The 135327-nt window shown below is 50.4% G+C and overlaps 2 protein-coding genes and 1 pseudogene across 20 annotated transcripts; 1 reads left to right on the top strand and 2 right to left on the bottom strand.

Moving 5' to 3' along the window:
- The first annotated feature begins 450 nt into the window (after positions 1-450).
- Positions 451-41521, top strand: ELF4 (E74 like ETS transcription factor 4). Its single transcript, XM_072744963.1, has 9 exons — positions 451-783; positions 27172-27454; positions 31553-31724; positions 32147-32239; positions 33597-33794; positions 34710-34793; positions 34880-35072; positions 35624-36001; positions 36896-41521. Exons 2-9 carry the CDS (start codon positions 27383-27385, stop codon positions 37695-37697), a joined length of 1992 nt encoding a protein of 663 aa, XP_072601064.1. The 5' UTR covers positions 451-783; positions 27172-27382; the 3' UTR covers positions 37698-41521.
- Positions 15338-15811, bottom strand: LOC112934626 (small ribosomal subunit protein uS17-like; annotated as a pseudogene).
- A 3454-nt stretch (positions 41522-44975) lies between the features above and the next one.
- BCORL1 (BCL6 corepressor like 1) lies at positions 44976-109434 on the bottom strand. 19 transcript variants are annotated; one of them, XM_072744107.1, is made up of 15 exons: positions 108990-109048; positions 107543-107720; positions 89550-89679; positions 84593-84683; positions 81038-84310; positions 75224-75389; positions 74051-74131; positions 71669-72058; positions 67426-67649; positions 62712-62933; positions 60439-60605; positions 59365-59510; positions 52089-52166; positions 50907-51060; positions 46819-47243 (listed from the first exon to the last, which is right to left on the bottom strand). In XM_072744107.1, the coding sequence occupies exons 3-15, from the start codon at positions 89633-89635 to the stop codon at positions 46961-46963; spliced, it is 5361 nt and encodes a 1786-aa protein (XP_072600208.1). In that variant the 5' UTR covers positions 89636-89679; positions 107543-107720; positions 108990-109048; the 3' UTR covers positions 46819-46960. The 19 variants fall into 19 exon arrangements, with proteins under 19 accessions (XP_072600219.1, XP_072600216.1, XP_072600217.1 ...); XM_072744108.1 differs by having other exon boundaries at positions 107641-107720; XM_026018100.2 differs by lacking the exon at positions 108990-109048 and adding an exon at positions 108272-108452 and having other exon boundaries at positions 107641-107720.
- Between the last annotated feature and the right edge of the window lie 25893 nt (positions 109435-135327).

The following is a 135327-nucleotide window of genomic DNA, read 5'->3' as shown; positions in this document are numbered from 1 at the left end:
GGGTGTGGGCCAAAGGCGTCAAGCCAGTGGCGTGTGGAGGCCGAGGGGGGCTGGACTTAGCCATCCAGGGTCCCCGGAGAAGGGATTTCTCTCCGAGGCATTGTGTGGGGGCTTCCCGGCGGGAAGGGCCCCGACAGGGGGCCAGGAGCCCCGACCCCGCCGCGTGCGGGGGAATGAGGGGCGCGGGCCAAGAAAGGGGCGCGCGACGTGGGTTCTGCAGGGTCCCTGCTCTCGCGGTCCCCGGGGGCGAGCGAGCCGTGAGGGGAAGGAGAGGCCGCGCGGGCCCCTGGCACGGCTCCCCCTGCCGTGCTGGCGACCGCGGCGGGCCGGGGGTGGAGGGGCGCTGTTTCCACCAAGACGCCTCGTCCCTCCCTCGCTCCCTCACCCACCCCGCCCGCCCGCCCGCGGTCCCTCCCGTCGGTCCCTCCCTCCGGCTCTTCCCTCCCTCCCGCCCTGCCTCCTTCGCGCCCGCCCTAGCCGCCGCCTGCGGGGACGTGTGTGTCTCTAGTGCAATTTCCCCTTTCGCTCGGGTGTCTCAGTGCAGGTCTCCGCTGGCTCGCGCCCCCTCCCCGGGCGCCCCCGCCGCCCCCTCCCTCGGCGTGGCCCTCCCCGGCGGCCACCCAGCTCCCCCCGCACTCCACCCCGCCCCCCGGAGTCGTTTTATCAGGGGCGCCGCCGTCTCACCTGGTATTTGCATCTCGCCCTCCAACTTGCCATTGGCGGCGCGACGTGTGGGAGAGCCCTGCGCCTCGCCCGCCCGGACCAGCCTGCCCCGGCGCCGAGGTGAGTCACGGGCGCAGGGCCGCGGGGGCAGGCGGGCAGGGAGGAAAGAGGGAGGGAAGGAGGGAGGGGGACGGTGGCCCCGGCGGCTGCGGGGACCGACCGGGCGCCGCGCTCAACTTCCACTTCTCCTTTCGCCGGCGCCGAGGTCCCGGCGCCACTGGCCCGGCCCTGCTTCCGAGGGGAGTAGGCGGGCTGGGGGGAGGGTGGGGGCCGCTGGGGACCCTCGGCTGGGCCCCTGGAGCGGGGAGGGGACTGCAGCGACTGACCCCAGCCCTGCAAGCGAGCCCACCCGGCCTCAGGTACGTCGATGGCGCCGGTTCTTCGAGCTTTCGGGGACCTCGAAAAGTTTGCCTGAAGGCGGGATCGGGGACGCTGGGGCCCCGGAGTGTAGGGCTTGGGGGCCCAGGGAATGGTGGGAGAGCCGCGGCGTGTTGAGTCCCGCCCTTGCCTCGCCCCACCGCGTGTGTTGGGGAACCCGGGCTTCTGAGCCAGGGTTAGAAACGGAATCGAATTCCCAAGGCAGGGTGGGGGGCCGATTTTCCCGGGCCCCGGGGGTTCCGTAGCGGGGCCGATCGTGACAGAAGGCCCCCTCAGCGCTCGGTGCTCGAGGGCGGGAGGTCAGACCGCGGAGCGGCAGGGCTGCCAGATTGATCGGGCGGCCCCCCGCGCCTCTGGGGCCAGGCGCCTTGGTAAAACACACTCACTAGTGTAAAACACGCGCGCGCGGACGGACACACACACACACACACTCCCCTATGACTTGAATAATTGGGTTGCCAAAATAGAGACCTCTTGGCAGGGGCCAGAGTTTCCGTGTGAGCAAGACGCCAGCCTTCCCGCTCCCGCGTTCCCGCTCTCCCGGTTTCTCCCGCCTCTCGGTTCCCTCCTCTGCTGCAGGCAAGGGGATTGAGCGGCCACACAGCGCGGGGTGCCTTGCCGGCAGCGCTTTGCTTTGGGGAACTGCCCGGGCGGTGTCTGCTTTATGAATTTCTGGTGCCTCCACCGCGCCCTAACTCTGCTGTGCTTTCCTCTGGACTGTGTGTAGGGAAACAGACCTCCTCACCAGAGTCACCTCCTGACCCCTTGGTACCTCAAAACTGAGCCAGGTTCTCCCTGGCTGCTCCCCACCCCACCACACACACCCCAGCCTTGGGATTTGATGGCAGTTTGATTCCTGCCCCTCATCCCTGTGCCTGAGATTGAGGCCTGTCTGGTCCTGCAGCTTCTTCTGGTTAATGTTTGACAGTTCATTGTGGCTAATCATTTTAATTAGCTCTTAAAGTGGGGAGGAACAGTTAACCTTGGACTTCTCGATTTTGGCCTGGTGGGGCCTCAAATGGGAGGAGTGCGAGGGAGGTGGGGAGGTAGGAGCGGAAGTGAGGTCACCACCTCAGGGCCTGAGCCACCACTGCTTGGCCCCAACAGCTGGTGGGCACGCCCATCGGGGACTCACCCCCTGCAGGCTGACCCCTGGCCAGAGTGCCAGGTTGGAGAGGGGTGAAGGGAACAGATCTGGCTCTCCCCTTGGGGGAGACAGGACACTTTGGCACCAAAAATGGCCAGGGAACACGTATGCCCAGTAAGAATGCAATCCCTCCTTGCAGTTGGTTACACAGGGTTTTACCGGTTAGAAGGCGCTTTCTCAACCATTGATTCAGTGGACCCAGAGCCTAGTGGGGGTGCTGTCTTGAGTTAAGTGAAAGGCTTCACTATCTTGGAGGACTGGTTATCCTAACCGATGTGGGGAAGAGGCTGCCTCGCATGTGGTAGTTTCTGGGGCTGTGTTCTGTTCAAACCCCAGGATGTTTTTTCGGGGGGGGGGGGGTGTTGAGCAGACTCCACGTTGCCACCCTCACCCAGCCTCTAACTGTGAGCCGAAGGAGTGGCTTGTTTGCAACTATGTCTGGCATTCCTCCCACTGCTCCACTGTTTGCTCGGTGGTTGCTCAGGAGCTGGCGCCCACCCCAGGACAAGGTGGGGGCCTGCAATCCACTCTCCCCCTGCCAAATGCTAAGTGGTAGCACGGTGGCTTCTGTCTTCTCTGTCCCATGTTGGGATCTAAAAATGAAGGTGCTGTGGTCTGTCATTCATACGCCTGATTGATAGACTATCCAAAATGCCCATAGCCTGCAAAGTTCAGGGCTTTTGTCTCTGAAGAGGCCCAGCCAGGCACAGGCCGAGGGGATTGCTTGCCCAGGGAAATCCTGGCTCCTCAGCTTGGCCTTGGACCTTGCCACTCCTCACCCCCAACCCCAACTTCCATGCCTAGAGCCAGACTATCTGGGTCTAAAAACCAGCTTTGTTATTTACTAGCCATGTGACCTCAGTCTATTGTATGCCTTGGTTTACCCATCTGTCAAATGAGCCCTACCTCATAAGATTGCTGCAAAGATCAAATATATCGAGATACATAAGCTGCTTATTAGAACAGTGTATGGCACATAGTGAGCATGGACCAGCACTATAGTATTATCTAATACGGTGTCTAAAACTCAGATTCCACTCAGCAAACATTTGTGGAGAGCCAGTCCCCGTGGCAGGCATGGGTGAAGTGGCAGTGAGGAAATATGGTGGTGAAGAAGACTCCACATGCCTTCCAGGATTGTGTATAGCTTCTGCTGTAGGCCAGAGTTGGGGTGCAGGGCGTGGGAGGGAGCCAGGGGCAGTGGCAAGGTCATATATAAATAACCATAATTCAAAGCCAGGCTGGAATACTTGAGCTAGTGTGGGGAACCAGGCATCCTAGGTCTCCTTGCCTGGGGACCCTGGCTGGGTCTTGGTCTGGTTGTACCCTCTGAACTGCTTTGGGAATTGGATGAATGATGGGGAAATGGAGACCTACTTTCTTCATGGGCTGCAGGTGGCATGATTTGTTGGGTTCCAGGGCAGGATGCACATTTACTTAGCGCCATCCCCAAACACCCCTCTAGCCCTCTGCCATACCCCCACCACCTCCCGGAGGTCCTCTGCTGAGCTGGGAAGGGCTTCAGGCAGCCTTCTCTCCTCAAGCTTGGGCCTGACCTAGCCTGGGCTTGGTTATCTCTCCAGGATTTCTAAACTGCAAAGAGGTTTCTGGCTTCACTGCCGATTTATTCCCTTTGTGGTTTTCAGACTGAAAACTAGTTCTGCAGGGGAGGAAGGAAACTCATCCGAAGTACCCAGAATCCCATGGGCACTTTCCTAGAGGTCAGGGGCTTTTCTCATCAACACCAACCTGCCTGCAAACCTCTGGCCGCTGAGCCTCGGATGGCCGGTAATAGTGGCCGCGCCAGTAATGCCCTATAGCTCCCGCCCCAGTGCTGGTTGCCAAGGAACTGCTGGTCGGGGTGCTCATGAGGGTTCTGACCTCACAGGGGCTGTTGAGTTTCAATTCAACAGCCATTTATTAACACCTACTGTGTGCCCAACCTGTGCTAGGCCTGGTGGAGGGGCTGAGCCAAGGAGGTGCTGGGGAAAGATGACTAAGATGCTGAAACAATCAGAGGCGAGGACGGGCAGCCAGGTCAGTGGCTGGTCAGGTGCTAATTGTGCTCCTCCAAGCAGGGGCCAGAGGCGGCCAGGGCTCTGAGGTCGGCATCTGGAGGAGGGAGGGAAGGCTTTGTGAGGGCCTAGGCAAGCTAGACCTTGGGGGTGGGGCGCGGGGGAGATTTGGCTGGGCCAAAAAGGGAGAAAAGAGGCCTTTCTCTGTCTTCCCTGGCCACAGACTGACCTTCGAAGGCTGGATAATTGTTTGGCAAATGCGTGTCACATAAAAGACCAGGTCAGTGAGCGTGGGTGGCTCAGGGCAGACCCCCGATCTCCACTGCAGGAGATAGAAAGTGGCCGGCCCAGACCCCAGACGGGGAGCTGGGGGAGCCTGGCGGGTATTGATAAGACACAAAGGGTAGGCAGGCTTCCCTGCCACCCAAGCTGAGGGGATTTGATTTCGAGCTGCCCCCCACAACACACATACACACACACACACACACACACACACACGGACCCTGGGGGAGGTGGATGGAGAGAGAGGAAGAGAGGTAGAAGGCACCAAAGGGACAGGAAAACTGACACACCAGTGGTGTTTGCAGCAGACATGGGCTGGCCAGGTCCCACCTTTCCCTAGGGTGTTGGGATTTCTCTGGAAGCCAGGAGGCTTAGGTGGAGGATAGAGATTTTCATTTCCTCAGACAGCTGGGAACCCAAGAGTCTAGAGAGTCCCACATGTTTCCACCCAGACCACCCTGGCAAGGGCAAGGGATAGCTATACATTTCTTCTGCTGCTTTTGTGTCTCCCATGGCTGACTGTACAGGGGAACTTGGCTCTTTCTGGGTTTAACTGGAGCAAAACACCCAGACACACACATATCCTCCCCTCCCCCACATTACTTTTCCTCTCCCACTGCCCTCTTTCCCTGCCCCCTCCCCAGCACATTGCAACACCAATAGGACACACCAGAGAGTGCCCTGGCTTCTTGGCTGGGGAATCATGTCCTAAGGTGAGCTATTTGGCAGAGACTCCAGCCTCCCATCGGAGAAGGAGGTTCAGGGAAAGGTGTTTCACGCAGGAGGGTCTGCAAGGGAAAGTGCTGGAACATTTCTCAAACCAACGAGAAGAAAGGTTAAGCAGCTTGCCCAGGTTGAGCAAGCTATGCCTTAGATTCCGACCTTCTTGGAGGACCATTTTATTGTCCCAAAACTGGTACTTCCTGCTTCTTAGGCCAACTGCCCTTCCTGAAGCTTCCTTTCCTCTTCCAGTCTAACCTAATATCCTTCCAGAGAAGTGCGTTGTCTAGAAGTGGGGAAGAGCACAGTCTCTCTATGTTAATATTCCAGACCTACAGCTTAGTGACGGTGTGAGTGTGGGCTGGTCTCTTAAGCACCCTGGATCTAAGTGCCCACCCTCCAGGGTCACCATAAGGATTAAATGAGATAGTGCAGGGTCAGCACTCAGCATCGTGCCTGGCACATAGCTACTGCCCCCCAGGTGTTAGCTGTTATTATTCCTGTGGCTGTTGCTGCTGTCACTTCCCTTCGCACACCCTTGGCTTTGCTAACTCCAGGGATCATTTGGCAGGGCCTGCCATACTCATTCTCCAAACTGTGAGGGAGACTGTCCATCTCTTTCCGCTAACCCTTTGTTAAAGTCTGCTGTCACACAGGAGTAGGAGGGGATGTGTGTGTGTGTGTGTGTGTGTGTGTGTGTGTGTGTGTAATAGATAGTTTTTCTGAGTGGCAGGCAGTGGTGCTGTGAAGACCAAAAATCAAGTCCTTTTTTAAAAAAAAAGTTTTTTTAAAGATTTATTTATTTATTTATTTATTCATGAGAGACACAGACTGAAAGAGATACAGAGAGAGAAGCAAAGACATAGGCAGAGGGAGAAGCAGGCTCCTCGCAGGGAGCCCAATGCGAGACTCAATCCTGGATCTCAGGATCACGACCTGAGCCGAAGGCAGGTGCCCAACCGCTGAGCCACCCAGGCTTCCCCAAAAATCAAGTCCTTAAAGTCTTTATTAACATTGCCATCTTTATTTCTTGGCCACTCTCATCTTGAGTATCACTTGCTGCAGGAATAGGGAGAAGTTAGTTCCTTTGAGAGAAGGCCTCCTGTTGCACCGCTGGCAAGAATTTAGCAACCATACGTCTGTTGTTATTACCCTGCTGGGTGTTGAATTCTGGGAGCCAACTGACCAACCACTCCTCACTTTCTCCCTCCTTTCACTAGAATTAGATGATGCATCCATTCTGGGCCAGTGCCCAGAGGTCTCGGGTTGGAGCTGGGGTACCGCATTTGCTTAGAAGGGCTCCCAGGGCCTGGACACCATCCCCACTCCAGAGGCCTCCCAGAAGGTTCCTTGGAGGTTCCATCTGCTATCAGATGGATTTTGTGTTTGCCCAGGATAAACTGGATCACCCATGGACCACCTGGGAGCCACTTCACTCAGTCCCTTGGTCTCCGTACCTCAGGTTAGAACTACTAGGCCTTGGGGGGATGGGAGAGTGGGCAATTAGTCTTAACCTCCCCAAAGTCCCGATGACCTGATAGCAAGGAGGTACTTAGACATAGATTTAGGAGATAATCTGCCTTTTTTCCCATAATGCCCCCAGAGGATAAAAGAGGCTGGTTCAGCTCTGCTGATTCTGTGAGAATCCATGCACAGAAAACCCCTATCTCATTACATTCAGTGACCACTTTCTTGGTGCCACGCTGATCCAAAACAACAACAACAACAACAACAAACAACAAAAAACCACCACAGCAGGCCCAGCCCCCTGCTCTGAAGAATCTAAATCCAGTTCTAGAGCTGTAGTAATACGTGTGCACTTAGCGTCATAGTGGGCTATTTGCATATTGTAATATGGTTGCCATTGTAATGATAATTAGCACCTCTATCACCATACCTAATTATCCTTTCTTTTTCGTGATTAAAGAGCAATGCAAGACTGTGTGGGATTAAGAGACTCTAGTCTCTTAGCAAGTTTGATGATGATATATTTTTATCTATATTCACTATACTGTTTATTAGAGTTCTAGGGCTTATTTACTACTCATTGTAATAGTTTGCATTTTCTAGGGTCTTCTATAATGGAATCATATACCATGTACTCTCTTTTTGTATGGCTTCTTCCATTTGGCATGTTTAAGATCTGTCCATGTTGTTACATACATCCATATTTCATTCCTTTTTATTGCTAAGTAGCATTCCATTGTGTGGAGATGCCATATGTTGTTTATTCATAGTGGATGGACATTTGGTGGCTTTCTCTCCCCATGTTTGGCCATTACAAACAAAGCTGTTATGAAGATCTGAGTACAAATCTTTCCATAGCTCTTAGATGTCCTTTTCTCTTGGTTAAATACCTGGGAATGGAATGGCTGAATCATACAAGGGTTGTAGGTTCAGCTTTTTAAGAAACTGTCAAACTGTTTTTCCAAAGTGGTTGTACTATTTGACGTTCTCACCAGTCGTGTGTGTGCCTTCCAGTTGCTCCACGTCCTCACCAGCACTTGGTGAGTCTTTTTAATTTGAGCCCTCCTAATGGGTGTGCAGTGGTATCTCATTGTGGTTTTAGTTTGTACTTCCCTAATTATGTACTTACTTGTCACCAATATATAGTCTTTGGTGAGATATCTGTTTTAATCTTTTGCCCATTTTAATATTGATTTGTTTAGGGGCGCCTGGATGGCTCAGTGGTTGAGCATCTGCCTTTGTGATCCCAGAGGTCCTGGCATCGGTCCCACATCGGGCTCCCCGCATGGAGCCTGCTTCTCCCCCTGCCTATATCTCTCTGCCTCTCTCTGTGTCTCTCATGAATGAATAAATATAATCTTTTTTTAAAGATTTATTTATTTATTTATTCATGAGAGACAGAGAGAAAGAGGCAGAGACACACGCAGAGGAAGAAGCAGGCTCCACGCAGGCTCCATCCCTGGTCTCCAGGATCTCACCCTGGGCTGAAGGCAGACGCTAAACCGCTGAGCCACCCAGGGATCCCAATAAATATAATATTTAAAAGTAAATAAATAAAATAAAATAACATTGATTTGTTTTTCTTGTTGAGTTTTGAGAATTCTTTATATATTCTGGATACAAGACCTTTATCAGATAATATGTGCTTGGTAAAGGTTTTCTCTGAGTCTGTGGCTTGCCTTTTCATTCTCTTCATAGTATCTTTTGAAGAGCAGAGGTTTTATTTTTTTTAGTTTATTTTAAAGACTTTATTTATTTATTCATGAGAGACACACAGAGAGGCAGAGACATAGGCAGAGGGAGAAGCAGGTTCCTCCTGAAGAGCCTAATGCAGGACTCAGTCCCAGGACCCCAGGATCACAACCTGAGCCTTAAGGCAGATGCTCAACCACTGAGCCACCCAGGCGCCCCAGAGCAGAAGGTGTTAATATCATTGAAGTCCAACTAATCAATTTTTACTTTTATGGATCATGCTTTTGGTGAGATCTCTAAGAACTCTTTCCTAGCCCTAGGTCACTACTACCTTCCTTATCTTAGGTTTTCTTTTATAATTTTTATATTTTTAGGCTTTACATTTTGATCCTTGATCCATTTTAATTTTTCTGTATATCAAGAGGTATGAATTCACATTCTTTTTTTTTGTTTTTACATATGGATATCCAATTATTCCAGTACCATTTGTTGGAAAAGCTATTGTTAGGCTACTGGAGTTGTCCTTATGAATGTGGGCTTATTTCTGGACTCTATATTCTGTTCTTTTTTAAAAGATTTTATTTATTTATTTGAGACAGAGAATGACCAAGAGAGAGAGAGCACAGGAGCAGAGGCAGAAGGAGAAGCAGACTCCCCTGCTGAGCAGGGAGCCTGACATGGGGCTCCATCCTAGCTCTCTGGGATCATGACCTGAATTGAAGGCAAATGCTTAACTGACTGAGCCACCCAGGCACCCCTGTTCTTTTGGTTTTTTAAGATTTTATTTACTTATTCACTTGAGAGAGAGAGAGAAAGAGAGAGCAGGAGTGGGGGGGGTGGAGGAGCAAAAGGAGAGGGAGAAGCAGGCTCTAATCCCAGGACTCTGGGATCGTGACCTGAGTAGAAAGCAGACACTTGACAGACTGAGCCACCCAGGTGCCCCTCTATATTCTGTTCTGCTGATCAGTCTGTTTATCTTTCCGCCAATGCCAATTTTTTTTGATTACTGTAACTTTATTTTTTTTGATTACTGTAACTTTATAATCACTTTTGAAATCAGGTGGTGCTAGCCCGCCAACTTTGTTCTTTTTCAAAGTTGTTTTTGCCTATTTTAATTCTTTCACAATTCCATATGAATTTTAGAATGAAATTACTAATATCATTTTCTTTTGATACTCAAATTTATCCTATTTACAGTAATTGTTATAACGTATGTTTGTGCTTTTGTGATCTTATTTTATAATCATGGGTGACCCTGACTTAATTGTCATTTTAGAAGATGGTTAATCTTTTCATTGATATCCTTCAGCTAAAAAGTTCCATAAGTTTACAGACTTATGTATTTTTAAAAATATTCTATTTATTTATTTATTTATTTAAAGATTTATTTAGAGATTTATTTATTTATTTATTTATGATAGACACACACACACACACACACACAGAGGCAGAGACACAGGAGGAGGGAGAAGCAGGCTCCATGCCTACGCGGGACTCCAGGACAGCGCCCTGGGCCAAAGGCAGGCGCTAAACCGCTGAGCCACCCAGGGATCCCCTATTTTTTTTTATTCATGAGAGAAACAGAGAGGCGGAGACACAGGCAGAGGGAGAATCTGGCTCCCCTCAGGGAGCCTAACACAGGACTTGATCCCAGGACCCCGGGATCATGACCCGAGCCAAAAGCAGATGCTCAACCACTGAGCCACCCACGCGTCCCTACAGACTTATGTATTTGCAAAATAGGACCATTTATTATTTGCCCTTCATTTATAAACATGTTTGGTGACTGGGTCCATGATTATCTGCTCTATTGGTCATTTTATAGATGCCAATAATATCCCTTTCCAACCTTTTCTGTCTAGATGACATAAGGCCTCTTTTTTAAAAAAGCTTATCTTTGTATAATTACCCTCACACTCCATTCTTTTTTCTTTAAAGATTTATTTTTTTTTCCAGAGAGAGAGCATGCATGCTGAGCAGGGTGTAGAGGGAATGAGAATCCCAAGCAGACTCCCCACTGAGCATGTGGTTGGTCACAGAGCTTGATCATGACCCTAGCTAAAATCAAAAGTCGGAACTCCTAGCCAACTGAGCCACCCAGGCACCCAACCCTGTTCTTCTGAATCATTTTAAGTCTTAGACCTGATCCAGAATCATGAAATCTTTCCAGAGAGTCCAGTGATCAGATCAGCACCTAATATTCCCAGGGTGGAAATGCTGTGTGGTTTTGTACAAAGAGAGATGACTTGATTGATCATCAACCACCTTCTCAATGCAGCTTGGAATAAATGACACTAGCTGGTATGTGTTTCCCCAAACAGAGACAGGGAGCAAGTGAAGATAAGTAATGTTTGTGGCTGGGTACCTTTGTCCCCCAACTTTATCCCTATCCTCGCTCTTAGATTGTAGCTCTCAGATCTGTCAGGACCTGGTGTCCCTATTCTAGAGATCTCACTTGGACAGAGACTTTGTGTGAACTTAATTCATGAATGCCAAGACCTGTCTGTTCTAGAATCAGGAGAAGAAGAGCTAGGCCTTGGTCCCATGGATCTGCCTGCCTGTTGGGAAAACAAGATACGTACATGAAATAAAGAGCAATTCAAGCCTGTGTGGCATTAAGAGATCATTTGGTCGAATTTGGGTTATGAGTGTTTAGAAAAGGGTGCTCCATAGGTATGCACTCTACTTATCAGGGTGCAACCAGCTCCATGGTTTTGGGGAACTTGGTTGGGACCTTGCTGGATGGGCATTGTTTGATTAACCAAAACAGAGCAGCAAGGGCATGGCAGGCCTGAGAAACTCCGTGAATGAGCCTGGAATGTTCCCTCAGGGGACCATGAGGAGACCACTGGGCTTCAAGCCCAGGCTTGAGTTGAGAAATCATGGGAAACAAGGCTGAGTAGGTAGGGTGGGGTCAGACTGTGAAGGACCTTTGGAAACCAAGCAGATGAGTTTGGACTGTAAAGCTCTGCCGAGTACAGCTGGTAAGGCCACAGCCATAGATCTCAATATGTGCCCTGGGGTAGGAGTTGGTGCCAGCTCAAAGGCTGAGAGAGGAGCTAGGCAGAGGCAAGGCCAGGACTGGAAGTTCATCTTCCTCACACCCAGTTGAGTGGGCCTTCTGCTGCATCGGGCCTGGTTGTTAGCTTTTCGAAGCCTTTCACATCTGCTCCATGCAGCTTCCTAACAGGGACCACAGGCATGGGGAGTGGGTGGTGAAGGCCATATCGCTCCATAGCTAACGGTGTGAGGGGAGGCAGAACCACTGAAAAATACCCACCTGGCTCACCTGCCTACTGGCCTGCCCTACTCTTGCCCCAGAGTCATTCTTTAGGCTAAGGCAAGGTAGCTCCAGATGGCCTTTTTCAATGAAAATGTGTCAAGGAGGGAGGTGACATGACACATTAACCTAATATCACCCATAAACACATTAACACCAAATGGTTTGTGCTTTTTCAGAGTGGTGGGAAAGTCATTCCTGGGGAGAGGGGATGGTGGCCTATGGAGTCCCAACTGCTACTTGGGTCAGTCAGAAGAGCTCAGGAGCATGAAGTCTATAGTGGAGAGGGGGGCAGGAGGCCCAAGGCTGGGAGAGCCATGTGACTTGGCTTGCCTGTGGTTATAGGGCCCATTACTGACAAAATTGCCTTAGCAGAGTTTTTCCAAACTTTCCCACCTAAGTGCCCCCAAACTATTGAATTATCTCCTAGAGGCCTAGAAGGACACAGTCTCAGACATTTCTTTGAAGTATGGCATTTTATTGTAAGTGTGAATGTTGCGCAGCCTATTGCCTAAATATATTTTAATTGGTTTATCAGCAAACAACGTGGAAGCTCCTGAAAGATGCCCTGGGTTTGGAGTGTGGCTTTGACTCCTGCTGTGTCACTTGGTCAGCTTTTAGCAAGCAGGCCCTGTCCCTCTGAGACCTGCTTATGGACAGGTCAGAACTTACACTTTCAGGATCTTTGCCCAAAGTGCCGAAAGACATGTCCATCACCTGCAGCGTGTTCATTTGCCTGCTGTCCTTATCCCAGTCCCCCTCCTTGCTTGGTTCAAACTTTTTTGTTGGAAAAATCTAAGCTCTTGTGTTCCCCGGAGAAAATCATTGGACTTGCTCAGTGGTTAGCTCTGGCCTTATCCCAGCCTTTGGTGGGTGAACGGATCCCAGGATGGGATGGAGACTGTGGGCTCCTGAGACTCCGAAGTGGGAATGGATTGGCTGAGGCTGTGCCCACAGATTCCCCTAGCCTTCCCTCCTCCACCATGCTCAGCCTGTGGCCCCTCATTCTGTCCCACCTTTAGCATGGAGTGTTTACAGTACTCTCAGTTAGAAAAAAGAAAACCTGCCAGTATGTTCTCAGAGCCTAGCATTGCCCCTGCTCATCTCTTGGTGGCTGAGAATAGAAGAGCCGTCAAGGCTTCCAGGCCAAAGTTATCCTCAGTGACCCAAGCACCTCATTCCTGTCCTCATAGCCTGCAGATAGAGATAATGACAACATACAAAGACTGCATGCCCTCCTCCAGTTTGGGCAAAGTGGATTAAGTGCCGTGAATATTCAGGTTTCACTCTGGCAGACAGTAAGCCTTCATCCACACCCCCTGCCTGCTAGAGGTGCAAGGGGGTTCCAGACATGAGTGCCTCGAGTGATGAAACCACAGCAGGTAGGGCCCTGGGCAGGCTGTCTGGGCTGGGTGGGGCGGGGCAGCCTGGCTGGGCGAGGCCCAGATTCCCCAGGCTGATAAGATGGCCTGTAAACACCCAGCAAGGGGAGGGGGCAGAGGGCAGGCCACCAGATGGCAGGAGAAGGGGGGAACCGGAGCCCAGGCCTAGCGGCAGGAAGTGGGGCTTGATGTGGAAATATCCTGTCCAGCAGGGGCTAGAGCTGTGGCCCTCAGCAATCACTCCCTCTACCAAGGAGGTGAGCTCAGCACGAGGTGGGGCTGCTGGGGCACCAGGCCAAGAACCCTGCTCCCCACATCTCCAGAGGACATGATCAGTGGGTCTCTATTATGGGTTTTTCTACCACCTAACGCTGCTGGGGGGGGAAATCAGAACCAAGCTCCCCACTACCACCACACACCCTGCCACCACGGAGAAACCCAGCAGTGGAATTGTCTGAGACAATCTGACTCTCACACTCTCACAGAAAAGTCCCGGTCATCACTATCAGTAAGGAGCATCAATTGGAACACCTAATTGTGTCCAGGACCTCCTGCAGCCCTTGCAGAAGAAGCACATATTTGACACGCCATTCTGTTGCATCTTGTAGTACTTTATAATTAGAACCTCTGAGGGTCAGAGCTCACGGAGCCTTTCACGAGGGAGCATCAGATTCATTTGCTTTACTTTAAAGATGGGCACACTGGGATCCAGAGAGGGGCAGAGACTTGATGATGCCCGTGGCAGACCTAAATTAAAGCCCCTGGTCTACAGTATTTTCCACTGCCTACCCTGTTGCCTGAGGCCCAGCCACCAGCCCTCATGCCTGCAGCCGGCCTGCTTTGCACACTCGCTGAACCTCAGCATTTATCCTTGTTTAGGGTTGTGGGGAGGCTGACAGAAGGAAAGATCCTCAAAATCAGAAATCAGAAGTCTGGAGTCTGGCCTGAACTGCTCTGTCAACTTGCACATGGCCTTGAGTGAGTTGCTGCCTCTCTCTGGGCCTCATCGTTTATTTGTTTGTTCTAAATAACATTTTAATTAGGGGCACCTGGGTGGCTCAGTGGGTTATAAGCCTCTGACTCTTGATTTTGGCTCAGATCATGATCTCAGGGTTGTGAGTTCAAGCCCCACATTGGGCTCTGCGCTGGGCATGGAGCCGGCTTAAGATTCTTTCTCTTTCCTCTGCCCCTCCCCACCCCCAGCTCTCTCTTTCAAAATAAAAAAAATAATAAATAACAGTTTAATTAGATTTAGTTCATTGCCATATAATTCAATTATATAATCTAAATATACAATTCAGTGGCTTCAGTATATTCAAAGAATTTTACTTCCATCACCACAATCCATTATAGAATATTGTCATCACCCCATAAAGAGACTCTCTACCTAATAGCAATCACTCTCCATTTTCTGCCAACCCCTGGGCCTCAGTTATGGAGAGATATTTGCTATAGATGTATTCTGGGGAGAAAACCCCAGCAATATTGATTACACAGATGGGGTAACCCAGTTTACCACGAACTTAGATAGAAAGAGAACCTACCTTGAGAAGAATAGGGTGGGCCTGGTGATAAGTCCCTGACCATGGACCTGCTTGCCATCTATGAGGTGCTCAGGGCTGACTTACCATAAATATTTGAATAAACATGTTAATCAACACCCTAAGATAAGAACCTAGACTTATGTGTAAGCTGAGAGCAAGTGTATATTTATGGGGCAGGGCCATGACATGACCACTCCAGGTCTGGATCCAGGAATTCTCTGGAAACAGTAGGCCCCTTGAGGTACAGGAATAGAGTTAGCGTCCTTCATCATCAGAGCTGAAAGCCTCCTGCTCCACTTACCCTTCCCCCATAGCTGGCCACAGGGGCTCAACTTGTCACCATTTTGGTGAAGACTTGGCCCAGAAAGTTAGGATTCACTTATTAGATGGAACTTTGGTTGAGGTTGGGAAGTTTTTGTTGAGGGGGCATCACAGAGGTTCTAAGGCTTCAAAGTTGTGTGTTGTGAGCAAGTCCTGGCCTAGGGATCTGAGCAAATGGTCACCAGCATGGGACAGTGGGAAAGGCACAGACTTTGAGATCAAGGGCACACAGCCTGGGTTTGAGTTCTGCCTCCATTCGTTTTTGTTTTTGTTTTCTTTCTTTCTTTCTTTCTTTCTTTCTTTCTTTCTTTCTTTCTCTTTTTTTTTTTTTTTTGGACTAGGAGAATAATTTAGTTTTGTTTGGAGATATGGGCAGCTGCCGAGTCTCAGAACTTCTGGAGTTGTTTTTTGGTGCTGGCAGCATTGCTGGCCTTAAGCACGTAGAAGAGCACAGTCTTGCTCAAGGGCTGGCACTCACCCACTGTGACCATGTCACTAATCTAGAGGTCCCTGAAACGGGACAGGTGTACAGACATGTTCTTGTGGCATCTCTTGAAGCGGTTGTACTTTCGGATGTAATGGGAGCAGTCTTGGTGGAGGACACTGGTCCTCTGCATCTTCATCTCCGTCACCATGCCAGACAGAATCCGCCCTCCCATGGAGACATTGCTAGTAAAGGGGCATTTCCTGTCAGTAGATGTGCCCTCAGTGGCCTTGTTGGGCGTCTTGAAGCCCAGAGTGATGATTTTGTAATATCGCGGGAGTGTCTTCTTGCCAGTTTCTCCAAGCAGGACCCTCTTCTTATCCTGAAAGACCATCAGCTGCCTTCGGTAGGCGCACTGTGTCCCAATGGCCGCCATCTTCCCCGCCACCTGAACAAAGGGGCTGCCTCCATTCTTGCCGGGCAGTGTGACTTTGGTCATGTTACCTAATCTTTTCTTAGCCTCACTTCTGCTGTTTTTAAAATGGAACTATTGAAATGGGGTAATTATCAAAAGATATTTCACTAAAAATGAAGTTCAGAGGGCATAGCAGTTGGAAATAAACCGCAGTTCAAACCCCAGCTCTGCCACTGACTAGCTACTTTGTGTGGATTTTGTAGAATTAAAGAAGATAGTCTCGGTGAAGTGCCTGGCACCACACGAACTCCACAGCTCATCCCCAATAAATGTCAATCCCTGCCACCTTCCCAATGCTTCACCCAGTCACCCTGTAATTTTTGCCACTTGGCCCCTTTCCCCAGATGCAGAGGGGACAGCTTGAAGTGATATCAGAGGGCGCACAAGAAAATCTTACCCACATTTAAACAATACCCACACCCCTCTGCTCCTCCCCCAGCAGGCCCATGGCAAGACCACAGTGGCCACACCCGCCATCCCAGGCCCAGCACCAGCTCAGATCAGTGCCAACCCTGCAAGCACTTGCCCCGAGCTGGCACTGATCTCAAGTGCTTCCACCCCCTCCACCCAGTCTCGATGCTCTTTCCAAACACGTGCCACCAGCTTTGAGTCGGGCTTGTAACCAAACCCTGGCTCTGGGTTTGCACTGCAGATGTAAGGAGGGGCTGGCAGAAGCCCAGATGCACATCCAGATGTTGTCTCCAAGGCTCCCTTGGCGTCCCCCATACCAGCTGTGAAGCAGTATTTACTCCAAAATGCAAGGGTGGAGAAGCAGGCTTGTGTGGCGCCCGATCACTGGGGCACTGGGTCCTATTTGCCTTGGTCGGGGGTCATGTAGGGAGAGAGGACAGGGAAAAGAGAGACTCTGTTCTCTTGACAGGAGGACTGGCTGGGCAGAGCTAAGTCACAAGAGGATGACTTCTCAGAACTGAAAGAGGTATCAAGACCATCTTCCCATCCATTTTTGTTGGCTCACTCAGTACCATTATGTCTAGGGGGTCCCCTTAACTTCTCTTACTGCTGCTTGGAGCTCAAGGAACAATATTACCACAGGGTGACCAAAGAGATTGTGTCTATCTACTACTGGGCCCCTGTCCCCAGCATCAAGGCTTCTAGAGCCATTATCATGTACTTGTAACCTGTTCTCAGGAGGACTGGCAGCTAGGCAGAGGGCCAGGGCCTCGAGCTTCTACTGCTCCTCTGACCCATTGCCAAGGGAAGGCCCGGCAGATCTGGTTGCATGCCTACAGATCCCTCACGGGCACATAGCCCCAGTGCTAGGAGCTCCACCTTGCAAGGGCAACTGGGAGGTATTTACAAGTGGAAGTCACCACACCAAATCAGTAGCAGCTATGGAATGTGATCGCTTCCTGTTCCATCACCCAGAAAATGCCGCTACCCTTGACCCACATGCACTATAATACTTTGTTCTCCATTGTTGTCTCTGGCCATTGGTGCTAGGGACAAAAGTATGCAAAACTGTGAAGTGGCATCTATTTCACTGTCACCTGCCCCTCCCAGTTAACCCTTGTTGTTAGCCTGCTTTCCCTGGGCTCTTGCTTCAGCTCACCCCTACATCCTAAACCACTGGGGGCTGGTCCTCAGCCCAGGTGGACATTGACCTGAGCACAGAGTCCAGTCTTGCAACCAATCCTGAAAGGCCAGGCTCATTCTGTGCCTGCTCCCTCAAGACGACAGCTAGGCAAGGTGATAAACCCACTTCTCCTCAACCACTAGCAGGAGAGGGTTTGCCCAGACACCCTCCTGGTCCCCTCGCCCGCTGGCCCAAGCGGGCTGGCAGTGGAACTGCTGGGGCGTCCCCTTGTATAGACAGCTGTCTCCTAGGCCTTCCTGCTAGGGATCCTCCCCCGTCCCCCGCAGGGCCCCTCCTCCCCTCTCTGCACTCTCTGACCTGTGTGGGGCAGGGGCGGGGCAGGAGGGCCTGCAGGCCCTGGAGGGGAAACTACTGAAACCCCTGGGACAGGAAGTGGCAGAGAGGGGCTGTTTCCTCTGGCAGAGCAGGGGTGCAGTGAGAGCTGGCCTTCTCTCTTGCTTGACTGCCTGTCTGCTGTGGGCCGGGGAGGCTGGGGAGAGCCACACACCCTCTTCCCCTGGCTCCCCCCCCACCAAAAATGGATGCTCCTGGCCCACCGACCGGAGGGGTGGGGGGCTCCCAGAGGAAGCCATCTCCATTTTGACGGGAGAGGACTTCACAGAGAAGGGCAGACAGGTCAGCTAGAAGGGAAAGGTGGGGTGGGGTGGGGCAGGTGGGTATGGGGTGAATCCCCCCCCTCCACACACACACACAGTATTAGCGGAAAACCACAATTGGGCAGGGGAACCTTCTGTAAGCTCTTATTCAGAGAGAAGATGATCAGGACTGTGCTCAAAACTGCGTGAGTTGGACATGCAACAGATGGCTGACTCTGTAGGTCTAGGAAGGGACTTAGACCATCCAGCCCAAAACCCCTCACTGGGCAGTGGAGGAAACTGAGGCCCACAAAGCAGAAGCAACTTGCTCAAGGTCACACCGTGGGCTGAACAGAGGCCAGGATTTTCTTTCTGATGAAAATCTGCCGAGTTTGTATTTGGTGTTCCACACCTCCTTCCTGGCGCCTCTGAGGGCTCTGTGACATTCTTCTCAGAAATGAACTTAATCAATCTATTCACCCTGGGGGGGAGGTGGCGAAGCCTTTAGTCCAGGAGCCAGTACACTTTTCCTGCCAATGGATAGTAAATATTTTAGGCTTTATGGCCCCTACGAACTCTGTCACAACTCAACTTATAATGCAAAAGCAGCCACAGACAATCTATAAAGGATGAGCATGCTGCATCCCAATAAAACTTTATTTATGGACACTGAAATTTGAACTTCGAATAATTCTCATGTGGCATGAAATATTATTCATCTATTTCTTTCCTAATCACTAAAAAATGTCAAAGCAATTCTTAGCTGATGGGCCGTCCCAAACAGACGGTGGGCTAGATTTGGCATACAGGTCGTAGTTTGCCAATCAGTACTTTAATCTAAGATGTTTAAAGTGTTGGGGGGGGGAGAATATACTTGGTGGGGAGGAAGCAGGTAAGGCTGTGAAAAGGGGGCAATATTTGCTTCAGATCTTGCATACTGGGTGGGAATTGGAGCTGCAGAAATTTGAGGAAGGGCACAGCAGGCCTAAGGCATGGTGTGAGCAAAGGCATGGAGGTGGGGAAGTTGCTGCAAAAGTTAAATGTGTTCTGCACAGTGCAGCCTCATTGCTATTTGCCAGCCCTGGGTCTTTGGCTGCTGTCTGTTCTCACCAGAGGAAAGGGTTGGCTTTATTGAGGATGCCGAGAGACAATGAGGAGGGGAAGAAGAAAGGTCACCTGAGAGTCATAGTGACTGGTTGTGTGACCTTGGACAAGTCATTTATCCTCCCTCAGGGGTTTGGTGTCTGCAGTTGGATGATAGGATGGGTAGATGCCATGATCTTTCAGGTCCCTTTTAACTTTGATACCCTGGAACTCTGAGTCAGGAAGAGGCTTTGAGCAGTGGGGGTGGAGTGGGGGAGGAGGAACCCCAAGAGTTCATGGTGACATCAGAGCTGAAGCTGCCCTCCCCTCTGCCTGCGTCCTAATAGGCTGTCTTTCTACCTCTGCTTGCACCCTCCCCTCTGTGCAAGCAACAGTGGACTACCCTTTGCTTTTGCTGGCCTGGGAAGCAGCCGGGTCCCAAGGGTAGGTGGGTGGGGTAGGGTACGGGGCATTTGGAAGGGGCACCCAAGCAAGCAGCGAAACCAGCCCAGCCCCTGCCGTCTGAAGGAGTCCCAGATCTGAGCAAGGAGCCTCCGCATCAGTTTCTAGGACACGGGCTGGCACAGGCCTTGACAAAGAACACTGTCCCTTCAATCAAAGTTATCTGACTTAATATCCTGTTGGTGCCGAGTCAAAGATTACCCCAGCTTCTAAAAAACCCACTAATGAATTTAATTAGTCTCTGGTCAATGTTTCTATTACCCTCCCTCCCCCCACCAATGGAAGCAAGCAGGCCTTCCTGGGGGCAGGGGTGAGGTGTGTGCCATTTGAGGCCACCTTTCATTCATCACATGCTACTTTCTACCACAGTATTGTATCTGGGTTCCCAGCCTCACGGGGCCAGGCCTGCTCCTCTGGCCACTGAAGGCCTGTAGAGATCCTTCCTGCCTATGGGGTGTGTGCATCTGCGTGCATGCGCGTGTGTGTGTGTGTGTGTGTGTGTGTGTGTGTGTGTAGCAGAATGACTCTCCAGGTCCTCTTTTTTCACCTGGGGTTTTCAAGATAATCTCAACCTCAGAATGTCCAAGGTGAGTTCATCTTCTTGCCATCTTTCCTGCCCCAATCACTTCTTATTTTTTTAACATTGTTTACAATAAGAACAAGCTCCACATCTTGGGGTCCCTATCACTACTGTATTGCCCTACACTCTGTCATTTTATTTCTTCAGGGTGGCTCTGGGCTTCACCTCCTGGGTTCCAGCTGCCTCATCACCAGGTCTCTTTCCATCTACTCCACCCCTACACTCAGACTGAATGGATCTGCCTAAAGAACTGCTTGCCTTAGGCCCCTCCCTTGCTCAAGAATCTCCAGGAACTCTCAGTAGCTGTCTATGTTAAGTTCAAGTTCCACCAACTGGTGGATCTTGGGCCTATGCACTTATCCCTCTGATTTCCCAGACCTCCCAGCCAGTCTGTCTTCCCCATAGCCAGGCTGGTTTCCTCTCTGTTCCATGAGGTTTGTGGTTGTCGGTTATGTCCTCCCTCACCTTCGGCTCACCCCATCATCTCCATGTCCCTGTCTTCCCGTCTGTCTAGGTAAAGATATACTGAATATTTGATGAGTGACTGTAGCCAAAACGACACAAATCAGATCAGGAAATTGAAAAAACATGTTTGGGACATAACAAAGAGTTTTCACCTACATTAACTCACTGGCCTTGCACGACAACCCTGTGAGCTAGGAAGGATGTCCCCATTTCACAGAGGTAAAAGGTGACCTAGCCAAACCTCAAGGCAAGGCTAGATCTTCTCACTGGGAGGCTCATGCCCTTATGGTCCGCAGGGACTTCTGGGGTCCCCTCCTAGACTGTACCGGCAGCCCACAGTACTGGGTTTTGGTAGCTGCTCTGGACTAGGCTTTGCCTTCTTTCCTGTAATGTGTTCTCCTTGCAATTGGCTTGTCCTTCACTTCCCAGAAGAGCCTAGTGACCCCTTGGTGGGTCCCTGGAGCGGTAGAGATAAAGATGTGGAGGTCGCAGGCACCTCCAGGGGGTGCTCTTTTGGCTTTCTCAGACAAGGCCCCTGGGAGTCAGGACTGGAGAAATAGGTTCCTTTGTCAGTAACCCTTCCCCCCCCCTCCCGTACTGGGGCTTCTGTAGAGCTCTTCTTGCCACATAACCACAACCCCAAGGGCTGGGGCGGGGTGAAGGTGGTGAGGACAGCAGACTGGGAACACCTCTTTGACCAAAGCAGCCTGCCTCTCCCCGCGGGGGCCCCCCAACCCCCTCGAGGAGCCAGCCCCTTCAAAGTCAACAACTGGAAGCCTCCAGCCCCGCCCTGTCTATGTTCTGGAGCCAACAGGGGACTTCCGGGGGCTTCACGGCGGTGGGGGGGGGCAAGCCCCCTTTGCTCTCCGGGAGGTCACCTGAAACTCATCTTATGGATGACTGATTTTTAATTTCCAAAGTGCTTTCCCACCACCATCTTCATTCACCCGAGACTCCCCAGTGAGCATCTGCTAAAGCTGGCTTACCCTCAGCCCTCCCCCACAGTAAGGGTGACAGAAACCACAACCCAGAAAGATGGCCGACTTCTCCAGGGTCTCACATCTGCTTGGGATACATCCTTCCTCCTCCCTGGGACGGGGCGGCGCACACTGTGGGGTGAGCTTATGGGACTCCTGGAGAAAGGGGAGACCCGTCACCTCCTGCGGCCCTAATCGCCCCTCCACTGGGAGAGCTCAGGGCCTGGGAAGGTAGAGGCTAGGCTAGAACTGTGAAAAGGCAAAGGGCAATTGGAGATGAGCTCTGGACCTCCCTCGCCATTGGAGTTGTGGCAAACTCTACACTGGAAGCAGGCAGTGACCCAGGGCCAAGGAAGGAAACTGGGTTTCTTGTAAATAAGCAAAGAGAAACCCCAACCAACAGAGCTTGCAAAACCTTTATTTTTTTCCTCCCTCTTCCTGATTTCATCTCAAATGGAGGGGGTGGTGAAAAGAAAGGGATAGAGGAGAAGGAGCTGACCAAATAGTTGTGGCTGGGGCCCCTTTACTGGACATTTGCTCAAGGAGGAGGGCTCTGCTTGCTGATGGGAGTCAAGGCTGTGGGGGAGTCCCATGGACGGATTATTGTGCTCAGACCATGACTACAGACTGGACCCCTGGCTCTGGCCCTCTGGCTCTTAAATACACATCACTGGTCACGTGGTGCCGCATGCAAATTTGCTTCTGGATGACTATTAGCCAGAGGAGGGGCTGTTTTTAAGTGGAGGGTACAGCTGTTCCTGGGGTAGTTTCCATTTTGTTTGTGGTTGTGGGGGAGGGGCGTTGAGAGAGTGGGAAATGGCATGAAGGAAATTGTCACTTCCTTTCCAGAGAATTCCAGAAAGGTTTCATGGAGTCCTGGGTATTTCGGGAGTGAAGGCTGGCTCTGAGAGGATGAGGAACCGGAGAAGGAGAACTCTGCTTTGTGGCCTGGCTGACCATCTGGCTCCCATGTTTCCTGGCGTGCGTGAAAATGCCACGGGTGTTACCAGCAATTTTGTGAGAGCCATTGGCTCAGCTGAACAGCTGTAGATTTAAAGTAGCTCCACAGAGCCTGTGGATGTGGCTTTCACATAGGGGCTGCTTCCTGTATGCAGAGGAGGCCCGCAGGGGTGGGCGCTGGACACCGCTTGACTCGCTCCAGTGACAACCTCAGAAAGGGTCTGTACGTCTGAAGGGGGCCCAGCTGTGATGACGCAGGAGCAGCCCAAACCACTTCTATTTAGCTCTTTTGGTTTTGAAATGCACTCAGAACCACAGTGAGCCAAAGGTGTGCATTCGCAGGCTGGGGATGCAGGCGCCCTCGCTTGCTTGCTCCCTCCTGTGGCACTCATTCGCTCACACACGGTGTCCGGGGCCATATGCTCTCCAGACGCTTTGCTTTCTGTGCAAGTAGGACAGGCCCTGGGAGCCAGGGATCCTACAGTGGCCTCCAGGGGAGTGAAGGGAGTAGAGCTCTTGCCACCCTGGGAGCAGGCTCTGCCTGGAGCCAGCTGTGATCTGTACAACGCTGGGGCGGGTGGGGAGCTTCCCAGGCACGTCTAGCCAAGTATCTGTGTGTACCCACCTAGTGCCCCACTCCCCATCGTGTCTCAGTGTGTCTGTAAGGACAGCAGGGAGGAGTGCCCCTGGTGTGGGCCTCTCTGGCCTCCAGCAGGGCGGGCCTTCTGGGGTGGTGGTTTTTTTGGTTTCAGGTTCCTGGGAGAGGGAGGTTATTTTGAGGGACTGGGGAGGGGGTGGTTCACTCCTCTGCCGGGGAGAGTGAGTGAACATGCAAATGAGCCTCTCCCCACCTCTCACTTTCAAATCCTCAAACATCTGAGGGGGGAGGGGAGAAACTTTCTGGACTGGAAGGTTCCGTGGTGGGGCTGGGATGGGAGTTTTCTTAGCCTTGGCCGAAAAGTAGGACGGCTACTTCCTCCCCCCACAACCCCTTCACCTTCCTAGCTGTAGGCTGGAGCTCCGGACAGTACAAGACAACCAGGATCAGCCTTGGGTGCTGGGTGCAGCAGCCTCACAATGCCCCCTAACCCTGGGTCAGCAGAACCTGCACCAACCAAGTCCTGAATTTAGGTACTTCGACATTTAGACACTTAAAGAATGCAATTGGATTAGTCTCTTCCTTTATTTCAAACCTCTCTACATCGATGGCCAAGGATTCCATCCAATATTCTGTGGGGCTGCCTTCCTTCTCCCACCACCTCCATATACTGCGGCTGGCATTTTCTTCCCAGGAAGCATAGGACTTTGAATTTTCTGTAGCTGGGGTGGAGGGGGGTGCTAGCGGTGGCAGCCCATCCCAGCCCTCTTTGCCGCAGCCTGCTGGAGCCAGCATGAGCCCAGGCTCTTCATTCTTATTCTCGAGAAGGCAGGCCTGGAGGAGGAACCCACAAGCAAGCTTGTGGCGCTGCTGGTCCAACCAGGGAAGCCCTCTGACACACAGAGGCCCTCAGGCACACATCCCCACACTGGGGACCCACCAGCACACCCTGCACACAGGTACATTTGTGGTGTGCTTGCACACCCACCGTGAGAGCTCCCATGGTAAATTACAATGCAAAAATACACAGATGTAACTAACATGCACAGGGCACACATTTCTCTCTCTCTCCCTTTCTCTCATAAGCCTGAGTACACAACACCCACCCCACAACCAATGTATACATGGATATATTTTTTTAGGGAGGGGGAGGGAGGAGAGGCAGAGAGAGAGAGAGAGAGAGAGAGAGAGAGAGACTCTCAAGCAGACTCCCCGCAGAGCCAGACTCACAGAGCTCTATCTCACAGCCCACAGCCTTGAGATAGTGACCTGAGCGGACATCAAAAGTCAGACGCTTAGGGCATCTGGGTGGCTCAGTGTTTGAGCATCTGCCTTTGGCTCAGGTCATGATCTCAGGGTCCAGGGGTTGAGTCCTGCATCGGGTTCCCCACGCCCTGCTTCTCCCTCTGCCTGTCTCTGCCTCTCTCTGTCTCTCATGAATAAATAAATAAAATCTTAAAAGAAGTCAGACACTTAACTGACTGAGCCACCCAGGCGCCCCACATGGAAATACTTGCTGGGCAGCCCCGGTGGCACAGCGGTTTAGCGCCGCCTTTGCCCAGGGTGTGATCCTGGAGACCCTGGATCGAGTCCCACGTCAGGCTTTCTGCATGGAGCCTGCTTCTCCCTCTGCCTGTGTCTCTGCCTCTCTCTCTCTCTCTCTCTCTCTCTCTCTCTCTCTCTCCAAATAAATAAATAAATAAATAAATAAATAAATAAATCTTAAAAAAAGGAGATACTTCTTGCCCAGAAAATACACCTCACTGGTACTGACCAACCAATATCATTCATTCGTTTGTTCGTTTGTTCATTCATGTGTTTGTTCTGCAAAAATAAATGGAGTGTCTGCTACAGGCAGCACAGTGTGAGGTGCTCGTGTTTCACTGATGACCAGCACAGTTGTCCCTGCCCTCCAGGAAGCCACTGCCTAATGGGGGAGGTCGGGAAGGTGCACGGAAGGGAGGTCATAGGCAGAGAGCACCAGTGAACTCGCAAACGTGAGGTGCTGATCTGTGAAGAGAAGCCCTAGAGATGAGCAAACCTGGAGGGAAGGGCTGCGGCAGAATGACCTTGTGTGGGGGGGGCAGACACTGGAGTTTCGTGTTTAGACAAAGTGGGATTAGGTGAAAGTGATCCCTTTCATTTGATTAGTATGAGAATGCTTCCTGGGGGCAGACAGCCGGCCTGAGGGAGGGCGGGGAGCTGCGGAATGCGGGGCCTCGGGGCGCTGGGGCTAGCAGAGACAGACCTTCCAAGCATAAATGGTCCTGGGAGGCTTCTCCAGCAGGTCACAGGAGACCGGGTCACCGGCAGGGCCCAGTGGGGGTGGGGTGGGGTGGGGTGGGGGTAGGGGGGGCTCAGGACCCGACTGTAGACCGTATTTTCCCCAGGGCCGCCTCTTCGTCCTAGCAGGGCTGTCTCCTTCGGCAAGGGAAACTCAGACCTGACAGGTTGAGTTGGGTGACAGTCTTGAAGTTTTGTGTTCAGGGTGGGTGGAAAGGTGTGGGGGTGAGCAGCGGGGGGGGGGGGGGGGTGGTGAGCGGGCGGAGCCAGCCCTGTGGGCTAACGGAAAGGAAGTGGGAGAGGCCTGGGTGTCTCCTATGGGGGGAGCGGTCATCACAGAGGTCACCCGTGGTCCTCCTCCCTTTCCTCCCCTTTGCCCCTCTCTGCAGTTCCTCCTTTCTTTCGGAGCCAGGAGAAGGGTTGGCCACCCTGGCACTGGCAAAGGTGTTGTCAGGGAGATAGGAGTCAGATGTGTTGCTCCTACTGTGGGCCGTGGATCCAGTTCCTCAGGCATTCGCAGACCCACTGCGTGGAGGCACGCACGAGGATACCATGAAAAACAAGCCCAAGGGCCGAAGCTGTGGTACCTGGACGTGGCGAGGTCTGAGTGTTCAGGAGTAGAGGAGCAGAGTGGGCTGGCGGGAGGGGCACGGGGGAGGGAGGCGTGGGTGTGACCACGCAGCAAACACAGGAAACAATTGGAGGCCTGGTGTCGAGTGAGTGAGCACCTGAGGTACAGACCGGGAGTACCAGAGGCTTTGGGGCCAGTTGGGGCCTGGAGAGGCATGTGGGCTGCAGCACACAGGTTTCCTGGAAAGGGAGGGGGGCCAGAGCCAGCCCCGGAGGATGGAGAAGATTCTGGGGGCCCCTCCCCAAGCTGGGGCTCTCCTCTCAAGTTCCCAGGGTGACAGTTCAGTCTTGAAACTGAAAGCAAAGCTGAACCAAGAGCGTGAACCCACACAAGGCACAGAAGCCACCCGCTCCTGCGGGTAGCAAGGGTGCCAGGCAGCGATAAGGGCTAAGGGCACAGAGCCTTAGGCCCACCTGTCCCTCCAGCTCAGGGCTGTCTGGGGGCGTGGCCAATTCCGAAAGTCCCCTCCTCAGGAGCAGAGTCAGATCAGCACTAGTCCTGGTGACAACCCCCGCCCCCCACATGCTGAGATATTTCTTCCTCTATAGACTCTGCCCCCACAGAGCTAACTGGCCTCCACTTCCAAGGTAGACTAAGCCAGGCAGAGTCTGGAAGCACACCTGGTACACCCATGTATCCCTAACCCACACCCATTCACACAAGATTCTTTCTAAGCCAAGGAAATCTTATGGATTCTTCATGCTGCTGTCCCATCTATAGGGACGTATGGGGTGCCCTGATTTCCCCAGTGGCCACACCCTGAGGATTAATCTTCCTAAGGAGGAGAGAGCCTCCAGAGGAGGCAGGAGAGAAGGGAGGGAGGGCCAGCTCAGGGGCAGATGCTGGTGACAGGCTGACACTGAGGCCCCGCCACTTCCCACTGGACGCAGCTCAGTTCACTTCCTCTTTTTCCTTTTTTTTTTTTTTTTTTTTTTACCTGCTTCCTTTCTTCTTCCCCTTTCTTCTCCCATCCCTCCCAGGCTAGATGGCAGTCTGCCCCGGGCAGTGGGGTCCCTGTGGTTGGCTAGCTGTCTTGGGAACAAATCTCAAGGAAGGTGACTTGCTCATTGCCCATCTCTCCCTTCTCCTTAGGTCACTCCTGCGGTTTGCCCAGCCCAGCATGCAGCCTTGAACCTGGCCTAGGCCACCACCTACTCCAGCTCTCCACACCCCCTATTTTACTGTGGCTCGGGGTATAGGCTCTAAGCTCCAAGGTACCTGAGCAGCATTTCTTCGTCAAGGATACCCCCTGCAGCTCCAGAGGGCCCTGCGAATCCTGCTGTCAGCTCTCTGAGGAGACAGCATGGCTATTACCTTGCAGCCCAGTGACCTGATCTTTGAGTTTGCAAGCAACGGGATGGATGATATCCACCAGGTATGGCCCCAGAGAACGGAGCCCAGTTAGCCAAATGGACTATCAGATAGACACACACAGGCAGGCAGACAGCAAGCCAGCCAGCCAGCCCCAGGACTGGCCAGCCCTCAAGTATTGATCAAGCACCCTCTGGGTCCAGACCACTGGGCTTGTGTGCCAGCCAGACTGTGTGCCTGCGCGTCCGTCACTCATGCGGCCAGGCACTAGTCATTTGGCGGTCATTCTGTGAGCCAGTTGCCTACGGGCAGTCACCAAGCCAGCTGTGCAGCTATTAAACACAGCAGCCAAGCTGTCGGGCAGGCAGCAATGTGGGCTGAATGCACCAGTGCACATGGACCCTCACGTGCATGTCCACCCCCCCCCCCACCTGTAATGTCACAGTGAGAAGGCTGCTGGGACACCCACATAGCAAGAGTGAGCGCTGCCAGCTGGACCCACAGGGCAAAGACCAACTCCCAGTCCCTTCAGACTCATGTGTCTAGCCTGGTTGATGAGCCCTTCCATAACCATCTTTTCAGCCTCAATCAGAGGATTCAGATCTGGAAATGGGTTTCTTTGGTGGGGGAAAGGTGAAAGAAAAATAGGGCAGAATTTCGGCACTTAGGCCCCACCGCTCCGTATCTTGCTACGTGCTGAGGCTAAGAGAGCATGCTTTCCGGGTGCTTGACTGTACCCACTGGATGGTGTCTTGGCACACTCATTGGCCCTCTCGACTCCTCTCCTTCCACAAACTGGAGAAGAGGCAGCCAGGTCCGGTAGAAGGAACAGAAGGCTTAAGAGTCAGGAGTCCTGGGTTCTCATCCCAGTTTGGCCACAGAGTCACGTGGGCAAGTCCCATCCCCTACCCTATCTGGCTGATATCTCCCCATCTTCACCAAGAAGAGATCCAGTTGGATTATCTCTAAGGGCATCCCAGCTTAATACTGCCATTCTCTGTGCTAAATCCTTTTGAGGACAGAAAACTTTGTCCTCCCTCTAGCGGCCTACCGAGGGCTGCCCCCTAGCGGGCATTGAGCGCATTGCGTGTTCTGTCCTGGGTCTTCACCTAGAAGCGCTCAGTCTGATCCAACACCTGGGCTGTGCCTCCCCTTGCGGGAGGTATCATGGGAAGGAAAGGGAAAGGGAAGAAAAATCTAACCATCTCTGTGTTCTCAATACTGCTAGTCATTTTTTTCCTGTTTTCGGTCTGCTTAGCAGCTGTTACTGTGCTTCATGGAGGCTGTTCCCTTCCACATTCACACTTGCCCCTCTGCCCTCAGACAGCTTCTCCTCCAATTCACAGAGAAGCTCAAAGCCAAGGACACCCTCTGTCTCCCTCCCTTCTTCCTTTTACTGATAAGGAAAGAACAAGAACAGTTTACTTCCCATGGGCCCAGGAGAAAGAACTGTCCCTCTTCCTTCCAGCAGTACCTCCTACCTATACTTCTCTCCTGCCTCCAAGACCTCAACCCAGTGGTCACTTCCAACATCGCTCTCATAAGTCCTCCCATCCAAGTACTAACCAGGCCCGACCCTGCTTAGCTTCCGAGATCAGACGAGATCGGGCGCGTTCAGGGTGGTATGGCCGTAGACTCTCTCATAAGTCCTTAAGACCTTCCAGACCTTTTTCCTCAACCTAGAACATCTCCCCAACCCTGGAAGAAACCCTTCTTTCCTTTCTACCTACCTCCTTCAAAATACTGCCTCCTTAACTCCTTTCTCTTCATCAGTATGGTCTCCACACTCTGTGCTTACATTCTTACCTCCTTTCTCTCCCTTTTCAGGAAACGGTTTGTATTGAAAAATGTGTCATTAATACAAGAGTGTATACATATATATGTTAAAGAATAATTATAAAACGAACACCCATGAACACACCACCCATGTTAAGAAATAAAGCATTAATAGTCTCCCAGAAGTCCCTGATACCTAAAACACTCGATGAGAGCCTACTCTACACCGAGCCTGGTCTATGGGCTTTACGTGCATTGATCTGTTCACACAACCCTATGGGGTTAATATGACCACTCCAATTTTACAAATGAGGAAGGCAATGCACAGCAAGATTAGGTAGCTTGCCCAAGGCCCCACTGCTAGTAAGTAGCAGAGCTTGTTTTCAAGCCCAGGCTGTCTGGCTCTAGATTAGGACAAATCAATGGAATTTTCTAGAAGTGTTCTATGTTTGCCCTGTCCAATTCCGGGGCCACTAGTTACAAGAGACTATGGGGCACTTGAACTATGGCTAATGCAGTTGGAGGACTGGACTTTTAATCTTGACAAATGTTTACATTTACATTTAAATAGTCACCCATGCCTAGTGGGTACCATATTGGGCAGATGGCCCTCAACTCCATGGCCTTCATCACTACACCCCAGTAGTGGTGTAGTAGGACGGCACTCAGTCCAGCCTCTCTGAGATCCATTGTAAAGTGTCCCCTGAAAGTGTTCTAGCTAGGCTGACTGCCCACTGGCCAAACCCAATGGCGGTTTATCAATTTTTATTTTTCTGGATTGTTCAGAAACATTAGGCAGAACTGAGCATTGTCATTCTTTTTCATGAAAAAAAGAATTAACAGCCCCATGAAATAAAATTTGCAAAATACAGAAAATTTGAAAGAAAGGGAAAAAAGTCACCCAAAGTTGCTCCTGATATAATCCCTTCTCTACATAATTTTTAAAGAGTTTGCAGGGTACCTGGGTGGCTCAGTTGGTTAAGCGTGTGCCTTTGGCTCAGGTCATAGTCCCAGGGTCCTGGGATCAAGCCCAAGTTGGGCTCCCTGCTCAGTTGGGAGTCTGCTTCTCCCTCTCACTCTGCCCCTCCTCCCTCCATGCTTGCTCAAGCGTACTCTCTCTCACTCTCTCAAATAAGTGAATAAATAACTTTTTTTTTAAGACAGTTGTTTTTTTTTAAAGACAGCCTGGGTGGCTCAGTGGTTTAGCATCTGCCTTCAGCTCAGGGCATGATCCTGGGATCCCCGCAGGGAGCCTGCTTCTCCCTCTGCCTATGTCTCTGCCTCTCTGTGTCTCCCATGAATGAGTGAATGAATGAATGAATGAATGAATAAAGACAGTTGCAATCACATTCCTTTTTTTAAAAAGCTTTTATTTATTTACTTGAGAGAGAGAGAGAAAGCATGAGCAGGGGGAGGAGCAGAGGGAGAGGGAGATAATCTCTACTCAGGGCCCTATCCCATGACCCTGAGGTCGTCACTACATGAGCTGAAACCAAGAGTCAGATACCCAACCAACTGAGCCACCCAGTCGCCCCAATCACACTCCTTTTTCATTTAGCTTTGTTTGATTTGAGAGCAGCTACATCTTCCAGGGGTCAAATTCTCATCCTGATTGTTGTTATCCACTCTAAGGGATTTAGCAACCACCCTTTTAAGCTCTTGGACACGTATTTTTGACCCACTGATAGGTATTTCCGTGTTAAATATCAAACTCACAATATCCAGACACTGTTCCCCTTCTCTTTCTCCAAAAACCTGTTTCTCCTCCTCCACATGAGCAGTGTCCCTATGCACCCAATGAATCAAGCTGGAAATTGGAAACCTCTCTTCCAGACAGGGACCGGGCCCTCACCTTACCTCTATAATGCCTCTGTTCTGTCTTCATTGCCAGAGACTGAGCCTGAGAACTACAACCAATTAAAAATGCCCGCCCTTGACTGAGTGCAAGTGGCACAGAGCTAGCCTGTCTCTGTTAATCAAGAATCCACTCAAAGTTAAATTAAAAAAAAAAAAATAAGGGGGAACCCTGGGTGGCGCAGTGGTTTGGTGCTTGCCTTTGGCCCAGGACGCGATCCTGGAGACCTGGGATCGAATCCCACGTCGGGCTCCCGGTGCATGGAGCCTGCTTCTCCCTCTGCCTGTGTCTCTGCCTCTCTCTCTCTCTCTCTCTCTCTGTGACTATCATAAATAAATAAAAATTAAAAAAAAAAAGAATCCACTCAAAGCATCACCTAGTGAGGTTGGACCCAGAGCAATGTCATCCCATACAAAAGACAGCTCTGAGGGCTCCAAGATTTAGGAATTGCAAGAAGGGCCAGATTCTGGTAGGGAGGGGTTCTTGGGAGAGGCAGGTGAGCCTTAAACCGGATCCCTCTCTTGTCCATAGCTGGAAGACCCCTCAGTGTTCCCAGCTGTGATCGTGGAGCAGGTGCCCTACCCCGAATTACTGCATCTGTACTCAGGACTGGAGCTAGACGACGTTCACAATGGCATCATAACAGATGGAACCTTGTGCATGACACAGGATCAGATCCTGGAGGGCAGTATTTTGCTGGCAGGTTTGTTTCTTTCCTGAGCAGGGAAGTGTGGGAAGAGAAAGGGATTGTGCCTTCAGGAACTATAGTAGCCCACAATGGCTTTCAGTGACCCCATGCAGCAAGAGCCAGGCCGCAAGAGTTGGAGATTATAGATAGGGTGGTTAGGATAAGCAAAAGGTGGTAGAGGAGGAAACCATCCAAATGGATCTGTGGTCTTTCAAGATGGAGTGGGACAAGGAAGAGTGGAGATCAGCTGGGGTGAGTGTAGAGAAAAGCTGGAGAGTTACAGTAGGTGGCACACGAGCCCCTTCCAGTGGTCCCTTAGCTCCTTAACACTATCCTCTGGGTTGGCCCTGGTGATAGCTATACCCCTGCCCTATATATCCTGAGGGAACTTTTTTTCTGCCCACTCCCCCACCCCACACCATGGAACTTGGAACCAGATGACAATGAAGCAACCTCACAAACCATGTCAACCACTGAAGTCTTGCTCAATGTCGAATCTCCCAACGACATCCTGGATGAGAAGCAGATCTGTAAGTCTGAACCCTGGTGCCTTTACTCAAGGGAACAAAAAAACGCCATTTAAAAATATCACATTGTGTACTAGAGTCCCAGGCACCTGTGCACACGGGCATTGACACATGTCAACGTGCTCTTGAGCTGTGACAGGATGGGAGAGGGCAGAGGGGCACTGTAGACAAGGGAAAGGTGGCCAGGGGGACTTCCCTTTTCCAATTTTTAAATTGTTGCAAAACACATGTAACATAAAATTGACTACCTTAACCATTTTTCAGTGTCCAGTTCAGTGGTATCAAGTACATTTATGTTGTTGGGCAGCCATCACCACCATCCACCTCCAGAACCTTCCATGTTTCAAAACAGAGACTATGTGCCCATTACACACTAATTCCCCATTTCCCCCTCCCCTCAGCCCCTGGCAGCCACCACTCTACTTTCTGTCGCCATGAATTGGACTATTCTGGGGACCTCACATGAGTGTAATCATGAAGTAGTGGTCTCTGGGGACTGGTTTATTTCGTTTACCATAATGACGTCAGGGTCTGTCCATGTTGTCACGTATGTCCGAATTGCCTTTCTTTTTAAGGCTGACTACTGTTGGCCAGGGTGACTCTTCGGTCCTCTCTGCTCTCTTGCCGGGCCCTCAGGAAGACTATGCAGGGGTTGGCTTATCTAGAAATGTGCCAGGCTCGGAGCTTGGCCCCCCATCACCCCAGAAGGCCCCCAAGGGAGGCTCCTGCCCCAGCTCCCTCTGAGGCCTTTCCCTGATTCATGGACACAAGGACTCCTTGCCCTAACTGTCCCTTCCCAAGGGGATGCTAGGATCCGGCAAGGGGGAAGAGAGCCTGAAGCTGCCAGTTAAGCATCCTAGCACTTCTGTTCCCAACCCTGTCACTCATGTTCCCTCGGGCTTCAGCAAATACTTGATGAATCACTTGATACTGACTTGCTGTGTGACCTTGGACACATGCCCTGCCATCTCTGGATCTCAGTTTTCTTATCAGGAAAGCAGAGGAATTGGGCTAAATGATATCTAAGGCACCTTCCAGTTGTAAAACAAGTGAATGACTAAATCAAGGTGGCCTTTTACCCTGGGTGTTGCCTGGAACTCCCCACTCCCAGCAGGGGGCTGTGAATGTGGCAGCTGTGATTGGGGCCAGCTCATGCCCACAGCCCTGCAGATGTTTCCTCTCCTCATGGTGTGAGATGCAGGAGGCATTTTCAGGTGTATCCTGTATCTGGAGCTATGGGGAACGGCTCCTCAGCCTTCCCCGGGAGCGTGCCATCCTCTGAAGTGCTGGGTGGAGGGTGGATCATACACTTGCCCAGCACTGGGCCTCGGGTGGGCGCCTCAGGCCTTTCTCCTTGCAGTCAGCTCCTCCGCCTCCGAGATGCTTCCAGACTCAGACCCTGCTCCGGCTGCCACTCTGCCCAACTACCTGTTTCCTGTCTCTGAGCCTGATGCCCTGAACAGGGCAGGTGACACTGATGACCAGGAGGGGCGTTGTCTGGAGGAGACGGTCCCCAGAGAGGAAGGTGCCAAGAAGACTGGAAAATCAAAGAAGAGAAGTAAGGAAGGGGGGATGTGTGTGTGTGTGCGCGCTTGCAGGGGGGGGGTGTAGTAGGAAGGGGGGCAGGTCAGGGAGACCGTAAGGGATGTGTGGGTCAAGGATCATAGACACATTAAGGGGACAGCTCTCTGGTGTGACAGGGATGGATGAAAAGTCCTCCCTCCTATAAAACCTGGCCTCATAGGTTGGCCTGCCCAAAGCCTGACATTTCCCATGCCACTCCTGTCAGCCTGGCATGTACGGAAAATCGTGCAGAAATGCCAATGACCCCACGTGGGTTGTATCCTAGTCTAGGTGTTTCGGACACCAGGCTTGGCCCCCTGGCCAGTCCCTGGCCCTCTGTGAGGGTTGGAGAGTGCCCTCTGCCTGTAAAAGACGCCTTAGGCTGTGTGCTTATCTTCCTTCTCAGAACTCGTGGAACTGGGGCCATCTATGGGAGAGGACTTTGGGCTTTCCCAAGCCCCAGTGTTATTGATTTACTCAGGCAATGACTGGTTGATAGTGCCTTGCTAGTGTGGCAGCCAAACCCCCAGTGCCACACTTACTTGGACAACAGCTACACCTTTAGGCTACCTTTTCGTTTCCAAAATTGGGCTGGGCCCATTGGGTTCTTCTAGAGGTGACTCATTTGTAAACACCACATTCCTTGCCCCGCATCAGCAGGAGGGTTCTGCTGTGCTTTGGGGGCCTGAAAATGACAGCAGGCCATTGGGCAGGTGCAGGAACCTGAGGGCTGTGGTGGCAGAGACGGATCTCAGGTCTCTGGGCCTAGTGACCTGGCTCTCCCCCACTCTGCCCTCTGCCATGGCACCCACTCCAGTGATCCCTGGGGCCCTCCCTCCCGGGAGCCTGCCCTGGAGCACTGGGTGTGGCCTCATTCTCATCCTGCACCCCGCCTCCCTTCCCCTCACAGTCCGGAAGACCAAGGGCAACCGCAGTACCTCACCAGTCACTGACCCCAGCATCCCCATACGGAAGAAGTCTAAGGATGGCAAAGGTACAGCTGGGAGGCTGGCTGGGTGGGAAGGGGGCCCAGGGCCCCAGGCTGTGCCTTACCACCTGCTTCCTCCCCCTCCCCCGCAGGCAGCACCATCTATCTCTGGGAGTTCCTCCTAGCGCTTCTGCAAGACAGGAACACCTGCCCCAAATACATCAAGTGGACCCAGCGAGAGAAAGGCATCTTCAAGCTGGTGGACTCCAAAGCTGTGTCTAAGCTGTGGGGGAAGCAGAAAAACAAGCCTGACATGAACTATGAGACAATGGGGCGGGCACTAAGGTAGGGGATGCTGGGGCACCTGGTGCCTGCCCTGGGGGCCCAGAAGTCCCTCCTGCTTTAGGGTTTGCTAACTCTCCCCTGTTCTTGCCCCTATGCCCATCTCCTGGCCCCTCCTGGGAGGCACAGTCCCCTCCCTTGAATAGCTCTGTCCTAGCTTTTTCCCTCTTTTTATAGCAGAAAAGCCTTTTAGGGCCTTTTGTCCCCACGAAGGGCATTCTGCCTGCCAGAGACCTAGGGAGACAGGCCCGAGTTACCTATCAGGGATCTCTCAGGCTGGGGGACAGCTGAGCTCCCCATCAGCAATCCCCTCCCATCCCTCGCTCACCCATTGTCCTTCTCCCCAAAGCAGGGCATGGCTAGCATTTGAGACCCCTTTTCATGGCCCTTGGTGTCCTCAGGGGGAAACCTTAGAAATTTCATAAAAGCCTTCTAAGTCCAAGAGTTGACCTTACCTCTTCTCTTGACCTTGGGGCTCCCATTTGGCCACCTGGCCAGCCTCCTCCTACTGCCCGCCCTGCCTAACTCCCCACTCTGTGCCCCTTGTCCCCCAGATATTACTACCAGAGAGGCATCCTTGCCAAAGTGGAAGGGCAGAGGCTGGTGTACCAGTTTAAGGAGATGCCCAAGGACCTGGTGGTGATTGAAGATGATGAGGAGAGAAGTGAAGTCACGGTGGCCTCCCCTCAGGCCTCCACTCCCTCCACATCCTCCACCAGCACCACCCGCCGAGCCAGCTCCAGGGTCTCCGCCAGAGCTGCTCCCCAGGGCAAGGGAGGCCCTTCCTGGGAAAAGCCAAAGGTTCAGAATGTTGGCTTACAGCCATCTGCGAATCTGGAACTGGGACTGTCTGTAGATGAGGAGACCCCCACTACCTCCAGTGTGCTTGCCTCTCTACCGGAGAGCCAGCCCAAACTCGCCAAAACCGTGAGGTAAGGGCCCCAAAGTACACGTCTTCCCATCATACCTGTGTTGGCGGGGCAGGGGCAGTTAGTGGGGAGAGTTTTCAACCTCTTGCAAAGTTCTGCTATGTCTCCAGTCTCGTGGGAACCTCACAGAATCCCTGGGAAGCCACTGGGGCACTTGTTGGTCAAGAGGGGAAAAGTGACCTGCCCACGGTCACACACCAAAAGAATGGCAAAGCCAGCACTTGGCCTAGGTGACATCTGTCACCAGCTCGGGCTGTGCCAGTTATCTCTGAGTGCTCCCCCAGCAGCCACCAGGGACCTCCACATCTGGGCCCATCTCCCCAAGCCTCCTCCACTCTGGAAAAGAGGCAACAGAGAATGTTACAGAGATGCCTGTTCTGCATTCCTTGGGCCCTCTAGGCAAGCTCTTGCTACTTCTTATCCATGCCACGTCTCCAGATTTTCCTTGAGAAGGCTGGGCTTTGAGATATGTGTATGTTGCTCTCACTATACTGGCATGGGCGATGTGCCCTTCTGGGGACGGAAGGCAATAGAGTGGAGTGGTGAGGAACATGAGCTCTGGGGTCAGAAGGCCTAGATGTGGGTCCCTGCAACTAGCTGTGTGGTCTGGGGCAAGTTGCATAGCCTCTCTGGGCTTCTGTTTCCCCAAGCTGTAAAGTCAGGTTATTAATCTTACTCAGCATGTGGGCTTATTGGGAAGATGGCTCGAAATAGTGCACTATTTTGCCAGTCCTTTAGGATGATTCCCAAACTCTACTAGGTACTCGGTAGATGTTCACTGATCCAACCACAGAGGAACCGAACACCTTCAGCTGGCTCTGTTCCTCACAGGCGCTCCTTCCTGGCCAATTGGGAGATGCCTCTTGCCTTAATCAAATCTGTTTCCTCTCTTCTCAGTACTTCAGTGCCCAGCAACATCCACCTAGGAGTGGCCCCAGTGGGGTCAGGCTCAGCCTTGACCCTGCAGACAATTCCACTGACCACAGTGCTGACCAACGGGCCTCCTGCCAGTACTACTGCCTCAACCCAGCTTGTCCTCCAGAGCGTTCCGCCTGCTTCGACCTTCAAGGACACCTTCACTTTGCAGGCCTCCTTCCCCCTGAACACCAGTTTCCAAGAAAGTCAGGTGGCAGCACCGGGGGCTCCGCTGATTCTTAGTGGTCTCCCCCAGCTTCTGGCCGGGGCCAACCGTCCTACCAACCCGGTGCCATCCTCCGTCACCGGGGCCGGACCAGCCGGGCCCAGCTCTCAGCCTCCTGGGACTGTCATTGCTGCCTTCATCAGGACTTCCGGTGCCACGGCAGCCTCTGGGGGCAAGGAGGGGCCGCTGAGGCCCTCCTCGTACATGCAGGGGATGGTAACTGGGGCCCCCATGGAGGGGTTGCTGGTTCCTGAAGAAACCCTGAGGGAGCTCCTGAGGGATCGGGCTCACCTTCAGCCACTTCCAACCCAGGTGGTTTCAAGGGGTTCCCACAATCCGAGCCTTCTGGGGAACCAGACTTTCTCTTCTCCCAGCTGCCCCACTGTTGGGCTGACCCCAGTGGCTGAACTTGAGCTCTCCTCAGGCTCAGGGTCCCTGTTCATGACTGAGCCTGGCGTGACCACATCTGGGAACCTGCTGACCAGATCCCCGACCCCAGCCCCCTTCTCCCCATTCAACCCCACTTCTCTTATTAAGATGGAGCCCCATGACCTGTAAGCAAAGGGGTTGAGGGCAGTATGCCTCACCAGGCAAAGTTGAGCAGCATTTTTATATGGACTTTCTATAGCAGAGACTGAAGCAGCACACCTGCCCTTCTTTTCCCATGGGATCTCAGTCCGCCGGATCCCCTGTCCCCGACCCCTGCCCGGTGTCACCATGGCCCAGCCGTGCCCAGCTGGGGCACCCCTGGTGTCAGACCATGGCCTTCAAGAGCACTAGGGGATATGCTCTTGTCAGGGTAATGGGCTGACTTGGTGATGGAGGGAGAACCTCCTGAGAAGTTTGTGGCCAGGGCCGATGCAGGGGCTCCGAGGGGAACCTCCTATCCCATATGTGAATATCTCTGTATGTATTTGTGTGTACTCGTGGGTCTGTATCTCTGTTTCTTTGGGGAGGATGGGGGTGTAGCTGTGAGATCTTCGAGGGTGTGTGTCTCCACGGGTCAGCTGCAGAGATGGGGATTTGGTTTGAAGAGAAAGCATTCTCTAGTTCCCTTTGTACAAACCATTCGGTTGCTCTGAGGCTACAGGGTACAGGCTGGATCCCCCCAACTGGGTGAGATGTCACAGAGCCGGAGCAGGTCCAGGGTAGGAGAATTTCAGTGGGCATGTGTGCCGGGGAAGATGGCGTTCAAAGGGACAAGGGCCTGGGCCGTAATACCAGCCTATCCCCCCGAGCCGGGGATCTCTCCCGGTCCGTGTTGCCCCACTAGCTCCCTGCTGTCTGGCCTGGCTGGGGTAGTCGTGTAGCGATGCACACCAGGGCTGCTTCCCCTCGTGCTTGTGCGTGCCTGCTGTTCAGCCTGCCTTCTACTCACCTTGTAGGTTTGCCAACCCACCCACCTACACGACGGCTCCCGCAGATCTCAAGTGGACCGTTGGCCCTCATCTCCGACTTTCGCACCTAGCCCTGACTCTTACGCCAAGAAGACAGGAGCCAGCGGATGTGAGCGCCCCTGCCCCTTCTCCTGTCTCTACCTGGCTCCTTGCTTCTCTCTTTCCTCCTCCTGAGGAAGCATCAGCCGATCCTCTCTTAAGTGAACCTCTCTCTGCTTAAGTCCTCCTTCCCCTTTGAGTTAGCTCACCTCTCTCAAGCCAAATTTGGGGGCAAGGCTAAGAGCTAGGACACAGCAGCCTCAGAAACAATTCTGTTATCTGGTGAATCTGGTTAGTGTGAATTGGTGCCTCGGGCCCTTAGCTATGTCCTCAGTAAGAAAAAAAACCATCCACTTGACCTAACTACCTCCCCAGATTTTTCTCTCTCTCCTTCGGGTCACTGCCAAGCCTCTGAGGTCTTCTCCCACCCTCTTCTTGTTCTTCCCCTTTCCCTCCTTGGGAAGGAACCATTTACGGGCATGCAGGTGCATTTATCACATGTCTCCAGCACTTGGTATCAAAACGCTTTTTTCTAATATAATCAGTTTATCAAGACAAATTGCTGATGGTGGAAAGTGAAACATCCCACAAGAGTCACCTGTAAAAAATTTGCACGATGGTGCTACATGGGTTAGGGGTGGCCCTGCCTCCCCCAATTCCACAGAACTCATCAGCTGAAGGTCATTGATACCCTCACAGTGACGTCAGATGTCTTCTTCACGGTTCTGGGTCCCCATGAGCCTTCTCGGCTCATGACACTACTTACTACCCCCTCCCGCACTAGCTGGGCTCTTGTGCTTCCCCCGCTGCCTGCTCTGCTCCCTGTGCCTGGGCTGGCTCCATGTCTGCCACCTGCCACCGTGAATGTGGGTGCACCCCCCAAGGGTTTCACCCGTTCTCCTGGCTCTAGCTTGGCTCTTTGGGAATGGGTCTGGAGTTGAGAGCAGCAGCCCCTACTACTGTCCACGGCTCCTGCCTGCTGGACATTTCCATCCAGACGCCTGTCGTGCCCCAAAGCCAGCCCCTCTATCAGAAATGGATTGTGAAGTCTTTATATACATCCTGGACTTTATTTTTTTAAGATTTTATTTATTCATGAGAGACAAAGAGGCAGGCAAAGGCATAGGCAGAGGGAGAAGCAAGCTCCATGCAGGGAGCCCAATGCGGGACTCGATCCCGGGACCCCAGGATCACGCCTTGAGCCGAAGACAGACGCTCAACAGCTGAGCCACCCAGGCGTCCTTACATACTGGACTTTAGAGTCTTTCCTTACACACACACACACACACACACACACACACACACACCACCTTTCCCCTCAAAAAGCCAAAGGAAAAGCTTTCATGACTTGCCTACTTCTATGAATCATACCACCATTTTCCTGACCTTCTAAGCTTGACATTTCAGAGCCATCTGATGGCCGCCTTCGTGTGACCCTGTCCCCTCCCCCGGCTCCTGAAGTCAGACTGCCACATCTCTGACATCTAGCCTTTCTTCCACATTCCCAGAGCCTGCAACCTGGCTCACACCCGGAGCTCGTCCCCGCTCCCAGACACATCAACACGCCCCGCACCGTGACCTGTCTCACCCCCTCCAATCTGCCAGGGCACCAGCTCTGTTCTTTTCTCTGCTAAAAAGCCTCCGGTGGCACCCCATAGCCCCATAGCCCTTCGGTGGAGGTGATGCTCAAGATAGGGAGCTGCCAGGCTGTTCTGGGCAGCTGGGCATTAACCCCGTATTTGCTGAATCTCGATGCAGTCCAGGGGTCTGGGAGGAGGGCTCAAGGCTTTCATTTCAAGTCGTTGACCTGACAAGGCCCTTCCCCATGAAGTCCCCTATCATCTCTCACTTCGTTTCCCTGCCCCCCAAAGTAGTGCTTCAGTCAGAGTCAGGGATTTGCTGTCCTCCGAGCGGGCCTCTGTTCCAAGTTTCTCACTTTTGTGGTTTCGCTTTACTTGGTTATGCTCGACCAGGATGCTCCTCACACCTTGCTGGTACCGATTCAATCATATCCATCCTCTAAGACTCTGTGGAAGCTGCTTCCCCAGACCAGCCTACCCTTACGTGAAGTCTTTTGTTTTAGATTTGTAGCAAATTGCCACTCTTTTGGCAACTGATCAAGAACAGCCTGTGACATCTCCTGTGTTAAGATCACAAACTGTTACTTAAATCTTCATGACCTGGACCTATTTTGTCTCCGCAGTTAGTGTGTTACCTTTGTTACCTTCTGAGGGCAGGGGGGCCGTATCACCCGCAGAGCAGGGCGTGCTATGAAGCATCTAGTGAGCACCAGCAGATATCATGGGTTGAACTAAGCTGGTGAGAGACGGGGACCAAAGTCTGAGGCTGGTGACCTCTTTCTGACCTTCCCTCTGCATAGACACTCACTCTAGGTGCTCCACTGCCCAGGGCCAGGCCTCCCTGGCTCAGTGCCCTCATAGTATCCTCACTCCCACCCCCCAGCCTGGCACCCAAGAGTTGTTACTACTTTGAACATCCCCTGCCCCTAAAGAAACTTCCCTGTCCAGTTTCTTTCCTAATTCAAAGTGTTAAATTAGCTAATCTGGTCAACTAACCTGTGCTGATCAAGTTATGGGAGAGGGCTGGAGGAGACCCTCAGGAGACCGGTGCATTTGCACCAGAGCCACAGGGCAACAACATCCTTGCCTTCGTGACGGTGTGTAATGGAGTCAGGAGACACACTCCTCACCTGCTAGCAGCCGATGTATTACTCTTCCTCTGGGCTCCCACAGCACTTTGTGTATACCTCTTATTGTAGCACTTAGCACATGGTAGCTCCTTAGCTATGTGTTTATGTACGTTTCCCCTCCAATAGACTGTGAGCTCCTCAAGGACAGGGACTGTGTGTTAGTCACTGATGTATCCCCAGCGCCTAGCACAGTGCCTGGCACACAGTAGGTGCTCAATAAATGTTTATTGAAAGAACGAATGAATTTTGTCTCTAATCATGGGGATTTCAGCCCTAGACTGTGACAGGCAAAAGGGGGAGGAGCAAGGCAAGCCACACTTGAGAGCTTTCACAGCTTTTTGGCCCTTCATGTAACACTGCAGGCAGCTGCTTCCTTCTTCCTTGCCCAGGCCTAGGCTCCCCCCGCAACAGGGTCCACGGGGAGCCCTAGACCGCTATCAGCTGTGCCTCTCTCTGACCCCATAACGTATTTTTCAAGAGGCGGTGGTCTCTGTTTCCAAAGCCCGTGACCCGGGGTGGGTGAGCTCATTCTCCTCTCCCAAGGCCCAGAGGCCCAGAAGGTCACAGCCTCCGAGAGCCTCAGGGGCGCCGGGCGTAGGGACCAATGTCCAGCAGGTGGCGCTGTCGAGCTGGCGATGGGGGGGCTGACGGCCCAGCAGAGCCGCGGAAGGGAGAGGCGGCTGGGGTGGGGCCGCCGTCTTCCCGTCCCTCCCGCCGGACTGCGCCCCCGACCGTCCCTGGGGGGCTCCAGCCCCCGCCCAGGCCTTCCAGTGCTCCCGAGCTTCGAACTTCCCCTCCCGGACCCCACCCCTCCACTTTCCAGGGAGCTTTTAGCTGGGGCCGGATGCCTTCTCCCCATTGGCCGGTCGCGCCCGCCCCCCGCAGCGGTCCCCTCCCCCAGCCTCCTGGGCCGGCAGGTGAGCACGCGGCGGCCCCGGCCAGCGCCGCTCCCCGCCTCCCCACGGCGGCCGCCTTCGCTGCACAGCCGCGAGGCGCCGCTTTCCACCTTGAGATCAGAGAGCGAGCGCGGCGTCCGTTTGCGGGCGGGCGGAGGGCCCCGACCGCCGGCGGCGTGAGCCCGGGCGCCCCGCGGCGTGCCAGCTCCCCTCGCGGTGGCCCCCGGGGTCTGGGGAGCACGAGCGGTCCCGGGCCGCCCCGCTGCGGGGTCCCGAGAGCCGGAGCAGCTACCTCCCCCGGGCCGCTAAGCAGGCCGCCCCAAGGGCGGACCCCATTCTCCCTACCCCCCCCCCCCACTCTCGTCTTAGCGGGGGCGGGACACAACAGAACACTCAGCAATCTTCCCTGTTGCAGGTTAGATTATGGAAGGGACACTATACTGCCCAGATCAACCCCCCTCCAGCCCAGGCGGGGACGCAAGGAAAGCGGATGGTCCTTTCCCCGGATGTACGGAGACTTGAACAGGGCCTCCCTTTAACCCTGCACCCCAAAGAGGAACATTCTGGTAAAACCATCATTAACTGTAGGCCCACGACCACGGTGCGCAGGAGGAACTAACTTCAGCTAAACAACGCTGTTTGCTCGGTAGGATTCTCTTCCTTGGTGGGTAAACGGAGCCCTGTTTGGCAGATGGAGCAAGGAAGACAGAACGATTAGGTTCTCACCGGAGGTCAGCCTAGGTGGTAGGTGCTGAGCTGGAGCTGGCTCCTGCCCCTCGGCCTCACTGGAAGGATGAAGAGATCTATTGGAAAAGAGGCCACTCCCCTCACCCCAGTCTGGAGCAGGGATGCAGGCTTAGTATCACAGCCCATACCTCCTGCCCTGATCTTCCCGCATTGGCAAAGGGGCAGTGAGATGCTCTAAGGAAAGGTGTGGGGACATGAGCCCGACGACAAGAAGACAAGGAACTGCTGGTTGGTTTTGCTTTTAACTTGCCTCCTTTCTGCAGGGAAATGAAGGGGCCTGTGTGCCCACACACCTGAACCCAGAAGCCCATGGCTTTCCACAGCTCCCCAAAGGACCCTGGCCTAATCCCCTGGGGTCACTGTGACACTGCCCGTGGCATCTCGCGCTCTCTTTTTTTTTTTTTTTAATGATAGTCACAGAGAGAGAGAGAGAGAGAGAGAGGCAGAGACACAGGCAGAGGGAGAAGCAGGCTCCATGCACCGGGAGCCCGATATGGGATTCGATCCCGGGTCTCCAGGATCGCGCCCCGGGCCAAAGGCAGGCGCCAAACCGCTGCGCCACCCAGGGATCCCCCATCTCGCTCTCTCTTAAATGGAAGCCTGAGTACCCTCACCACTCTCCCTTCAGCCTTTCTTCTGAATCTCAAGCCTTTCCTTTCTTCCTCTCCATCTGACCTACCTCCAACACGTTTTTACCAGTTTATTAAAACAAAAACAAAACCCCTCTCATTACCCAGTTTAAAGTTTTCCCATGGTTCCCCATCACCTAAGGCAAAAGTCCCAAGCTGTGCTCCTTGGCACACCTGGCAGGACTCATACCCCTCCCTCCCCATCTGTCCCTTCCAGCTGCAGTGACACTCAAGTGGGTTGGAGTTCCCTGCACACACTACCCTCTTGTCTCTAAACCTTTTCCCCAATTGTCCCCTCAGTTCAGGGACTCTTCCTGGCCACCCCTAATTCCTATGTTTCTACTAAAGTGTCAACTGGGCAGCCTCTCTCCCGGAAATCCTTTCAACCACCCCAGTGCTCTTGCTCATCCCTTTGAACTGAATCCTTGCACTCACCACATAGCTTTCATGACCTTTTGACACGGCGGATTTCTTGACTGCAAGTTACAGAGGACTGAGCTAAAATCAGTCTTGTGAGGTTGTTTGGGAACATGAGAAAACAACTATTCCAGGAGAACAAGATCAGAAAGTGGGTAAGCAAAGGCCAACAAGGAAAATTAATGCTGTGGCTCAAAGAACAGATGGATGTTCCTCCATCTGGGCAGAAAGACCTGGCTCGAAGCATGCTCCTTGGGGCCTAGGTAAAGGGCAGCTCACAGGTCACTCCTGGGGTTGGCTAGACTACAGTTGGCCAGACCCATAGATCCCCTCACCTGTACACTCACAGGGCTCTCCAGAGAGTTAAGCCCCAGGGAGAGGTTCTAGGAATATAGCTGAAACATTCCAGACTTGTCGAACATCCCCTTCCCCTCAACCAGTAATGGGTACATTCTGGAGGCAGGAGTCAGAAGGAATTGGAGTTTCTACCACTGTTTTTTGTAAGTGGGAAACCTGTGCAGGTGAGCAGGGGGAGCACAACAGTGAGGGCAGTGATAAGACTGTGGTCAGATGCCGATGTGGGTGGCCCAGGGCAAGAGAGCCGGCAGGCAGGTGATTTCCTTGACTTAAAGAGGATCATTCCCTATAGTCACCTAAAAGGGCTCCTCCTTCCAGTTCTGCTACTCCTAAAGCAAACAAGCAACACACACGCATGCACGCACGCGCGCACACACACGCACACGCACGTGTGCCTGAACGGATACAGGTCAAATTCTCCCCACCGCTCCCCTCCCCTCAGGATGTGCCCCTGCCTTCTCCTTTCTTTCCAGATCTTGCCCCAGTGGCCCAAATGTTTACCAGCCCCGTCACCTTGTCCTCCTTCATCATACCCAAACTGCAAGGCAGGATCGGGAGGTTTCCCACGACTTCATCAGGACACCTGTCTGTTTTAACCACAGAGAATCCAATACGGGGAGCAGAGTAAAGACAGGAGACAGAAGCCCTGACACAGGTTTTTCAGTATGCAAGTGTTTTTGACTCCACAGCCAGTTGCTCAAAATGAAACATAAAGGGCAGCCAGAATACACACCCAAATGCAAAAAGGTAAAGGCAAACATAAAATAAACCACACGATACCATGAACCCCCACAAAACCAAAAAATTAAAACCCAAAACCCCTCAACTTTATATATATATATATTTTTTTAAAAAGGGAGAACAACTGTTCAAAACCAACTGGGCAGTATGGTGGGGGTGGGGAGCAGTCCTACAGAAGGGGGCCGAGAACATCCCCCTGGGAACAAAGAACAAACACAATACAAAGAAAATAACCACCAATGCTCCTGCATGGGTCAGGAGTCTCCAGAGAACAGATTGTCCCATCCTCAAACTGGCTTTTTTTTTTTTTTTTGCCTTTTTTTTTGTCTTTTTTTTCCATTTTCTTCTTTTGTTGTTGTTGTTTTAGCACCTGTACAATAAAACTGTACCATCTCCAACCAGAGCCGGCCACAGTGAGGCCCTCCTGCCTTTGGATGGTACATACTCTCTACAAGGATTGTTTGGAAAAAATAGCAATTGGTAGAAAAATAAGAACAAGAGTAGGAAAGACAATGCCACAGAGGGGGCAGGGACAGGGAAAGGGCCCAAGCTCCTCCCTCTCGCCCTCTCTCTCCCAGAACAAATCCAGCGCTGGAGGCCAAAAGGGAGGCCCACCAGGGCCACACAATCAGCCCCGGGTCCCTCGGTGGAAGTGGAGCCCAGCTGGAACCCTGCCTCCTGCCCTCGCCCAGGAAACAGCTGAGGCCTGGATCTCACATCTGGCAATCCATCCCTGAGCCCTCTGCAGATTCCACAGGAGGATGGGGGCAGGAGAAGCAGGGAGCAGAGAGGAAGGGGTTGCTGAGTCTGGCAAGGGGGAGAGGTGAGGGTCAAGGGCTGGGGGCTGAGAGGCTCAGCATCCAGAAAGGGTGAAGGCAGAAAGGGGCAGAGGGTGGCTGGAGGAGGCGGCGGGTGGGGGGAGATGTGGGAACAAACCCATATTGTGCCCTCTGAGGGGAGCAGTGAAGGAAGTGTGAGGAGGGGGGAGACCTCAGCCTTTGGGCCCATTCTTGACTCTCCCCAAATACAGTAACCCATGAACCCCTCCCCCTCACGACCCACCCCTCCCCAGAAACACTCATCTCAATATAGTAGGGCTGCTGCAAAGGGCAAGTGGTGAAACAAGAAAAAAAAATGGGGGGGGGGAGGGAAGCACCAAAGCCTCAGGATTACCCTCACCCCCCAGCCCCAGGCCAGCACCAGCCACCTTCATTAGTCATGGGTCCTGGGGGGGGAAGCCCCCCCCACCTCTCCTGCCCCCTCCCCAGTGGGGTGAAAACAAACCTGGGCATCACTTTGTCAGAGGGAAGGGGCAGCTCCAGAGCTGATCAAGAAAGACAAAGAAAGGAGGTGAAGAAAGTCCCTCAATACAACAAGTTGTCTCAAATCGTCACAGTGATACAGACTTATCAGAAACCAATGAAACAATACAAATTAAATACTAATAAAATAAATACTATGGAAGACAGAAGAACACAGGGGAATGGAGGGGGCGCTCAGAGATTTGGGCTTTGCTCATTTCTCCTCCGGACAGGCCAAGGCCACCCAGGGCCCACGTGTGGTCCTGTTCATACACCAGGAGGCCAGTCCAAGGGGCCCTGGCGCCACCTCCCAAATATCCCCAGGACCTCTTGCCCTCAGACGTGAAGTTCAACTTTCCACCCCCATCACCAACCACAACAACAAAGACGATGACAGGGAGATGAGAACTAATCATAACCGGAAAGAACAAAATCCAGTCACTAATGCTGGCATTGATAAGGCGGCTTCTTGTTGGTCCGTATTATTGCCTCATTCTGCAGTCTGGTGCTCGGTGGGGGGGAAAAACATGGGAGGTGGGGAAGGGCGAACTTGGGAGGAGAAAGAAAAGGGAGGGGCTGTGTCCCCGTCAACTGTTCCAAGGCTGGAATTCCACCTCGGACCCCAGGAGCCGAAGGAGCTCGGGCTCGTACCGCACCAGCTCCACAGTCTCAGAGGAGCCTGGAGCGGATCTGTCGTCCATGCCTCCGGGCCTCTCGGCTGGGGTCAGAAGCTGACTGGAGGCCACCTGCCGGTAGAACTCAGCCTTGGGCAAGGTGGCAATTTCAAAGTGCGGGAACCGAGCCTGAAAGATCCTGGAGGAAAGCTTCAGCCTCTTCAGGACGTCGGTAAAAAGGAACCAGTTGCAGGGCCTGGAAGAGGCAAGAGTGGGAGTTAGGGAAAAGGGTTAGGGGGAAGCAGTGGGGTGCTATAATGCCGGGGCAGGTTGCCAGTCCAGCTACTCCCCACCAAACTCAACCAAGGGTGCCTGGCATGTCGCTGAGGCAAACTCTCCCTTTCCCTACAGTGGCCGAACCATCTTTCAGCCCAGTCACGGGCCTTCAACCCCATGACTGACCTCTCCCCAAAAAGGGAAAGGGACCTTCCAGAACCTAAAAGTCAGAGGAGGCATCCCCAGGCCTTCTACCACACCCCACAACCTGGAATTCACCATCTGGGCCAGTTCTTCCCCCCAACCAACCCCTGCTACCCCCACCTGGTCTCCTTTCCTTGTTCTCACTCCTGCTTCCCCTGCCTCCCCTTGTTCTCCAAGACCTTCCCCAACAGACGGGGAGCCGTGGAGAAAGGCCTAAACTGCGGGTAATCTAAAAGGCATTTCTCTTTGGCTCTGGAATGCATTAGACAAGTTTTTTCTCCAGCGGCAGCACCGTCCTTTCTGCAGGGCCAGAGCTCACGTTACAGCCAGGCTGACTTTGCTGAGCACACCAGCCCGGTGGCGGTGGCGGCCTGGGGACAGCTGGGAGGGGTGCTGGGGAGGCCGCTTAGGGGCCATGCGCTCCCTTTGACCAAACCAGGAAGACATACTGCATCCCCATGTTAACGGTCTCCATTCCAAGGCGTTCCCTCCTCCCATTGCACTGTCCTGCTCCCAGCGTCCCCATCGGCCTCTAAACTGGTTCCCCTCTGCCAAGAGTCACTCTGCTGCACCCCCACCCACCCTCACTGGATCAATCCTCTGTTACTATTTGTTTTCTACAAAGAAAATCTGACCTTCTCACTCTCTGAACTGCTTTCGATGGATCCCCAGTACCTCCAGCAATAAAAACCAAAAACCAAGACAAAAAAACCATCTGAATTCTTTACCACGATATTATTACAAGACCTTTCTTTTTTTTTTTATTTGACAGAGAGAGAGAAAAAACAAGCACAAGCAGGGGGAGCAGCAGAGGGAGAGGGAGATGCAGGCTCCCCACCGAGCAGGGAGCCCGACGTGGGACTCAATCCCAGGACCCTGGAATCATGACCTAAGCCTAGGGCAGATGCCCCTATAAGATCTTTCAAACATGACCCCATTCAACCTCTTCAGCCCAATCTCCCCCCATAACACATACACACACACACTCATGGTCACACACTCAGTGTATCCCCCACCCCTCAAGTGCCAGCCATTTGATGGATAAGCCCTGCTATCTAAACTTTCTTAACTCGTAAGCCTTTGCTTGTCCCATGCCCTCCATCCATATTCTCAGCCCAGCACACACAGCTGGATCACCTGCGAAGCCTTTCCCCATGAAACTGGTCGCTCATCCCATCTTCCATAGTCTCATGGCACTTGGTTCACATCCCTTTTATCATACTTCTAACACAGCTCGTTTCAGAAAGAATACAAAAGCCATGTAAACTGTGGTTCTCTCCGTGGCACAGGAATGGGGGCTCAGGGTAGACTGGAACTTCTCCTATTTGCCCGATACCTTTCTGAACTGTGTGACACTTTTATAATAATAAATCAGCTTTGGAAATTTTGTCTTTTATTAGAGCTGATTGCATACTTGTCTGCATCCTCCACTAGACTGGAGGTTTTTGAAGGCTTTATTTTGGCCCTCATGTTTTGACCTGGTGTGCCTGCTGAAGACAGTTATAGAAGCGAGTGTCTTGCAAGACACATACCACTTCTACCCAGACCCACACTCCTTCTCCCTAAAATGCAACACTCTCCCCAGTGACAGTAAATGCTCTTCTCACACCATCAGGAAATGGGGTGCTCTGAGTTCAGAGAAAAGGACTACAGATACCATACATTTGGACCATCACTTTCAAACAGTGGAAAAGAAGCCCCTGAACATTAACAGTTGGTAATCAGAATTCAGCTTTGCTTTGTTGATTCCGAAGGCAGTTCTGAACTCTGCAGGGCCTCAAGGTCATCATTCTACACCCTCCCTACTTCTTTTAAGATTTTGTTTATGAGACAGCGTGCACACACACACGAGTGCACACCTACCAACACAGGAGTGAGGAGTGGGGGGAGGAGCGGGGGTGGGAGGAAGAATCCTAACCAGACTCAGGGCTGAGTGCAAAGCCCAACTGGGAGTTCAATCTCATGACCCAAAAACAAGAGTGAGGAGCTCAACCGACTGAGTCACCCAGGCGCTCCTACACCCTCCCTACTTCTTGAAGAACCTACATTTCCCATTGTGCTGCAGCTGTGGGGAAGGAAAGATTCAGAAGAGGCATGGGAGGACTTAACATCAGGAGAACCAGCTCTGCCTGTGCCATGGTCTCAACTGAAAACCTGCTTGCTGCCTGGCTTGCTGAGTGGCAAGTGGCTCTCGGTTGCCCTGTGTTCCATCCACACCTAACGCACACTACCCTGGTCCTTTTACTGCCTGGGTCCCAAGATCCTGTTTCAGAGAAGGAGGTGCTGAATACTCTGGAGGAATTAATTAACTGTGCAATACTATATCCCAGAGGCCCCGCCCTGCCCTCAGGGATCAACTGATGCCCAGAAGAATAAGGACCAAAAGCCCCTGAAACTTGAAGCCAACTAGTATCATCATATAGGCTATTTTTATTCTTATCAGGCCCTGGGGGAAGGGATGCACAGAAACTGGTGGCCAAATGGTTAGAGTTGTCAGATTGGGAGGGACTCACATGAAGGGCTCCTAACCCCTTGCCCACCCCTCTCCAACCCGTGTGTGCTTTATGTGCTTTCATTTTTTGAAAAAAAAAAAAAAAAACAGGGTCTGATATTTTAAAAATAGTTATCAAAGAAAAAGTCTCCTTAAGAGTGTTTACAAAGGTATTTAAACTATGTGAAGACAGCAAGGAGAAGAAAACACTTGATGATGGACGCCAAGAACAAGAGGACAGTCCAGCCAGCATCCTCCCAAGCAGCACTGCCATGCTCTGCCACCCAGTGAAAGCCGGCCAGAACCATGGCCCTGTAGGCTGTCTGATCCCCTTCTGGACCATCAAACACAGATTAGACCGGGTTCCATCTAATGGTGTCAAGTATAGTCTAGTCCCCGAAGCTGGGTGACACCCGTTAATAACATACACAGTAATCTGAGAGGACAGTGCTGGTGCCATCACCTCACCAACATGAAGGCTATGAGAAAGCAGCCTGTGGATTACTTAAGGACCCCAGCAGCCCCTTAGCTATGGCAACCATATGTTGTGGCTTTTCCAAGAATCTCAATTTCAAATATTCTGTCTGGCTGTTCCCAGAAACCACAAAAATGTTCCAGAGATTCTAATAGTTCATCAGCCCAAATATCTCCCATATCATCTCTTACACCCAGGAACAACAGCAGGATCCTTCAGAGAGCGAATCTAGATTTAGGGTTTGGGAAATACATATAGTCAGTATATCTAAAGTTTACAGCCTCTGTTCTGAACATAACTGACCAGGGTGGGAAAGCCAGGCTGGCCTTGGTCATAGAGCATCTTTCCCAAGCTCCAGCGTTTGTTCACCAGGTGGCTGCTTCCTTCTGGAGAACTCCATCCTTTCCAGGGAGGCAGGCCAGGAGTTGCCAGGATCCTGGCACTTGGTCCCTCGAGATCTCTTAGACACTTACCCGCGGGACACTGACACTTGGAGGTTGTAGCAAGGGAGAAGAGGCTTGTCTGAGAGCTCAAACATAAAATCATCCTCTTCCACATCATCTCCTTCTTGATCAGAGTTCCCAGGAGGGTTATGCAGGAGGTCACAGGCAAAGCCATCTTTTTCCTCTGTAAGGAGAGCACATAGGATATTAGGACTTCACTACATGCACAAAACTAAAAAGAAATGCTCTAACAAGAAAAGAGATGTGAAGGTGGGTGATTAGGATTTAGACGCCAAACCCACACACCCCTGGTCGGGGCCCAGTTTTGCTGATCCCACGGCTGATCCCAAGGGTGGGAGGGCACATGAAAGTTCTATCCCTAGAAGACATTATTTTGTGGCCAGAAATTCATTATCCTCCTCCACCTTTCAGTTGGAAAAAAGCCAGGTGATGTAAAGGGTGAGTTGCTCGGCTGTTGGAGATGAAGCCTGCCGATACAACCAGCAGTCAAAGGCAAGGTAGAAACACCTGCCCAGCCTGCTGGGCTCTCAGAAGCCCGGAGGGGCCCCTCAGCCAGTTCTCTTCCCCAGCCGGCATGTCTGGGTGTGGTTCAGTTCATTCCATCCCAACCTTCTCCCACTCCATCCTCCCCGGGGCTCGGGGTGGGCACCTCCCCCAATCTGCGGCCCTGGCCCAAGGGATGAGTGCTAGCTGACGGTCACAGATAAAGATTCTCCCAAGAGAGGAAAGCCTGGATCAGTGGCTAGAGCTCCGGAGACAGCAGCTGCCTCAGAAAGCGTGTGTAGTGGGGGCAGGGCAGGGAGGGCTTGAGAGTGGCCAGGTGAGGGGCTGGGGCTCTTGTAAACAACGCCAAAAGAGAGGATGATGCACACAGGAGCTTCTGGCAGTGTTAAGACAAAATAAGGGAGGAGGAGGGCACCTGGGGGACAGAGAATGAAAACAATACCCAGAGCAGAAGTGGGAGAGGGCTACTGAGGGGTGACTTTGTGGCATCAGAGTCCAGGGGGAGCATGGGCTAGGGTTTGCGTTGAAAGGGTCTGTAAGTTACCAACAGGTGGAGAAAGGCTGCCTCCACAGGGTCACTCCTGTCTTTGAGAAGAATCCAGGAAACCCAAAGCCACCCCCTATCTCTGAGCCTCTGAGCCATAGACAAGCATGGGAGGCATGGGAGGAATCTGACTCCAAGCTTACCCAACACAGAACTGCTGTAAAAGTCCCAGGACACGCCAGGGTCACCCTCTGCCCGGCCCTGAAGATCTGAGAGGTGATCTGATGAAAGAAGAGAAGGCAGTGAGACAAGGAGGGTAGGCTGCAGAAGAATCTAGAAACAAATTGTGTCCATAGAGGGCTAGGAGGATGGGAGAAGGGAAGGAAGGACCACAAGAAGGCCTGGGAGCTACCAGAGAGAGATGTTTCCTGCTATTGATTAGAGGTTGCTAAACAGCAGATAGGAGCCAAATCGAGCCCACTGACCACCTGGGGTGTGGCCCAGTGTTTTAAACCAAAAAAAAAAAAAAAAAAAAAAAAAAAAAAAGTTAATTAACGTCAAAGATTTTAAAATTGAGAGATTTCACTTAAAAATCCAGATTTCCAACTTTTCTTGAAAAAAAAAAATCAGAAAATCTGGCAACACTGCGTCCCACATTCCTGCATGTCAACAGTTGGCTGGAGGCAGAAGCGACATGTGCGTGCTCTGCTTCAACAGTCCCCACCCAGCCTGCTCTGCTCTCTTACATGATCAGCCTAAAGGCATTTAGGTCTGTGATCCCTACTTTCAGTGGTGTAGGGAATGGACTCTGCCAGCAGAATCTTAGACCTATCCCAAGATTTCAATTTCCCGCAGGTTACAATGTTCACATAGCCAATCAGGATCTCTCCAACTCAAAGTAAGATAAGGGAGCATAATTCCTTCTGTTTCATCTTTGAAAAACATGGGGGAGAGGGCCAAGTTTATCCTCATAAAAACCTTTTGCTTCCACTCCTAGGTATATACCCAAAAGAATTGAAAACAGGTGTTCAAACAAAAACTTATACACAAATGAATGTTCATAGCAGGTCTACTCACAATAGCCAAAAAAAAAAAAAAAAGTGGAAATGACCCAAATGTTGTTAAGCTGATGAAGGGATAAACAAAACACGGTCTAGCCATATAATGGAGTGCTGTTCAATTGTAAAAAAGAAAAAAAAAGTACTGATGTGCGCTACAACATGAACGAACCATTACACTAAATGAAAGAAGCCAGACACAAAAGGCCATATACTGTATGATTTCATGTATATCAAATGTCCAGAATAGTTAAATCTAGAGAGACAGAAAGACTGGTAGTTGGAAGGGAACAGGAAGTGACTGCCTAATAGGTGCAGGGTTTCCGTTTGGGGTGATGAATGCACTTAATGTCACTCAATTATGCACTTGAAGATGGTTAAAAATAATGCATTTTTCGCCATAAGTATTTTGCCATAAGTATTTTGCCGCAATAAACACATTTTAAACACCTTCTCTTTTGGCCTGAGGACAGACAGCAGGTTGCCCCCTCGCCCCCTCATTTCCTGGCTCAACAGCACCTAGGCCATTGTCTCACTGTGCAGCCCCACATGGGCAAGAAGCATTTTCCTGACAAATTCAACTGTGTCATCTGCGGGCACATGGCCTGGTGTTTGCCAATATGCCACCTCGCACGGCTGGCAAGCTGATTGAGCTCTGTGTGGTTGCTACGTGCCCTCAAGTGACACCTGGGAGAAAGGACAGGCAAGAGTCCAAAGTGTACAGGTGATGTGAGGGTGCCCTCGGGAAGCCAAACCCCAGCAGGAATGTGGCGGCTGCTCCTCAAGGCACAAAGCTAGTTTCCCCCGTTGAAAGGCGCCGCTGCACTATATCCTCTCCTTTTGGGTCACACATGCTATCAGCAAAAATGCCTATTGGCTGTTGTGAGCTACTGAAAGAAGTAACTTTTTAGCAACCTTCTAGGAGATGAAGGGTTTCTTCTTGTAGGAAAAAGCTGCCAGAGAGAGCTTTCAAAATAATGGCTGAGCAGCTACAGTGGAAAACCTTTAGTCACGTACAAGAGATCTTTTTTATGTACTCTGCAAAAAAAAACTCTGGAGGTCATGACTGCCAGTTTATGTGCTTTTCTGTACCCCATGTCCCTTGGGAGTTGGAAGGGGTTTCTTCCAAAAGCATCAGTTAGGCAGATGCCCATTCTGTGCCTGGCCTTGTGCTAGGTGTCCTGGGAGACAGTGGCACAAGATCGTAAGTTGCCAAGATGCACAGACCATGCCCGTCTTGTTCATCATGATCTCCCCATGGCCTAAACCCGGGTGCCTGGCACGTAGTAGGAGTGTAATAACTACACAGGGAAAAGAGGGAGGGAGGGATGACTACAAGGTGACACCAAAAAGTAATATACTTGCTTAAGCAGCACAGGCCAGAACACGTGGTCCTGATGACTGCTGACCCCACCCCCAACTGCTGGGAGGCCACACGACAACTCCATCACAGCAACCCTAGCTCACCACATTCCTGGGGTTCCTCTCTAGGGCCTGCCTTCGGAGCACCCCTGCCCGCCCCCCCCCCCAGCACATGCCTTAATGCTCCTGCCAGTGAATCTTCGTCATCTGCAGGTGGATCTGCCTTCTGGAAACAGCCCAACGTGAGTGGGCAGGAGCAGAGATGCAGACACAGAAGCAGGCCCACGAGCCACACACAAGAAACTTGACTCGCCCTCCCACAATGTTCAGTCCTTTACTCTTTTCCCCTTCTTCAATACAGGCCCTCAGCCCGGCAGCCCCGCCCCCTGGGTATTTATCCAAAAGAATGGAAAACAGGCACTCACACCACTTCCTGACAGACTGTGTTCCCAGCAGCACTAGTCGCAATAGCTGAAAGGCAGATACAACCCAAATGTCCACCAGCTGATGAATGGATACAGAGAATGTGGCAGAGCCGGACGACGGCATACTATTCAGCTATCAGAAGGCAGGAAGTACTGAGACGTGCCACCACGTGGATGGACCTTGAAAACGTGACTCTACGTGGAAGAGGTCAGAGGCGCAAAGCCCCATGGTGTGCGATTCCCTTGTGTGCCATGTCCAGAGGGGAAAAATTCACAGATAGGAAGTAGATGGGTGGTTGTTGGGGGGCTGGAGGGAATGGAGAGCAACTGCTCATGGGCTGTGGTTTTGTTTTGGGGCTGATGAAAAGGTTTTGGAACCAGAGAGTGGCAGTGGCTGTAGGATGTTGTGAAGGCACTAAATGCCACTCAATTGCTCCCTTAAGTGGCTGATTTTACGTTCTGTGAATTTCACCTCGACAAAAGAAAATGTTTAAGTACTCACTGTGGAGTGGCCCCCTAGTCATCAGGGATTCTCTCTTCCTCACAGTCCCACCATACCACTCCTTGTGTCACCAAGCAAGTCACCAGCCCAAGGGACATGAAAGGAGGCCAAAACCAAAAACAATTGGTCTTCGACATGGGGTCACATGGCAGAGGTCTCCGGCAGGAAAAACAGAACTTGTAATGCAGTGACCCCAAGGGGTATCCTACTAACCCTTTCGTTGGTGAAAGGAAAAGCAGTCCCGATACTTCCTTGGAGGCCTCAAATTAAACGGCGGCAACTTCCCTCAGCCCCCACATTCTCTGACAGAAGAGAGACACAAATCTGTTTTCCCTTGACTAGTTTGGATATTATTCATTTCTTCAAAGGGTCAAAGGCAAATCAATCACATGCCTGCCTGTAATTTGGCTTAAGGAGGAGGTCTTCCAAAGACCTCCCCAAGAGTCTGATGGCTTGGTGCTTCCAGCCTGAGGACAAGAGAGAAAGGGTCCACTGCCTGACCTCCGGTACCCAGTGCTGTACCCAAAACCCAGCTTCACTAACCACACAGATGAATGAATAGATGAGGGGTGTCACCACACCGTTCCTGGTCTCAGGAGAAATGGGCCTCACTTTAAGCCAACTCAATACAGAAAAACCCACACTTACGACCCAGATGAATTGCCAGCATCTTCTGCTTTGCAAAAGGATTCACTACAGGATACTTGTAAATAGTGACATTCCTTTGTGTATTTAAAAGAGGATTCGATTCCCAGACTTTTCCAAAACAGCGGCCTCGCACAAAAGAGAGGGGAGCTCTACAGCAGGAGCAACACAGAGGCTCTTGCTCAGCTTTTCCATCTGCAGAAAATGGAGCCCTTCGCACCCTACAGGGATTTGCCTTCATCTTCTGCCCAGTGGGATCTCCACCAGGGGAGGAAGAAGACAATTAATCTACAGAGAGTCTGGTCAGGCAAATGCTTGGGGATGGAAAGCAAAAATATTTTTAAATACCTCAGCCAGACAGGCAAGTTTAAAAAAAATAAATCCAGAAGTCCACCCAAATGCATCCAGGTTTAGGAGTTAGTGAGGTGGGGCAGTGAGGGAAACGCCTCCCAAACTTCCAACCCCATGGTGCCTCCTACAGCCACTATGCGGCCCTATCCTGTGGTTCTGTGAGATTTGGTGTGTGTGGGGGGGGGGGGGGGGGGCTACCAGGATTCAAAAAGAGAAGAAAATACTCCGTTCAAGGAATTAAGCTCCTAATGATGTGTATATGATATTGTGAATACTAAGTGCCACTGAACCATTCACTTTCAAATGGTTATACTAGGTGGATTTCACCTCAATTAAAAAAACCTGAGTATTGTCTTCTCATTCCCCCAAAACAGACTTTGGGCCCCAAGTGCCCTCTTGCAGGAGCCAGCTGACTCCTGCCAGTGACTGTCTCCCTGGGGTGTGGAGCCAAGGCCCCAGCCTGGCTTGCTAGCACTTTCCCAAACAGCCAGCCAGAGGTCTGCCTTTGACCAGCACTTGATATTTACATGGTCGAGAGGTGGCCCTGTTCTAACACTCCTTTCATTTCCTGGCCCCCACTAGGAGGCTATAGCTCAGTGCCTATGAAGTCGAGAAGCAATGTTAAGATTTGAATGAAGGTGTTTGGCCTGGACAGGCTACCAAGTGCCAGAATTAAGAAAAGTCTTCTCTTGGGGCACCTGGCTGGCTCTGTTGGTAGAGCATGCAACTCTTGATCCTGGAGTTGTGAGTTCGAATCCTACATTGGTTACAGAGATTACTTAAAAATAAAATCTTAAAAAAAAGAAAAAAGTCTTTTCTTAACTCTGCAACGTGGGCTGGCATTCGGGTTAGCTTAAAGAGGCATCAAAAGGCTGGCTAGTAGTTGGAATTAACTAACAGAAATGAGAATAGGGAAAAACGTGTTTCTAAATTTTTAACTACTGAAAATGGTTTCAACATTTGAATTCCTTTGGGATTTTGGAGAACGGGTCAGGGAAGAAAAGAGTTTGTCCGCTTACTAATGTGTTCAGAGATGGCTCTGTTTGGATCCAGAGCAGCCCAAGACCCCCAGGACGACAGTTTCTAGCCCCAAGAGAGGCCCCTGGATGAAATCTGTTGATCAGAGACAGAGCTTCATGCAGTGCTTTTATCATGTAGAGAAGTCCTAGGTGTTCATCAGTGCCAGCTTCTCCTGGGAATCAAGTTGAATGTAAATGTGTGTGTGTGTGTGTGTGTGTGTGTGTGTGTGTAAAACAGTCTGTGTGGCACATGGTATGTGAGAAAAGGCCACAAAGTGTGGCTTGCCTTGAGCCTGCGCTCCCATGATGGTGCACCCACAGTAAACAAAGTCATCACTAGCCCAGGACAAATGACAGAATGAGCATCCCCAAACTGCTCTGCCCTTCACAGACAGGGGCCTCGGACCTCAGAGCTGGGAGGAGGAAAAAGGCAGTCCTGCCCCTAAGCAGGGACTGGGTCCCAAAGGGAGGCCTGAGGCTGTAGACAGTGACTATAGGGTTTAGTCAGGTTGACTGGAGACTAGATGAAGGCTGGCTGAGCAGGAGTCAAGGCTTCCCTCCACAGCCTCCCATCACTTTCCCTCAGTTTTTATTAGTATCAAGGTGGTGCTTCTCACCTAGTCCTCCTTCCATGGGACCTTTAGTTCACATTCCTTTGTTTCTCCCTCCATCATCAGCTATCTAGTTAATCTTTGTTCAGTAAATAAATTATCCCCTGGTTGGGAGCCCTGAATTGGATCTTCGGGGAGGTGGGAATCCAGGACTAATGAGGGCCACAGCCTAGGTTGGAGTGAGTGGCCTTGGGCAAACCCTTGGTCCTATGGGCTCCCGGTCTAAGAGGGGTTCCCCCACAAACACGGGACCCTCCACACAGGGTCAATGAGACAACAGCCAGCTGCTTCATCTGTCCAGCACTCTGGCAGTCTGAAGAAGAAACTGCTAGAGCAAGGGCCGAGTTGTGATGTCACTAAGGAGGGGGGGTTCCTTTATCAGATCAAGTCTGAGGAGAATCCCAGTGAGCATGCCCATACTAGACGTCCGTCCTGCCCTCTGCCCTGCTGCCCGGCTCAGTAGAGCTATCTAACTGTAGACAAACAGTGGCTCTCCACTAATGAGAAGATAAATGCATGTTGGCTTGTGGCCCTTGCCATAGGCCTAAATATAAGGTACTTTTCTAGAGAGGCCAGGTGAGGGAGGAAGAAAAAGGAACGGGGGTGCAGAGCGAACATCAGTGACCATAGGTAGGGGCTGTGAGAAATTGAGCATCAAGGGGCACCTGGGAGGCTCAGGGGGTTAAGCATCTGCCTTTAGCTTGCGTCATGATCCTGGGGTCCTGAGATCAAGCCCCTGGAGTCAGGCTCCCTGCTCAGTGGGGAGCCTGCTTCTCCCTCTCCCTCTGCCCCTCCCCGCTGTTCATGCTTATTCTCTTTCTCTCAAATCAAATCTTTGATTTTATTTATTTATTCATGAGACACACACACACACACACACACACACAGAGAGAGAAGCAGAGACACAGGCAGAGGGAGAAGCAGGCTCCATGCAGGGAGCCCGACGTGGGACTCGATCCCGAGTCTCCAGGACCACACCCTGGGCCGAAGGTGGCATTAAACCGCTGAGCCACCTGGGCTGCTCTAAACAAATAAAATCTTAAAAAAAATAAAATAAACGCATCAGGATGGGTCCCAAGGGTTCCACTCTGATCACCAACAAGGAGAAAGTACAAAGACAAAGGTAAATGCTAAGTGTCATTTCTTTGTAGCTAACATCCCACTCAGAACTGGGGTCAACACATTTTGCCCCCAGCTCAATCTATCAGTGGGGCTGCACCTACCCCACATATCTCGCTGGGAAACAGGTCCCTGTGGGCTGCCATGTTCCTGAAGAGGATGCATGCGATATGGATGCTCATGGCACGGGAACAAGAGGAAGTGGACCTCTGGGCTTTTCAAAGTGTATAGAGATTTCTGAGACACTTTAAGGAAAGCCTGTAAAGAGGGCTGATGCCCCTCATGGGAGCTGTTTGAGATGGAGGGAGATGAAAGATATCTCCTCAGGAGTTCAGGAATCAGAGGCCAGCCCCAAGGATGATGGCTTCAAGCCCGGGCTGTGCTTACCGCTGAGAAAGCGCTTCATGGTGTCACTGCTGGCCAACTTCATGGCTGTCTGTCCCGAGTAGGTAGCCAGTGTGGGATCAGCCCCATAGGACAGCAAGAGCCAGATGGTCTCCAGGTTGTCATTGACCACCGCATCATGAACTGGCCTGTGGAGGTGATACAGGGTGAGGACAACAGGGCCCAAGTGGGAACGTGGATGTCTAGCCCCGAGCTACTTTATCAGGGGAAAGCCAAATAAGATGAGCCCAGAATCATATGGGTAAGAGTCAGTGTGGAAGAACCACCTCTGAACTGCACCCCTTGCTCAGATCTCCCCACTTCCTTCTCCTCTGCCTCTTTTCTCCTCTCTCCCATCTCTCTCTCTTAGGTTCCCCTCGATATTTTGGGACAGTCCCTAAGGTAACAATGTAGCTCCACTGGAAGCTCTGGAGTTCAGAAGAACCTGAAAATAAACTTAAAGCAGATGCTAGGGGTATGACCACCCAGGAGCAGGGTTAAGCAGAGTGACTCCACATGCCAGGTGGCAGCGAAGCAAAACCTGCATCTTCTAACCCAAGTGCCCCTGCTTGGTAAGCAGCTCATGTCTCAATTTTGCCCAGGAAGTAGGCCCTCTGACAGAGGGGAATGAGTGTGATTTCTTGAAGACACAGCAGGTATCTTTTTTTTTTTTTTAAAGCATACAGACATCAAATCAAGAGTCAAATCTGGGATGTTATACCCTACGTCAGCCTCCCATTTCCTAGAGCCCAAGACACTACCTGAGACAGATGCACCACCGGGAGGATTGAGAGGGACACCTGAGTGCTGTTTCTGGTAAAGCTACATTTGATAGGATGATCCCTGGACAACCCCCACCTCCCTTTAGTCGCTAGTGTGGACTGGCCAGCTAGGAATATATTCCCCCCACCTCCTGCCCTAAACTGCCTCCCTCTGCAGTCCGGGGTCTTCCCGAGAAATACTTCCTGATGAGGCCTGGTGTGCTGGGCAGGTCCAGGCTGCAGCAGATTCTTTGGAGAGAGATGGGGGGGACGGACGGACGGGACACGACAGGAGTGGGGGGAGTGGCCTTCTTGCCTTGTGCCATCCTGCGCGCTGCAGTTCACATTGGCCCCGTGCTCCAGCAGGATGTTCAGGATGTCAGTCCAGCCCCTGGAGCAGGCCTCATGCAGGGCCGTGTAGCCAGCGTTGTCGCGGTGATTCACGTCTTCACTGTCCTTCTGGAGGCAGTAGAGCACGACGTCCTATAGGGACAGGGATGGCTCCGTGAGCAAAGAGAGGCCTAAATTCTTGAAATCACCCCAAGTAGGTTCGAAGGTCTCCAAATGTCCAAAGAGGAGGTCATAGGGCCTGCACTTTATTCCAGGGACTAAGGGGCATGTCTTGAAATCTTTTGTTGACAAAGTCAGTCTTGAGGTGCCATGGCCAGGGTCTCCATTCTGGGCTATTTCCTTAGCAGTGGGGAGACATTTCTTTTGACTAAGAATACTCACTGATCTGGTGTGAGTTGTTGGAGTGAGGTCCGCAGAGAGACTCACCTGCCTGCCCAGAGCTCAAACTCTCAGGCCTCAACTCCCTGAGCACTGGTTCCCTAGTCTGGGGCTTTGCAAGGCAGCAGAAGACCAGAGAGATAAGGCAGGTGGTGACAAGCACAGCCTCTGGTGGTAATTGGAGTACAAGGAGGAAAGAATTGGTTTGAGTGTTATCCGTGGATGCTGGTTTTAATTGTTTTAAGCACTGTCCCAGTTCTAGCCCTCCCCTCAAATCGGGATTGCTCTGAGAATAAACCAGTGTGGCCATTCACTCATATACTAGTGATTAGCTTCCCTGGACTACAGCGTAGGACTTGAGGCAGGACTCCAGGACTAGAAGCAAGCACCCCAGCTAGTCTGGCATGAAGTCAGTGGATAAGCTGAGGGGGAGGGGAAGAGGTGGGCAGCAGGACCAGGGGCCCATTACCAGCCTTCTCCCAGGCCTGGGCAACATGGGTGGCTTAAGCATCCTGTCTGACAGCTAGCTCACAGGCTGGCCAGCTAGAACGGGTGAGTGAGGAAGTGAGCGAACATGCAAGGGAGTGTGCGCTTGTGCTGGAGCTGCCATCTCTTGGATATAGGAACTATCATGCTCCCTGTACTCAGGAGAGTGCAAGGCCCCTTACAACCGCACCAATGCAGACAGCGTTCACCTATTCCCTCAGGCCTCAGACTACTCCTCCCTCCCGTGGCAGGGTGCCCAACCCGCTCCTGGCCTGTCCTGGTTGGTTCTCTCTGCTGTGGTCTCTTACTTGCTGGTTTGGCCCCAGGTAAAAGAAGATTAAACTTGAGGGCAGGGGTTGGTCATCTTTTCTCCTTAGATCTCCCTTGGCACCGATCCCGGCCCCCACACTAGGTGCTCAAGAAAGATGGGCATCTTGCCAGTGAGACACTGTCAAGGCAGTTCTCCTGTGCCGACCAGCCTGGCTGGGAGTGCAACCATCTTTAAGTGAGTCAGTTATACGTATTGGAAGCCTTAAAGAAATCAAGGCCTGCTCTAAAACCCAGCAGCTCTACCCTTAAGGGCAAATCCTTAGGAACTCATCAGTGTGGTGGGCAAAGATTCCCGGTCAAGGAGTTCATATCAACAAAAATGTCTGACAACAAAATTGAATTATGGTCTTGGAGTAGGCTTCTACCCTACCCTGGCATGTGGGAATCAAAAAGACCCTGGTGTGAACTCAGACTAGTTGAATGGTCTTGGACACATCATTTAGTAGTGCTAAGCCTTGATGTTCTTGTGTGTAAAATGGGGCTAATAAAACCTATCTCCGTAGGTCAGTGGTAAAGATAAAATGATATGAAGAAATCAGAGCTCTTAATGGGACAAAAGTGATGCTTGACAAATGCCAGCTTCCTTTCCTGCTTTCTTTCCAACCCACAGGGAAGTAGCCTCTTGGAAGGGGAACCCAGCCCTGCCCCTCCGAAGCACTACTGACTCCTCCGCTATTGGAAGCCGAAATGAGGGGGAGCCAGAGGGTATGAAGAGTGAGCAGGAGCCCCTGTTCCTCTCTGAGTAGGGTGGGAAGCACCACAAAGAAAAATTCAAGACAACATCAAAATCCCATTTCTGGTCTAAGAATGTGTTGGATTAGCAATATTTCAATTATTTTCATTCCCAATTAATATTCAAACAAGCTTGCATTCCCATACTCCATGAGGGCAGCCAGGTGGCCCCAGAGGCCGTGTGGGCAGTAGAAGAGAGTCCAGTGGAGGCTGAAGCCCCAAACAAAGCCCTGCCCAAGCCCCAGAAGAGTCATGGAAGCTTCTCTGCAGATGCCAGGGCAGTGGCATCATGCCAGTGGGGTATCTCCCTACCTTATAGCCAAGACGGGCCGCCCGCTGCAGGAGAGTCTCGCCTGCATTTTTGTTCACTATGAGCCGACGTGCCTCTGGGGGGATCTGCCGGGCTGTAGGTGACTCAGTGGCCTCCTCTGGGCCGGCACTTCGGGACTTAGAGGGTGTGCATGGTTCCGTGGGTTTTGCTGGGGTGGGAGATTTGGGAGATCGTGTCTTCTGCTGGCTCCAACGACCTTTGCTCTGGAAAGCAGAAATGGGGTCCTGGATCAGCGCAGGTTCCCATCTATTCCTACCCAAGTAGATGCCAAGGGACTCAACTCCTCAATCACATACGCCAGCAAATGATCAAGGGATTGGAAATCAGAGATGGAGGAGACATCCCAGCTTCCCCCAAGGACCCTGAATGCCTTCTTTACCTGCCTCAATTTCCATTTGTTTTTACAAGTCCTATTTCTAAATCATCGAAGTGAACTGAGAATAGAGAAGCGGAGACAGGTATCTTTGACTGGAGAGGCATAGCTGCTAAGACCTTCACTCTTGTTGCAAAAACCTGCCTTCTGGGCAGCCCGGGTCGCTCAGCGGTTTAGTGCCACCTTCAGTCCAGGGCATAATCCTGGAGACCGGGGATCGAGTCCCACATCGGGCTTCCTGCGTGGAGCCTGCTTCTCCCTCTGCCTGTGTCTCTGCCCCCCTCCCCCCGTCTCTCATGGATAAATAAATGAAATCTCTAAAAATAAATAAAAATTTAAAAACCTGCCTTCTAATCTGCCCCAGCCTCTTCCCACCTTCCTCTGTACCACAGCCCTAGATCACATTCATGCCCACATCGGGTAGTAGGAAGCACTCAGGCTCAAGAGTCAGACAGACCTAGGTCTGGAATCTTGCCTATGCCACCCACTAGCTACAAGACCTGAGTTAAGGCCCAACCTCTCTGAGCTTCACTTTCTCCCTCATGGGCTCATCAGATGAGGAGGAACTGTGTTCTAGCAACTGTACTCAAGTAACCAGACCCAAGGAGCCTCATTTGCACCTGGACCTAATTTAGATGATGAGATTCTAAATTGGGAACTGGGGGCACCTAGGTGGCTCAGTCCATTAAGCATCTGCCTCCAGCTCAGGCCATGATTTCGGGGTCTTGGGATGGAGCCCTGTGTCGGGCTCCCCACTTAATGGAGAGTCTGCTTCTCTCTCTGCCTCTGCCTTTGTTCATGCGCGCTCGCTCTCTCTCTCTCGCTCTCTCTCTCTCTCTCAGATAAATAAAATTTTAAAAATAAAAATAAATAAACTGGGAGCTGACATCCTAACTGGACAAAACTTCAGGGGGCCTTGGGGAGAGGTGGGTTAGCCTTGCATGTGGGAGGGACATGAATCATTAGGCACCCAGGGGGCAGACTTTGCCCTCACCAGCTTCTAATATGGCCCCTGTCCCTTTTGATATTTGTGCTCTTACATAGCAGCCCCTGCCGCCCCACTGGACAGGACTGACTGGTGTAGCCAACAGGAGAGTGCAAGGGTGACAGTGTGTGACTCCCAAAGCCACTTCCTAAAAGACAATGTGACTTCGGCCTCACTCTCTTTTGAATCACTTGTTCTGGGGGAAACCAGCTGCCACATCATGAGGACACTCAAGCAGTCCTTTGGAGATGCCCACAGGGCAAGGAGAGAAGGTGTCTCCTGCCAATGACCAGCCATGTGGGAGAGCCCCTCTGGAAGTGGACTTTCCTGCTCCAGTCAAGTCTTTGGTTTAATGGAGCCCTGGATGATACCCTGACTGAAACCTCATGGGAGACCCTAAGCCAGACCTAGCTAAGCTGCTCATGAGTCCCTGAACCCTAGTAGCTGTGGAAGATAGTATGTTTGTTGTTGTGTTGAGCTGCTAAGTTTGAGGGTAATCTGTCAGACCACAATAATCAACTAATATGTACCACTTATCCAAATCTCATGAAAATTCTATGTCTTCTATAACATTCTACAACACTCTAGCCTTCTTCTCCGCATACTCAGAACACCTAGCCTACAACAATCTGGTGCCTGGTGCCAGGCTTTTAACTTCCTTCCACTATTTCATGGACAAGTCTGGCCTCCCCTTCTAGATTTGAAGCTCCTTCAGGGTAGGTTTTATATTGTCATCTACTCTTTTGTTCCTTACACACTTTACTCGGGGCTGGACACATCATCACAACAAATATTTGTTGACTTGATTCAAGCTATCTCTGTGCAGAGCCCTGGGAAGACAGAAAAGTTACCTAGAAAATCATAAAGCCCAGAAAGGAATGGCAGCAGGGAAAAGACCAGAGCCCAGGGCATTTGTCTCCTCTGGTAAATCCCAAGATAACCAGAGCTGCTATCCATCCCCGTTCCTAAAGGGAGGAGAGGCCCAGTCACTAGCAGGAAGGCACTGCCTATGAGTGTAGAGTTTTACTCTACTGCCACGAGGACAGAGGTAGATAATGGCAATACTGGAGAATGCAGGGTAAAGTTCCCAGGTTTTTGCTAAGCCAAGTCAGAAGCCAAAGGGTAACACTCCTTCTGGGGGCAAGAGCTGCCAGAGACAAACGGAAGCTGCCTGAGAAGGGGAGGAGCAAGGATAAATGGGGGGCCCCACTCCTCCCTTCATCCCCCCTGGCTAAGAGCCCCTGTGGGAAGAAGCCTTTGGCCAGTGCCCCAGCTTTAGTGTCGTAGGCACATACCCCACCCTCCCCCCACCTCACTTCCCACTACAAAGCACCGTGCCAGGGGCATCCAGAGCAGGTGGTGGTGACTGGGAAAGAAAGAAAGGCAGGAGGGAGAAAGGGAGGCTCTGTGAAGGGACAAAACCTCTCTCGGAGGAACATTTCAGCAGACACAGTGCCAGGCGGAATAACCAGACGCAACCATCAGCGTGTGCTGCTGAATGTCAGGAGGCCGGTCACCTTTGTGTGGGACAGGGCCATCTGAGTGTCTGGGGAGGAGCAGCGGGGGAAGAGGAGGGGGACACCCACCTTTCACCAGAGCTGCTCAGCGTTGCAGTGTGTCCCTGACTGGCCACCCCCACCCCCGATGTCTCCCGGATACAGACAGAAGCCACCCATTCACAGGGTGGAGGCCCATAGAAAGAGCTGGGGCAGTCAGGTCTGCTTCGTGTCCCCACTCCATCACTTAGAACCACTAGGTGACCTCGTGCAAGACCCCTAGCCTCCCAGAGCCTCAGTCTCCTCATCATAAAATGAGGACAACAATGCCCACCTCTAACAGCTGTTGTGGGAATTAAGGACAACCATGTGAATGGAGCTCTCAGCACAAAGCAGAGTTCTTTCTTCCTCCCCCTCACCCCCCCCCCCGGGGGTCTGAGGGAATGGTCACTACTATCTTGCCACTCCATGCCTCTGTTCTCTCATCCTTGCCTTGACCTGAAGCTCAAGAGTGTACACCAACCTCAAAGAGCACTTTACAGTTATCAAAGCCTTTTACCTCCATTGCCTCCTTTGTTCCTCCAAGCACCCTTGTGAGATAGAAAGGATGTGAAGTATCATCTCCATTTTTAAGGATGAGGAAATAAGCTTGAATACCTTGTCTGAGCTAGAACCAGATTCTAGGAGGAGGAAGGGAAAAAGAGGGGGAGACGAACACCTGGGTCTCCCGCCTTTTCCCAGTGCCACCCAGGGATCCCTGCTCTGGAGCTGGAAAGAGCTAGAAAAATCCAACCACCAAACAAACCCAGTATGATTTTTTTTTTTTTTTTGGTCGCCAATGACATTTGAGCCTGGATCTTTGATTCTCTCAAATGTAAAGCTTACTGAGGACTGAGGACTATGTGATTTTTTTTTTCAAATGGTACAATGTAGAACCCGAAACCCATGATGTGAACATCAGACCCCCAAAAAGATGTCAATTATAAACAGGGATTCTAGAATGCTGGCCTGGCTCCTGATTGGTGAGTGCCCACTTGCCTGTTCCTCTGCTTCCTGTAGAAGCAAAGAACTGGTGAGCTGGGGATGGGGAAGGGCAGCTATAACTCCTTCAGCCCTACCCTCAAGTAACCTTTGTCTGGACATCAACACCCTTGCTTCTACAAGTTGTTTTCTACCTTGATTGATTCAGAAAACTCTGACTGGTTTCCAGGGAGTTAAGCTCAGACAAAAGCTTCTTGATTGGATGTTAACAAGCTATTCAGGCTAATATCCTGCCATATTCTTCAACTCTTTCTTAACTCAAAGGAGATCCAAGGACTGTTGAGGAAAAACCATTAAGAACCAAACCTGAGAGCTTGCAGACTCTTGTTAACTATTCCATTCTTCAAATGCAACCCCCAACTCTTCTAGAACTACTTCAAAATACTTTAATAAATATGAATTAAGGGGTGCCTGGGTGGCTCAGTCAGTCAAGTAAGCTAGCTGCCTTCAGCTTAGGTCATGATCCCAGGGTCCTGGGATTGAGTCCTGTGTCTGGGTCCTGGGATTGAATCCTGTGTCTGGCTCCCTGCTTAGCAGGGAGTCTGCTTCTCTCTCTGTCCTTCCCACTGTTGATGATTATGCTTCTCTCTCTCTCTCTCTCTCTCTCTCTCTCTCTCCCCCCCCCCCCCCACTCTCTCTCTGAAATAAAGAGATAAAATCTTAAAACAATATATGAGTTAATTTGGTCCTCCCCATCCACTCACTCACTCATTCAGAGGACTATGGATCGGGGAGCCTCTAGAAAGCCCGCCATCCTAGTCTGCTCCCTTCCCATCAACTCCCCTCACTGGCAACGGTACCTTTGCCTCTTCTGAGACATTTGCCATGTGCTTGGTCTTGCACTTTCGTTTTCCCGATGGCTTTTCTGAATTTTCAAGGCAGGCTGGCTCCTCCAGGTTATTTGGGAGGAAACCATTTGGTGAATCTGAGATCCCCTGGGCTTTGTTGGGCAAGAGAAGGTTCCTGTTCCTGAGGCGGTGCTCCGAACTTTGGGAGGAAGTCTTCTGCTTACGGGCCTTTAAATCTGAAGGCAAGAAACAGGAAAAAATGGGCATCAGGGAAATGGAACACAGAAAAGCAATGCCTTCCTCTAAGATGAATCAGAAGGTTTTGGGGATTAGAATCTCAATGCCAAGTTGTCTAACTATCAGCTACCTGTGTCTAGTGTGGTGCCAACAATTCCACTAAATATCTCTCAAGTGGACACTACCTCAGTATCAAAGTCCCTTCTCTCCAAGCCGGTGATGACTCCCAGCCCTGCCAGCAGGGGGCAGCCCATCTAACTGTCCCCAAGATGAGGGTAATTTTAAAAGGATTTCCCCCGTAGCCCAGAGCAAATCAGAGCTTTCTTTTCAGCTCTTCCCCCATCCCTTTGGTCTCTCTCTCCATTCCAGTGTGAAAACAAATTTAGCAGCTCTGCTGAAGCAAAGTATGAAGTATACTAGGATGGGGCGTAAACGGAGAAGTCTTCCTTCATTGCCTCAGCTCTCCTACCTGACTGCCTGGTTGGTCACTCTCTGAGGATACCAAGATCGAAGCCACAGAAATTCCCTGAAACCATAAAGTGCCATGGGCCTAGTTAGCTGGTGGGCAGTGACAGAAAGCTGCTGTCTGCCCTGGTTGAAAATCAAGTCACTGGAATACACTGGACAACATCTCAGCCACAGCTCACTAGACAAAGCACTTTCTGGATTCAAAAAGCATGGCTGCGATTCAAGGGGCCCCTGGGTGGCTCAGTCAGTTGAGTGGCTGACTCTTGGTTTCAGCTCAGGTCATGATCTTAGAGTGGACTGAGCCCTGAGTCAGGCTCCAAGGTCAGCATGGAGTCTGCTTGAGATTCTTTCCCCTTCTCTCTCCCTCCCAGTCTGCTCCTCCCCCAACTTGCCTGGCACACATACTCACATATACTCTTGCTCTCTGTCTACAGTAAATAAAAAAAATAAAATCTTTTGTAAAAAAAAAAAAAACAATGAAAGAGAAAGTGTGCTGTGATTCTTATAGCTCTTTCCACATGCAGAGCACAGATCCCTGAGTGGCACTGGGAGCTTCAGTGCCAACAGCCTCATCTCACAGGTCAGTCCTAAACCCCCGGTATAGAGGGGATAGATTGGGTTTACCCTCATCTCTTAACTAATATTAGTGTTACATGGCTTGGCCACTATTGTGTGATTGGCTAGAGGCAAGTCATAATCTCCTACAGCCTCGGTTTCTATGTCTATAAAATGGAGAAGACATATTCCATCCACCTCAGAGGACTGGTGTGAGAATTAAATGAAGTAACATATACAAAACCCCTTTATAAGGTGCTATAAAGAAGTCATCCTTATCATATTATCACAGTGCAAGCTACTTAGGGAGGGCCATGCCCATGTGTTCTTTATTTCCCCCACAGAACTGAACAGATGGCAAAAGATCAGGATGTCTAGGAAATGAATAACTGCAGCCTCAGTTTCTCCAATTTGTGAACCAAGGGGGTTGAGCAAGATCCAAGAGTTCTTAACTCGCCTCCTTCGATTATGGCATGTATTCTTACATGTGACATTACCAAGGGCAAATCCAGATGTTGGAGCCATCACTAGAGTATGGGGAATTGGCTCTAGGTTACACACAGCTCTTAGAAGGCCAGCTATCATACCAGTCCTTTCTCCCAACTAGCCCCAACCCACCAGTGAGTCCCCATACCTGTCTAAGAACTGTTGTGTTACATGGCTTCTAATGGCAATTCCAACCAGAACATTCTAAACCAGGGCTTTTGATGCAGCAAGTCTGGGCTGAGGCAAAAGAGGAAGGAACAGAACTATGCCTTGTGAGGGAGGACCTCAGGAAACATGGGGAAGCCATATTACAGCATTCACCACCACAGGAAAAGCAGTAGCTCCCTACACCGTTTACCCAGGGCAGGGCAGGCTCTAGAGTTTATTCAATTGCAGTGGAGCAAGAACTTCAGAGTAGCATGGAAAGAAACAGAGTGGAGGTAGTAGGTGTGTGAGTGGAATTAGCTCTTCCTATCCCCTCTGCAGGTCAAGGAGGGAGATACCAAAGTCCAGGACAAAACAAAAGGTCATGAGGGTGCCTGGGTGGCTCAGCAGGTTAAGCGTCTGACTTCAGCTCAGGTCATGATTTCGGGATCCTGGGATGGAGGAGCTTTGGGCTTCACGCTCAGCAGGGAGTCTCCTTTTCCCTCTCCTTTTGCCCCTCCCCACCCACTAGTGCACAACATGTTCTCTCTCTCTCTCTCTCAAATAAATAAATAAATAAAATCCTTAAAAACAAACAAACAAACAAACAAACAAACCAGGAAAGGCCATGAGACTCAGACAGAAGTAGGGTGACCTATCTATAGTTTGGCCTCTGCCTGACTCCCTGATGTCAACCTGAAAGATAGGTAGTAATAGGAAGGATCCGAGCTTTCCTGAGAAGAGAGATGTTTGCCAGACAATCTCTTCATGAAGGTGTCACCATCAGTCTGGAGAAAAATAACCAAACCATAAGCCAAATCCAACAGCCTTGACTCAAGACCTTTAGACATGTGCATGGAGGGATAATAACCTGTGTTCCAACAATTGAAGCTGCCCCCAAATCAAACAGGATGCCTTGCTAAGCAGTGTTCTCCATGCTCCTGGAGGTGTTTAAGTAAAGGCCACCTGTCAACAGTGCAGTGTTCCAGAGATCTCTGCTTTGGGTGGAAAACAGAACCAGGTAACCTCGAAGGTCCTTCTGATTCCAAAACCAGTAAGTTCCACAGGAAGCGTCCAAGCTTGTAGGAAACCAGCTCTCCTTAGAGAAGACTGGGTGACACAAAAGTTCCTCTTCATCCTAACACAAGTGGCTGAGACCAATGGCTTGACACCTCATTCCTGACCGATCCCTTATGGCTCTGGCAGGAAAAAGGCAAAATTATTTTCATTCTCTCATACAGTTGATGAAAATGAGCTCCATTGTCCTCTGCAGTGTAGGGATGGCATTGTATACATCTCTACTTAAACAGAACTGGAAATGAGGTTTAGCCTTCTTTGCACTGCAGCAAAGCCAGAATCTACTACCCCCTCAGAACGCAGTTATTCAGTTTTCAAGAAAAGGGAGACTGTAGATATTTCCCGGTGGCTCAAGATACATACATTATCAGAGACAATCAATTGTTGCTTCAAGGGCAGAGGTCAGAGGGACAGAGCAAGAGACAGACGTGCTCTTATGGAACCCAGAGACACACTTTTTGCTCATCTAGAAATCCACTACAGAAATGTGCCCCCCCCCCAAAAAAACCATGAGGAATGGGCCCAAACAGTACTTAGCAGAACATACTGATACACTGATAAATTAACTTTGGTGACAGTCTGTGCCTCCATGATTACATATGATGCATCTGATGTAGCCAAAGAAAGCCTGGGTTTCTCCTTGGTCTGCCTGCTTTTCCAACTCAGGTCCAACAAAAAATGATGCCACCTCAGGTCACCTCAAAGCTTCACTCTGCCTCTTAATAACCTTTGTAGCTTTAATTGAGAAAGCAAAGTTGTGCCCGCTTCTACTTGAAGTTCTTCTGTTAACTTGAGGAAACTTTGTACTTCTTTTTAGTGTAGGGGCTGGAGGCATCCCAGGAAAGGCAGCCAATGCCTCTTTCTTCTTGAACCCAGGATTCTAGGAGAGAGAATCCAACCTCCCAAGACCCAGCTCCCCTCAAGCCAACCAGAGAACTCCCTGGTAACGAGTTGTTCTATGCCAAGGATGCCACTGTGGCCTTGCCCACAGGTTCAGACTCTTATACGAGGGCTCGGGCCTTCATGTCCTCCGCTCACCTGCAGGTCAGTCCAGACTCATTTGATCTGAACCCCAAGCCAAAACCTTGGGACTGGAGTTGAGTGACCCCCTCTGGCAGCTGGAGCTCATAGCACCAGGTTTCTATGGGTGCAGAGGCCTTTGGCTGGCGAAGAGAAGGCAGAGATGGGAACACCCAGGATGCCCGAGGGTCCCCAGAGGCCAACATCACTGTGGTTTGGGGACGAGTGACAGCAGCTCGCTGGGGCACAAGCCCCCAGCCTGCCTTACCTGCTCTCCCTTTCCGCTGCTGCTCTTCTTCTTGCTCTGTCAGGTACTCTCCAGTCTGATATTTTCGGCTCTTCTGTCGTCTCCGCTTCTTCCTCTTCACCAGGCCTTCCTCCTCTTCTTCCTCCTCCTCCTCGTTGGTGTCCCACATTTGTCGGGCAGCCTCTGTCCTCCAGGGCATTTCTCGGGCTCGCCATAGATGCCGGCGGCCCTGGCTCAGCAGAGTTTTGTCCTGGGCATGGTGGCTGCGATACTGGGTGTCCCGTTGGGTCTTCCTCACCTTTCGACGCTTAGCTGGGGTGGGGGTCACATCTTCTTCCTCCTCTGTGGGGAAGACCTCCTGGCTTCCCATGTCACTGTCTGCCATACCAGCAAAGGAGCTACAGATGCTTCCTGTGGACGGGATGTACAGAGGACGGTAAGGTACCTCTTCAAAGGATAAAGAGTACGATGTCGAAGCAAGTGCCCTGGATTAGAAGCTTGAAGGTCTGGGTTCAAGTTCAGGCTCTGCCAGTTATTAGTTGTGTGCTCTGGGAAAGTTCCTTCACTTCTGTTTCCTCCTCTATAAAACAGGGACACTGTTCTCTGCCTTACTGGCCTCACAGGACTGTTATGAGGCTCAAACGAGATAATCAGCCCATAAGCACTTTACAGAGTTCAGTATACCACACAAATATTGAGAATCCAAGCCACATGCCCTTCCTTATCCATGTTGCCATGACTTTAATTCATTGCACAAACTCTGACTTAGTGGCTTACAAGTCGCCAAGCATTATGTGAGGAGCAGGAGGGGGTCATAGGTCCCTGCCCTTTGGGAAATTAGGGTTCAGCAGTAGGTGAGGGAGGGCAGATCAGCAGGGCACCCCCACCCCTGCTCACTATGTGACCACCAGTCTCACTGAAAGAGCTACTCTGGACAAGCAGAATCATCACAAAAGAGTCTCAGGAAGATCGAAGCCAGGAGTCCCTTTCATGACACAGCCTGGGTTAGTCCCACTCAAAAGCTCCTCCATCCAGGCCCTCTTCCCTTTAATTGACCCCACCTCCTATTAAGTGGCCAAGAGTCCAGGGGTGGAGCTCCCTCCCTGCATGCCCCCTCCTCCCCACTGCAGCTGTTACTCACTGCCACTGGGCAGGCACTGCTCTCCCCTCTCCCCAGGACCCCAGTGTCATGGTACCCTTCCTGCCCACCTCCATCATCTTGCCCAGAGGCCATTTCATCCCCACTCCCTCCTTCCACTCTGCTAACCACAAAAGTATGACCCTAAATTGGCCCAGTTTAGCACAACAGCAGATCTGACAATCTTCTTCAGAAGTAGCTCTGAGACACCACCATCTTTCTCCCAAGGACTTGCTATTAACTCGACAATCCCCAAACACAAGCGAGGTCAGCAGAAGAAAGAAATGGTTTCAAGGCAAACAGAGCAGCCCTTAACGAAAGCTTGAAGTCAATCAGATTGTTTAAAAGACAGCAAATATCCAGTAAAATTTCCATATACAGACCGGGCAGGGAACGAAGTGTTCTGGTTAATCTAATATTCTGGTTAATGCGGAATCACCATAGAGATCACACAGGGATCACCAATTTCCAAAGAATCAAATACAGTACAATGTGTTTAACAGTAAAACGGGACTGGGCATAATGTAATCACTCTTTGATGATTCAGAAGACACTTCAGGATTTTGCAAGGCCTTCAGGCCATCATTACGAGCCCCAATTACCACTGCGCTTTCTATGTGCTGAGATGCCAGTTAATAGAATGTCAGATAGCTGAGTTTACACCATGCCTTGCTTCCCCATTCTATCCACTTTGCATGGAAATACAGGTGAACCAGGGCAACCACTTCTAGTGCTACATACCAATGTGGAAACTAGCAGACAACAGTGGTGGCTAGAGAGAACTATCTTTTTTTAGACACTGAATACAAAACCAGGGAACCAAATGTGACTCTATGGGCCCTGACAACTCAATGACCATTTCCTATTTTGTTGATACCTGTCACATAGGGCAGTAAGTCCAAAGGCTGTATATCTGTGCATGAGACTGGCCCTGATAATCAGGAGATGCCAAAGCTTGGAGTAGGCACATTTACCCAAGTGGCACAGGCCCTTCCTCTTTCCACCACTGGCTGCCAACCAGAGATGTCAAATCTCTGTTCGGAAAAGCCCTGCTTGGAAAAGCTAAGCAAGCAGTCCTACAATTCTGGGCCATGTCCCCGCTCCCCACCCTGGGCTCTCTTGACTCTGCAAGGAGCTGGGCATCTAAGCACAGTTGGTCCAATTCTCAACTCTCCACCTGGGCTAACAGCAAAATTGCTCGACCGGACTTCTACCTCTCTCTGCAGAGAAGAGCCAAGATGGGCCATGGCTTCCGCTTCACTCACCAGACTGACTGCGCGTCCGCGTGCTCAGAACCACGGGGATGAAGTCACGGAAACTGCTCTTTGCTTTCTTCTCCAAGGAACCTGGAGCGATGTGTGGTTTCAGGGCAGAAGGCAGAAATATCACAATCAGGAGTCCAAGAACTGAAAGCCCCGCTGGAGAGGCTCGGGTGGAAAAATCAAGGGAGGGTTTGTGTTTTCCCTGGATCACATTTATTAGCTTTCCTGATGCTGCTCTAACCTCTGTACATCTCCTGGAGAAGGAGGAGCACTCCCCGGTAGTTTTCGAAAACTGGGAGTTGAGTCATTTTTGATGACACCAAGAAAAGACTATGTACAGAATCGATTCGCTGCATGCCCAAAAGTTGAAGGCCTGGCTGCCTGTCTGACTACAAGGCCGCAGCACCTCCATGAGGTTAGAACTAAGCTGGGGCAGGTCCCAGACAAGGGCAACCTCAATGGATTGTAGAGCACCGAGCAAGGCAGGAAGATGGGAGGAGGGAGTGGTGGACAAAGGAAAACTACTGTATAAGAACAGACTAGAAAAAGGCAGGTCATGTCAGACAGGCAAGGCCATGAAAACAGGCTACCATGCGCAGGAACACTGGGGTGTCTCTCTCAGATGAGGGCACCAAGGAACTGGTAGTGGCAGAGCATACAGGTTAAGTACACACCTCCCTACTCCAAACAGACTGTGTGTCCCTCAATAGTAAGGGTTCAGGATTTCCCTAAGCACTTCTGGCTAGCTAGTTGGGTATTAATTTTTAACTTTTTATAATAGGAGTTTTCAGATATACCAAGGTAGAAAAAAAAGGTGTAATAATGAACCCCGTCCTGCTGTTTTAGTCCCAATCCCCGCGAACCGTTTCTTCTCTGAGCCTAGACCCATTGTAGGGTAATGGGTCAGCTCCTCCATTGTAGGACTGACTTTTGTCTGAAAACCGCCTTCTTTGGCTCTCAGGGTGTCCCCTTATCCTTAGTGACCAGGGTGAAGAGAATCAGCCCCTTCTCCATTGCCTTGGATTTCAGAGGTGTCAATTATATCTTTCTTCCATACTGAGGAAGTCTCACTTTTCTGGGCAGTCCAGAGCCATCTCCACTCCCCACAACCTGCCACCGACCTGCCACAGGGACCTCTCCAGCCCAGTCCAAAGGGCAAGGACCTGTGGAGCCTACCTTCCTCGTGGCCATCGGCTCGTTTTCCTGGAGACTGGGAATCTGGCTTTGCTGGCTTCCGGTGCTTGTGCTTTACCCTGACTCCATTGTGCTCTTTTCCTGAATCTGAAGCCCCCCTGGGGCTTTTCTTGGTAGGTTCCTGGGGGTCACTAGGTGGCTTCCGGCACTGTGGAAAGGTAGAGAGAGTCAAGTCTGAGATCAGTTTGGCTGTCCTAAGAAAACTTTGCCACTGGTAAGTCTGGTGCCCCATTCTGATACAGACAGGAGCTGCTGGGTGGGGGAAACAGGGGGGTACAGGGGAAGGGACTGCCTGCTTGCCCACCACTGTGGGCTACCAAGGCTTTCTGGGCCTGAAGCCCATGCTCTAGCTAACCCCCATGGACATCCATACACCATTATTTTTACAGGTCTATGGAGGATGCATTCACAAGCCACATCGACCCCCAAAGTCATTTTCGAAGATGCAAAGTTAGGCCCATGCTCTCTATATCCAAACAGCAAGAGAGACTGGCAGAGAACAAAAATGCCTCCTTGGCAAGTCAGGTGACCACACTGGTCAAATAACTTCACTGCAAGTGATACGGACACCAACAACTGAAAACAATTCTTCATCCGGGCCCACTCAAGAAATGGCCTATCTCCATGTGTAACAGATTCAGTGAAGGCGAGAGGAAAGGCATGACACGGGAGCAATTCATATCTCCCCGTACGTATGGAAGACAAGGAAATGGCCGAGGCATCGTTAATGATGCCACTTTATACTCTGCAGTATCTTTGACACTTCAAAATGTCCTCTTCTCTTTTATTTGATTTGATCTTCCTGACAACTCCAAAAGGAAAAGCTAATATCATCTCTACTGAACAGACAAGGAAACTGAGGCTCCAAGACATGAGCTTAAATGCTTTGTCTGGGGCAACATACTGCCCTGGGCGTCTATTCACTTGAGGGCGGCTGCCGCTTAACAGGCAAATCTGCAAATAAGCTCATTTGTGCATGCAGTGAGCAAGTGGCCGAGGTGGGACTGAGACCCAGGACTCCTCGCTCCCCGCCTGGGCCGCCCTCTGCAGCAGCTCTTACTCTTCTCCTTCCCTACTCTGTCCTCTACTGTTTGTGCTCAGGCCCGCTCACTTGGATAGGCACAATGGCCATGCTTATGCAGCATAAGGAGCCTGCAGCCTAACAGTGGAATATGCTCCCAGACTTTGAGGTCTCTCCACACCACCAAACAAGAAATAGGGCAAAGTAGGGATTTCCATTATTCTAGCATCTAGGGAGTGTAGAATAAGCAAAATGTTTTAACAATGAAAGTGGGCCCTAGGAAGAAAGGAAGAGTTGTCTTTCCCCTAAGCAGACCCACGTGTACCTTCTAGAAGGTTATCACTGTCTAGCTCCAACTAAGGGGATAGCAGATGTCTTATCAATGAAACGCTTTTCTGGGTGTTGTGTGGGTGGGTGGAGTTTTCTCAATTCTCCAGGGATAGGGAGTGACTGTGCCCCATCAAATTCCCGGGAATCCTACTATCCCATGAACTCCTGCTTCTTACTCATTCAAGTTCAGGGGATCCCTGGGTGGCGCAGTGGTTTAGAGCCTGCCTTTGGCCCAGGGAGCTATCCTGGAGACCAGGGATCAAGTCCCACATCGGGCTCCCTGCATGGAGCCTGCTTCTCCCTCTGCCTGTGTCTCTGCCTCTCTCTCTCTCTCTCTCTATCATGAATAAATAAATAAATAAAATCTTAAAAAAATTCAAGTTCATTTTCCCCCTTGGCTTGCTGCTGGTTCCTACAAACCAAAGTGCTAGGAAAAAGAAAGAACTGTGATGGGGGAAGAGAAATATGGGGAACTGTTGCTTAAAATCTCACCTTCAGGCATGGCCAGAGAGAGACCACTTGAAGTCGGGGGGGGGAGGGGGTGGTTAAATGCACATGAATCTGAAAATGTCTTATTTCTGAATACCACTTTTAGCTAGCTCTTTCAAGTGCAGATCATTACGTTTTATTTCCTCAGATAAACAAAAACAAGTAAAACAGAACATCTAGAAGGGATTTCTGTCCGTATGTTCTGCAAGGGCAGCGCCTAAAGGAAAAATGTATTTGCACGCTCCAACTTAGGCAAAAAGTTGGGCGGATGGGGAGACCATGTAAGACGAATGTTCTGGTTAACCGAGTTTTGAAAGGTTTTCCAAAGAATTTTCCAAAGGATGAGAAGACAATAAGATACACCCAGTGCCAGATGAAGCAGAACTCTTGCTCTGTGGATGATTCAGCCAGCCCTTCAGGATTCCATGAGGCCTTGAGGCAGGTGGTGTAGGGGACTGGAGACTATTCTGATTCTAGGCCATACCCTGAAAGGGGTTATTTGCAATTAAACACTGATCTTATTTTGCTTATCAACAGTTTCTTTCTTGGGAAAAATGGAAGATAAGAAACAAAAGATCAAAGTTATTTACTCTCTCCCCAAAAATGGACAGTTGCTAAATCCTTCCAGGAAGCTGCTCAGAGCTGCTGCAAGACAAAGACACCCCAATCTTCTAACTTTATTCTCTGCTCTTGGCATCTGTTGGTGGGCCCAGTGAACTGGTCATCTAATATAGTAAGGGGCAGTGCCTGCTTGCTATATTACAGGAAGGGGCAGGTAGCCTGTAAGACATAAGCTCCACGAGAGCAGGGAGCACATCTATTTAGTTAGTAATACTAACAATAACAACCAGCATCCATGAAAATTTACTGAGCACTCACGTGCTATGTGCCAGGCACTGTTCTAAGCATTCATATGTATCACCTCATTTGCTTTTTTTTAACATCAGCTTTATTGCTATGTAATTTCTTTGAGATATACCATACAATTCATTCGATTCAGTTTACAAATCAATTGCTTTTGGTACAGTTGCAGAGTCGTATAACCATGATTTAGTTCCCAGAACTTTTCTACTGCCCCAAATGGAAACCTCACACCCATTTCCCCATCTCCTCTAGCCCTTGGCAACCACGATTCTACTTTCTGTTTCTATCGATCTGGACACTTCACATCATCTCATTTAATCTTGACACAGCCCTGTGAAGAGATGCTATTACTGTCTCGTTGTACAGATGAGAAAACTGAGGGTTAGTGAGTTTAAGTCACTTGACTGACAGCACACAGTTGAGAAAAAGTAGGACTGAGATTTGAACTTGGGCACTGCACCTGGCTCTGGAAAGCATACTCCTCACCACAATGCTGTACTGCCCTCCTAAAGATGTACCTCACTGCCTGGGAGGGGCTAGCATGTAGTAACCACTCAATAAACACTTGCCAAATGGTCAGTGAAAAGGTTGTGCCTAAGGAGAGTAGAAGATAGCTGAAGATGAATGTGAACTTTGGAGCCAATGACCAGCGTCTGAGTTCCAGCTCTGCCATTTAGTAGCTGTGCAACTTTCGGTAGCTTACCCATTCAGTCGGTTTCCTTCATTTTCTTATCTGTAAATTGGGTATAGCACTCACTTCATAGGGTTATTGTAAGGATTAAGTTAGAGGACATCTGTAGAAAGCACTTGGCATGCAGTATATATGCTGTATATATGTGTGTGCACGTGTGCGTGTATAGCATACAGTACTAATGACATGAATTGTTATGCCTATTACCACCAAAGCCAAATCAGTTACTTGAGCAAGTATGATTATGTCATGACCTATGTTCCTACTTGGCATGTCTCTGCCATACAGAGGTGGCTGTGAGGTCATTGAGAAAACCCACCCAAACTCTATCCCTGGGGTTCTTAATTTGGAGCCCATGGGCGGGCTTTGCGGAGGGGGAGGGCCCATGAACTCCTTAAAATTACTGGCAAAATTCTGAGGTCATGTTTCTGTGGACAGGGTCTTATGAGCTTCTCAAACATTCTATGATCGAAAAAAGATTAAGAAAAATCTTCTGGGGGATCCCTGGGTGGCTCAGCAGTTTAGCGCCTGCCTTCAGGCCCAGGGCATGATCCTGGAGTCCTGGGATTGAGTCCCACATTGGGCTCCCTGCAGGGAGCCTGCTTCTCCCTCTGCCTGTGTCTCTGCCTCTCTCTGTCTCTCTGTCTCTCATGAATAAATAAAAAAATCTTAAAAAAAATAAGTGGGACTGTTCACAGCTCCTTCCTTTGGGGAGGGCATCTAAAAAAAAGAAAAGAAAAAGCTTTTGCCACAAACCCGAATTCATGGTACTCTGGCTAGAAATCCGTTACTAGTGTATGTCAACATTCAATTTGAAAATGAAAAATCTTAAAAAAAAGAGCATGGCTGCATTCCAATAAAACTTTATAAAAAATAATAAAATGAGGGCAGCCCCGGTGGTGCAGCGGTTTAGTGCTGCCTGCAGCCCAGGGCGTGATCCTGGAGACCCTGGATCGAGTCCCACGTCAGGCTCTCTATGTGGTGCCTGCTTCTCCCTCTGCCTGTGTCTCTGCCTCTCTCTCTCTCTGTCTCTCATGAATAAATAAATAAAATCTTTAAAAAAAAATAAAAAATAAAAAATAAAAATAAAAAATAATAAAATGAAATTTAAAATATTGCATCCAGCAGCCCGAAAAAAAAGCAGAGTGCCTGGGTGGCTCAGTCAGTTAAGCATCTGTCTTCAGCTCAGGTCATGATATTGGGGTCCTGGTTCAGCCCCACGCCAGACTCTCTGTTCAGCGGGAAGTCTGCTTCTCCGTGTCCCCCCACCAGCAAATAAATAAATACATTTTTTTAAAAAAATTCAATTTAAAGACTTCTTAACATAACTTCAAATTGCTCCATATTTTTTTAAAGTTTTTTTATTTACTTAAAATAATCTCTAAATCCAATGTAGGACTCGAACTCATGACCCCGAGATCAAGAGTCACGTGCTCTTCTGACTAAGCCAGCTGGGCACCCCTAAATCACTCCATGTTTTTGAGAATCTCTTTGGATCACCAGTGGCTTCTGGGCCCCCTCTGGAGCACCAACGGATTCAAGTCAGGTCCTCCTGGTCCACCTTTTTTCCTAGATCCCTGCCACCATTAAGAACCCAGACCCATGGGGCAGCCCGGGTGGCTCAGCGGTTTAGCGCCGCCTTTGGTCCAGGGCATGATCCTGGAGACCCAGGATCGAGTCCCATGTCGGGCTCCCTGTGGGGAGCCTGCTTCTCTCTCTGCCTGTGTCTCTGCCTCTGTGTGTGTGTGTGTGTGTCTCATGAATAAATAAATAAAATCTAAAAAAAAAAAAAAAAGAACCCAGACTCAGATGCCCACCTGCCTTGCACACTAAATTCCCCAAGGGCCTAAACACAAGGCTTCCACCCCAAGCCCTGGGTGGACAGGAAACTGGCGGATGAGCACAGAAGCCAAATTGGCTTCAGCCCCCATAAGACTCCAAGCATACCCCGAGCAGGTTCCCCCAGTGGTACAGAGAACAACCCTGTCAAAGGCCCCTTGCCTCCCCTTGAGAATCCCAAGTTCTCAAGGCCAGCAGTTATCTCAGAAAAGGAAAAGGAAGAATGGTTATGGGGGAAGGGCCTGTTATTAATTGATTTCCCTCGTCAATCCCTTCTTCCGCTTTCCAACCTCATCTGGGACAATGGCTTCCCTGGCCTCAGGGACCAAATCATTTCCCACATCCTACAAATCCAAGCCAGCCCCTCCCTGCTACAATACCATATATGGACAACGTGACTCAAAAAAGGGGACAGCAGGTCATTATTCACGTTACACAAGCCTTCCAATCAGTTCAGTTCACAGAGCTACTCAAGAACACCACCATGGGGAGGTTGACATCTGCAGGATAAAGCAGACCTCTAGTGTCCTGGCCCTGCCCTCGACCTCTACCCGGTACTCACCTTGGGTCCATGGGAACTCCGGGCTATGACCTTGGCTTGTGGTGGCTGCTCCTCACCATCCTTCTCTTTGCCATACTTCATTTTCTTGGGCGGCAGAGATTCGGTCACCCCATCGGTCACCACTGAGTCTGGCTGCCACTTGTTCTTGCAAGCAAAGATACCTACACTTTCCTGTTTCACTCGAGCCTGCCCAGCCTTATTCCGAACTTCAGCTTGGCCCCTCTGGGGAGCTGCTGGGAGGCCATCGGCCCGGAAGCAGGTGGCTAAATTGAAGACCACATCACCTTCCACCTTTTCCATTTTCACCCGCCCCAGGTCCACCTGGGTTCCAAGCTGTGAAAGCTCTGTGCTGGAGCCCCTCTTGCTGCTCGGGACCACATCCAAGATGAGTTCCTTGGGGCGGTTGTCATGAGGTAGCAAAGGCAGCTCAGGTATCTTGTGCAGGTTCTGGGGGGTAGCCAGGACCAGCTCATGGGACATGTAGGTGGCCAGCACTTGGTTTTTAGGCTTCGTGTCTCCTGCCAGCTTCAGGCCACAAGGCCCCTGGGGACCTTCTATCTTAGGAGTGCTGTCAGGGCAGAGGTGGCTCTCTGACTCCTCGGGCCCCTGATTCACTTTTATGTCCCCACTGCTAGGCTGGACAGACAGCGCCAAGGTCCCTGTCTGAGGGCTGAGGGTCAGGAGGACAGGGTTGACTTGCTCTTCGTAAGGCTTCGCAGCAATCCGGCAGGTTTTGCCCTTGTTGCCAGTGTCCTGCTCTGGAGCAAAGGTGCCCCCAGGCCGTGGCTGCCCCTCGGGAAGTCCATGCACAGCTTCACTGGGGCCAAGTGGGGGCACACCCGAAAACTCAGAAACGACGTTGGTGGGCCTGATGGGAACCCCTTGACTCGGGGTCAGCTGCCCGGCACTGGAAATGCCAATGGAAAGCAGAGACGCCTGGTGGTATGGTGACCAGCCAACAGGCAGGACCTGGGTGCTGGTGGGTTTCCCATTAACTGAACACCGGGGGTAAATATTTGCTGGCCCAGTAGGCTTCCACAGAGAGAGCTCCTTGGTTTGGCACCCCGGCAGCCCAGGGGCAATGCGGGCTGGGGTGTATCGTTTAACTGTGCTTGGCTGTCCCTCAGTCCCAGCCTGGCTGCTCTTCTTGCCACAGGGGGCACCGGTGCTCTTAGGCTCTCCTTGATCGATGATGGAGATGGGCTCCTGCTTGGGAAGATGGCGGGGGTCTCGGTTGAGGCCCAGGTTAGGGTCTTTGTTCAGCAGCAGGGATGCAGGCACTGGGTTGGCCACTCCCACATAGGTGCCAGGAATGGTGCTGATCAGTGCGGTTGAGTTCTTCACCCAGGTGCTCGGATCCCCATTCCTCACGATCTCAGGAAAGATGACAAAGGGCGAGGAAGTGGAGCCCAGGCATGAGGTGACATTGCTACCGGCAGCCTGGGTTGTGCGCTGTGACCTAGATAAGACCGTGGAGAGGAGGGCCTTGCTGCTGGTGTGCACGGGGGTCAACACAGGCATGGGGGGCGTCTTGCGTTGGTTCGGCAATGGAAGCTTTTGGCGGTTGGACTTGGAGGAGAGGTCGAGGGGCATCTCGCTGCACTCAGGTGGAGAGGCCATCTCTCGCTCCAGCTGTGGAGGTGACTTGAGGGGAGAGAAGGTGACGGAAGTCCCTTCTGTTTGCTGCTCACCACCACCTGGCATCTTGGCGGGGTGCGGTGGGGCCGAGCTCACGCTGGGGGCTGGCAGCAAAGGCTGTGGGGTTGGAAGCACCTTGGCAGAAGCGGTAGAGAGGGAAGTATCTGCCAAAGGCCCCGGGACCCCATCGGGTGCAGGCTGGGTGCTGGTACTGCCGGATGGGGATGCGCAGGGAAGCCTGTTCACCTCCAGAGAGACCAGCTTGGAATCTGAAGTCAGAGGTCGGGCCACAGAAAATGCGTATGGGTAAGATCGTAGCTCTGGGGAGGCCAGCACACCAGGGAGACACCTGTCCTGAAGGTAGGAAGGCAGGACAGGCAGTGTAAGAGTGGAGGAGACCCCCAAGGTGGTCGGCAGTGTGGCCACACTGAGTGGCTGCCCACAGCTCGGAGGCGGGATGTAGACCAGCGGCTGGCTTGGGGTCAGTACTGTCCCTGGCTGAAATGACAGGGGGACTTTTTGCATAGCTGGTGTCTGAGCTGCAGGAAAACACACTCGACTCAAACTAAAGGAGGCTGGGATGGGTGCAGAAGTGGGAATGGCAGTTGGTGTGGCCGCTGGCATGGGCGTGGGGGCTGGAGTAAAGATTGGGGCTGGGGTGGGTGCAGGCACCGGCGCAGGAGCAAAGGCAGGGATGAGGGTGGGGGTAGAGGGTGGGCCGGAAGATGGAGTTGGGGCAGGCATCGGCACTGACGGAGGGGCAGGGGCTGCTGGAGGTGTGGATGCCGGCATGGGAGCCAGAACCGGAGTGGGGACAGGCGCGAGGACCAGGGTTGGAGCTGAAGGGGGCACAGAGGCCTGGATCAGAGCCAAGGGAGGAGCTGAAACAGGCACTGAGAGGGGAGTTGGAGCTGGAGCCGACAGGGGAACGGGACCTGAGGGGGGAGCCGAAGCTGGCACGGGCACCAAGACGGAGGCTGAAACTGAAAGGGGGCTCGAGTCAGAGATGAGCGTGGGCACTGACGGTGGTGCCGGGGCCAGTGCCGGGACCGGTGCTAAGGGAGGGGAAGGGGCCGGAACCGAAGTGGCGACCTGGACGGGAACTAGCCCAGAGTGGGGCACCGGGGTGGGGACAGAAAGGGGAACCTGGAACGGATCTGGAACAGATGGGGGCACCGAAGCCGAACTGGGAGCAGGGGGGCAGATGGGGGCGGGCAGCTGACTGAAGTTAGTGGTAACCAGAGGCAGGCTTCCCTCCACGGGGACTCCAGTTCCCAGAGTTGCCAGAATGAAAGTATTCTTCTCCCCTACGCCATGCCGAGAGTCCAAAGCCTTCACCCCAGCTGCTGAGCAGTCCACCTGCTTGCTCATTTGGGTGCCGAGGGGTGCCCAGGAGCAGTTGGCCCGGCTGTCACCAGCCTCAGTGCCGTCAGGAGCAGGCAGTTTGAGCCCGTCCCCTGGGCCGCTCAGCGGCACCAACAGGCCCTCAGCCTCCGCCACATTCCCAGCATAGTCCATTTGCGGCTGGGGGTCGTCAGGCTTGTCTTCTGACTTGTGCCCAAGTTTTTCTGCTGCACTGCCATCTGGGTCTGCCCCCCGGGCATTGCTGCCACTTCCAACTGCCGTGAGCTCCACCTGTAACGACAGAGCAGCGTGCCCGTCTTAGCTAGCTCTCTGTGGATGGTGCATGTGTCCCGAGGCCCAGGAGAGGCGACTGCGGGTCCTCTTTGCAACTCGACCAACCGGGTCTCGGCAGAAGCAAAGAGCAGCTGGCCAATTTCTGTCTCACATACAGCAACTCGGGAAATACCCTGTTCCTTCCTGCCCCCCTTCTTGGGATGGCAGACTGGGCACATCGCCCGGACAGTTCAGCTCCGCCCTTTGGCGGGTGACATGTGGCTCCACGTGGCCCCTTACCTTGGAAAAACTGCTGCTGACACAAAACTCCTGAGATCCAAAGCGCTGGCAGTCACCTGTCGTGGACTCCTCATCAGAAAGAGGTGCTCTTCTAGTATGGAAGACACAACCAGAGAAGGGCCATGAGGCCTAGTCTTTCGGCCACCACCACCTTCGGCAGAATGCCTCCTGCCTGCCTGGGTTCCCATGAAACCTTACTGTCTCACTGCCCTGGGTGACTTGGAAGAAAGCATAAGGAATCAGGGGTGGTAGGGGCAGGTTGCAAGCCAGAGCCTCCAAACCCAGCTTTGCAAATTCCTGCAAAGGAGCCCAATCTGACAAGACTACCCTTATTGGACTGTATGTCCTATTCTCTGGGGCTCTCACCAGAAGTGTGGGGAATAGCCCAGCCCCTTTGCCTTGTCCCCAGAGCTTACCCATCAAGGTGACCAACCAGGAGGTAGGGGGCATGGCCAAAAAGGGATAGGTGAATCACAAAAGTTCTCAAAAGGCATATGCAAACCAGTTTTTTCTTAAGTGCAATCTTATTTTAAGTCTATAAGGGAAGCTGGCTGCTGGTATTATAAGGGTAATCCTTTTCTAAAACAAATAACCACCTCCATTGTGTGTCATGTTCTAAATCTGAATCATCACCTATTCAGCTGATGGGGTTACCTAGAGCAGATACCCATTTATTAGTGCATATAATGCTACTGATTCGAGGCCACCAGGTCACTGGGTGCTGAGGAGCATTTCAAGGGCAGGATTTCTTTCCCTCCAGGGTACCACCAAGCTCCAGCCAGTGCCTGACTTCCTACCTTTCTATCCTTTCCTGCATCCCATGTCTGACCAGCTCTTCACTCTCCCTCAGTTCTCCCAGCACACCACCACATTCTTTCCTATCCTAAAGGGAGGCCTTCAAGGCCACATACCCCAAATTCGATGCAGCAGGTTGCAAAGAGAAGGGCTCAAGGACAGAGAGCTGGGTCACAAAGGAGGAAAACCTAACTGAACCCCAAGCTACACAAAAAGTCTTCTCCAGATTTTCAGCAAGAACCTTAGGGGAAAAAACTAAAGACTAGGAGGGTGAAGTTGAAGACAGGACAAACACCCACTAGAAGTTTAGTTTTTTTGGGTATAGCAGAAACCTACCACTGTCTGCCCAAGGGAGGACACTGATGGGGCAAGAGCCCAGGTGAGTGGCTGAGTAGAAGGTCCCAGTACAAGAATAAAGCTCCAGCAGAAATGATGTGGTGCAGTTCTGAGAGGGAGAAGCACAGGAATGCTCTGTGGCCCTCTGGGAAGGGGGACTGCCCTGGAGTTTGCCCCTCTTCTTTTTCCTCAGCTCTACAACAGCCCAGGAAGAAGCCAGCATCCACCTCACCAGCCACCCCAGCCTAGGATGGTCAGGGAGCCCACAGCCAACCTCCACAAAAATGGGGAAGGTCCTGCTAACCCCTTCCCTTTCACTGGAACAGGCCATCACTGATGGACTACAAAATTGTACCTGGGGCAAGAGAAGCAAAAAAGGCAAGGGAGATCACCATAGGCCTCTCCCCGTCGGTTCAAGGCTTTGGAGGGGGCTAACTGGGGTCGGGGGGAGATCTGTTCCCTTTAAAAGGAAGCTAGGCTGGCAGAAGTGGGAGGGTTCCACTGCTGGCAATGACTGCTGGTGACAAACAGAAATGACTGTAAGGACAGGCAAGGGCTGGAGAAGCAGCCAGGGGTCTTGAGGCAGGGGAGGCAGGGGGCCCTAAGGGAAAGGGAAAACACACTTGGACCTCAGCTCTCGGGAGACCAGAAAAGCGAGGCCCACACTCAGCCTTGGGCCAGGGAGAAGCGCATTCCAATTAGCCTGGCCAGTGATGGTTTGGGGAGGACAGCAGCAAGGGGAAACAAGCGACACCGCCTCCCTTCACCAACTCCACCTGACAACTGCAGGGGAGAGATGTTATTTCTTTCCATCCTGTCCTGTCCTGACCATTCAAAGAGGGAGCCAGCTGCATACTCGCCCCCTGCCCTTGCCAGGCTCCCACCTCACATAAAATCACCTTGAACTGAAGGCAGAAACCCCACCCTCAGATGCAGCCACCTGCCCTCAAAGGCAGACCAGCACAGCCGGCCAGGCCTGGGGACTCTGGAGGTGGCAGCAGCAGTGAAAGCAGCAGTCCTGGCTACTCTAGCCATACCCAAGCCTGAGTGCCAGTCCCCGAGGCTCTGGGAAATCATCATGTGGCCATGTTTCAAATTCTCTGAGGAGAGGGGTATGCAAAGCTACGCAAACATTAAATTGTTCCATGGAGAGAAGAGCCCGGGACAGGAATAGCTTTTACAGGGGAGGGGTGCACAAAGAGAAGTGGGTCAGCCAGGCAAGGTTAGGAGGGTGTAGGCGGGCAGGGAGGAGGGAGCAGGGGTCAAAGCAGGCTCTGGTCAGGCCTGAAAATCAATCCCTATGTTTCTTCCCAGTAGAGATGACCCCAGGCTGTTGTGCTCAAGGCTTTGTTGAACTTAAACCAGAAATGTCCATAACCTATCAGGGTTGTTTTCCTAATTAGGAAGGGCTAGCACCACTGTTAAACCAGACCTTTTCTCATTCCCGTTGGGCCCTGACCTCACCACACACATCATTAGGCTCCTCATATTCCAGCCCCTGTAGACTTTCCCTGCCTGAGTCCCACCACACCCCAAGACCACCTTCATGCCAGCCAGGGTCTTCCCCAAACAAACCATGTGGGAAATACCAACCCTCACCTCAAACTCCTACTCATCCCTCAAGCCCCAGCTCAGATGTCACCACCTCTGGAAAGCCTTCCCTTATTCCCACCAGGAAGCCAGCTGTTCTTGCATCTAGACGCCCACAGGACCTGTACGTGTCGCGCTACAGCACTTGCCATCAGTGCCCCATTACTGCTGCTGATTTGCTCTTAATAGATGTATGTCCAATGAAGAAGTGAATGGATACAACAAAGGAAGCAAGCAAGCGAAGCGAGGAGACAGAGAGTTAGCCAGAGGTCTAACTACAGTCAGCCCCCTAGGGCCCATAGGAAGCCCCTGTCCCTGTTCCTGTAGTCAAATGCCTCTGGTGAAGATGGGCAGGTTTCTCAAACACTTTTAAGAGCAGACCCCCTTGTACAGCCTGATAGCCAAAATTTATAAGTCCTACAAGTTGTAAAGGGCTGAGGAAGATGGTTTTTAAATAAAGTGAGACCACATTTCGGAACGCAGCTCTAGCTCAGCCTAGACTGTAGAGGAAGGCGACAATAAAGGGTAGATGAGATCAGAAGTGACAATGCTTAAAAGGTCATCTTAACTAGTAGGCATATTTGGTAATTTAACATCCCAAGAAAGGTCCATAAAGAGGGAAAAGCAGGTTTGGGGCTCACTTCTGGTTCCTTTTTCAGCAGGGATTTAGAATGGAGAGCGAACCAAGGCAACCTGTACACTGATCTGTTAAAGGCTCTAGTCTAGATCTCTGCACCCAAGGCTCAACTGCCTAGAACAAGTGGCCAGTGAATGCTTACGCAAATCAGTACCACCACCCTGTCTTCCCCCAATCAGCCTCTTGGTAATTATCTAAGGACATACCTCACATGCAAAGGAAAATATCTTTCTTCTGCAGATCTGAGAAGAATTCTGTCTTATTTTCTTTAGTCCTGACTTTTATATTCTAAAATAAATTCCTTTTAAGTCCATCTCTAACCTGTTCCTCAGTATAGAGAACATTAAACTATTAGGCACTAATGGCTTTAAAAAAAATAAAAAGGTCTATTCTCCTAACCTGAACCTCAGACAAGTACACACTTCTCCTGTGGAGAGCAGAAGAAAAAAAGAAGATACACACAAAGACGCACATTCCTTTACCCTTCAAAATTGCCAACATCCCCCATGTGCATACACAGCCATGCACACTTCCGAGATTCACCCAAGGAAACACCGGATTTGAATCTCAGAAAAAGCCATAAATGTTCCGTGTTCTAGGGGATTGATCTGATGCATTTGGATTTAAACAGTCGATGAGGGATGCCTGGGTGGCTCAGTGGTTGAGCATCTGCCTTCAGCTCAGGTCATGATCCTGGAGTCCTGGGATCGAGTCCCACATCAGGCTCCCCACACAGAGCCTGCTTCTCCCTCAGCCTGTGTCTCTACCTCTGTGTCTCTCATGAATAAATAAATAAAATTCTTTTAAAAAAATAAATAAACAGTCAATGGACTTAAACAACAGCTAAACACCAGCAAGCGTGCCTTTTCTAAAAATGAGAGAGACAATGCAACTATCACCCATAGCTCTTGCTTTGGCCGAAGGTCATGAAAGTCAAATATAAAATCTGAAGGCCATTTTGAGTGTCCTTCCTACAGGGCATGATCAGTAAATGGCATAGCTTGGCCAACTAAATATCCTGGTGAACAGAACATTTAAAACACAGCGGATTAGGCAGGCATCACCAACTCTCAATTTCGTATGACAACTATATTAAGCGGTTGGATCTTCCTGAGATACTTCATAAGGATCGTACTGCGAATCGTCATTAGCCTCGTGAGGCAGGAAAGCGCTGATCACCAGAATACCCACTAACAGCTCCCAGTATACAGCTGAATAATAAAACTGCCTTTCTTCCAGGCTTAGATCAAGGACCAAAAATATCTTATGCGTATCCTTGAGCACCGAACATGGATGCAGCAAATAAAAATTGCAATCGCCTGAGCTTCCCCTTACTCTACAGCCTGACAGTCCTTAATGAGTAGACAAATGTTAGTTGGCAAAAGGTCATCTGTTGGCCTCCTTACCTTCATCTGAACAGGGACAGCAAGGCAGGGCAGGCCACTCACACGGCCCCAGCTCCATCCCATCCCAGGGAAGTTAGAAACAACAGGAAAGCTCTGCCCCAGGGTCCCTCCCAGGACCTTGCCGCAGCTGGCCCTCTGGTGAGTAGGTACAGCTCACAGGGAGCCAGAATGGCCACCTTCCCAGCCTCCTCACCTCTCCTCGTTGATGCCACACATGCGAATCCGGTCAGAACTGGTCCAGTTGTGCACGCCGCTGTAGAGTGGTGCTGTCGAGATCATGACAGCCACTCACCACCAGATAGAACCTGCTGTGGCCGCTCCCCCTGAAGAAAAAGAACTCCAAAAAATCAAAACTCCTGACAGGGACAGCTGCTTGAACCACCTTTATTGGGGAAACATTGAAATAAAGGCAATAATAGCACCCAAAATGGCAAAGCAGTCTCTCCCACAAGCCAGCCTGCTATGGAAAATTAAGGTCCAAATGAGGATGAGGCCACACCAGCTTTCCAGGAATCCATAGGTTTCAGGATGGAGACAAGGGTGCTGTTAATCACTTAGAGCGATTTTTAAAATTATCTTAAAGACAGATATGCTAGAATGTTCAAGGAAATTCAATCTATTCCAGACAAATGAGATGACAGTATATTTTTCCACACACATTTAGCCTAACCAACTACAATTAGAGGGTTGTTCCCATATATGAACAATGCATTGAAAGACTACTGGGGATCTTTTTCTCGTCAACTCTCTAATCCTTGGGTACTGAAGTATTTGAGTGACGTACCAATTTAAGTTCTCCAGAGGAAGCACACACTTTCTTTATAAGCCCTTCAAAAATACTGTTCTGATTTCGACTTGGGAATTCTATAGATCTAACACACATATTTAAGCGGGTTTAAAGCTCCCTCAAAATCAGATGCAATACTCCTTCTACTCTGACCACAAACAAGCAAACAAACAAAAAACAATGTTCCATCACAAACCACACATTTCTGTCCTTGTCCCTTTCTATCAGCCTTGTCATCCCTGTGACCTACCACCCCCTTCAGCAGCTAATGTCCAGCTGTCGCTGTTGACAACCACTGCACAGCCAATTCACCTAGAGAAAGACACATCGGGAAAAAGAGGTTTACCCAATGAGCTTGTCTTGAGACCCTTTAACTCCTGAGTTAGCTAAAAGTCTTCTTCATCAAAGCTCGACTGAACAGAACCCTACAGTGATCAGAATTTTCTGCTGTTCTCCACTTTCCCAAGAAGTAAATCAGTACAATACAGTCACATCAGGGGTTTGTTTCACTTATTCTCTATATAATTTTCAGAGATTGTCCATGTTCAACATAAGAGCACTTATTCATTCAACAAACATTTATTGAGCTCCTACTATGTGCCAGCGCTCTCCTAGGCACCGGGGAGTCAACCATTACCCAAAAAGACCCCTAACCCCTGCCTTCATGGAATTTATATTCTAGCGGGATGAGACGGACAACACATGTGTTAAATGATTCCTATTATAGGATGTTAGAAGGTGGTGTAACACACACTAAGGGGCATGGCGATGGTGGGGGCGCACAGAATGGGCTACGGTTTTCAGAGGGAGGTAATCAGCATAGGCCTGGCTGAGGGGACATTTAAACATCCTAAAGAAAGTAAATAAACAAATAAACATCCTGAAGGAAGCGAAAGGGTGAGCCATGTGCATATCTGGGGGAAGAGCATTCCCATAGAGGGAACAATCTATGCAAAGGTCCTAGGGCAGGAGGCTATGTGCTAAGATCAAGAAAGAGCCAGTGGGCCAGATGGCTGGTGCAGAGGCTCCAAGCAAGGGAGGGAGGCAATATGGGGACAGTAGAGCCACAGCCCCCCATTCTTGTCCTGGTCCATATCCTGCTTCCTCTCTCCACAGCATAGGATACTGCTGCCCTTGCCTGTCTTTGTACTTGCCCATCTCTTGGTTTTCCTGACCTGGTGCCTGCTTGCTTCTCCAGGGATTTCTCTCTCTCCTCCCTCCCCAGAACCCTAGCCTGAGTCCTGCTTGTCTCTCCTCACCTCTGCCAGGCCCCATCTCTTCCCTTTGCCTCTTTTATTCCCTACCCCCATCTCACTCTCTCTCTTTCCCTTCCCCTTTCCCTCTCAATTTCTCTTTCTAGTCCCCTCTATTGCTCCTCCTCACCTCCCTCTTCCCCCTGTTATTCTCCCAGCCCCCCCCCTCTTCTTTGCTCCTCCTTTCCCTCTCCCATTTCTCTTGGCACAATTGGCCCACCCCCACCTTCTTCCCCTTCCCACCTTTCTTGCCCATCCTTTCCTCCTTTCTTTCCTCATCCTTGTTTTCCCTCCAGGCTCCCCTCTCTCCTCCCTCTCCTCCTCCTCCTCCCTTTTTTCCTCCCCCTGCACCCCCTCCCCTCTACTCTTTGTCCCCGCCACAGCCTTCAGTCTCCCTCTCTTGTCTTTCTGTCTCCTTCTATCTCCCTTGCCCTTTTTCTGCCTCTTTCTGTCTCTCTTAGCTCAGCCTGGCTCTCCCTTACCCCTCCCCTACCCCACCTCTCTCCATGAGTGGGGGGGGGCAGGTGGTTGTGTGAACCCTGTCCCTCTTCTCCAGCTCCTGAGATCCCCTAGTTGTAACTCTCCCTTTCCACCCCCCCCCCACCAAAGACTCCCAAATCTGTATCTCTAGCCCTGACCTCTCTCCTTAGACCCAGACCAGAATTTCCAGCTGCCAGCAACTCGCTGTTAATTGGATGTCCACCAAGCCCCTCAAACTCAATGTGTCTCAAACCAAACTCATTATCTGTTCTCATAAACCTGCTCCCCACCCCCCACGCCCAGCATGTTTCCTATCTTAGTTAATGGCACCAGTATCCCCCCGCCTGGAAATTTCAGCGGCTTGTCTTCAACTCCATCACTGCCCACAGCCAATCAGGAGTCGAGCCTTAATAATGCCATCTCCATCCTCTCCTTCTGCCCCTTCTTGCCACCACCCTGATATAGGCCCTCATCATCTCTCACCCAGAATATTACAATAGCCTCTTAACTGGTCCCTCTGCCTCCAATTTCTTGATTTTACAATCAATTCATCTCCTAAAGCATCAGTTCGATCACGTCACCCCCTCCCTCCTCAAAAGCTTTCAGTAGCTTTCCTGTCTTCAGAATCAAGCCCAAATTTCTTAGCACAGCAACGTGGGCTAAGAAGCCTCCCTGACCTGGCCTCAAACCTCCTCTGGTCTCCTCTTTGGCCACATCCTGCTATTTTCCTGCTGCCTCTGCCATCCCAGCTCCTGACCCTTCCCTGAACAGATCATCCAGTTTCAGGACTTTGCTGTTTCCTCACTAACCCTGAAATGGCCTCTTCTGCGCCCCTCCTCCTCTCTGTCACCCCTCAAAGCCTGGCTTAAATGTCATCGTGTCATCTCCCCAGCCCCTGATCCGTTAACTCTTCCCTCCTCACAGCACTGATTCTTACTCTTTGCAGTGTGGTTAGCCAGGGGTGTGGCATGTGTCTCCACCAATCAAGTTACTTAAGGTAAGAAATTCTGTCTTTTCTGTCTCTGGTTCCTCTGCAATGTCTTGCGGATAGTAAGTACTCAGTAAATGAGTGTTATGTGGAACTGAATCCTGGATGAGAAATTGAGGTGGTGACCCTGAGAAATTACAATAAGCAAAATCAACCCCCCCTAAAAGTGTCCACCAGGCTTAGTTACTGTAGACAAGAATGCTGTATTTCCCTGAAAGCACCATGCATTGCCCATAGCTCACCCTTAGCAGCTACCCCATTGCAGCATAGTTCATTGTCTCTGAGCTATTTTGCACCTCTGTAAATTGCAGGTAACTGATGGATATGCAAACTCTGTCTTGTCCCATAGAGTTTGGATTGACTTCCCTCCCCATTGTGGAAAAACCAGTTTTGCCTCCATTTGCAATTCAATTCCTTTACTCCATATAAATTTGTGCTTTTGGACTTTTTCTTTGAACCAGCTCTAACATCTATCTGGTTCCCTTGTTGATTAACGAGTAAAATATAAAATCTTTAACACATGTTCATTTTTATATCTGTACAAGACTCATGGTTTTACCTTTTTCTGACAATTATCCTTAACATTCCTAAGACAGTTATGTGGGTTAACACATAATTTTAGAAAGATTTCAACAAAGGGTAAGACAAATGGATTGACTGTCCCCCCTGTTTCACATCAGTTTACCAGGACCCCATCCCATCACTGAACTTCCTGGTCAATCAAGTTTTAACTTTTTCTTAGAATATCTTGGGATATTAAGATATCAACAACAGCTCAGGGGCACCTGGGTAGCTCAGTCAGATAAATGTCCAACTCTTGATCTCAGCGCAAGTCTTAATCTCATGGTTGGTAGTGAGCTTGAGCCCACTTTATTTTTTTTTTTTAATTTTTATTTATTTATGATAGGCACACAGTGAGAGAGAGAGAGGCAGAGACATAGGCAGAGGGAGAAGCAGGCTCCATGCACCGGGAGCCCGACGTGGGATTCGATCCCGGGTCTCCAGGATCGCGCCCCGGGCCAAAGGCAGGCGCCAAACCGCTGCGCCACCCAGGGATCCCTTGAGCCCACTTTAAATAAAAAACCAAAACACAATAACAGTTCAGCCTACTGACTGATATGCCAGGTACTTTTAAAAAATCTTTCCTCCCTATGAAGCATTAGAAGAATCAAGTAATAAAAGGGGTCATACTTGCATAAAATGAATTTTAACACAAAGTATAAGTTTTAGTGTCTATCTGAATACCTGCAGGCAGCAGATATAAGTCAGTCACCATTGCTTTTTCACTCTTGGGCTTATTTTTGTTCTATTTAGAGGGGGTTGGTAGTTTGTAGGGCCTGGGACAGAAATCAGAGGCAGGCAGGGAATGAATCCTGGCATTTGAAAACAGAACATACAAAATATCACCACCTAGATAAAGGAGTTTTTAGATCCCCCAAAACCACAATAACAACAACAACAAAAAGAAAACCAAGCAAAAACCAAAGTAATTACTAGACAAAACCACACATTTTAGCACTACCTGGAGGCACCATCATTTTCACAAGATCCTGAAGACAGAATATTTCCTTCACCTTGGCTTCCCACTCTTCTGTTAGGAATTTCTTAGGGCAACCTCTCTTCCTATGTAGAGCTCACTGCTGCTATTAACAGTAGCCGTTGCAGAGGAGGGGAGGAGAGGGGTAGAACTCACAGACAAGAGGGCACTGAGCTAAGTGGTCTACATAAGAAGACAAGACTGGTCCTCCTGAGTCAGAGAACAAGCAAAGGGAACTTCCAAAGAAGCACTGACTGGTGTCAATGTCCACACAGCACAGGAGGAGTCAAAATGGCTAATGTACACCAATGTTTCCTAAGCCAGAATCACCAAGGTACTTGTTCAAACTAGAGGTTCGTAAGTTTCAGCCCTGGAGATTCTGGTTCAGTAGGCCTAGTGTTTTGTTTCGTCCTTATCACATCCAATCAAATTAGTAACCATTCTACTATACACTACTTCTCAGGAGAGGTAAGCAAAAAGGAAAAACCCTACAGACATACCACACTTGGTAGATTCTGCTGGTGTGCACACTTAGGTACCGACTTGCTTCTGCTCACAGAGCCCGACTGACATGTGGTATGCTTTCTCAATGTCTCTCTTGCTCTTTCCGATGGGAACCTCACATGAAAGGCTGAAGGCAAAGCTCCTAAAAGGAACTTCGAAGAAACCTGGTAATCCCGAGTGGCTCAGGAAGCACAGGCACAAGGATACAAAATACCTCAAAGGACTTTCCCAGATATCACAACCATGTAATTGTTAAGAAATGAACAGCTGCATGGCCCCAGACTCAAATGCTGGTCACTGCCTGGAAGGCAGTGGGACCACTGTGAGCTATCCCCACTTTGGAGGGAAAAACTCAAAAGACACATCCAACTCACAGTGAGAACAAAGAAGAGCACATGCTCCACCAACCCGACGGGATAAAGCACTGGCTGAAAAAATAAAGACATGCACCGTTTCGATTTAGCAGGCACATGCACACACCTTAAGTAGAGGGACTGACCGAGATCCGAGGGGATGAATCTAGCAAGCCAACAGCAGAAAGTAAGCAGTCAGACATAATTGGCACACCACAAAACAGGGGAAGCCAAAAAGAAAATGGACTAACAGGAGAGCAATAACTTTAAAACGGTGAAAATAGCAGCTAAGCTGAGGGCGAGCAGGTAGTAGAAGACAAACCATAATGAAGCAGAGATCTTTCCCCCAGAAAATCCAAAAGAAAAGAAAAAACCACTAGAAGACAAGGGCAGGTGTGGAAGGCATAAAAGAGAAGCCCACAGAATACAACAACTAAAAGAGAAAAAATGAAATAGGGGAACCTGAGATATTTCACCATCATGGGCCAAACTGAAACACTATGGGGAAGCACTGAACACAGACATTTTAGAAAAGTTTAGATAGAATATGTTATCAAAAGGGGAAGAACATCAAATTATAATCCAAGTCAGGGTTAGGGGAGCTGGTAACAGGGAATGGGCAGCACAAAAATCTCAAAGGAGATTTTACAGATTGGGTGGACATTTTTTGTTTTGTTTTGAAATGAAGATGCCAAAACAAGCAGATTTCACAACTACAAGCAAAAGTATGGTCATCATGCGTATGAGGAAGAGAAGGACATGAAAGGCGGTAACACAGCATCTATCTGACAAAATGTCTTTACCTTGGTAAAACGTTAACCTCGAACATGGCTGGACAGGGTGTTTCTCCAGTGAGTTCCCCAGAATCAAGTAGCTTCCTTGGTAACCAAAGACCCCCTATGTGCAGAACAATTGGGCACTGGTAACATATGCAATACAACTAGGCCCCTTACACATAGCACGAAACCTGCTGGACTTTTATTCATGGCTGGACTCTTACCACCTAGCCAATACATTAGAAATTCAAGATTAAGGTCTCAGTTAACTAAATCTGGTAGTACTCCTCCAGGCTTCTTTTGGTTCATATTGTCTGGTGACCTGGAAGCAATTATGATTTTAAAAAATGAAAGAGCCGGAAAATATTCTTCTTGAAGCCTGGCCCTAAATCTGTTCTCAAGAGAATAGGCGTGGCCAGTAGATGTTTAAGAAGGAGGGCTGGGTCAGTGATGACTAATGTGTAAAGAAAACCAACTTTGGGACCTATTGCTCCAGCAGAAATTCAGAGCTCTGGGTACAGCTCCCATAAGACAGAGACATCCACCTTCAAACCTCACAAAATCAAAGGAGAAGCCAGCCCATTACCCCACTCTGGAAAAAGTGGCCTCTAAGACACCCCCAAGGAGATCCAAGAGACCATTGGCATTTAGATCCAGGGGCTGAAGGGAAGAGGCTAGGACTTCCGTCTAGTCATTGAAGTGCCTTTAGAGAGAGGTCAAAATGTCTCAAAATCAGTGTTTTCAACAGGAAAGTGTACCCATACCTAATAAGGATAACTTTACCTGCCTTTAGATACGGAACCCCTACCACAGATCTGACTCTCCCTGTTGCTTTGCCTTCTTCCATGTGTACTCAACAGGAGACGAGTGTTCCTGTTTTCCCTGCTTGATCCTATATCCCAAACCTCATCCCCTCATGAGGAAGTTCTCCCAATGTAAATTGTCCTAATTTAATGATTTCCCATAGAAAGATATTCTAATATCTTCCACAGGCTTTCCCTCCAGTATCCACATCCCCTTACCTTTCCCTACCATTAACCAAATATCATTCCCTGAAACTCGAGAGTCCCTTATACATGCCCCAATCACTTTACTTTGCTTCCCTTCATGCAAATAGATTCCTCTATCACTACACACCACCATACACAAACACACACACGCACACACACACACACACACACACACACACACACACACAAAATCAACTAGAAATAATCTGCTGGGCAACTGAAAGGAGGAAGGGGCCCTCTGCGCTGTTCATCCCAGCCTTCTGCCTGACTAATTTACTGTAGCACTTTCTAGTTCCCCTGGGGGGGGTTTTCTACCCAAATATTTCTACTGGTTCTATCCCAAGGGATAAGTCTTATAGGAGACACTGCATCTTGTTCCCAGATACATTTAATTCCTCTATTTACTGAGAAGACTAAGTAGTTGCCCGCATGCGGCTATAGCATGAACACCTTCATAGACTCCTTGCTACCTCTATATTTAAAAACCTGGCCCCCCCCCAAAAAAAAACCTGGCCCATAAACATTTATGAGACTGTTGGATACAAAATTATTTTAACTATCTGTTAAACATACAAGAGTTTGGGACGCCTGGGTGGCTCAGTGGTTGAGCATTTGCCTTTGGCTCAGGGTGTGATCCTGGAGTCCTGGGATCGAGTCCTGCATTGGGCTCCCTGCATGGAGCCTGCTTCTCCTCCCTCTGCCTGTGTCTCTGCCGCTCTCTCTGTGTCTCTCATGACTAAATAAATAAAATATTTTAAAAATAAAGAAATAAACATACAAGAGCTTACTCATTCAAATGAATGTAGTTACCTCCAAAGTAGTCACCTTGGGAGGCTAGACATCATCTCAATGGACTGGCCAGGGCTTGCAATCTCCTTGCGTGCTTCAGGGAGATTACTATTACCATCATAACCCTTTCCAATCCCAACCATACCCTTTCTCAATTGCCTCACTAGTGCTGGATCCCCACTCATTCAGAGACAATTTGATGTTTAAAAACTGCCAAAATTGGGCAGCCCGGGTGGCTCAGTGGTTTAGCACCACCTTCAGCCCAGGGTGTGATCCTGGAGACCCGAGATCGAGTCCCATGTCAGGCTCTCTTCCTGGAGCCTGCTTCTCCCTCTGCCTGTGTCTCTGCCTCTCTCTGTGTGTGTGTCTCTCATGAATAAATAAAATCTTAAAAAAACAAACAAACAAAAACACTGCCTAAATCCATTCACAGCCTAGATCTAGTCACACAGCAGCAACACTGCTGAAGAGTGATATAGTCTATTATCCACAGCCTATAATATGTGTGTGTTGGAGGGTGGTTGAGGAGAGCATTTTCAGCCCCTACCTGCCAGCCTCTCTAGTCCCCCATTATGTCCACTTACTGCATCATCTGCAAAATGGGAATAAATGAGTCCCTACTTCAAGTTGAGAATAGGAGACACCGGGCTGGGTCAGTCAGGAGAGTGTATGACTCTTGATCTGAGGGTCATGAGTTCAAGCCCCACGTTAGGTGTAGAGCTTGCTTTAAAAAAATAAAGTTGAAGGACCAAAGGTAATCAATTCCAACAATGAAGGAGGCAAAAAGCAAAGTTTTCATCTCTTACCATTTTCATACCACCAGTTCGTTTAGCTTTTCTACCCACTGCCGTACTTTTTCCCTATTATTCAAATAGTACTTCTATCTCCTGCTGTAAGGAAGTAATTTTATCCCATTTAAGGAAAACATCTCATCATAGCTTTATACTAGCTAGACCTAGGATCTAGCCACAAGACTTTATGCCACTTCTAGGTATCACCAATTGCTAGAAAACCTAAGCGATCACCATGAAATTCATCAGTCCTTTTCAAAATGCAAAGCCACCTCAAAATGGCACTTTAAGTAACTATGGTCATTTTTGTTTTTAGCACTTCTCATTTCTCCTAGATCAAAAATAAGAGTTGGCTTTCCTCAGAAGAACCATGTGAATATTTGGTGTGTCTTTCACACTCGAAAGTTGGATCATTGCCATCTGAGACCTGAATCCCTTTTGGGAGCTTCTGTGTCTTCCATGCCACTGACTGGGACAGTGGCCCTTGGGCATCTCCATTTCAATATACTGCATTCATGATATGGAATTTTTCATCTAAAGTGGATTCCTCCTCAACAAACTTTTGTCTTTTTTTGTCTCCTGGACCTCCCACACAAATAATTGGAAAAGCCATTATCAGACTATTTTTTCTACTCTCACCAACTCATTTTATATAAATTACTCATATACATAAATATATACACATATAGTATATATACACATATATACACATATATTCATCATAGTATATATACGATAGAGTATATACATATAATGCATATGTATGTGTATATACAGTATATAGTATATATACACATTATATGTATGTGTATATATAATATATAGTACATACATATAATGTATGCATATATATTATATATACACATACACATAATGTATGTGTATATATAATATATAATATATACATATAGTATGTGTGTACACACACACAATTACCTCACAGAGTTTCGAACTCTCAGTATTGACTCAACCTCTTTCCGATCTACAGGTTTCCCAAGGCTAGAAAGAATATTTTCTATTTCTTTTAATCACCACTCCCAATAGTGTCTAGCATGATACAAAGCATATAGTATGTGCTCAGTAAATACTTGTTAAACTACTGGGAAAAACTGAAATCCTCTCTAGGTCATATGGAAACCAAGAATCCCACGTAAAAAGCACTGGGTCTGTGGATGCCTTTTACTTCCCTTGCTCTCATATACACTTTCTCTCCCTTCTTTTCCTTGCTTCCACAATAAAGACAGTCACAGAAATACAATCAGGCCAGGGCAAAACAAAGTCAACTTCCAGTTATCTGAGCGTGGTTTAGCCGCAGCTAATTTTTAAACCCAGCCAATTGATGGACTGCCTTCTGCTACTTATAGTAGATGTGTACTCAGGGAACAACGCATTTTAACGTCTGCCTAAGCAGAATATAAATTGGAAGGTAAACCTGCTGGGTAGGGGGACAGGTAGAGAATAATAACACATTTCCAAGCCAAAAAGAAATTATTAATTTGTGAACTAATCTATTGTTTGAAATTGGCCTGCTATCACTCTCCCTATATTGGCATAGCTGACTGTTGGCATCAAAGTCGACTCTGGCTGCAGAAAGGATCTCTATATTATAGCCCATCTTTTTTTCAGTGTTGAAAAGTTTGGTTTGGTGATACCTGAAGTATTCAAAACATGTTTTCAACCATCCAATCACTGATGAACATCCTTGTCATAGAGCCATAAGAGACCCAGGCTCTATCTACCAGCCTTTGTAGAACTTCCAGATGTCAGAGACATCTGGAAAGCCCAACCAGTCATAATTAAATACAGCAGCCCTTTTCAGAAAGCAATGGTTGTTTAAAATGTCACCCTAGTAAACTAGGCTTGGGTCATTTTTTAAGCATAGCCCAAAATGTCCCCTAAAGTTTCAACTGGATATACAGTCTTCAGTTCCTACCCTAAAATACTGAGCAGTGTTACAGCACAGCTGCTAAAGAAGCTGCCACTTTCACCTCAAAGGTGGATGCAATAATGGAGTGATGAGCCAAGCTATTTCTTCCTATCACACTGTAAATGCTAAATATGTACTAATACAACAGGAATATGGAGAAAGAGCACAGAAAATCAAGATATATGGGGAGTGCTCAGGAGCCATTTATGGTTTTTATTTGCCACCATGTTTACCATAGAGTAATATAAAAGGTCATAGGACTCAACGGAATAAGAAAAACTAGATTATAATATAATAATAGATGCCACTTATTGGGCTCCTGCTATGGACCTGGTCTGCTATGTAGATGTCATCTTGTGCAATCCTCAGAGTCCCGTGAAACTGGGGTTATCATCTCCATTTTATAGATGAGAAAACCGAGGCTCAAGAAAGTTAAGTGATTTGCTTCCTGTCACACGGTTAGGGAGTAAAACAGCAAGGACTCTAACTTAAGGCAGTATGTCTCCGAAGCCCTCCAGGTGATTCTGAGACATGCTAAAGTTTGAGAACCACTGCAAGACACTAACCTATATGAGGTGCGACCAAGTTAAACTGAGTAAAGCGTCATCATCATGAGACATCTAATCACCTCATGGATCCAGGTATAGAGTGCACTGACTCATCCTGGGGATCAGTCATGTACAGTGCACTTCTCTATAGAACTTGGAAAAATGAAAGCCTGCTTGTTTTCCTGGTCCCCGGACACCAACATTATAGCAAAACTTGACTATACCCTTAAATGGCACTAACACTAAGATTTCTAGGCATACCTTAGCAATGAGGTAACAAATTTTGTTCCTTAGCCGACAGTTGGTAAAGAAGCCTGAAACACAAAGCTTTGCTGCCCCTCAGTACTCTCAATTCTTCATGGACACTTAACTTAAGATCTTCTTAAAATCCAAATGAAGACATATCCTGCCTCACATACTCTCAACGAATAAATCTGAAAATTACCACATTTTACAAATAATAAATCATCACTCTTCAAATTCATCACAATTCATTGACCAGGGAAAATATGACCTTGACATGCAGCCTGCAGCCACTTTTTAAACAATTATCCGTTTTTAAATGTTTTATAGGGAAAGGATGGCATCTGCTTAAAAAAAGGGGGCGGGGAGAGGGAAAAAGAACAGCATATTTGAATTATGGGGATTGAAGGCAGAGTTAAATTTTACTCTTGACCAAGATTCAACTTCAGTTCACCAAAGAAAGTTTTTGTCATGAAAGACTGCTTTCAAGTTATGAACAGTGGGAAAGGGTACAATTTAGAAAAAGAACAGCTTCTACATTACTTAAAGGATAACCATTCAAAAACTGGCATTAAGAAAGCCCAGTGAGTATGTAAGATTATGTAAAATACTGTACTAGCATCCTAGTGGCCAAAAGATAGATTACCTCCTATTACCTCCCTCTTTGGCCATCCTGACACTAAACCTTCTGGCAAGCACAGACTCATACCTCACTGGAACTCCAGCATTAAGAAATTTCCTTTCATTCTGAAAACTCGAAGGTCTAGGGTCTTCCTTCCCCACTTACATAATCATCAGTGGCTTCTCCTCTTTCCCATCTGCTTTATACCAACAATGTCCACTTTCCCCCGTGCTCTCTCTGTGCCACTCTAGTTTGTGTTCACTTTCCCACCCATCTTAACCATGAACTCCTCCTCTCTCAATCCCAGATGGTGGCTGGTGCTGGAAAACAGCTCTCTACCCTACTGTGGCCGTTCTATTCCTTCTCAAATTGAGCTCAGCTTGTAATCAATGAACCAGTCCAGATGCCCAACCCCTGATTAGCACCTCTCCTCCATATACCCACCCTACCCCTCAATTCTGGCCCAAGGCTCTAGGGCCGCTGTTCTTTATCCTGTTTCACTCTGGAATTTCCATAATTCACCTCCCTATATCTAGGATTCCTTCCACTTGCAGATGGAAAAACTGGTGTATTCCCACATTCTCCTTCTTTTAAGGCCATTCTACTTAGGTCAGTGAATTCCTTACTCCATCCAGTACCCTTATTTTAGTCTAAATTTTCTAACTAATGCTTAGGCTCGTGAGCCCTGGATCTCAGCTAACCTCTACTTCCTGGGCTCTCCCAAGACAACAGCTATCCAAGGCAACTTTTTACTTTCCCTGACACTAGCTCTACATGACATGTAAGCAAACAAACATCTTCCCCCTTTGGCTCCTTATTCCACCCTCTTTCACATTCTGCATTTTTTAGCCTATATACTATCTCTAAATTCTCTATTTCCCTATGGGTATACATGTATATTTCTTCCTATAAGCCAGTTTCTCTCCAACCCTATTTTTACTCAAGATCGTCCTCTGTCTTGCACCAACCTTAGTGATTCTAGCATGAAAGTGTAAAGAGCCTTCAAGGTTCTTCAAGCTTTTTACTTTGGAAAACCTTAGCCTGGAAATTTCAGGGTTCCACTTTTTCCTTAGTTGGCCCTAACATGAAGCCAGTGATGATCACTTTTCTTCCCCCTTCACTGCCTAAACAACCTCCTCTTGACTTTTCCTTTTGTCTTCCTTCTTTCTAGTATTCAAGTCCTTTTCTCCCATAATTCTGTTCCCCTAAAAGAAGCCCCTCTCTGAAACCCATAATCCAAACTCATCATGTGAGGTTCTCTGGCACCTGTACTAAACTTTTTTTTTCCTATGTAGTGAACTACAGCATGAATAAAGCAAACAGACCCCTGAAGGAAACCCTTTTGCTTCCCCAAAAAGTCTAGGCCACAGGGAGTTTATGCCTTACCAGCTCTAGGTCATCAAAACAGCCAGATCGCTGTGTGTCCTTGCTGCTGCCACCATTTCCTCTGGAACTCCCCTCCATTCTGCCCAATTCAGACTCCAACAACAGAACTCGCCAGGGACTTAGCTTTCTTCTGCTCTATCCCAATAATTTGCTGTATTTTCCTTATGGCCTATTCTAAAGAAACAGTCCTCCTTAACCTCCTCCTCCAAGACACCGGGGAACCAGAATAGAAAGAAACCTACCCTTGCTTCATAGCTGGTAACAGGGTCAGCCCTCTTAAAGTCAATTTGAGTAAGGCTCTGTGCCCAATGGCCTGTGCCTCTTATCCTTCCCAACTATCCCAAAGGTGGCTGCCTCAGTTGCTTTATCAAAAGATGAGTCTGCCTATCAATAGCCACATAGCGGCTTACGCAAACCAAAACGACCATGTCCCTCTTAAACTCTATCAACCTTCAGATTCTCTTAACTTGAGTCACTAAGTCCCCTGCTCCTGCTAGCTCCCCTAGTCCTTCTTACTAACTTTGATTTTCCATAAAAAATTTTACAGGTTCCTCCCCCAAACTTTTGCTTCTATTTGGAGCCTCTGGGTGATTTCGGGGATTGGGTTATCCCATTTAATCCCCAGTGGGATCCTCCAAATTTCTTTAGTACCACATGCTGACATGGCCATCCAATTTGAGTACCCCTAAACTCTGCTCCATCTCCCCCAAAATAAAGCTCCCTCTATCCCAACATTCAAGGACAGGTCAGGTAAACAGAGAACGAGGTGACCTTTAAAGTCCCTTCCAACCTTGGGATTTTATTATAAACCTAGTCCACTTCCAACACCAAATGCGTCCCCTGTTCATTTCCCCAACGTTTGTCAGGGGCCAGACTTTGAGAAATCCCCTTCTAAGTTGAAAGAGCCATGTGGCCAACCAGGATAACACTAACGTACAACTGCACCCCCAGAAGCCTCATCAAAGATTTTTGCAATTGTACTCCACCTCTGTGCGACGGGGACAATCTCCAAACTGCCTTGAGAGTATTCAGCTCTCGCACGAAGTTAGCAAGCCCCCTTTCCGCTCTCGCGTAAAGAGCCCCTAAACCCCCCGAGCTAGTCGCATCCTCGCCAAGCGATGCCTGTCCTTACTGTCTACTCTAGGAGACACCAATAATGAATAAGTATCACCACATCGACAGCTTCCTACAGCCAACACTGAAAATTTCAAAACAATAAAACAAAAACATAGTGCTGGCCCTGGGGGAGGGGGAAGGTGCGGGCGGAATAGAAGGGCACCTCCAATGGCCTGGGCTGTTGGCCTCCCGGCTTGCGGTGTGCTTCCCTCTCGCCTTTCCCCTCGACCACATCTTTCCCTACAAAAATCTCCCGCCCCTCCATAACACGAAATCCCCAGCCGAGGTGCGGTCGGCTCCTCCCAGCCCTACCCCGGACGTCCCTCTGGCCCAGCCTTCCCCTCAGCGGGACCCCGGCGAGGAGGGCCCCCTCCACCGTCCAATTCACCTCCCTGTCCCTTTCCGGGCCTCTGGGCGCCCCTGCAGGGCTCTGTCCCGAAGCAGAACCTCAAGGAGCCAAGCCCACGAGGCCCGTCGCGGGACCCACCCCCCCCTTCCTTCTCCCAGCACCTCGTCCTCCATGCACCCGGCCCCCGGGGCTCTTCGTCGTCGTCGTCCGGGCTCGTACCGCCCCCCGTCGGGGGCTCCACCCCCCGCCTGCCCCCGCCCCCAGGCCGGCCCCCTCCCCACCACGCACCGCCTGCGCCCTCTGCCCCGGCACGGGACTCCCTTTGGCCTCCGTTCCCCGCCCAGAAGCGGCGGCGGCGGCGGCAGCAACGGCTGCGGCGGCCCCAGCAGGAGCAGCAGCGGCGGCGGCAGCGGCGGCGGCGGCAGCAGCGCCGCCCCGGCCCCGCCCCGCCGCCCGCCGGAGCCCCACGCCCCGCCCGCCCGCCCCGCCGCCGGACTGCTCCCCCCGAAGCCCACCAGTGAGCCCCCCCCACTTCCCAGCCGTGATCCGTTCGAATCCAGCTCCGCTGGGCCTGCTGTCTGTTCCTCACGCCCCTTAGGACCCGGGGTGGGGAGCCCTGGGGTTCGCGGCCATCCCTCTCCCTCCTTCAAGGGCTGAGGGATTGCCCCTGATCCCGAAACCCGGCCCCGTAACCGGAGCCTCCCTCCTTCCACCCCTCGGCTTCGCTCTCAGACCCCTTGCCTCAGGCCTGGCGCGGAGCGGGTGGAGAGCTTGAACGCCGGATCTCCCCCTGGCTTGCCGGGGCTAGTATGAATTGCCCCCATCTCATCCTCCTTCAATTTAAGCCCCCTCCCCGCCGCGCCCGGCCCGGCGGCCCCCGCCCCTACAGCGAGGGCAGCGGAGCCAGGGTGCTCCGAAGTCATCCCCCGCCTTTTTTCCAGGGACTCGGATAATTGCCCCTGCCCCCATCACAGCACTCCCACTCCCGAACCCAGGCCCCGCCGCCACCTAGGGGTACCCCTTACCCTATGGTTCCCGCACCCCAACACTGAGGAGAAAGCAGCCCTGAAGAGCAACCGTCGCACCTCCCCTCAGAGGTTGGAGGGTATTTTCTCCAGGTCTCTTCAAGACTTCATCACGGACAGCCGCCCCCCCCAAAAAACAAGCCCTTTCTCGCCCTGCCCTCCTGGCCAGCCTCCCTTCGGATCACTGGATCCTTGGATGGGGGGGGGGGTGTTGTTAGGGCCAGGTAGTTAACAAGACCGTAGCCTCCACCTCCCTTTCTGAGGAGTGGGGTAATTCCAATGGTTCCCCCCCAGGATCAACCCGACCCCCGTTTCCATGGAGACCCCCGCCCAGCCAGGAAGAAGACTCTCAGATCGTGGCGAACAAGTCTCACCTGGCTAAGGGAGAAGGGGGTGAGGAGGGGGTAGGGTAAGGCAGGGATGGGGTACGAAGGTGGAAGTGGAGGGGAGCTGTCCCGAAGGGAGGGGCGAGGGCAGAGCGAGCTCCAGGGAGCGCTACGTCCGGGGACACGAAGAGGACGGCGCCCCCGGGGGGCAAGCGGAGCGGCCGCGGGGCGAAGAAGGGACTGGGTTGAGGAAAGGCTTAAGATAGAAAGAAGCGGGTGGGGGGATACGAAAAAGCCGGGGAGTCAAAAGGGGTGGAGGGGTTGGGGGAGAGAAAAAAAAGACGCACCTGTTCCCGGGTCGGCTCCGCGGGGAGGCTCAGGCCGCCACCCGGGCTCCCTCTCACCCACTCTGAGCCTCCACCCGCCTAATACTGCCCCGATCTGATGCCCCCCTTCCGCCCCTTATCGCCACCGACCTCCTTCTCCTCTCTCTCGGCGGCGGCGGCGGTCGGACTCTAGGAACTGAGAGGAAGAAGGGAGGGCTCGGCAAAGCGGAGGAGAGACAGAGCCACACACTGGCAGCAGCCGCGGCAAGCGAAAGAGTGAGGGGGAGAGCGGTGTGTGTGTGTGTCTGTGTGTGCGAGCGAAGCCTGGTGGAGTGGGTGCCGGTCGCAGGGCTCGACGGGAAGTGGAGTCCGACGGGGTTCGCGGGCGGCGCCAGCCGCCGCTCCGCGGGACTACAACTCCCAGAATGCCACCTGTCGGGGGGGAGGAATGGGGAGGTGGAGGCGAAGGGAGGGAGCGAGCGAGAGAGGGAGGGACGAAAGCAGGGAGCAAGCGGCGGCGAAGGGGGCAGAGCCAAGCAGCCCCGGTGACACTGGGAGGGGAGGGGAGGAGGAGGGGATCGCTGCGAGGACCAAGCGGATTCCGGAGAGGGAGGCAGCAGCAGTGGCTGCAGCAAGCCGGGCAAAAAGCTAGACTCCCAGGAGAGGCGGAGGCGCTCAATCCTAGGGGCTGCAAGAGCCCCACGCCCCCAGCCCTCAATGTCCCTCAAATGAGAAGATTGAGGAAAGGAAAAGATCAGGGCGCCAAGGCCAGGGGTTTCTGTTTCTTTCCCCCAAGCCTCCCCACCGTATGCCCCGACCTGACTTTCTCAGGCCACTGGTGCCCGATCCAATGTGCAAATCCAGAGACCCCAGATCTCCCCTGTCGGGCAGCACAAAACAGACACATTCAGTCCCCTTCTCCCAGGGGCCTGAGGGAAGCCCCCTTGCTGGCAGGGCGTGACTCCCCCTTCTTCCCCGCCCCCGTCGTCGCCACCCCCCATGCCCCTCTCCAGAACCCCTCCCCTGAAGCCTGGGCTCGCTTCTTCCTACCTCACAAGAAACGGAGTCCCTCCGGGGGCGACTACCCAGCCCCCTCCTTTATACTGGGTCGCTACCCACCAGTATCTCCTTAGCGTTGCCCCCCTCACCGAAGTAATAGTGGGGGCGACCCAAGTTGGATTGGTGGCTACTTTCCCTCAGAGACTAGCCGTCCTTGGCCACGCCGACCCTGTGTAGAGATAGAGAAGCACATTAATACCGCCCCCCAAAGTTCAGATCCCCCGGGAAATGGCTTACAAGGAAAGTGGGGTTGGTAGTGGAAGTGAGCTGGGGGTGAATCTCAATCCTCAAACCTCGCTGTAGGCGTGGAAACCCAGGGATTCCTCCCTTTCCTTGGAAGCCATCAAATCGCTTGAGGGGGGAATGGGGGTACGTTATCTTAACCCAAATGTCCACACGACTCGAAGCGACGCTACATATAGGAATAAGATACGAACTAGGCTGCTGCCGCGGGAGGGAGAGTATACTGCCGCCCCCGCCACGCCGTCGTCCACCCTCAAACACACACCCCTAGGGGAGTCAGATGGCCTAGGAAGTGGGGGGAGCCGGTGGGAGTGCAGGAGAGTGAAAGGGTTGTGGTAAGGAGGGTCCGCGGCCCCCTGAGAGCAAAATCCAGATGCTAAGAGGTGGGTGGGGGGTGCGGCATAAATGCAGACGGTGTCTTTCCTTGCTTTTCCCGGAATCGCCGCCAAACACCGTCTAACACTCGTAGTTGCTTACCAGTCAGTCCCCTAGCCCCATTTGTGCGCGTGAGGCGGCCGGAGCCCGGGAAGCCCGGGCACAAACTCCGCGGAAGCTGGCCTTCGCCGCCGCCGCGCTGCTGCGGGCCTCCCTCCCTCCGCTGTCGGCCCCGCGGATCTACCTTCGCCCCCGGCCGAGGCCAGACCCCGCTCGCAACTCCACGCCCCTACTCCACCCCCGGCTCCCCCCTTCGCCCTCTCCCCGCGGGTCCGGCCCAGCCCCTAGCGCCGCCCCGCCCTACCGCTCGGTCCCGAGCCCAGCAAGTGCCCCGAACTCGCCCCCCGCCCCCACGCCCAGGCCAGTCCGGCGGGGCCTGGTTTCCCCCTCCCGCCGCGCCCCGCCCCCGAATCCACGTCCTACTTCGCCACCCAACTCGGCCCGGTCCGGGTTCGGCCCGCGCCCAGGCCACTGGAGTCTCTGGTTCGGTCCAGTGTACGGCCACCCACCCCGCCCTTGCCTGGGTGCCGGCCTGGCCCGCTGCCTGCGCCCGCCGAGCCGGCCCAGGCGCGCGGTCCGGGTCTGGGTCCCGGTGCCGGCCTCGGTCCCAGCGGCGTTGCCGCGTCTCGCCACGAGGGCTCGGTCCACGCAAGATCTGAACCCGCGCGGGGTGGGGGCCGCGGAAAGCAAGTTTCTTTATCTTCCCTCCGCCCCCGCCGCAGGGCCGCGCCATCCCCCACCCCCCACGGCGCCCCTTCACCTGGGCAGAGCCCCCCGGCCGCTGTCGCAACTTTGCTCTTCTCCACGCCGCCGGGGAAGCGGGCGAAGCGAGAGGAGGAGGGAGGTGGCAGGGGGGGGGTGCTGGGATCAGGCCTCTGAGCTCCGGGAGGACACGTGGGGGAGGAGGGGAAGGAGGAGGAGGAGGAAGGGGGGGCGGGCCTGCAGTTCTCGGGGCTCCCCCTGCCAGCCCCGGGGAAGCCGGAACCTCTCCGGGCAGCCACAGACCCCGCACTGGCCACGAGGGAAGAACGGAGCCACCTTCCCCGGCCAGCCCCCAGCTCCAGGAAGGGGGGGCGGAGAGCAACGCCGCTCGGGGTCGGAGAGCGAGCGTTTTCGCTCGTGCTTTATGTGTGACTCTCTATCTCCGTTTAGCCTCCGTATATGGGGGGGCGTGGGGTCTTGCATGCAAGGGGCGGCGCGCGCCCGCCGGACGCCCCGCCCCTTCCCCGGCCCCCCACTTCCCTAACCCGGGCGACCTCGGTGCAAGGCTCTGGCGCTCGTGCACCGAGGCCGCCTGCGGGCGCAGCCCCAGCCCCGGCGCCGAAGTGGGACAGGTGCCGGGGAAGGGGAAATGCCGGGGCTCGCTGCCTTGCCTCGCGTCTCCCGAGCGGCCCACCCTTCGTGGCAACCTTCGGTGCTGCAAACCCCCTGGGCTGCCTTCAAAGGATAGCCCCTGGCCTGGGCGTGGAGGCACCTTTGTGGGGGGGGGGGTGCCTGGAGCGAGAGGCCCGAGGGAGGAGGGAGGAGGGAGGAGGAGGGGGATGAAAGGTCTGTAAATGGGGAAGCCTGCACGACTTGGGGCGGAAAACCTGGCTGGAGGAAAACTCTTGGCTTCTGCCCGTCCCCCCACCCTCCCAGGCTCCTCAGTCACCAAACCGAGCCCCCTTGACCCTTACCCTTTACCCTAATGACTCCCCGCCTGGCCAAAGGAATAAATCCTCATATGTGTTTACATCCCAGGCCATCCTGCCAACCCCAGGACTGAAGAGCTGAGAAGCCTGCGGTCCACATTGGAACTCTGATGACTTTACATTAACTCCGAGGAGGAGAGTAGCTTTCGAAGGAGCTGAAGCTAACGGCAGACTTGCTTTCAGTATTAAGGTGTTTCTTAGCAGCTCCAACCCTGAACCCGTGGTTGGGACTTCAAAGGCATCGCCTCAGCCTAGAGGGTATTCGGGGAGGTGCCCAGCAGTTCCTGGAGGGTTCAGGGCTTTGTAAACACGGAATGTAAAATGAATAGCAGGAATTTGAAAAAAAAAAATCTTTATGTGCAGATATATTGATATTATTTATTATATATTTATCTATACTAAGGAAGCCAGAGGGTCATTTGGACTAGAAGGAAGCCCTGACGGATTAATGTCTTCCTCCTCCTCCTCCTCCCTGCCCCCCTCCTTTGTCCCAGGCCCAAAGAGGTTCCATCTCTAAGCTATGGGGTGTCTTCTTTCTGTTGAAAGGACTTTAGAGATGGCAGGTGAGACTTGCCGGGTATGTCTCCCTCACCTGGTTTAAAGGAGGAGTATTGTGGAGGAGGGTAAGGCACAAAGGTAGCAGTGGCTTTTCTGTTGTCTAAGGCCTGGTGTTCTGTGACCCCTATGGATTGTCCTCAACAGCCTCAAAATGTACTGCCAGCAACGTGAACATATCACTTGCCATTTTGCCTGCTTTGCTTTGGGAACTTCTTCCCTAGCTGTCTTATTTGGTCATTCCCACCCTCCTGTACATACTCCGCCCCCCAACACACACACACTTTAAAAAATGTTTGACCTAAGTTGCACCAAGGGAAAGTGAAAATTTGAAAAATATTCCTTTAAACTAATCAACATACAAATTCTAAAGGTATTATTAAGGTCTGAGGTATCACCTCTATTGGGCCTAATAATGCAGGCCCCACCGATTCTGCTTTGATTTAAATTGGCTGTCTTTGCTGATTTTAATTCATCTGGTAATTACTAAATTTCCACTTCTCTTAAGGGTCTTGGGGCCCTGGGGCTTCTTTTTTCTTTGCTTTGAGGCTGAAATGGATTCTGGACACCTCTGTTCCCCATTCATCTGTATCTCACCATTTGGCTGCATCATTTATCTGGTGAAATGAAGATTGGGGCAAGATGGTTATTTCCTGGCTCAAGCTCTAGCTTCTCTGAGCCCTTCCTGTTGGGGGCCACACTTCCTGCCTATGGGAGGTGATGGGAAATCAAGGAGCAGGGTAGGGAGAGCTGTGGGAAACCTTGTAAAGAGTAGAGATTAATGATTATTTTATTTGAGGCTAGAACCACAACACCATCATAGTAATACCTTTGTACAATGTCGGGGTCTACAAAGCCCTTCCACTTGTGTTATTTCATTTGTTTCTCACTACAACTCTCGATTTTGTAATTGAGAAAACTGAGTCTATGAGCATCTATGAGTGGCTTAAGTCATATGGTGGGGCAGCCTGGGGGGCTCAGTGGTTTAGCGCCGCATTCGGCCCAAGTTGTGATCCTGGAGGCCCAGGATCAAGTCCCACATCAGACTCCCTGCATGGAGCCTGCTTCTCCCTCTGCCTGTGTCTCTCTCTGTGTGTCTCTCATGAATAAATAAATAAAATTTTTTAAAAATAAAATTAAGTCACATAGCTAGTGAGTTCCTGAACCAGGACTCAACCCCAGCAATCCTGACCCCACATCCAGAGTTCTTTTCAACATGGCATAGCACCCCCATGTCATGCCAAAATGTTCCTTTTCATGCAGATTTTTAAATAATTGTTTCTTCCATCAATAACAGCTACTGGCCTGGACTCTCAGAGAGTCAGCGTGGTGTAACGGAAAGAGGACTGTTTAGAGAGTTCTGAGAACCAAATCTTAGTTCTGTCTTGTTGATGGCTAGCAGTAGGACCTCAAGCAAGACCCAACATTGGAGTAGTGCTAGCTCAATGCCAAATACTATGTTGTGGGTCTTCCTCTCAATTCTAAAATATGGAAATCAATGTGTCTGCCCCGCCTCTCTCACAAGCACACCCCTGAGCATACAATGTGATAGTGTATGGGAAAGAATTTTGTGCACCATAAACTACTGGACTCAAGCAAGTGTTACTATTATCAGCATCCGCATCACCAGCCTCTCTAGAGCAGAAATCTAGGGGTGACATAGGCCTGGGCTCTGCCCTCCTGAAACCAACCAGACAAAACAGGGCATTTGGGGTTCCCTGGGGTAATTTAGACCTCAAACCAACCTCTGACTTAATTCATAGGATAAGTGCTTCAATTCTCTGCTTTGTTCTGAAATCAGAGGCCTTCCTTGTGTCTCTGGTAAAACAGCCCAGTCCTGTGACAAGGACAGCAACAACAATGACAACAATTTCAGTGGTTTAGATTCGTTAGAGTGTCAGAAGGAAACGAATTTGAAGCTTCTGGTCATCTCTTTGTCCCCTGCCCGCCCCAGTCAGTTGAACGTGAAGTCAGATTTGGAACTCAGTTTCAGGACTGTCAAAGGGCTCATTTTAAGCCACCTCAGTTGAAAGCAGACTAGGGGAGAGAAGGGTACAGAAAGAGCCTTGCAAGTTCAGAAAAGAAAGAGTGAGGATGGTACTAGATTAGCAGGGCTGACCGAGAGTTACATACACTATGTGCTGGGTAGTGTTTCCCTTTATGTCCTGGGAAGGGCCGTGGGGGAGAAGTCCTTGACCCTGTTCACTCTTCATATATCTCACATGCACAAACTCTACTGCAGCAGGTTGCTGCTGGAGAAGCATTCCAACAGCCCACTGCACGCTGAGGAAAGCCTATTCTCTGCCCCCTAAGAGCCCTAGGTCTAGATGGGGAGACAGCATGTCTGGTTAAACTTAACTCTGTAAACAACTAACAGCCTTTCTGGATTTTATAGCCAAAGGGGGGAAAATGAGGAAGGGGGCTAAAATCACCCCAGAGGCCTCTCGGGGTCAAGCCTCCCTGCTTCCCTAAGACTCCTAGGCACTTAACAAGGTTTTTAATCAAACAGACAGTGTTAGAGGTGGAAGAAACTAAGATATCATCTGCCTCTTGGAAAAGTGGCGGTGGCTGCCCACTGCCAACAAAATCAACTCCATAAGCCTTCACCTAGCTTCCATGGCCCTTCCTGATCTTGTTCCAGCCTCCTTCTCATCCATGTCCCTCACAAAGCCTCTGTTCCCACCAAACCAGCCCTCTCACCATTCCTCAGACAAGATAAGCGCTTTCTTGACTGCTCCTTCAGCATTTTCTATGCCCTTCTGGGCTTGTTTAAATCTCATTCAACCATTACTCAAGCTGGTTCTTCCATGCATTTTCCCTGGCCCCCACTCCCTCCCCATGGAAGTTAACTGCTCCTGGGGGTTTCCCCCAACAGACTGAGCTTGGCTCTTTATTAAGCACTTCTACAGTCTGCCTGCTGACTCTCCAACAATATTCCCACTTCCTTGGATAAAGGGACCCAATATTTCTCAACTGTCTATCACAGCCTCCTTTCTCTCCTGCCAAAATCTCTTACTATGGCATGGGGTAGGCCTTCTACAAGTAATTTGTCAGTGAATGAATGGATGGATGATTTAATCTAATCCTCTTATTCCATAGTGGGGAAACTGAGGCCCAGACCTGGCTTCTCTTCTTGCCCGATAAAGACTCAATTCTGAGTGTTAGCTTCCTTTAGTCTTTCTCTTCCCATTTAGCGCTGACACATGGTCTCTAAAGTTAGACAGACATGGTTGGAATCCTGGCCCTGCCATTTCCTAGTGATGTTACTTTAGACCCTTAATTTCTATCTGAGCCTCAGTTTTCTCACTTATAAAATGGGGGCTAATAAATACTTCCCGAAAATATTACAGAGATCAGATGAGTTCTTGGATGTTAAGCACTTAGAACAGTGCCTGGCACCTAGTGGATACCCTGCAGTAGGTTTTTTTTTTTTTTTTTTTAAGCACGAGAGTTTTTATTTTTTATTTATTTTTTTAATATTTACTTTAAGTAGGCTCCATGCCCAATGCAGCACTTGAACTTGCTACCCTGAGATGGAGAGTTGCACATTCTACCTATCGAGCCAGCCAGGCACCCCAAGCACAAGGAGTTTTTTGAGTCCAGAACTTGGGAGCACCTGCTTAATTCAAGCCTGGGGAAAAAAGCACAACCCAAACATAAAGAAAAAAAAGGTGTATTTTTGGCAAGGGGAATGGAATAAAATTTAGCAAGACCTTTCAGCAAAACTATTCTCTCTTCCCCCAAAGAAGCTAAAGAATATTGAGAATAGCACCCAGTTCAGTAGCGCACATTCTATGGGGGCTCACTCAATTCCACTTCCTCTGGCTATGGTGGTAATTCTATGTAGGCTCAGAGATGTTGGCATGGGACGGAGATACCCTTTTGAACTTACACATCTCTATGCTCACTCCTCTCCATTTGCCTACACTTGAGTTCTGTTCCACCTGGCCAAATACTTCAAGCCCCACTTCCACGGAGCTGTCTCTGAAGGCTTTTGCCTGGTAAGTACTGCTTAGCACTTAGTGATTTTCTGTGCTGTGTGACTTAGTTCTACACACACACCCCCATCCGAGGGCAGGCACTTTGCCACAGAAAGCAGCATCCCCCGCCCCCCACAATGCCTGGCAGTGTTTGAGCAGACAGCACTCCATGAATACTTGGGGATTGATTGACAGTAATGTTCAATGGGGGCATGGGTCCCCTCAAGTATTGCCCAGCATGCAGTTTTCCAACCCCCCATTCCCCACTTACCACCACTTCTTAAATCCAGCACTCACATGATGTCCCAGCCTTCTCAGTAGCCATCTTGTATGCAAGAGTTTGTCAGCATCCAGAAGGCAAGGGCCACGTTTTACTGTGTCCTCCACACAGCCCAGCATAGCACTTCCAACATTCACCGAATGGAGTAAGCACATAGTTTTGTTGCTATAGATAACTTGGTAAATATACCATTCTTATTTCGGGCGTGTGTGTTTATATGTATTCCTGTGTGCCTTGTTCTTGCTCATTAAACTGCAAGGGGCTCTAGAGGAAAAATTGTCCATTTTGGGAAGAAAGTCCCAAGATGATCAAAAAATAAGTTGAGACCTGGGATTTAAGTTTTTGAAAAATCCAGAGAACAGAGTTCTGCCTGTCACATACATTCAGCCTAAACTCTCACACCAAATGTTCTCAAACTTTAATATACATAAGAATCACTGGGGGGAGCTTGTTAAAATTCAAATTCCAAGGCACCCTCCCACCCAGGGTCTTCCTGAATAGGTCTGGGTGGTGCCTCCTACTCAGAATTTCCAACAATGTCTACTGAGAATTAGAAAACAGCGGGCTCTTGGACTATACACTAAAATACATGGAGCACTTTTCCTCTTTCATCTTCACCAGGGATCACCAAACTTATTACTTGCAAGGGTTTGATTACGTCTCTCCCTTCGTGGATCCCATTAAACACAGTTATATATGGCTCAGTATGTACCAGGCACTGTTTGGAAGATTTTACAAATAGTAACGTGTTTAATACTCTTAACGATCTCATAAGCTAAGTGCTATTATTTCTCCCTAGTTGGTTTTCATCACCCCAAAATGAAACTCCATACCTGTTAAGCAGTTGTTCCTCTTTGTTCCCTACCTCTAGCCTCTGGCAACCTCCTATCTGCTTCATATTTCTATGGATTTACCTATTCTGGATATTTCATTTGAGCAAAATCATTTATCTGTGGCTTTTTGTTTTTGGCTTCTTTCACAGCATATTTTTTTTAAAGCAGGCTCCCCACCCAAAGCAGAACTTGAACTCGTGACCCTGAGATCAACTGTCTTATGCTATATCAACTGATCTAGCCAGGTGCCCCAACATGTTTTTGAGCATGTCTTGAGCCAGGCACCCCAGCATGTTTTTGAGGTCCATCCGCATTGTAACATGTATCAGTACTTCATTCCTTTTTATGGCTGAATAGTATTCCATTGTATGGATAGACCATTCCTAGCTAATAAATTTTGAAGTTGGGGTCTGAATCCAGGCAGTCTGGTTCCAGAGTCTGGGCTCTTAACCCTCTGTGTTCAAAATACTTATCTACTTAAACAGGATGTATTTTCAAGTAATAATTTGCCATTTAAAAATGTATCAGACCATATAATGTTTGTCCTTGGGAAAGGAGAAAAAATGAGTGAGAAATATCAGAAAGTGAGACAGAACATGAGAGACTCCTAACTGTGGGAAATGAACTAGGGGTGGTAGAAAGGGAGGTGGGCAGGGGGTTGGGGTGACTGGGTGACGGGCACTGAGGGAGGCACTTGATGGGATGAGCACTGGGTGTTATGCTATATGTTGGCAAATTGAACACCAATAAAAAATAAATTTATAAAAAAATAAAAAGAGGTCAAATTCTCATGAATAAATAAATAAAATATTTTTTAAAAATAAAAATGTATCAGAGGGATGCCTAGGTGGCTCAGTGGTTGAGCATCTGCCTTTGGCTCAGGTTGTGATCCCAAGACCCTGGGATCAAGTCCCACATTGGGCTCCCCGCAGGGTGTCTGCTTCTCCCTCTGCCGTGTGTCTCTGCCTCTCTGTGTGTCTCAGGAATAAATAAATAAAACCCTTAAAAAATGTATCAGAGATGGGATGCCTGGCTGGCTTAGTCAGAAGAATGTGGGGCTCTTGACCTCAGGATCATGAGTTCAAGCCCCACATTGGGTATAGAGATGATTAAATAAATGAAAAACTTCAAAAGTGAAAAAACAAAAATGTATCCTATACAAATAAAACTATGCCAGAACTTCTGATCAGCCCAAGATAGTCACACTGAGGTCATTCAACTACAGCTAAAGCCAACAACACTTGATGTTGTAGTTAACCTCTGCAGTGTCATGCAGATATGTTTCACTAGATTTTATGAGATACAGATATAATTCATAGACTCTCTCCCAGGATTTTATGGGTTTGGAGTCCCTGATTTGGGATCTATTGATGACAACTCCCTGTGAGGTGCCTGATCAACAAAGAGAGGTTCCATCAAGTTGCTCAGTAGACTCTAGTGACAATTTAAGAAATGGGCTCATGCCCGTTAGAAAGATTTTTCACACCAAGAAGGTAAACAAGAAAGGAGCTGGAAGTTAACCTTCACTAAACAAGAAAATTCCAAAATCCAGCAATCCATTCATTCTTCCTGAATGTTCTAGTTAACTAACCAGAGCTTTGCCACCAAGGATACACATGGCCATATACTGACGACCAATAAGACAGCCCTGTAACTTCCCCCTGAAAGGTGACAGCATGAGATGGACTTAGCAGAGAGGCCTTCCAGATCCAAAGCATCTGCTCTGACAAAACCTGAGGTGAAAATTCTATTCCAAAACAACACTGATCCCATGATTTTTCTGCTGACTTGTCAAGTGTGTGGACCAATAATAAATAAATAAATAAATAAATAAATAAATAAATAAATAAATAAATAAGCCATGTCTCTTCTGGAGTTTGTGACACCTGTGCTCCATGTCTGAGAGCCCCATTTGATATTCTGAGCACTTCTCTCTCCAAAGGAGTCCTTCGTTTCCCCATTAGAGATGGAACAACCAGACTAGATTCAAAACTAATTGCCCCGGTTTCCCTCAGCAGAATAAAATGAACATGGAGGCAAGCCTTTGAAGGGGAAAAGATGCCACAAAACATGTTTGAGAGGTGAGAGAGGAATGGTGAACGATGAAGGCTTCTTCATTTTCGTAGCCCCAGGGCCTTAGAGGAAGGCTTGGCACAGATGAGGAAGCACTCAAAACGTGTTTGTTGATTGAATGACTGAAAGAGAACTTTCTTCTTGGTCTGGAGGTCATTATGGAGGCTTTGTAGAGCTGCTCTCTGGGGATGGAGAATGGAGTGAGGTTGGCATGTGTATGGAGTGCCCTGCCAGGACCTACACAGACAATGTTTTTCTCTGCCTGAAAATTTCTCCCAGGCAAAGTTCTCAGAGCCTACAAGTCTCAAAAGTAGATTCCTCTGAGATCACTGGGTGCTTTATTTTACTGAACTTAAGTCAGAAGGACTTAAAAGTGGCATAGTGTTATAGGGAGAATCCGATGAGAGCACCTGTATAAAAGCATATTGAAAAAGATAGAGAGCCAGGGAATTCTTGTTAACTGAGCCATACTGGCTTTGCATGATCTAAATGACTCTGTGCCTTTTGGCCAGGTAACTTTCTATCTATGGGTCTTATCACTGAACGCAAACGTGTGCAGACACCACCTCCTCCCAAAAAACACATATTTTATAATGCAGTAAACTCCTGTTTGCCAAAATCCAAATAACCACAACTGTTAGAGAATCAGAATGTTCTCTTTTTTTATAATAATGTTCTTTTTGCAATACAGTGCAAAACTCCCTTACATTCACGTGGGGCTTTGCAGGTCACAAAGGGCTTCCCCATCCGTGACCCCATTTGTTTGTTGACTGATGTTCAGAATGGTCCTGAGCCTTTTTAAGCATCTGGAAGGCCTTATGAGGAATCAAATAGTAATGGTATGTGTGGTGTCAGAGGCCTTGGCTGTGTGCTGGGCCTCTGAACACCAGCTTTCTTGTGGCAGACACATCAGGGGTACAGTGACTTGTTGCTATTGACTTGCAAGGATGTACCAGCATTTGGGGACTGGGCTGGTGGGATGGGACTCCTATAGCTGAAAGAAGTGAAATACATTCGCACATGATCAGAACTGTAGTGGCAGCAAAGGAGGCAGAAGGCTTGGAGCACCCCTCTCTCTTTTCCTTCTATCAGTCATTAAATGGGCAGACATTGGATCTTTTAGCTCCATCCCCCAGCTTGTATCGGCTATTGAGGGCACAAAGACAAACAAGACCTGTCTCCTAGACTTCTCTGGCCATATGATTCATGAGCTCTCCCCTTCAAGTCTCTCCTTGTTCATCATAGCCCATTTTGCCAGGGGACAAATGATGAGGGAAGGGTTTCCACCTAATCATCCCCTCCTATTTCCTTTCCTGTTTCTATGTCTCTGTCTCTCTGTCTCTCTGTCTCTCTGTCTCTCTCTCTCTCACACACACACACACACACACACACACACACACACACACACACGATGCTTCAAGTGCCCCAAGGCTAACCTGTCTGTGTCACATACCTTTATTAAGGGGAGTATTGAATAAACTAGATCCATGGGAGCAAAATGAAAATTTGTAATGCATAGTAATAATAATAGTAATCCCTCACATCTGTATAGAACTTAATAGTTTACAAAACACTTCCATCCCTATTCCTGTATTTGATCCTGTGTCCTGTCATCATCTCATATTCAAAGACAATCTTCTGATTGTGATCTCCATCTGTGAGCGAGGCAAGACAAAGACAGGGCTAAGAGTCCTGCCCCCTGGTTTGTTTTTTGCACCTTTTTTCCTTCTCTCCTGCTGTACTGTCTGGGGAAGTTGCCTCTGACTCAGCTTCCCAGACTGGAACCCTAGAGAAAGGGGCTGCTGACCAGTAGCTCTCCAAGCTGGGCTACAAAGCCTTTGGCTTCTGCCAGAATCAGTGTCACGGGGAGGGAAGACTTTCCTCTTTGGGCAGCCCTAAAGTGGGCAGCAACCCACCTCAGCAGATTGGGCAGGCCCCTGAGAAGGGGAGGGTTTCAATAGAACAGGGAAAGGAGTGTGCCGTGAAGCTATTAGTAGGTTGTGAAATGGGGCTTTGAAGCTGGGGAGGCAACCGCTAAGTGCAGGCTTTGCAGGGTGCAGGCATACCGAAGGAACCTGGGCTTGCAAGAGAGGATCCTCCTAGAGGGCGAAGAGGAGTCCCCATTGTAACCACTGGGTTTGTAGACCCTTTAAAAAAAAACCTAACTATTTCATTCATCCCCATTACCTCTAGTACTTCCATATCTTCTTCATTCCTCTAGTCTCTTCACTGAGCCCCTCCTCTACTTCATTCCTCTAATGTAGTAGCCTCGATTTTCTGAGCTAAGGATGCTTTTAGTGAAAGGCCACCCCAGAGAGTTCTCAAGCCACCCCAGCCAAACATTCTCAAATTCCCCCATCTCTCTCCCTGCAAGGTACTTAGCCCATAGCGATGGCCACACCAGTCACACCCTCCACCTAGCCCAGAGCTGGCCCCACATGGGAATGCCTGAGAAAGTAGGGAGCAATAGCAGGTATAAAGCCGCTGCTCTGGTGGTTTGCAGCAGTAGAAGATCAAAGCTTGTCCTCCTTGGTAGGAGGGGTCAGGGCTGTCCTGGCCATTGCAAGCAGAGGGGCCAAATAGCAGGGAAAAGCTGCTTTTAGCTAGTGGCCCGGTTAAAAAGAGATGGTGATGCTGTGTGGCTGCCCTGCTGGGCTGGGGATGAAGACCCGCAAGCCCCTCCCTTTACCCCTGGTTGTTACCAGCAGACAGTTGAGGCTTCCAGCCTCGCCCAGCCTCGGAAACCCCCTTCCATCAGAGAAGGAGCTTCATTCCAGCTCAGGAGCCCTGGCCGAGCTCTCTCCCAGCCCCTACCCTGACGGCTGGGGCCAGCCGAATTAGTACTGTCGCTTAGGCAGTGGCAGCCAGTGCGGGGTCGGGAGTGTGTAATTGCAACCACTTCCTGCCCCAGCTTGCCCTAGGGCTGGCCCCGCCCCTGAAACAGTCGGGGCGGAGCCCAGGTATAGTAAGGGAGTCCGATTGGTGGGGTGGGGGGGGGCTGCGGAGCTGGGCGGCTCTCAAGGGAAATCAGCTGAGACTCATAAAGGGAGGGGGTGCCTTCGGTTTGAGCCAGCCACCGCGAAAGGGCCAGGTTCTCGGGGCATTCTATTGGCACAATACGTCCCTGCAAAGGATCCAGAGAACAGTCCCTCTCCGACTGGTATTCCACCAGTTCCAATATTAGCTTTATTCATGAGATCTGAACACTCCAAAGCCCAAAAGGAGAACAGGAGGGGAGAGCTGGGGTCTACACCCATAGGGGTGATCTCCACTCTGGCGTTGGCGCTGCTCTCTCTGAGCAAGTTAGGACAGAGAGAAGACATTACGGGTGGGGGCTGCTGAAAAGACCCCTTTGGTACACAACACCAGGGTTGGTAACTGCCTCTTCCTTCCTGGAGATTCCAAGATTTGCTGTTTGTATCCTCGGTCTGTCTACCCAGGCTTTGGAATGTCCATCGTGAACAGAGCCAGTCCTACAGCAGGTAGCCTGGAGGTACAAAAGAAGTAGAAAGGCGGCTCTCTCCCTTTGGCGAGCTGGACATCAACTGGGCACTAGAGTGGCAAGAGGGTAAAGTGTGCACTCTGTAGTCAAAGATGGAGATTGTGGTATTCGCTGTGTGACCTTGGGCGGCTTGCTTATCTTCTCTGAGCTTCAGTCTCCTGGTGTGTAAAATGAAGGTACTAAGATTTGACTTACAAGGTTGTAGTAACAATAAAGTCAGACACACATGGGAAAGCGCTTTGAAAGCTATAAAGCACTCTACAAAGGCAAGGGAGGGATGGTCCTGTTAAGTGGGGTGGAGATGGGAGACAGGACCCTGATGGGGGAAAATGAGTAGGCACCAACAACTAGGGTGAAGGTATCCATGAGAACGCTAAAGGAGTATGCTGTAAAGGGGCTACCAAAGGCCAGTGGGGGGTTAAGTCTGCGTCCGCTTCCAGTTAGAGGTGGCTCTGAGAAAGGAGATCCCCCAGGGAAAGGCGGGCAGGCGAGGTGAAGAAAAAGCCATAATTTCTCTCCTTCTGAGAAGGGCTTGAACAGTCCTGGTTGCCTTAATCATGCCCATGTGAAGAGAGGCCAGCGGTGGGTAACAGTTCTGTTGGGGGGGAGGGGGTTGCCTGTCAGCCCTCGAAGTGTAAGGCAGCAGCTGGAAGTGCGCTGCTTACTTACATACCAAGCCTGCAGCGTGCACACGGCTCGCTGGAATGAGCCCGGAATGTCTCCCTCTCCTCGCCCTCTGCAGACAGAGGAGAGCCGAGGGGAGTGGGGCGAGCCAAACACATTCAATGACAGCTGCAAACCTGTAGGCTTCTCTATCCCTTTCCCGCTCTGGGAAGGGCCGCCCAGGCCCAGGGTGACCCCTACCCTCCCTTCCCCATCAGCAGACAAATGGGGGTGGGGCCATCTTCATTTGTGAGGTGGATGTTGGGGGAGGGGGTTCCCGTGTGTAGGGTGTAGTGGTGGCACATGTTTCAAGGATGCACCCACATCTCTGTGTGTCAGCAGCCACTTGTGCAGATCCAGGCAGTTGTCTGCATACAAACATGTGTCATATATGTGAAGGCTCTAAGTGGTGAGAAGGTGGGACTGACATTTCTGCTGCCGTGGGACTTTGGATATTCTCATCTGTAAAATGAAGAGTGTTGTGGCAGAGCATCTCAGAGGGCCCTCTCAGCCCAAATGTTCACTGTTTCTACGCATAGGGCTATGGCTGCTTAAAAAGTTAGGGCAGTGAAAAAAACTAACAGTGGAACCAGTTGTGACGTTGGCCATTGACACTTAAGATGTTTAAGTTTGGAGATTCAATTTTCAAAAGGCCAGTTACTTGGCATCATGTAACATCTGTTCACTTCCCAAGGAGTGGTCTTACACTGACACCCAGACTGTGGCATGATGATGTTGGTCTATTTGCTGTCTGTGTGTTTACACATGTGCGAGTGCATGTATGGGTGCATGTTTAAACTGCATCACAGAGTGTTAGAGCTGACCAAGATCCTGGAGGTCATCAAATTGAATCTCTTCCATTTCTGGTTTATTTATTTAACAGCCTTTTTGTGAGCTACTATCTGTGCAGGGAGCTGCAGAGATAAATAAGGCATAGTTTCTGCCCTCCAGGAGCTCACCGTCTAGCAGGAGAAACATGTAAACAAATAATTAGAATACAATGTAATAATAGAGGAATAAACCCTACTGTGCTATGGGGACATAGAAGACTAATTCCGCCTGGGGGTGAAACTGACAGTTTCAGGAGCTCTCCACAGCTAGTGAGTTTTTACCTTCACCTTCCTACTTCCAAACTATTCATCCTGCTCTCGTCACCCTCTTCCTCTCAGGAAATCTAGGAAGATGTCTTCACCACCTGAAAAGGATTGGCCAAGTGGCATACTAAGATCCACAAGGCCCACTGGGATCCACCTTGACCTATATCCCTCTCAGCTACTAGCCCAGAGAGGCTCAAGTGGGGCTAGCTGAGGTTGCCTTTGGCACTGGTGTAACTTATGTTGGGGTGGGGGTGGAGACTCAGAGGGAGGCCAAGAGAACTGAGAATTCAGTCCTTCCTGCCTGGCCAAAGGAGTGTGCAGAGAGGAAAAGAGATCACCTTCAACAGGGCATGCCCTTTGCATGTTTTCTGCCCCTGAATGGCTGCATTAGGCATCGCATCTCCCTTGCTCCGTGCCCCTCGTGAACAGCAGTGCCCGCTAATGAGATAGATGGTTGCTGAGGATCATGGGGCAGCCTTAGTGTGCAGGGCAGATGGGAGGAAAGGTATCTAGCAGAGGGAGGGGAGACAGTAACCCTGGACTCAGCACCAGGTTCCACCCTGGGCCCTACCTGCCCAAGAGATGGCCATGGGAGGCTAAGCTCCAGCCTTCCATGTCCACCCAACCTAGCGCCTTTCTCCCTCTCGGGGGCAGAAGGCGAACCACCCTCGGGGCCTACCACCCCACCAGGGCGGGAGCACTCCCTCCCCCTCCCACCCCTCGATCCTTAAAGCCCGGAGATGCTACGGCGAAGGGAACCCTGGGAGTGTGCCTTGAATGACCCCCGAACACATCTGGATTTTTGGAGTTCAGGCCAGCCCCCGAAACGGACCCCAGGGAAGTGCGCCAGAGGGAGGGGGCGGGGGAAGGGAGAGGCAGCGCGGAGTTTGGGCCTGCCGTTTAGGACTCCCGGCCCCACGACTAGGACCGTCCCAAACTTCCTGTTTCTTCCGGCCGCTCTGACCCCGGGGCTGCAGCTCCGAGATAGCTCGGGGCCTGGAAGTGCATGCTGGGTAAGCGCAGACGGACGGAGTAGGCGAGCTGCTCACTGTCGCCGCGGCGCAGGGCCGGTGTGGGCGCGCGCTCGGCTTCCTTCCCCGGCGGTCACGCTTTGCATGTGGGATGGGCAGCGGGCAGGTGGCAGGGAGGCCCCCACGCCGAGGGCCCGGGGCGGAGCCTCCGCCAGGGCGGGGGCGGAGGGCGAAGGGGGAGGAGGCGGCCCCAGGGGCGGGGGTGTGGGCTGGGAGTTTCTGCATTTTCAAGGGAAGCCGAGTTGCCTTCGTCGGAGGCCGAAGTTCGAGCAGACCTCGCGGCGCGGAGCGCAGGAAATCCTGGAGGAGCCGCGCGGCCAGCGCGGCGGGCGCGGCCCGGGCGGGCCCCGAGCTCTCGTGCCCCCCTCCCGACGCCCTAAGGGGGTCGTTTAGGATGAGTAGAAGGCAGCCCTTGTTTGCTCTGTGGGGAGAAAACTTAACGGAACTGGTGACCCCTACCCCAAAGGCGGGCCGCATGGAGGATTAAAAAAAAAGTGCGGGCAAAAGCGCGACTCCAGAGAGAAACTAAGGCGATCCCAATCACTGAAGGGTGGAGGTCGGGACGGACAACTGATTCCTCAGTGCCTCCATCCTCAAGATGGACTGCATGGGGCGACGGGGGCGGAGCTGAAGCAAGCGACACCTGACTGCTGTTCCTGAGGTGCCTTCTCCCCAACAACCCGCTTTCCTCCCCAGTGCTGCTGCCGCTTCAAGATGGTGGGGGAGAAGAGGGGCCGTGGAATGATGGTCAGATCCATAAAGATGGTTACCTCCGAACAGAAGGTTAACCCCCCACCTCTACCCTCACCTTCCTTTGGGGCCCACACCCCATGTGTGCAACCTGCAGCTCCCACTCCCTCCAGCTCTGCCAGATGTTTGCGTGCATCTTGAGGAAGCACTTACGGCTCTCACCCTGGCTCTCACTCTGGGGTCGATGTTTGATATAGGACCAGGCAAGGTGGGAAGTACGGCACACAGGACACACAGGGGCTCACTTCACAGATTATGGCTCCCATTTTGAAGATGAAGAAACAGGCAGCCCCAAGAACTTAAACATTTACTGAGCTCACATTCCAGGCATTAGTAATAGAGGTTAAAACACAGCTTAGAGATGATGGTGGAGATGGTGATGGTGGTGGTGGTGGTGGTGTTGATCCTTAAGACTCAGATTAAGCAATCACACCCCTACCAAGTCTATCCAAACTCCCTTCCCACTGCTAGATGAATGCTACCTTAGCAGTCTTCTCTTATCCCCCCTCTGATGGCACACCACGCCAAGGCTGTCTGTTTCTGTCACCCATGCTAAACTATGAGTACCTCAATGATAGAGACAGGGTCTTAATACTTATTTATCTCAGTGCCCAGTAAAGTGCCTGGCATGTAGAAGACACTCAGTAAGTATTTCTGTACTGACTAGAAATTAGGAGTCCAGACTCTGGCCCTTTTCAAGTCAAAATGTTCCTTATTCACTTACACACCTGGCTTAGAAGTACCCCTTTAGGGACAAGATCTTTCTATTGTTACATATGGCTGGTGCTGGATTCTGAACTTAGAGGGGCTTTCAAAAGTAGGCACAGAAGGTGAAGGGCTATCTTGGGCTGGCTGGTGAGCTCACCTACCCAAGGGCAGGCTCAAGCTGCCCAGTTACAAATCTGTTATGTATATTATGTTCTGTGCCCTGGTGCCGTTCTCCCGAACCAAAATATAGCAGGCAGTGCAAACATGTATGCAAATGAGCCAAGAGCCCTGCTGCTTTCAAAAATAAATGATGGAGCCCGTATCAGTAGTTGCAGTGTGTCTTGGCAGGGTTTGGAAGGGGCCCTGTCCACCCCTTGCTAGTTCTCTCGGGAAGCCGGGCACAGTGAGAAGCAGTGTCCCCTACCCCTGTCGGTTCCCCCTCCCTTCCAAAACTACAAACAGCCACAAACCACATGGCCCACAAGCAACAGAGATTTGTGGCCTTTGGAACCTCCCAGGGCAGGGGTCAGTCAGGAGGTCAACGGGGGTGTAGGCATCACACAGTCCAGAGTCATTACTCTAATGCCCTCTGGGAGAGTTTCGAATCAATGGGCCTATTTGTCCTCCCTCCAGGGAGGACTGGGGGTAGGGCAGTGGGGGTCCATTATCAAGCCCACCCCCACCCCCCATAACACTGCCTCCAAGAAGCTCTCTCTTGTCCTGGCATCATGCAAATCTCACCAATACCCAAGAAAGAGAGAAACCGGAAGTGGGATGATTTCTGTGGGGATGGTCAGATAGGACAGGTCCTTTGGATTCTGGTAGAAAATCTAGGGTCTAGACTTTTATTTGGGAGGCTGTGGCATTTATGAAGCCAACGGGATGACTTTGCAACACACACCCCCCCGCCCCCGCCCTGTTGACCTACATTTTGGTGAATAGCCAATTTCAATGGGGTTGTGCCCTGGCCCGTGATTGTGATTGTCCTTGTCCCTTCTGGGAGAGTTTTAGAATCACTCTTTGTGGGAAAGAGATGGGATAGTCTAGTGGTTAAGGGCCTGGACTCGTGCATTGGCCAGGCCTGGATTCCAAACCCAGCTCTGCCACTAACCAGATGTGTGACCTCTTCAAGTTACCTTCTCTGAACCCTACTTTCCTTATCTGTTAAACTGGGGTATTTATAGTGCCTACCACATGAGACTGCTTTTGGTATTAAATATGCGCACTATGTACTTGGCACTTTCGAGGTGCTCAATAAATTGTAGCTTTTAAAATAAAAGATTTTATTTATTTATTCATGAGAGACACACAGAGAGAGGCAGAGACATAGGCAGAGGGAGAAGCAATCTCCCTGTGGGGAGCCCGATGTGGGACTCAATCTCAGGACCCTGAGCAGAAGGCAGATGCTCAAGTGCTAAGCTACCCAGGCATCCCATTCTTACTAGATTTTATTGCAAGCAGGTACTGTTCTTGGTACCAGTCAAGCCTGGGGCATTTCTCAGGTCAAGTTCCTCCCTAAAATCCTGGAAAGATGGAATTCTGTCTGGCACCTAATCTCTCCCAGCATTTGGATAATTTGTTATTGGGATGGGCCTGGGATATGCAAAAGGTACAGCTAGTGTGGCTTTGGCCACAGGCAATATCCCCCGAGGGGATTTAGTTTTATTGAGTAAAACGGTTTTAAGTGGTCAGTTGCGGGGCTCCAGGCAACTGTCCCTCTGTAGGCTCTAAAATACATACTCAGGGTATCTAGGGCCAGGCTAGTCACCATGGCTCTTGCCACTACCTAAGTGCGCATTTACAATGAGGCAGCTTTGAAAATGTTTTGCCTGATTTACTTGATAACTTCCATCTTAAATGGCCTTTGTTTAAATTTTTACCCTGGTGTGGAATGAAAGAGTTCACTTTTAAATTCCAAATTTTGGCTGTGGGGGTTGGTAGGGTGCGGAGCAGCAGTGCTGGGCTAAGTGCTAAGCGCTGAGCAAGGTGGGCAGAGAAGCAGGATCTAGCTCTGCCAGAGAAGTTCATGAAGATGTAGGTCCAGCTCTGCTTTTGCGTGGCACTTTCATCACACTTATAGATTCGTCCTTTTTTATTGAGTTTGTACTGCAAAGAGTTTGTCTCTCCCATGAAACTCAAGCTCCTTTAGGTTGCAGACCTCGTCACCCCCACAGACCAGGAACCTTCCGACGGCGGGGCCCTGAGTCACCCCCCCACGTCACCCCACCCCCGGCACTGAGGCTGCCGGTTCCCCAGCCTGGGAACCTAGAGAGCTGCCTCTGTCCTCTGAGCGTCTCCCCCCACCCGCGACCGGTGCATTCCTTGGTATTAGAGAAGCCCGGAGGCTCAGCACCCGCCCGGGGAGCGATTGGCGCGAACAAGGCCGGGAAGGGATGGGGGGGGCACTGAGGGGGGTGGCGAACTCCCGGGACCTCTGGCTGGAGAGAGGAAGGGGGAGCAGCACCCGCCCCCAGAGGGAGGGAGCCACGTGGTGGGGAGCTGCAGTAGGGTGCCCCCGAGTCTGTCCGGGCCCTTTTGTCTGTCCCTCGCGCCGAAGCCCTCTCCCCAAATCAGGCTGGCAGGGGCGGAGGGCAGGAGAGAGTCCCGGCGCAGGGCGGGGGAGGGGAGAAGGAGCGAGCACTATGGGGGCTGGGAGAGGCTGGAGGAGTGGAGGGCCAGAGGCCGAGCCTAAAGGAGCAGCCCGAGCTGCCCGAGAAGGCGAGGAGGAAAAAGCGGAGGAAGGAAACCCATCCTGCCCCAACACCCGAGTGTCTCCTGTTACCAACCGAAAGGTGCAGCCTCAGGAAGAGGTGATCGGAGCCGTTGAGAGCAGTCACGTGAACCGAGAAAAAAGAGAGAGAATGAGAGAGAGAGAGAGAGAGAGAGAAAGCGCTCCGGAGAGCCAGCGCGAGAGAAAGCCGACAGACAGACCGACCGACAGACAAAGAGCCGTAGAGGGAGGCCGGCGGGGACCGGGAGAGAAAGGAGGAGCGGGAGGGAGGAGGGCGGCGCGCCCAGCCCTCTTCTTCCCTTTCCCTCTCAGCCCCCGCCCCAGCTTCAACTCTCTGGTCACTCATTTGGGGGGCCCAGGGACTGAGTAGGGCCCGGAGAACCCCTCCTCCTGCCCAAGGGGCCCCTGGTTGTTCGCGGTCTCACTGCCCATGAAGCTAGGTTTGAGGCTTCCTCACTCCTGGAAAGATAGAATCATTAGGCCTGGTGAATACTCTTTGCTAGCTTGCAAAAGAAGGGCAACTCCCTGTTATCTGCAGGGGTTCCCCCAAGGCCCTGAGAATCCGGAATCTCCAGGGCCATAGAGATACCCCAACCACCAGGTCTATGAGTCCATTCAGCCAGGTGAGAACAAAAGAAGCAAGGGCTAGGAACCCATTTTGCCAGGCACTGTGTTAGGTCCAGGGGAGTTGCTGAGACGGATGACCCAGTGGGAAGGCTGAGGCCTCCCTTCTGGGAGCTTCTCTGGAGAAAAAGGAGGTCACGGACAGAAACAGCTAATGGTGAAAGGGGCTCTACCCAATGCCAGTACTGTGCAAGAGGGAGTATGGCAGAAAAAGAGAGGACTGAAGAACTCTGAGTCCTCTTGGAGGAAGTAGGCTTTGAACAAGGCTTTGTGGGGTGAGGGGAGCTTTGGATTCTGGGGGATGTGCATGCAGGTGGCGGGCTTCTGAGTAGAAGGGCTGGAGTACCAGCCGGTTCCTTCTAGTGGGAACCTGCGCTGGTTCCCAATGAAAAAGGGAAATCTGTTGATTTAAAACAAATTGAATTGTAAACATTGCTATTTTTCTTTATCTAATTGCAGGCCTTACCGCTGGCCCCTTGTTGATGCTGATTACTGGGAATTGGCTATAATTTTCCAAAGTGCTACCAGTTCAATGAAAACTTTCCTCAGTGAGCTTTTTCCATTGGGGGAGCTCAGGCCAGGAGGAAATGAGATCATTATCCTGTCCCATATCCCCCTGCCCCACAGGAATAGGAGGTGGCCACCCCCTTGGTGAGTATAGAACAGGGACACCCAGAGGTTTGCCTTAGCCCTGCCCTTCCCTCTCATCATGTGCTTGGCATAGCCGACAGAGTCACTGAGCAGGGATTCTAAATCCAGATTCCAAGTCCCTGTAAGCAGGTCAGGTGTTCTTTGGCCATCCTGGTCCTTTCTTACTGGCATATTAATCATGTGAATTCCTTTCTCTGTTACCCTTTTTAGCTTGCAAAAACACAGTCAACTTCCTGTTATCTATAGGAGTTTCCAGGGTGCTCTAAGGCTCCAGCATCTCCCTGACCTTAAGCCTCTTTCCCTTCCAGCCTGCTAGGAGCTGGGGCCTGGCAAACAAAGGGGTATTTCAGTGTGGGGAGGGACACAGTAGCAATAAGCCTTGGATGGCAGGCCCAGTACGTGGAGTCCCCAAGGCTAGGGATATAACTAGAGATATGGCCGGCTGAGCTGCTCAAGGCAAGGGCACCCAAGCCTCGTAGGAAAACTGTAGACTTCATGGCACCCTTCTCAACATTCTAGTGAAAAGGTTGAGCCCTCCCCAGGCACCCTGTGTACTTAAGACATTAACATCATCACAATTAACTTGTTCATAAATGTTACTCCAGTATTGCTTCATTCACTCTTTTGTTCTTCAAACATTTGTTCAGCACCACTGTGTACCCCCTCTATGCTCAGGACACAGGACTTAGTCCCTCTCCACCAGGAGCTCCTGCTCTGCTGAGAAAGAGATCACAGATTCTATGGAGTTGGAGAGAATGCTGCCCTTTGTTCCTAATCCAAGAAGGATTAATGAGATGAAGAAAGGGACAGTTGGGAAAAGGTAGAAAGCACATGTTCACTGTCAAGAATTTGGAAAATAGAGAGCAGCAGAAACATAATTTGTAATCAATAATCTTTAATGATGCCTCTTCTGAGCTGTGTGGATTTTAGTGAGTTGGCCTCTGGGAGCCCCACTTTTCCCTCCTGTAAATTGCCACCCAGGGTTGTTATGCAAAGGCATGCAATAATTTAAGTAAGTTTAAAAAATAATTTAAGTAAGTTAAATGCCAAAGGCAGAACCTGGTACTCAAGGGGTTCTTCACATTTTGCAGGTTTCTATTACTGTTGCACAGCTACCGTCCAAAACCAAACATTTTGGGTGAATTTCCCTCCAGTTTTTTTTTTAACTGCATTTATTTTTCTGTGAGAAGTTTGTGATTCAACTCAGTATGCCATTTTATAGCTTGACTCTTTGGTTTTACTTAAAATTATAACAAGAATTTCCTCATGTTATAAAAGTTCCCTGAAAACATCATCTTAGTGGTCACATAATAGTCCATTGTGTTGATTCCTGTCCCTTTCTTTATTTCTTTCTTTTTTAAAGATTTGTATTTATTTATTTATTTGACAGAGAGAGAGAGAAAGAGAGAGAGAGAGAGAGCAAGTAGGCAGAGACGCTGGCAGAGGGAGAGGGAGAAGCAGGCTCCCTGCTAAGCAGGGAGTGCCTTGAGGGGTTCTATCCCTGTGCCCTGGGATCATGACCTGAGTGGAAGGCAGACACTTAACATACTGAGCCACCTAGGTGTCCGGCCTAACAGTATTTTTACTGAGCCACCCAGGCGCCCGATTCCTGTCCCTTTCTAAAAGCTCTCAGGTTATATGCCAGTTATATCTCAGTAAAGCTGGAAGACAAATAAAGAATGAGAGCTTTCCAGCCCCCTATCTCCTTTATCCTTCACCCATCATGACCCTAGCCATACCAAATCTTTACTGAAGACAGCTATGGAACTACCTGTTTCCCACCCCTAGCCCCCTCAGATCCAGTTATTTCTTGAGACATCAGTTGGGATTGATCCTTTCACTTGGGCATTTCTGCCCTATCATACACTCATTGGCAGCCAAGACATTCTCAGACCTTGTGGTACCCTGTTGTAACTTGACACACCACTATCTCTGAGGACTCCTCCTCTCCCCCTTCCACATTTTTACCTCTCTCAATTCCCTAGCCTGCCCCCTAACCATGGGCTGGAGGTTCCTCAAGGATGCCAGTCCTGTTTCCACCTTTGCAGCCAGAGATGGAGCCTCCACTGCCCTACAAAATCAGTTTTGATGTCACCAAGAAAGTAGGCCAGAAGGCAAACACTGTAGCCACTGGAGGCCTCTGGAGGGCCAGATCAAGCTCCTGTGTCAGGAGGAAGGTTAATAGGTCCCCTTCTCACTTCAGTTTTGCCACAGGTGAGAATGAGAGTTATAGAACAGGGAGACAGGGAGGGGGTGGGCTGAGAATGGGTGTTTGTCTTGGGCCATTTCTTTTTCTCATTAGGTAAATCCCTGTAACCCTTTTGAGTTTCTTCAAACTGGAGCAGAGCTTGTCAAATAGATGGCTTGCTGCAGGGAGACCCAAGGCCAGCAGAACTATTTCCAAATACAGTCCTCCAGCTTTTAAGACAGGGAAATCCTTACCTGTCCAGAGGGCTCAGTATCCAGCAGGTGGTCTGGGGTTCTAGAACATGACACTTTTCCTGGAGAGAAGAGAATAGAAAACCCTCTGGGTTTCTAGGAGAGGTGTGGGATTCTAGTCAATAGGATAGTCCCAAGGGTGAGAGCCCATTCAATAGATAATGTCACCCATTTCAAATCAGTGGGGGAAAGAATGGATTATTTTTTTTTTTAAGAATGGATTATTTAATGGATGATTCGTGGATATCTGATTATTTGAGGGGAGGGGGAATTAGCGCCTCATGCCATCCACCAAAATAAATTCTAGAGTTATATCATAGTAACCTGATCAGCCAGGTTCTTGGTTGCAAACTACAGAATCCAGTTTTAACTGAAGCAGAAAAGGAGTTTGTCAGAAGGTTATTGGGGATTTCACTGTGAGTGGAAACACAAAGAACCAGCCTCAGGAAAAGGGTAGGAACCCAGGGAAGCAAGTACAGTCAGGATCATGCCACAGGGTGGCCAGGAGGCCACAAGTGTGTGGCCCCCTCCAGAGACTTGCTGCTGTTCTTCCGGAGGCCTGGCTGCTGAGAACTTCAGTAATAATTTTTAAAAATATATTTTATTAAAAATATTTTATGTATTTATTCATGAGAGACATGCAGAGAGAGGCAGAGACATAGGCGGAGGGAGAAGCAGGCTCTCTGCAGGGAACCTGATGCGGAACTCGATCCCAGGACCCCAGGATCATGCCCTGAGCCAAAGGAAGACACTCAACCACTGAGCCACCCAGGTGCCCTGACCTTCAGGAATAATTGATGCTCTCCCCTGCAGTGCTGTACTGCTGAGGAACCAAAGTCCAAAGGGAAAGAGAGCATCTGACTGTCAGACCCTGGGCCACATTCCCACTACCTCAGCTGCTAGTGGATAGGGGGAGGGAATATCTATCTACCTTCCTTGTCTCTTGAGATTTGCTTTCAATCATCAGGGTATGTGGATACTGAGCAACCAAAGCCAAAAATGTCCAGTTACAGTCACTAATGTTTCTGGAGCACTAGCTATGTGCTAGGTGTTGAGCCAATTGCCTTACATATATTATTTCATTTAATCCTGAAAACAACCATGCAAATTGGAAACTTATTTATCACCTGCTTTATAGAGGAGGACTCTGAAGATGCCCTTGGCCACACATCTAGTAAGTAAGGGGTGGAACCGAGGTATGGTCCCAGAGTGGGAACTTGTAGTGTTTTATCCATTATGCTCCAGAGAGGTCAAGAATGAGAGAAAAAAAGGCAAACAATAAGACCATATGCAACCTAGAACAAATGAATGAATATTCCTTTGAATATTGAGAATGAATATTCCTTTGATCTTGAGAATAGGGAAAAATCATTCTAGGCATGAAGATAAACCAATAAATAATAAAGGACACAAAAATAGAGATTTGGCTATGTAGAAATGTAAAACTTCTGCATTTCAATCCCCTTCACCCATTTTCCCCTACCCCTCACCATCCCCCCTACCTCTGGCAACCACCTATCTGTTCTCTGTATCTATGAACTTGTTTTGTTTTGTTTTTAGACTCAACATGTAAGAGAGATCATTTGATATTTGTGTTTCCCTGTCTGGCTTAAGAAAAAAAATTATATTTTAAAAGTGATAATGCCACAAAGTAAAATTAGAAGGCCTAAAGGCAAGGAGTACTTGCAATTTATGATGAAGTTGTAGTAACTTTGAGATATAAAGTAGTCTTACAAATCCACAAGAAAAAGACCACTATCTCATGAGAAAACCAGGCAAAGGACAGGAATTGGCAATCCACAAAACAAGGAATACTAATGGCCACTGAACTAGGAAAAATATTCCGTATTACAAAAGAAGCACAAATCACATATTGACATACATTTTTTTTTAGTAATCTCTATAACCCTCCTGGGGCTCAAACTCATGACCCTGAGATCAAGAGTGGCATGTGCTACTGACTGAGCCAGCCAGGTATCCTGGTTGACCTGTACTTTTTTGCTCATCAGGGTGGAAAATATATATGTATACATTTTTATTTATTTTCATAATATTTATTTATTTAAATAATATTCTGTCAGTTTAGGAAATCAGCTTTATTGAGAGATAATTAGTGACATCCATTTAAGTGGTACAATTTAATGAGTTTTGACATATGTATTCCCCCATGAAAGCACTGCCACAGTCAAGATATAGAACATACCCATCACCCCCAAAATTAGGCTCATTCCCCTGTACAGTCCATTTCTTCTTCTACCTCTGTCCTCAGGTCACCATTGATCTGCTTTCCGTTATTATGGTTTCATTTGTATCTTCTAAGGGTTTATATAACAGGGTTATGCACTGTATAATATTTTGGTCTGCTTTCTCTCACTTAGCATCACATTTTTGAGATTCATCCATGTTGTTGCATGTATCAGTAGCTTGTTCTTTTCCATAACTGGGGGGTTTACTCTTGTAATAAATATACCATTTAAAAAAAATTCTTTCACCTGGTGGTAGTCATTTGGGTCGGTTTCCAGTTTGTGGTGACTGGTATATTGTGAATAAAGCTGGTATGAATATTCTGGTAGGAGTGTAAACTAGCAAGATCTTTTAATAGGTCAATTCAGTACTGTGTGTCAAAATATTTAAAATACATTTACTAAAATTACATGATGTCTGGGATTTGCTTCAAAAATAATCCATAGGTAGGAAGAAATGAGTAAGGTGTAGGTGAAACAAGATTAATGATTAGTTGATAAGCATTAAAACAAGGAGGGATGCCTGGGTGGCTCAGCAGTTGAGTGTCTGCCTTTGGCTCAGGGGGTGATCCTGGGGTCTGAGTCTCACATCGGGCTCTTGGCATGGAGCCTGATTCTCCCTCTGCCTAGGTCTCTGCCTCTCTCTCTCTCTCTCTCTCTGTCACTCTCTCTCTGTGTCTCTCATGAATAAATAAAAATATTTTAAAAAGAAACAAAAGAAACAAAGAGATGGGTATATGGGGGTTTGTTACACTACTTTATTTTTGTATATGTTCGAAAGTTTCCATCATAAATTGTAGTATACGTATGTCTTGATCCAGTTGCTCCTAAAATCAGATATGCACAAAGGATGTTCACAAGGAATTATATCGTAATAATGGAAAAAGGGTAAACAATCTAAATACCCAACAAAACATAGGGTAAATAAATTATGACACATTCGATGGATGGAGTAATAGTACAGACTCTCTAAAAATCATGTTTTCAAAGAATATTTATTGACATTAAAATACAATGTTACATTTTATATGAAAAATGCAGGTTACAGGTTACAGATCAGTTATACACAGCATTTTTACATTTTTATTTAAAATATATAATAAAGGGATGCCTGGGTGGCTCTGCGGCTGAGCATCTGCCTTTGGCTCAGGGCATGATCCTGGGGCCCCAGAATTGAGTCCCACATGGGGCTTCCTGCATGGAGCCTACTTCTCCCTCTGCCTATGTCTCTGCCTCTCTCTCTGTGT

This window comes from Vulpes vulpes, chromosome X (genome assembly GCF_048418805.1).
Source record: "Vulpes vulpes isolate BD-2025 chromosome X, VulVul3, whole genome shotgun sequence".
In the NCBI taxonomy this organism is placed as follows: domain Eukaryota; kingdom Metazoa; phylum Chordata; class Mammalia; order Carnivora; family Canidae; genus Vulpes; species Vulpes vulpes.
Note: the sequence above shows the minus strand (reverse complement) of the source record. Positions and strands in the feature narration are given on the sequence as shown.

Bases quoted from the DNA above. Each gene is read 5' to 3' on its own strand.
- BCORL1 (XM_072744104.1), bottom strand. From the start codon at position 89,635: ATGATCTCGACAGCACCACTCTACAGCGGCGTGCACAACTGGACCAGT. The intron at 84,684-89,549 runs GTGAGGAGGCTG...CTTCCATACTAG, and splicing joins TGTGGCATCAACGAGGAGAG to AAGAGCACCTCTTTCTGATG. The intron at 84,311-84,592 runs GTAAGGGGCCAC...CTGTCGTTACAG, and splicing joins TCAGCAGCAGTTTTTCCAAG to GTGGAGCTCACGGCAGTTGG.
- ELF4 (XM_072744963.1), top strand. From the start codon at position 27,383: ATGGCTATTACCTTGCAGCCCAGTGACCTGATCTTTGAGTTTGCAAGC. The intron at 27,455-31,552 runs GTATGGCCCCAG...TCTTGTCCATAG, and splicing joins GGATGGATGATATCCACCAG to CTGGAAGACCCCTCAGTGTT. The intron at 31,725-32,146 runs GTTTGTTTCTTT...ACTTGGAACCAG, and splicing joins GGGCAGTATTTTGCTGGCAG to ATGACAATGAAGCAACCTCA.